A 144179-nucleotide genomic window follows, 5' to 3' on the forward strand; every position below is an offset into this window, starting at 1 on the left:
AAGTCTCTGGCTCCCACTCCAGAGGGAGTCTTCAGGAACAGCCCTAGGAACCATGGCTCCATCAGGTGGAATACAGGTCTGCTCCTCTGCCCATCACTGAACCCACAAAGATGTTTGGATAACCCCGGTTGGGACTGTACTATATGTTGTTGTCGGCTGGAGCTGGATACATGGGCTACGGTCGTGGTATCCATTTTCTGGATGTGAGGAACTATCTTAAGGACTGTTGTTGTCGGCTGGAGCTGGATACATGTGCTATGGTCGTGGTATCCGTTGTCTGGAGGAGCATGGACTGTGACTAAAGACTATACTGGCAGGAGATACAAAAGCTGTGGGCCAACCAAAAGTTGGGAGACAGTGGGTATCGCTTGGTACAGGGGCAGTGGAATTACCAGCCTGGGATCTTGTGGACTGGGGGAATTGTATTTTGACTATCTACCCGGAGTTGCTGTAAGACCATGGACGTAAGGAATAAAAAATAGTTGCATTGTTAACCTCCCTAGGTGATTATTACAACCCACAACCTCAGATTTTCACAGTAGATACTAAGAATTGGTGTAAAACTTTGATAAATTGGACATAGGCGTTTATGAGAAGGAAATGCAGCAAACTGAGCAATGATAAATTTCCCCCAGTTAATGTTTTCTCTGATTGTGGACGTTCTCTAGCTTCATCTTCTCCCTTTGGGCCAGACTATCATAAATGCCATGACTTGTCTTCAGTTTGCCATCCTGTACCCCCAAATTTAGTACAACAGATATATTAGTGACAAAACTATATTCACCCTGAAATAATATTGCCAAAAATTGGGTGATGAATCTATATGTTCACAAATCACTTCGCCTTATGTCTGCCCAGCCACAGAAATAGTGGAAATGAGAACTCTTAAGACTTCAACACAAATTGTCAGATGAGTTATTGTCGAAAGAGATTTACGAAGCAGTGTTTGCACAGTTTTTGGTGAATTTTCGCATAGTGTTTGAAAAATTTATGCAGCTTTAGACATCAGTGCGGAACCAGTTACATGCTGGACACCAGCAGCTCTCCATGGACCACACAACTCCAACCTGACTGTGTCAGCTCTCCATGGACCACACAACTCCAACCTGACTGTGTCACTCTGGTGGTCTTCACCAAAAGTGATGATTTCCAGTCTATTTAGTCTCTTTACCGCAGAGGCCACCGACAAGCTGCAGGGTCAAAATGCCTTCATTTCTACTTGTGGAAAATCCCCTTCCTGACATAGCTATTTTACCATTGTTGCATTTCGTTTTTTCCTCCACTTTTTCCAGGAGCCATAACTTTTCTTATTTTTCTATCCACATAGCCATATGAGGGCTTGTTTTTTGCAGGACGAGTTGTACTTTTGAATGTCATAATTCATTTTACCATTTGGTGTACTGGAAATCGGGAAAAAAAAATTCCAAGTGAGGTGAAATTGCAAATAATGAAAAAAATTCTGACATTGTTTTTTTGGGAACTGTTTTTATGGCTCACATTGTGTAGTAAAAATTACCTTGCATCATGATTGTTCGGATCAGTACGATTACGTCGATACCACAATTGTCCAGAATTTTTATTAATTGTGAGGAGAAAAGAAAACAAACAGAAATTTGTAATAAAAAGACATAGTTACTTACCGGTAACAGGATTTCTCAGAGCCCATGACGGCACCACGGAGAGAGAGGGGATGCAACCTTCAAGGACAGGAAACCTACAGAAAAAAAAGAGCAGCACCTCTCTCCCGCATCAGTTGTTTACACAGCACCGAGAGGACCTCCAGGTTAATAACACAACATTCAACATTACTATGAAGCTCATCAGGTACACCATGTGACTACGCATAAATAACGAAAATAAGTGTGCACACCCACACGTGAAGGGAAGGAATGTACAAGTGCCGTCATGGGCTCTGAGAAATCCCGTTACGGGTAAGTAACTACGTCTTTCTCCTTCCCCCATGACGGCACCACAGAGAGAATTGCAGAGAAATGTATCATTAGGGAGGGACCACTGCTTCCAGGATCCTTCTACCAAAAGTAAGGTCTGAAGAAGAGGCTAAGTCCAGCTGATAGTGATTGAAGAATGTAGAGGGGGAAGACCATGTTGCAGCTCTACATATCTGTTCTATTGAGGCACCGGCTCTTTCCGCCCAGGAGGCTGCCACTGCCTTTGTCGAGTGAGCTTTCAGTTTCTCCAGGGCGGCTTCCCCACTTGAAGAGTATGCCAGAGTAATGGCGTCCTTTATCTATCTCTCCAATGTGCCTTTGGAAGCTTCCCCCCCCCCCCCCCTCCCTCCCAAGGTCCCTGGAAGCACACAAAGAGAGCCCTATCCTGCCTACACTTGTGTGGCCTCTAGGTACTGGATTAGGCACTTTCTGACATCTAATGTATGTAGGTCCTTTTCTCCCTTGTTCTTGGGATTGGGGCAAAAAGAAGGGGGGGGGGACATCCTGAGATCTATGGAATCATGACACCACTTTTGGTAGGTAGGCTGGGTCGGTTTTTAGAATAATTCTATCCTCCAGGATTTGTGTGAAGGAAGGGCCTGCAGACAATACCTGGATGTCACTGACTCTACGTGCTGACGTGAGGGCTACTAAAAGTGATGTCTTAAGGGATAGGATTTTTAGGGATGTATCTGCCAAAGGTTCAAAAGGAGGTTTGGTTACAGCTGTAAAGACTACGTTTAAATACCAAGGAGGAGAGTTCCTAGTGGGGACGGGTCTAGATCTAGCCGATGCTTTGATGAATCTAGATATCCACCGATTCCTGGCCAGGTCGCAATTGTATAGGGCCCCTAACGCTGCGACTTGAATCTTCAAGGTGCTTGTAGCTAGGCCCTGTTCCAACCCCCTCTGTAGAAATTCCAACCACCTCTGGAACCTGAAAATGAAAGGAACTTTCTCTAAGTTTTCCCATAAAGTTTGGTGGTTACGGGTTTCCTACTTTGTAGTAACGTGGAGATTAAGTTCGGGGAAAACCCTTTATCCCTCAAGAGAGCCCTCTCAAATTCCAGGCTGTCATGTGCAAGTTTGTTACCGGTGGATGAAGAACCGGCCCCTGGGAAAGAAGATCCGGAAGAACCCAGGGGTCGGAGATGGACATCATCCTCAGCCAAGAAAAGCACGTCTGCCTTGTTGTCTTCCCTGAACTTTCTCAGAACTGCCGGAATCAGGGCAATCGGAGGAAAAGCATAGGCTAGAAGGTGGTTCCGTGGGATCATGAAGACGTCTAATGCTATTGGGTTCCCTTTGGGGTCTATTGAGCAGACTGCGTCTACCTTCCTGTTCTGTCTATTGGCAAATAGATCTATGGTAGGATGTCCCCACATCTCTGCAATTTGATTGAATACCGACTGTTTCAGTTCCCAATTGCCCTGTCTCAGCTGGGTCCTACTCAGAAGTCTTCTCTGCGATTTTCAGACCCTCTTATGTGGAGAGCCGATAGAGACCCCAAATTGCTCTTGGCTAACAGGAAGATGGACTTTGTTACTTGCATCAGAGGACGGGATCAGGTTCCTCCCTGGTGATTCAGGTATGCTACTACTACCCGGTTGTCTAAGAACACTCTTACGTGGTGACCCTGCGAAGCGTCTAAGAATTCTAAAAGTTATAAAGTAAGCAAGGTTCTGGCACTCATAAAGATGAAGCAAGTCAGAAGTATATAAATTCACTTTCTTTTATTGGTTCTCCAGTGAGTGGTCGCCCAACGTTTCTACCCAGCAAGGGTTTTCATCAGGGGCTTTAAGCAAAATTGTATATGTAAATAAAGAACAGACAAATAACATAGGTATTAGTATTGAAAGTATACATACTAGAAAAAACAAAAAAATCATAATTGAGTGATAAACAACTCAAGGACAAAGTACAATACAAAATATACAGTCCGAAGTAAACCGCAGTCCCACGTGGAGGTGTCACACATAGCACAGAATAGGGCAGAACCTGTAAAAGGTGACTAGAAAAAATGCCTTCACATAAGGGTGCTATAGTGAATATTAAGGAACAATATAGGTGTAACCTATGTAACAAATAGACCGGGGGGGAAAAAAGAGAGGAAAGAATGATGCAGACATGCAGCCAATGTAATGGGGAATATATAACACCAAGATAAAGAGAAATTAATGAAAAGAGGAAAACAGGAAAAAAATAAATACCATGGATCAATAGAATCTGGAACCATGAAAGATGAATAATCCTCAGGATAAATATATGGCAACTAGAAACTGAGGTTTGAAAAATTAGAAAATGTGTATACTTATCATGGTACGGGGGAACCAGGTAATAGGAATATAGGTCAATAAATACCAAAGTTGGGGGTGAATCACAGTTACCAGTAGAGAGTAATGTGGAAAGCTTGTAGTCATCAAAACCCAGGCTGAAGGGAGTAGCATATATGCTGAGTGGTTATGAACTGCCAACCTGTTGTCCAAATAAATAATCATGTGCCAAATGACGATGTATACGCAGGGAATATAGGTATACATATATGCTGTTGGTAAAAATACAGGCTATCCCAACCTACAGTGTTATTTTAGATCTTACCTGGGTCCTGTACGAGGTGACCGTGGTGTATGTGTGTGTCTTCCACGTGCAGATAGGCTAAAAATAGCCTCCCTGCGTTCTGCTTAGATTTTGTAAGAATTCTAAAAGGGCAAACTTTACTGCGAGAAGCTCCTTCATGTTTGAGGATACTGATCTTAAGTCCTCCGCCCAGACCCCCTGAGTTAACTGGTCGTTCAAGTGAGCCCCTAACGCCTGGGGCTTGCGTCTGTGGTCAGAATCTGAGAGACCCCATGGAATACCCCAAGTTAAACTGTCCACCACCCTAGAGAAACTGTGTTTTTTGACGACAAGGTTAGCTGACCTTCTAAATGCCCTTTTAGAGAGTTTTCAGCTCCCAAGATTTCCCACTGCAAATCCCTGGTATGCATCTGAGCCCATTGGAAGGCCGGGACACAGGCAGTCATGGAACTTAAGAGGGACATAGCTTTCCGTAGAGTCATAGAAGGGTGGTCCCTTATCCGAGATACCTGAGCTATGATTTCCTGATTTTTTTCTGCCAGGAGGCGACACTCCTGATTTTTTTAATCTAAAATGATACCCAGATATTTTTATGATCTGCAACATGTACTAAGGAAAGAGGGGAAAACTGTCCCTACAGTAAGACTAAGCTGAATCCCTACGATGTAGCAGGCTGGCTGTTCCTAGCGAACAGACCCGCCTAAGTCCTCGGCTAGTCTGAACGAAGACCTATAGCATAAGGGGAGGGGTCCCTAAAAGAACTAAGGACTGGAACAAAAATGGGACACCTCCTAAACAGAGAAGTTGTTGCAGAACACAAAAAGACAAACAGACAAAAAGGTACTAGAGGTTCCAGAAGGACCAAGTGAACTGGCAGAGATAGGCACCGAAGCACCTGGCTAGAAAAACAATCAAACACTGAAGTCCAGCACAGCCAGAAGAGCGGAGCTGGAATATAAGGCAGGTGGTCACGTGACCACAAAACACAAGATGGAAAAAACAAACAGGAGGGTTCTAACAGTACCCCCTCCTTTATGAGGATCCTCCGGATCCTCCAGGCCCAGGCCCATCTGGAAACCTCCTGTGGAAAGCTCTAACAAGCAGAGACATCATCCGCCCTTACCCAGGAGTTATCTTCGGGACCGAAACCCTTCCAGGAGACAAGATACTGTAATCTCCCTCTATGCCATCTAGAATTCAAGATACGAGAAATTTCATATTCGCCGTCCTCCACCACAGGAGGAACTGTGACAGTGGAATCCCTATCTGATACATCAGCCTTTTTCAACAAGGAAACATGAAACACAGGATTAATCTTCCAGGAAGTAGGGACATCCAACCTAACCGCAGATGGGTTAACAACCTGAAGCACTTTAAATGGACCCACAAACTTAGGACCCAGTCTTTTAGAGGGAATCCTCAACCGCAGGTTCTTTGAGGACAACCAAACCATGTCACCCACAGTAAACAAAACCTCCTTACGTTTCCTGTCAAAATACTTCTTGGACTTCTTGTTAGCCTCTTGAAGGTTGCAACGTACATAAGTCCAAACTCTCTCCAAATCACCGGAAAAATTCTCCTCCTCCGGCACTGCCGACCCCAATTTGGAGAACGAACCAAAAGACAGATGTCTCCCAGTACAACAAAAAAAAAGGAGAACACCCAGCAGAGGAGGATGTATGATTGTTAAGAGCAAATTCTGCAAGAGGCAGAAACTCAGACCACACCTCTTGATTGTCCACCACAAAACAACGCAAAAACGGTTCAACATCCTGGTTCTTTCTTTCATTCTGTCCATTAGACTCAGGATGATACCCAGACGAAAGTGACAAATGGACTCCCAACCTGTCACAAAAAGCACGCCAAAAGCGAGCCACAAACTGAGGTCCTCTATCAGAAACAATATCTGTGGGAACGCCATGAAGCTTGACAATCTCCTTAACAAACGCCTTAGCTAGTGTCTTGGCGCAGGGCAACTTAATGAATGGAACCAAATGAGACATCTTACTAAAATGGTCCACGACCACCCAGATGACAGTAAAACCCTCGGACACAGGAAGATCAGTAATAAAATCCATTGTGAGATGTCTCCAAGGCGCACTAGGAACCTCCAGAGGGCAAAGCAACCCCGCAGCAGGAGTATGTGAAGCCTTTGACCTAGCACACACAGTACATTGACGCACCCACTTGATGACTTCCTTCTGCCATCCAGGCCACCAAAAACTGCGACTGATAAGTCTCTTAGTCGCAGAAATTCCTGGATGACCTGCCAACCGAGACTCATAACACTCCACAAACAAATCTCTCCTAAAGGCTCTAGGCACGAACAACCTCCCATGGGGAGTGTTAGATGGAGCCTCATCTTGAGCTTTCAGAATCCCATTCTCCAAAACGGAGTCCAATGCCGCCACCACAACTCCTTTCTGCAAAATGCTCTCCTCCTCCTCGGCGCAGACCGTAGGAGAGAAGGTACGAGATAAAGCATCGGCTTTAACATTCTTAGTACCAGGGATATAGGGAACAGAAAAATGAAACTGAGAAAAAAAAAGTGCCCACCTAGCTTGACGGGCATTCAAGCGCTTGGCAGCATCCAGATAGATCAAATTCTTATGATCTGTGAAAACCTGAATAGGAAATCTAGCGCCTTCCAAAAATGACGCCAATGTTCAAACGCGAGTTTAATAGCTAGCAACTCCCGATTTCCAACATCATAATTCAGTTCGGTTTCCGAAATTTTTTTCAAAAAGAAGGCACAAGGATGTACTCCATCCCTGTTCTCCTGAGACAAAATTGCTCCGACCCCCACCAATAAAGCATCAACCTCGACCAAAAGAGGCTTGGTCTCATCAGGCTGCATAAGGATAGGGGCTGAACTGAACCTCTCTTTGAGATACTTAAAAGCTTCAATGGCCTCAGTAGTCCATTGGACCGTATTCGCACCTTTCCTGGTGAGATCTGTTAGAGGCTTAACAATTACAGAAAAATTCTTAATGAATTTCCTGTAATAATTGGCAAAACCCCAAAATTTCTGTATAGATTTCAAACCAATAGGCCTAGGCCATTCCTGCACAGCCTGAACCTTCACCGGGTCCATCTCCAAGCCCTCGCTGGAGACAATGTAGCCCAAAAAACGAATTTTCTGCACAGCGAACTCACATTTCTCCAGCTTAGCAAAGAGTGAATTATCACTCAATAACGGCAAAACTTCATGTACACTCTGCCAATTGGACTCTAGATCTGGTGAATAAATCAAAATGTCATCTAAATACACAACCACATTCTTACCAGTGAAAGGTCTCAGGATCTCATTAATAAGGTTCTGAAAAAATACAGGTGCATTGGTAAGAACAAAAGGTATCACCAGATTCTCAAAATGACCTACCAGAGTGTTAAAAGCAGTTTTCCATTCATCACCCTCCTTCACTCGTAACATATTGTATGCCCCCCGGAGAACAATTTCAGAGAACCACTTGGCCCCCACCAACTGGTTAAACAAGTCAGGAATTGCGTACGGTAATCTTATTAATTTCACGAAAATCCAGACATAGACGTAAACCCCCGTCCTTTTTTTAAACAAACGAAAATCCAACTATCACAAGCGACTTAGAAGGTCTAATGTGACCAGCAGCCAGGCTAGTCTGTATGTCCTCCTCCAAGGCCTTTCTTTAAGGGATAGTCAGATTAAACAAGCGACTCTTGGGAAGAGTAGCTCCTGGAACAAACTCAATGGCGCAATCATAATCCCTATGAGGACGTAAAACTTGCGACGCCTCCTCCGAAAAAAAACTCCAAAAATCTTGAATAGGTACCGGTAATTCCCTTTTTTCCACAGCTGCAATGCGACCATTACAACATTTATCATAGCATTTCGGACTCCAAGACTTAAATCACATTAGTAGACCAGTCCAGTAAAGGATTGTGCAGTTTTAACCAAGGCAAACCAAGAACGACCGGAGAGGGTAAATTATCTAATACAACCAAGTCCAAAATTTCTTGGTGAACTCCATTGATAGTGAGGGGAAATGCAGCAACCTTGTGAGTAATACATTTCAAGGGAGTGTTATCAATTGCAATCACAGAAATAGGTGATGACAAAGGTTTGGATCTCAATTTAAGTTTTTCCAAAAACTCTTTATCAATCACATTAAGTATTCAACCACAATCCACAAATACCTGAAATTCAATTTTCCTGCAAAGTAGTACTCCCTGAAAAAAATGCTCCTGCAGAGCGTAAACAAGATATACGGGAGTACCGGACCTCTTTTTTTTCTTTACTTAAATGAAGCTCACAATTCTTAATCAAATGGTCAGCTTAACCACAATAAAGACACAATCCCTTGGCGAACCTCCGGTCTCTTTCCTGAGAGGAGAGCGACTTCGCCCCAACCTCCATCGGTTCTCCGCCGTCAGAGCAGATTTTCTGGGGACTAGGACCTGGCATTACAGGAGTCTTTACCTCATTGTGCCTACATCTCAGCCTCCTGTCCACACGAACAGCTAATTGCATGGCATCCTGCAGAGTCTCAGGTGCGGGGATGCAATTAGCAGATCCTTAACCCTTTCACTCAGACCAGCAAGAAATAGACATTTCAGAGCAGGAACATTCCATTTGACTTCTGAAGCCCATCTTCTAAAAGTATGTACAATAATTTTCAACATCACCTGACCCCTGATTCAAACGCTTGAGTTCTGCCTCAGCATATTAGATTCGATCAGGATCGTCATATAATAGACCCATAGCCGAAAAGATTCTTCTACAGACCTTAAGCATAGATCATTAGGTTGGAGAGAAAAGGCCCACCCCTGTGGTTCTTTGCGCAAAAGTGACATAATAAAACCAATGCGCTGTGATTCATTCCCAGAGGACCTTGGTCTCAAACGAAAATATAACAAACAAGTATTTTTAAAGGAAAAAAAATCTTGCTGTTTACCATAAAAAACATCAGGCAGTCCTACCTTGGGTTCCACAAAATGCGCTCCAGAACAGGTACTCACGTGTTGCTGGAGCTCGGACACCTCTAGAGACAATCCCTGCAAGCGTTGAGCCAAATCCTGGACGGAAACCATACTGATCCCCGAATTTCTTTCCTTTTAGTTTTTTTGGGCTGGACTTACAGTTATGATCTGCAACATGTACTAAGGAAAGATAGGGGAAAACTGTCCCTACAGTAAGACTAAGCTGAATCCCTACGATGTAGCGGGCTGCCTGTTCCTAGCAAACAGATCCGCCTAAGTCCTCGGCTAGTCTGAACGAAGACCTATAGCATAATGGGAGAGGTCCCTAAAAGAACTAAGGACTGGAACAAAAATGGGGCACCTCCTAAACAGAGAAGTTGTTGCAGAACACAAAAAGACAAACAGACAAAAAGGAACTAGCGGTCCCAGAAGGACCAAGCAAACTGACAGAGATAGGCACCGAAGCACCTGGCTAGAAAAACAGTCAAACACTGAAGTCCAGCACAGCCAGAAGGGCGGAGCTGGAATATAAAGGCAGGTGGTCACATGACCGCAAAACACAAGATGTTAAAAACAAACAGGAGGGTTCTAACAGATATTCCTGTACTTGGTTCAGCATGGTTTTGGATTTCTTTAGATTCAAAAGCCAGCCTAAGTTTGTCAAGGAATCCATGGCCTTCCCTAGTTGGTTCTTGCAATGTTGGACAGAACTACCTATTATCAGAAAATCGTCCAAGTACGGGACAATCAGGATATCTTGTTCCCTCAAGTGTGCCATGACCTCTACAATTATCTTCTTGAACCCCCGTGGAGCTATGGCTGATAGTGCTTGACTACCCCTCCCATCGATATTGCTACCCTGAGGAATTTCTGCTAATCTTTGTGGATAGGGATGTGATAGTAAGCATCCTTTAGGTCCAGAACAGTCTTGAAACAGTCTAGAAACAACATTTTTACTGATGTTTTTATTGTTTCCATTTTGAAGGTTTGAACATTCAGTAATGTGTTCAACTTCTTTAGGTTTATGATTGTCCTGAAAGTCCCATCTTGTTTTTTCTTCAGGAACAGAGGGATGTAAAATCCTTTGCCTTTTTCCTGGGCAGGGACCTCTTGAAGGACTGCTTTCCCTATCAAGTCTAGAATCTCCTGTTATAATGCCAGTTGTTCTTCGTTTGAGGATCTCTTGGGTGTCACTATGAAATTTGGTTGGGGAATTGAGTGGAACTGAAATTTCAGACCTGATTTTATTAGGTCTAAGATCCAAGAGCTGTTGGATATCCCTTCCCAGGTTGGGAGAAAAAGCTATAACCCTCTCCCCACCTTGGGAAAACCTTCATTGGGAGGTCTTTCTGTCATGGGGGGGGGGGGGGTCTGTTGAACATGAACCCTTTGGTTTTCCTCCTTCTATCCTCCCACTTATCCTGGTCTTTAGGGGGTTCCCTACGGATAAATTTCTTACTCTGAAAGGACTTCCTATAAGAGCTATTCTAGAGGATAGGGAAACGCTTTTTTATTATCCCCAGGTTTGTCCAGAATATCGAGTATAGGCCCGAATAAGAATTCGCCCTCACAGGGAATGGAGCACAACCTTGATTTTGTCTGGAGATCTCCTGGCCAACATTTAAGCCAGAGAGCTCGCCCTGCTGCGTTAGAGAAATCTGCCGCCCTGGCCGCCAGCCTGACGGAGTCAGCAGATGCTTCAGCCAGAAAGGCAGCCACCCCTTTCATTACAGGGATGTAGCCTAATATAGTATCCCTAGATGTTTTCTCTCTCAGCTGTGTTTCGAATTGGTCTAGCCAGACCATTAGGGTACAAGTGGCTGCTATCGCGGATTTCAACCCCTCCCCCAGCAGCCTCCCATGAACGCTTTAGGAAAGTATCCACTTTTTTGTCCATGGGATCCTTCAATACTGCCATGTCCTCAAACGGGAGGGAACATTTTTTGGAGGCTTTAGCAATTGCTACATCTAATTTTGGCGCCTTATCCCAGAACGAACATACAGGGTCATCAAATGGGTATTTTCTCTTCGGGGATAAAAGGCCCTTCCTCTATTGTCTTTTCCACTCTTTCCCAATCAGAGAGTGGACTTTCTCAATAAGAGGGAAAGATCTCCTCTTTTTTTGTTCTAGTCAGCCGAACATTATGTTCTGGACAGATCTTTTAGGACGGGGGTCTATCAACCCCACCAGAATCTCCCTCTTCATGCTCTAGCCGGCTAGACCTGGATTCAGCGGATACGTTTCTGGGCTTTTTCTGTTTTTTCCCTTTCTGAAGAGACTTAAAAAGATATCTTCTACTTGGGACTTTATTATGGACCTGAGCTCCGAGGCAAACTTTGGGGTTTCTTCGCAGATTGTTTGTCCTATACAAGAGCTGCAGAGTCTTTTCTCCCATGTAGTGGGTAACTCTTCTACACAAAGTGCACAGGTCCTGTGTTTGGTCTTGCCCGCACTTTTCCTTCCCTGATAAGAGAAGAGAAAAAAAAGGGGGACCCTAGTTACAAAGTGAACTTTCACGAAGATCACTTACCATCCTGACGGAAAAAGGGGTACTGGGTTAGGAGGAACCATTTTTGTAGATGGGTTCTCTCTCGGGGTCGACGTCACACTGGAGTACTTGCTGTGCTGGGACGATCTGCCAGAACACCCACTCCCGCTGTTGCCTCGCTCATGATGATGGGAAGGGTTCTCTTGTTGTCCTGCTTCCTTCTCCCGCTTTTTTCTTTGCTGTTGAAGTGACTGCAGCTGTGGTGATTGGGGATGCAGAGGCTGCACCTCCTGCTCACTCAAGCTGATGGGGAGACCGCCTGAGCTCTATAAAAAGCACCTTCCCAGTGCTATCTGGCGGTATATAAACCCCAGGGAACTCCCCCTCTGGCTGCTCATCTGGTTCTTTAATTATATTTGAACCTGGACGCCGGCGCGTCCTTCCCCCCATAGGGACACCCAATACACTAAGTCCCTGAGGTTGCGCATGCATGCGCTGACTGAACTCCCAGTAATGCACTGCGGCGCAGCATCATAGGGAGGCGCTCCCGTCGCGCATTCGCAATGGAATCCAAAAGTTCTGGTGCACGCATCTCACCAGCGCCGGCCCGGGCTGCCTCCGGAGCAGGCCATGAGGATCCAGGGAGACGCAGCAGGTCCACAGCTGATGCTGTTCCTTCGTCTTCAGTGTCTCTTCTTCTCTCCGCGCACCCTAGAGGCCCACTGACCCCAGCGGTTGCGCTTCAGGATACCGCACCAGCCGAGTCAGGGAACCTCGCTGCCTAAATCGGTCTGGCATCCCACGACGATCTTTTTCTTCTGGCACCCCTCAGGTATGCCCTTTTCCTTTACAGGTGCACCGACTGTAAGTTCCCCGTCAAGGACAGGAAACCAACTGATGCGGAAGAGAGGTACCGCCCTTTTTATCTGTAGGTTTCCTGTCTTTGAAGAGTGGATCCCCTCTCTCTTCGTGGTGCCGTCATGAAAAAAAAATTGGGGGGATTGTGTTGCCATTTTTTGAGACCCGTAATATTTTAATGTTTCAGCTGATGGAGCTGTGTGTAAGCTATTTTTTGGCAGGCGAGACGACGTTTAACTTGATACTATTTTGGGATAGATATGACAATTTGATTGCTTCTTACTGCATATCTTTGCAATGTTGCGGCGACCAAAAAATCTGTACTTGGGAGTTTTGAATTTTTTTTCTCTTTACTGTTTACCAGTTGGGATAATTTTTATATTTTGATCGGACTTTTATGAACACGGTACTATCTATGACGTGTATTTTTTATTTTTTTTTAAAGCGAACCTGTCATGAGGATTTTGTCAAGTAAACTACAGAGAGTGTCAGGTTGGCGCCGTTAAACTGATTAAAATGATACCGTGGTTGATGAAATCCATTTTGCGGTTGTTTTTTAATCCGTATTTGTAGTTTTCAGTTAATTCGATTCAGATGCGCATTTCGACATTTCTGGCAGCTTCACTGTGCATGTGCTGTGAACCTGTGTTCCCAGAGCGTGCGCAGTGAGGCTGTGTGGTTACCAGCTTCACTGCACACGCGCGGGTAGCCACAGGTCATAGCGCAGTGAAGCTGCAGACTACACAGCCTCACTGCGCATGCGCGGGAGCATAGCGCGTGCACAGTGAAGCTGGTAACCACACAGCCTCACTGCGCAGGCGCTGGACCAGACATGTCGAAATGCGCATGCGCCCCACAATAATAGCATTTGCCAGGAAAAATATTCAAATACATGGGCGAGGCCAGCAGTGACTGATTGCAGCGCCCGCCCCTGACTGAATATGAGACTCACACCCCTATGACTGAAAACAAGCAGGTAGGACAAAGTATATAAAAGGTTATAAAATCATTATAATACCACTAATTTTAATGAAAAAGGTTTTTAGTAATGCACATTGCATCACTAACAAAGCAATGGGGGCAGTGTAGATAGTAGCTAGGACATGACAGGTTCCCCTTAAAAAAAATGAACTGCAGCAAAATGGCGCCGGCGGAAGCACATGCGCAGTAGCATCTATTGCTTTGCTGCAGAAAACAGAGCATCAAAAAAGCCCCACCCACAGGAAGTTGAACAGGAGCATATCATTATTTCCAAACTGCAATCAAAGATTAAACAACCACACAAAGGATTTCATCAACTCAGGTATCATTTTAATCAGTGTAACAGCGCCAACCTGACAGTGTATGTAGTTTACTTAGCAAAATCATGATGACAGGTTTCCTTTAAAGGGAACCTAACACCAGATACAGGTTGTCCGATCCTAAGGCAGCATGTATCAGTATCATGGGTGTGTCAGAAGTGACAGTCACCCTGCAGTTGGTTGCAGGAGAGCTTTGTTTGGCATTACAGACAACTTCTTAGAAGCTGTCTCTCTAGGACCCAGTGGCTACCTTCCTCTGGCAAATTAACACGCTGGCCTGGGTGTATAAATACCTGCTGTGTGCCAGAGGGAGGTGCTAGCGATATTCATTACTCCTTGTGAAGGCTTGAGCAAGAGCAGTACTTCTTCCTCTCTGGTGCTAGAGGACGTGTGCGCCTTTGTCTGGAGTCGACTAAAGCTAAGCTATTTCCCCTTGTCTTTTCCCCCTTGTGGTCTTTAGTGTTCAGTGGGGATTGACTAGTGCTCATCCCCTCCCTTCCCTAGCCAGGGCCATACGCCAGGGAAAGACAGGGCGAGGTACGTGTGTGGCGATTGGTAAAGAACCAATATAGGGACATAAGTGGAGACAGGGTGTTATTAGATCAGCCTAGGAGGTCTCCACTCCCCCCTTTCCTTAGTGTCTGGGTTCCCTTTCCCTTTGTGTTGCACTAAGTCTTTCCCACACCTTGTGTGACAATCAGGCACTGGCTGTATGATCTCAGCCAGGTACGTTTTTCACGGAAACACCTGTGTTTCAGAATCAAACATACTTTAAGAGCTGCTGGGGACCGGGATTGTGCTGGATAATAGTTGTACTGGCGTTTTTTTCCCTCCTGCTGCCTTGGAGTGACAGGTCTCTTCCTGTACGAGGGTATAGGCAGAGACCTGTCACTCTCAGGGCAGCAGGCGCGGAGACGCTGCCAGGGACCTGCCTGCCCACTAGTCTCTCAAGCGGCTCAGTCCCCTGCGGCTTTTAAAGTATGTTTTTCTCTGAAATGCAGCAGCATCCTCATAGTCAAAATATACCTGGCTGAGATCATACAGCCAGTGCCTGATACAGCCTGTGAATTGGGCAGCATGTATCATCTGTCAGGTTCACTTTAAGATCTTTATTTTTAATACGGGTAAAATGGAATCATTTGAATGTGTTTTTAATTTTCCTTTTTTGTTTTTTAGTGTATTTGTTAGTTTCCATAGGAGACTTGAACATGCAATTGTACTATATACAGCTCTTGCCATGTATAGTAAAAATCAGTGTCCTTTCAACAGAGCTCTGTGATTGAAGACAGTGGTGATCTTCAAAAGACCCATGACTGCCATAGCAACCCATCAGCACTCCATGACCTATCACGTCGCAGGGAGGCCAATGGGCACTGTGGAAGGTCAGCTGCACATAGAGGTAGATACAAGAATGTTATCTCTTTAAATCTTCGCATGGCTTATTAAAGCTACTGCATAAACCAGTGCAGGGTTAGCAAAATTAACACGGACTTTCTGGCCTAACGAGAAAACAAAAACATAACGTATGGCACAGTCCATGTTGCCTCGGGGATCCGTCCGCTCAGGAACCAACATATAAAAGGCTCAGCTTTCCCTAACACAAGCATGATGCTCGCATCTCCAGGCACATCCAACAACACAGATTCAGAAGGCCGATCATTTACCTTCTAAACCCCACCCACTCTTCACCTGTTCACAAAGAAAACCCAGCCTTCACATGGCTGATTAGCCCCTCTCAGCACTTAGCGTGCTGGAGCATTTTTTCACCCAGGTTCATATCACTGAAGCCAACAGCCTCAGGCTGCGTGCCCACGTTGCGGATTACAAGCGTTTTTGATGCGGAATTTCCGCAGCGGAAACGCTTGTAAAACGCTAGGTAATCCGCTCCCCATGGTCCCCAAGGGGATTCCGCAAGTTCAATGCACATGCTGCGGATTTTTCCGCAGCGTTTATGCTGCGTTCAAAAATCCGCAGCATGTCAATTAATTTTGCGTTTCCGCAAGCGGAATTGCCTTTGTCCAATGCATAAAAAACGCAAGGCAATTCCGCATGTGGAAAACGCGCGATAAACGCACGAAAAATGCGCGATAAACGCGTGCGGAATTTCGCATGCGTTTTTCCGGGAGAGGACTTGCAGAAATGAAGCAGAAATTTTCTGCTTCATTTCTGCAACGTGGGCACATAGCCTCAGTGATACATATCTCCCCTCCAGTACTTTGTAAGTGACTTTGTCACAGCACTTAGAATGATGCGTCCCCATGCAATTATGTTGCTAATGCCAATGTCAGCAATAGACAGCAGCATTTAACAGGTTAAACAGAATCTGTCAGCAGGTTTTTGCTATGTAATCTGTCAGCCGCATAATGTAAGAACATAGGGCTTGATTCCAGCGATGTATCACTTAGGTTACTGGGTGTGGCAGTTGTGAATAAAATCACAGTTTTCTCTGCTGCAGATTTAGCAGAGCTTGAAATGCTGAGCCCTGTATAACCCTGCCCACACCGATGATTAGCAGATTTCTGTGTACTCTGAATAGTGATATAAAGCTGTTAATCAGTGCTGGGGAAGAGGTTGGACAAGGAAGTACGGAGCCAGCTTGTCCTATATTAATAATCTCCTGCTAATGAAACAGTAATTGCGTTGAAAATGCAAAAAACACAGTCCAGTAAGTGACACATCCCTGGAATAAGGGTCTCTTCCTCTATATCAAGCTGCTCTCCGAATACATAGCAAAAACCTGCTGACACATTCCCTTTAATAGTTGCTGCTGTTAAAGGCAGATCCTGGCTGTGACATGCAGACATTATTTGCATGTGTATTGTACGGGCTCAGCCTATGAGAAATCTTCATACATTTACACTGTTCATGGACGATGGATGTCAGGAAGGAGTTAATCGTGTTGTGTACCCTGCTGTATTCATACATCACCATCTGGTTGTACATGTATGGAAGATGCCAGCTGTGTGAGGGTATGTGCACACGATCAGTGTTACTGCGGATTGGACACAGCGCAAGTGTGCTGAGAGCAATCCGCAGCGTCCAGATGTTACAGCATAGTGGATGGGATTTATACAAATCCCATGTCCACTATGCGTCTGCGGCTCACCCGCGGAAACTGACATGCTGCATGTGAGAAGAGAAAAAAAAAAGAAAAAAAGAGGCCGGTGCTCATTCGCATAATGAGCTGAAGCCGGAGGCGGCTCCTCCGCAGCCTCGGGGCCGCAGCCAGCTCTGGATAGTCTGCACATACCCTTATACTCAAATTGCTGCTGTTTAAACCATTTAGATGCCAATGTCAGTCATTGTTTGGGTTGGGTTGCTGATGCACGGGCGTGGTTGCCATGGCAGCTGAAGGCCCTCATCACTGCCAACTTGGTCCTGATGTCGCTGGACTTCAATAATCACTAGGGGAGCTGAAAAATTAAGTGAAAATTAATTGATAAGTGTTAAAAAATATATAAACAATAAGATTAATTCAAATCTTTAAATCAACATTCAAAAATAAGAAATATATATTTTTTTTTTATTGCTGCATCTGTAAAACTCCTTACTGTGAACATATAAAATTAAGTAACCCAAATGTTAAACTGAGTTAAAAAAAAATAAAATCACCACAACCGCCTTTGGATCAAAGCACCGAGCAAAAAAAGTAAAAAGAAATAAAAAGCAATCAAAATATAATTTCTACCTAAAAATGGTACAGATCAAAAATACAGCTCGGGCCCGTCATCTGATACAGTGAAAAAAATAAGAAGGTCCAGTCCTGAAGGGGTTAATGGGTCTTCTCTAAAGGTCACATCATTGCAGCATTTTCAACCTGCTATGTCTGGTTGGGGCAGCGCCACATTCATTGCTAGGACTACACTCAGTGACTCCCGGCCGCTTCACCACGGCGCTGCCGAGCTCTCTGCCACACCTAACATGGCGGCACCAACCAGCCACTTAGGCCTGTGGGCTGAGCATGCGCACTGGGCAGGGCCGGGGCTGGAATACAAGATGGCGGCCCCGGCGGGGAGGGAGAGGCGGAGGCGGGATAGCAGTGAACGGACAGGAGTCAGTGACGGAGATTGCCTCTGCCCCAGGTGAGGCTCCCGGGGCGTCCCACGCTCTGACACCCGAACCGTCTGGCGCCGCAAAAGCCCGAGTAGCCGCTGAGCTCAGTCTGCGCTCCCAGCGCGCCCTAATAACTGCGCAAAACAACAGCAACCCCCTGAGCCGCCAGCGCAGCTCCCAGCGCCATCTTGTCACCGCCCGGGGAGCGCGCTGCAGAGGCGCGAGCACGAGGGGGAGAAAAAGGCGCTAGTAACGAAGGCGCCAAAATGAGAGCGAAGCGACTAATAATAAGAATATTAATAAATCTGAATAAATAAAGTGTGTAGCAGTAGCAGGGCGGGAGTGCGGCTGCCCCACATGGATGGAACTAGTACACAACACGTCATGGAGCGGGAGCTGCCCAGCAGCCGCCAGTTTACCTGTAGATATGGCCGTACTCTCCTCAGAGCAGTGCAATAGCGATATTCCCATAATGGCCACCTTTCCTGCCTGCAGCACTGAGGATTCTGTCATGGGGGCCCTGCATACGCAGTTCTCTGCAGAGCTGTGTTTGGCGGAGAGGCCGGCTCTATGGCTGCACGGCACATAGCGCAGACTGTGTCTGACTGGAGCTGGGAAAACCCCTCAGCCACACTCACAGGTTATCACACTGAGTGGCCACAGACCTGCTCAGTACTAGCCAGGACCACTGCCACCATGGGAGGACTAGGTAGTGGACATCCCTCACATGGGAGGACAAGGTGGCGGACATACCTCACCCAGGAGAACTAGGTGACGGGCATACCTCACATGGGAGGACTAGATGATGGACATACCTCACCCAGGAGAACTAGGTGACGGGCATACCTCACATGAGAGGACAATGTGGCGGACATATCTCACATGGCGGACATACCTCACATGGGAGGACTAGATGGCGGATATACCTCACATGGGAGGATTAGGTGGTGAACATATCTCACATGGTGGACATACCTCATATGGGAAGACAAGGTGGCAGACATATCTCACATGGCGGACATACCTCATATGGGAGAACTAGGTGACGGATATGCCTCACATGGGAGGATCAGATGGCGGACACACCTCACATGGGAGGATCAGATGGCGGACACACCTCACATGGGAGGATCAGATGGCGGACACACCTCACATGGGAGGATCAGATGGCGGACACACCTCACATGGGAGGACTAGATGGTGGACATGCCTCACATGGGAGGATTAGGTGGTGAACATATCTCACATGGTGGACATACTACATATGGCGGACTAGGTGATGGACATACCTCATTTGGGAGAACTAGGTGACGGACATACCTCACATGGGAGGACAAGGTGGCAGACATATCTCACATGGCGGACATACCTCATATGGGAGAACTAGATGACGGATATGCCTCACATCAGAGGATTAGATGGCGGACACACCTCACATGGGAGGATCAGATGGCGGAAACACCTCACGTGGGAGGATTAGATGGTGGACATACCTCACATGGGAGAACTAGATGGCGGACATACCTCACATGGGAGAACTAGGTGGCGGACATACCTCACATGGGAGGACTAGATGGTGGACACACCTCACATGGGAGAACTAGATGGCGGACACACCTAACATGGGAGGCTTAGATGGCGGACACACCTCACTTGGGAGGACATGCCTCGCATGGGAGGACTAGATGGCAGACATGCCTCACATGGGAGGACTAGATGGCGGACATGCCTCACATGGGAGGACTAGATGGTGGACATACCTCACATGAGAGGATTAGATGGCGGACATACCTCACATGGCGGACTAGGTGACGGACATACCTCACATGGCGGACTAGGTGACGGACATACCTCACATGGCGGACTAGGTTATGGACATACCTCACATGGGAGGACTAGATGGCCGACATACCTCACGTGGGAGGATTAGGTGGCCGACATACCTCACGTGGGAGGGCTAGGTGGCGGACACGGCTCACGTGGGAGGGCTAGGTGGCGGACACGGCTCACGTGGGAGGGCTAGGTGGCGGACACGGCTCACGTGGGAGGGCTAGGTGGCGGACACGGCTCACGTGGGAGGGCTAGGTGGCGGACACGGCTCACGTGGGAGGGCCGGGTGGCGGACACGGCTCACGTGGGAGGGCCGGGTGGCGGACACGGCTCACGTGGGAGGGCCGGGTGGCGGACACGGCTCACGTGGGAGGGCCGGGTGGCGGACACGGCTCACGTGGGAGGGCCGGGTGGCGGACACGGCTCACGTGGGAGGGCCGGGTGGCGGACACGGCTCACGTGGGAGGGCCGGGTGGCGGACACGGCTCACGTGGGAGGGCCGGGTGGCGGACACGGCTCACGTGGGAGGGCCGGGTGGCGGACACGGCTCACGTGGGAGGGCCGGGTGGCGGACACGGCTCACGTGGGAGGGCCGGGTGGCGGACACGGCTCACGTGAGAGGGCCGGGTGGCGGACACGGCTCACGTGGGAGGGCCGGGTGGCGGACACGGCTCACGTGGGAGGGCCGGGTGGCGGACACGGCTCACGTGGGAGGGCCGGGTGGCGGACACGGCTCACGTGGGAGGGCCGGGTGGCGGACACGGCTCACGTGGGAGGGCCGGGTGGCGGACACGGCTCACGTGGGAGGGCCGGGTGGCGGACACGGCTCACGTGGGAGGGCCGGGTGGCGGACACGGCTCACGTGGGAGGGCCGGGTGGCGGACACGGCTCACGTGGGAGGGCCGGGTGGCGGACACGGCTCACGTGGGAGGGCCGGGTGGCGGACACGGCTCACGTGGGAGGGCCGGGTGGCGGACACGGCTCACGTGGGAGGGCCGGGTGGCGGACATATCTCACATAATGGCCTGTTCTTGTCAGCGATCACCATGTAGTCCCACATTTTCGCTGTGCATCATGAAGATTGCGACATCTTGACTAGTAATCATCAGTGCAGTCGATGCTGAATTTGGGTTTGTTCACACGTAGCGCTTTTAATCTCTTCCTGATAAGGCGATTTCCCTTTTGTTTTTTTTCTTCTCCTTCCAAGAGCCATAACTTTTTTATTGTTCCGTCGACATAGGCAGATGAATGGGTTTCTTTGCTGGATGAATTGTACTTTTGCCATATGATGTACTGGAAAGCGGGAAAAAAAATCCAAGTACTACAAAATTGCAAAAAAAGCGCAATTCTGCCGTTATTTTGAGATTTTTTTTTTCATAGTTAAAAAGAACATGGCAATATGATTCTCCAGGACAGTCCATTTATGACGATACTAAATGGGTACCGTACATAGGTCTTTTTTATTTAGCTGGTGATACATCATTTTGGAAATTCATAGAAAAAAAACAACAAATTTCACATATCGCTATTCACGGAGACCCGGCTGATGGGGCTGGGTGAGTGCTTGTGTTTTTGCACCCAGAGCTGATGTTTTTACTGATGCCATTTGGGGGTAAGTACTATGGTTTGATCGCCTCTTATTACATTTTTTTTGTGGTGTTGCGGCTGCCAAGAAACCCTGCAGTTCTGACACGTAGATTTTATTGATCATTACTGCGATTACCGATTGGGTTAATTCATTTTATATTTTGATGGATCAGACTTTTATAGACATGGAGATACCTCATGTATATTTTTATTTTTGTGAGAAAGGGAGGTTGATTCATATATATACAGTACAGACCAAAAGTTTGGACACACCTCATTTAAAGATTTTTCTGTATTTTTGCATACTCTTGGCATTCTCTTGATGAGCTTCAAGAGGTAGTCACCGGAAATGGTTTTCACTTCACAGGTGTGCCCTGTCAGGTTTAATAAGTGGGATTTCTTGCCTTATAAATGGGGTTGGGACCATCAGTTGTGTTGTGCAGAAGTCTGGTGGATACACAGCTGATAGTCCTACTGAATAGACTGTTAGAATTTGTATTATGGCAAGAAAAAAGCTGCTAAGTAAAGAAAAATGAGTGGCCATCATTACTTTAAGAAATTAAGGTCAGTCAGTTCGAAAAATTGGGAAAACTTTGAAAGTGTCCCCAAGCGCAGTTGCAAAAACCATCTAGCGCTATAAAGAAACTGGCTCACATGAGGACCGTCCCAGGAAAGGAAGACCAAGAGTCACCTCTGCTTCTGAAGATAAGTTTATCCGAGTCACCAGCCTCAGAAATCGCAGGTTAACAGCAGCTCAGATTAGAGACCAGGTCAATGCCACACAGAGTTCTAGCAGCAGACACATCTCTTCAACAACTGTTAACAGGAGACTTTGTGCAGCAGGCCTTCATGGTAAAATAGCTGCTAGGAAACCACTGCTAAGGACAGGCAACAAGCAGAAGAGACTTGTTTGGGCTAAAAAACACAAGGAATGGACATTGGACCAGTGGAAATCTGTGCTTTGGTCTGATGAGTCCAAATTTGAGATCTTTGGTTCAACCACCGTGCCTTTGTGCGACGCAGAAAAGGTGAACGGATGGACTCTACATGCCTGGTTCCCACCGTGAAGCATGGAGGAGGAGGTGTGATGGTGTGGGGGTGCTTTGCTGGTGACACTGTTGGGGATTTATTCAAAATTGAAGGCATACTGAACCAGCATGGCTACCACAGCATCTTGCAGCGGCATGCTATTCCATCCGGTTTGCGTTTAGTTGGACCATCATTTATTTTTCAAAAGGACAATGACCCCGAACACACCTCCAGGCTGTGTAAGGGCTATTTGACCAAGAAGGTGAGTGATGGGGTGCTACGCCAGATGACCTGGCCTCCACAGTCACCAGACCTGAACCCAATTGAGATGGTTTGGGGTGAGCTGGACCGCAGAGTGAAGGCAAAAGGGCCAACAAGTGCTAAGCATCTCTGGGAACTCCTTCAGGATTGTTGGAAGACCATTTCCGGTGACTACCTCTTGAAGCTCATCAAGAGAATGCCAAGAGTGTGTAAAGCAGTCATCAAAGCAAAAGGTGGCTACTTTGAAGAACCTAGAATATAAGACATATTTTCAGTTGTTTCACACTTTTTTGTAAAGTATATAATTCCACATGTGTTAATTCATAGTTTTGATGCCTTCAGTGTGAATGTACAATTTTCATAGTCATGAAAATACAGAAAAATCTTTAAATGAGATGGTGTGTCCAAACTTTTGGTCTGTACTATATATATATATATATATATATATATATATATATATATATATATATATACATTTTTCTTTTCATAGTTTTAAACTATTTTTTTTCTACTGTATTTCTCTACTCCATTAGGGGAATTGAAACTGTGATCATCTGATTGCTTGTACTATACACAGTTATACCACAGTATTGCTGTATGTAGCAAAAATCATTCAAGAGAAAGAAAAGCAGCACTTACCAGTTCCTAAAATTCAATCCTTTATTGCCATTTACTTACCATTGCGGTATAAAAATAAGGAATGTGATGGTGCTTTGCAAAAAAAAAATAATGCAGTAATCATTCAAAAGAAAAGCTGCACTCACCAATTCCTAAAATTCAGTCCTTTGTTGGGATACACGAAACATGCAGGCGGGGTGCGGGGAAGTCAGTGGAGACAGTTGTTTTGCGTCTGGCACGACGTTTCTATGGGTGCCGTAGAAGCATTGTGCCAGACGCAAAACTGCCATTGTCCATTGACTTCCCAAACCCCGCCTGCATGTCCCGTGTATCCCAACAAAGGACTGAATTTTATACAGTCATGACAGGCATTGGGTGGTCTTCAGCAGAACCCTGACTGTTAAGGCAATCCATCAGGGACTCCCCTCCTGGGCTGCACTTTTTAAATGCTGTTGTCACAGATTGTCAGCTGCATTTAACAGATTGACAGTCACAGGCGGAGCTCGGCTCCACTTGCAGCTGTAGGAAGCAGATGACGGAATAACATAGCCATTATCTGCCAGCCCAGTTCCTGAGCCCGCACCAAAGACATGGAGCAGACATATGAAAGACCGCCACCATTATGTCATATATCGGTAAAGGGCTGGTACATTTTTACATTTTTACTATGGCCAGAAAACCTCAGCATCAACTACACATGATTTTTGTGATTTCTTTTTTTATGCTTTTTTTTTTTTTTTTTTTTTTTTTTTTTTGTGTGTGTGTGTGTGTTAAGCCATTTTGATTCGTATGGGGGAAAAACTGCAATAAAAACACTGAAAGAATTGACTTTTTTTGGGGGAAAAAAACGTGGGAATGAGATTGTAAAAATGAACACTACATGTGAACAAGACCTTTTTTTGACTTGCGACCATCCTGGACCGCAGTGTGAATTACATAGGACCCGGCTCACTAGTAAATGACCTCAGTAATTTGGCTGTTTTTTTTCTTTGGTACTTTCCTATAGCCAGCATATTTTATCATTGTCTCCTGAGCAAGGCAAATGCATAATCTTCACCTCTTCCCGCAGAATGATGGACCCATATTGGCTTACACCCAACGCTCCAGCTCATTACTAGGGGGTTCTGCCCTGGTTCTACACTCACAAAATGTCATGGGTGAACAATCCTGTAATGTAAAGGTTATCAGCACAATTTACAAGCACACACACGGCATTATGATTATCTTATCTATGGCATTATTTTCAGAAGGTTTTGACAAGTGTACAAAATGCGCAACAAGCAAATAACACAAGACATGAATTTCTGTGTATTTCAGCAATCTTTATAGATTGCTTTTCAGGAATTTACACCCTTCACATCGGTGTTGGAACCTCCATTGTAGATCCGACTGTTCTGTAAAATTATGGACACCGTGGCAGTATTCCGGACAAAGCCCATAATAGTCAGTTGAGCGCCACTGATGTCCGTCAGGTGAAGTATTCAGCACTTGTCTCCATTTTCTTTCTGCTGTTATGATGGAGCAGTGCAATGACCATGATTAAAGGGGTTATCTGACCCTGACATTTTTATGGGGGCATGGATGTTTTCAAAATAAACGAAGGCACATTCATCTTGCGTCACTTCCCTGTTGTAGCGCAAGCTGCTCCAGAGGTCTGAGTCAGCTTCTGAAGCAATTTCTACTCTTTCAATGTCAACAGGACTACTGCAGCCAATCCCAAACTTGAAGTGACTAGAAGATCATGTTTTCTGTTGTTTCTCCAATGACAGACTCTTCTAGTCACCTGACTGCTGCAGCCATTCACAGAATTCATTGGTCCTATGGATATCTGGGTGCCATAGACCTCCAGCCTGCACTGGGTCCCTAGGAGTGATGTAAAGGTGAGTATGCCTGTTTCTATTATTGATGAAAACACCCATGCCTACATGAATGTTTTTTTTTTAAGCATTGGACATTCCCTTGTAACGCAAATGTACCCAGAGCCTCTACTGCATGTTAGGGCCTTATTTTCTTGAGGATTTTGGCATCAGTTTCCAGTAAAATGCATACAGACATGACATCAAATTGCTGAGTATAGCTTTCTGTAGGAGCTGCAGGTTTTATTCTGAGAACATGGTGCCACTGCTTTGTCTTGATGGATGGAGCCCATACACATGCACAAAGTCAAATTTACCTTCCAGTTTTGGCGGGAATCATAGGTTAGCTATCCCAATTCTAGTAGGATGAGGATGTTGAATTTTGACATGCTCGATACTTTATCTCTTTGGGCAGATAAGCCACATCCAGAGGTGTCTGGCAACCGCTTATGGCCCATTTAGGCAAGCCGATCCAGGGCATTAAATGTCTGCCGATCGGCAACATTCAATACGGTCAGTGGTTGTTTGCTGGACTGTTTATAACAAAACGAATGGGGACTGAGCAATCACTAATGCGATCAGAAATCATTCAAGAGAAAGAAAAGCAGCACTTACCAATTCCTAAAATTCAATCCTTTACTGCCATTTACTTACCATTGCACATAAACATTCACCCTTCTATGAACCAATGTGGTATAAAAATAAGGAATGTGATGGTGCTTTGCAAAAAAAAAATAATGCAGTAATCATTCAAAAGAAAAGCTGCACTCACCAATTCCTAAAATTCAGTCCTTTGTTGGGATACACGAAACATGCAGGCGGGGTGCGGGGAAGTCAGTGGGGACAGTTGTTTTGCGTCTGGCACGACGTTTCTATGGGTGCCGTAGAAGCATTGTGCCAGACGCAAAACTGCCATTGTCCATTGACTTCCCGAACCCCGCCTGCATGTCCCGTGTATCCCAACAAAGGACTGAATTTTAGGAATTGGTGAGTGCAGCTTTTCTTTTGAATGATTACTGCATTATTTTTTTTTTGCAAAGCACCATCACATTCCTTATTTTTATACCACATTGGTTCATAGAAGGGTGAATGTTTATATGCAATGGTAAGGTGCCGAAGACTATCTTTCCATGATTGAACTAATGTGTGCAGTCTGTCCCTATACAGCTTATCACCTGTTTCTACAGCACAACGTGCTGCCGATAACGATGATTTTTATGCACACCTAAAGGTCACACCCGAAAAACTCGAGTGATTGCACCTCCAAACGCTTCTTTGCCGGTTACTGGCTCATCTAAATGGGACATAACTTGCCTGTCCGTTGAGTGCGCATAAAGGCTTAGTTATCTGGGCATGTATATGGGGAATTGGGAGAAATAGCTGCCAGCCAACAGCTACTGAAAATATTAATGTTTGCACTGGGAGCTTTTCCTACATATTACTCTACGTTCCCCGAGGCAGCGTGCTTTTAGCTAACCCGACTACGTCTCTCAGTTTCACATTAGGCATAAGTGAAAAAATAAAATGTGTCTTGTTCCATTGGATGCTGTATCATAGAGCGATTCTCCCCTGAAGCATTGCCTTTAGGGAATATCTCCACAATGTGGCACCATACAGCGACATGCTGAGTGAAGTATGGCGTACACTGTAATGAATTTAGCTTACAACGTATTGCATCATGAAAGTGCTCAGTAATTATAAACTGATAAAATAAAAATTACCTGTATAAAGCCCCAAGCTATAGTAAATGTACTTGTTAAACCGCAATCAAGACACTACAAGTCATAACATCACCGATTAATGTGGCGGCTCATTCATGGCTTGTTAGCATACGGCCAGGACTCTCACCTAATGTATCTTCATTACAGCTGAAGTTATAAATGTTTTCCTGTGTGGAGCACTACAGAATATGATGGTGCTATATGAATATCTCATACTGTGTGAGTTTGTAAATCATTACCATCCTCTCTGTGATTGGAGGATTGTGTAAAGCTTGCGCAAAATATTGTACAATGGTTACAGAATGCAATTCATGGCGCCGATGCTAATTCATGAAACTAGCATGACCGGTGTCGTCCGCTTTTGTGGTTTCTTCCTGTATAGAAATTGCAACTATATCACTATTTTACCCCTGAAATAAAAAAATGTCACAGTTGTAGAAAATTGTATCTTTTACTCACTTGCACAGCACACGGGAGAACCATTTCTCTCCTCCCCTCCATTATCGCAATTGGTGGAGGGACTGCTGCAGATCAACTATGGTTATGTAATAAAGGCAATGTCCCTTTTGTATACGATTTACTCACCATGAACTAGATTAACATATAATATAAAGGACAGTGCAAATGAACTTTTTGTGTACATAGTTTAGAAGCTGGTGTAAGCAATTTATCACCCCTCCACCAATGGGACCACCACTGATTGACAGAATGGGGGACTTGTATCCCTTGTTCTTCCCTGGCTGATGAGTTTAATGGAACAGTTAAAGCCTGTCCAGTGGATAGGAGATAACTTATTTGCACTGCAATACCCTTTAAATTAAAAAAATGAACTAATCCACAAGTGATGCAGTAAGGCAATGAACAAGGGTATATTTCATTCTTCTATAGATGTAAGGCTGAAATCACACAGGCAAGCGGTGCTCCTGTACATCAGATGCCACTGCTTATCCTACATATGCTTTGTTCTACAGATATGATGGTTATTCTTGTGCCACTACATTAAGAATATTCCTGTACACAACCGACAATCATACCATTATGACCATGAATGTGTGTCTGTTTTTCATGGCTAGACTGTTCCTGCAAAAATGGCCCGGGACAACCATGGAAGTCCTCAGGAGGATGCCGCCTTGACCAGCCTGTCCCCAAGTACATCTAGCTCACCTCGGCCTCAGCGCGTCTTCTCTGATTTGCCTGGTAAGACAGTGCATTTGTATGAGGGTTTTGCTTTAAGCTGTATTATGTGATTCTGATATCTGCCATATTTCTCCAGATGAGCTTTTGCAGGCTGGATGGGAGAAGTGTTGGAGCAAGAGGGAAAATCGACCTTATTATTTCAATCGTTTTACCAATCAGTCCCTGTGGGAGATGCCTGTGCTGGGCCAACATGATGTTATTGTGAGTACCAGTGATCTTGTCTGTACACAGAATATTGCATCTATAAATCATCCCCATGATATCTGATACACATTTTAAAGTTATGGAGATATGTTAGATTTTTTATCCAGAAAGCTCTATTTTCTGTGCTGTCCTTTCTCTTTGAACAATTTAGTGATCATTTGGCTTAAAATAAAGCAGTACAATTCACGTTAAACTGGCAGATTCAACGCTGAGATCCACAGTGAACTCTTTCTGTCCAAACTCCCTGTAAACGTACCGTAAGGCCGGAGAACACATTGCAGAATCACTGCTACGTATCTGCAGCGTTTCCGCATCAAAATCCGCAACTTGTTCCATGCTGATGTGAATTTCAACCTATGCATTGCAAAAGTGAAGTCCACAGTACAATCTGTATAAAGAATTGACATTCCATTGTTGTGCAAAATATTCTGTACCGTGTAATTAGATTTTAAAGATCTCATTAACTTAGCTGATTTTCTGTTACTCTGCGTTTCTTTGACATATAAATCCATGTGGAACATTTGCATTGTGTACATCTAGCCTTTGGGTGTGCTTACATGTGGTGGTGCATCCTTCGGCTAGGAATAATTTTGGAATTCAGTTTCTGGTTAATGTGGTAAATGCAGGTGAACTAATTTTTTCTTCTTTTTTTTTTGTTGTGCTTTACTTGTGCTAACTCTTGAAGCCATGAAAATCTGTAGGAAAGCAATGTGTGGTTTTGCCTTGCAGTTCTTTGCCACAATGTGCACAATTACATGTTTAGGCTTTCTATATGCATAATTGAGGTTCACCATTTTTTACCTTTAATCATTATTTAAAATTTGCAGTGAAATGTGTGCATAAAAGGATACAGGGATTTTATTTAGTTAAATGCATGTATTTGGACTGAAAATAGTTTCTGCAAATGGTTTAATTAAAAATGGGTTCATTTGGCTTTTAGAGGCTGTTTCACTGCACAATGAATCTGTCAGTCATCTTGTTGTGACAGGGAGTTTTGTAACTTTTATCTATCTCTTTGAAGCAAGAGTCAGACGTCTGTATAACTTGGACTGGGATCACAATGCAATGATTGGACTGGCCGGCGCCTAATAGGACCGCGACAGGATGAATTTCTACGCAGCTGTCACACTCTGGTCTGGAGAACCGCCGGCCAGTCTGAGCACTGCGTTGCGTTCCACGTGGGAGTTATACAGCCGTCTGACTCTTCCTTGAGACAGATCAAATTCCCCATCAGATCGCTCTCACTTATGGATTCTTCGATAGCGCAGTCTGCAGTACAACACAGAAGCTGTAGAGGGCAAACAGTGCAAATTTTTAATGAAACTCTATTTTAAAAATAAAAAGGGTTATTCCCACATCTTGAACAGGGGACCATCTCTCCGCAGCCCTCCTGCTTGACTGACGGATCTAGCTAGAGGCATTGTTGTGCTGCTGGCCCCAGCTATAAGTTCTCTGATGCGACTATATGAGGCAGCTTTGCCTCTGCAGTAAATTGAAAAGTTGCTTTTTCCTAAAAGCAATTTGCAATTCTTCCTATATAAGAACATGGACATAACCATTTAAGTAAAAAAATACTATCAAAGATGTCTATAGCCTTAAAGGGTAACTATCATTTGCAAAAAGTTTCCCTGTATTATAGGGTTTGCTAAGTGATGTGAATTTGTGGGGTCCTGGTCCTGAGACCCCATATACTGCTCAGAACACCACTGTGAAGTGTACTTGCAGATTGGCGGATGAGCCCAGTAGTAAACATATGGGTTTGTACAACTCTCACAGGAGCTGTGCACTTCAGAGCAATCTTTTTCAGCAGCTCTGTGTAGGCTCTGTAATATATAAGAAGTTTCTGCAAATGATCGTTATCATTATTACAAAGCTTACAATGTGTTCATACATAGCCGTCAACTACAGTATTTATATTTGTGGAAAAAAATATTTTTTTTTAGCATTTATTCACATTGAATTTTCTCTGAATCAAGAGAAACCAGATCCAGTCCAGCGTATGAAAACTTTTGTCTGGTCACATCCAGTATTTATTTATTTGTTTTATTTATTTTACTCACTTATATAACGCCATTAATTCCACAGGACTTTACAGACATTATTGGCACTGTCCCCATTGGGGCTCACAATGTAAATTTCCTATCAGTATGTCTTTGGAGTGTGGGAGGAAACCCACGCAAACATAGGGAGAACATACAAAAACCTTGCAGATGTTGTCCTTGGTGGGCTTTCACTGATTTTACCATGGCTATGAAGTCAAAGTTTTTTTTTTTTTTTAGAAATCTTTTTGATAGAAGCAACTTCTAGCAATAAGCTCATTTTTTATAATTCAATGTCATTAAATTTTCAGAATAGAATTACAGCAAAGAAAAAGAAAACCATTCAAGCCAAAAACATATTTCTTAATATAGCAATAGTAGATACAATTTCTAACGCTAAACAGAGCAATCATGAATAGTGAGTAAACACAACACAGTAAGTCTGACTCAATACAGTAATATGTTTAAATAGAAACACTGACATAACAAGACACTGAGACAGAAGGGGAGGGGCAGGGAGAGATAAAGAACTTTTACTTTTTAGACCCATGGCAACCAATCGCCTCTACACTTATTAGTAGTCCCTCTAAACCCAATATGTGTCCCAGAGAGTCCAGACTGCATTAAAATACTGAATAGTGTTATTCGGCATATCTGTAATATATCCCATACCTTGGATATCTTGTATTCGTGACTGAAGCTCAGTATTCGATGGGGGTTGAACCGACTTCCACTTACAGGCTATCAGACATATGGCAGCTATTGTTATGTGTAATAAAAGCTGTTTAACTTTACGACCTAGTTGAAACGGTGATATATTGCATAAATAGAATTTGGATCCAAGGTGATCTGGAGACCGGTAACTTTACAAATCAATGACTTGACAATTTCCAACAAACCTTGTATATTTGAGCATGTCCAAAACAAATGGGGTAGATCACCTTCTTTATTCCCACATCTCCAACAACAATTAGGGATGATGGGATTAAAGGGATTGTCCACTACTGGGACAACCCCCCTTTAAACTAAATGTTCGGCCCTCATAAAATAAAAAAAACTATACTCCCCTCCCATGCAGGCTCGGTTCCAGCGGTGTCAGCACTTGCGGTCCCGGAGCTGTGATATGGTGGAATGACATGTGATGCCTGTACCCAATCTGCGATGGCGTCACAGTCTCCGCCTTCAGACAAACTGAACATGAAGAGGAAGTCTGGATCAGCTGAAGTCCTGGCTTCCTCTTCATGTTCCATTTGTCCAAAGGTGGAGACAGTGACGCCAGTGCTGATTGGGCGCCGGGCATCACGTCTCATTCCACCACATCACAGCCCCGGGACCGTGAGTGCCGACACCGCTGGAACAGAGCTGGCAGGGAAGCTGAGTATAGTTTTTTTTTTTTATCGGGGCCGAACATTTAGTTTAAGAAGTAGTTGTCCTAGTAATGGACAACCCATTTTAAACTTATGCAGTAGGGAAGGAGTATGATACCAGAACGTGAGTAGTTTATATTGGTTTTCTCTGTAGATAAAACATGTAGAAGTTTTGGCTCCATTTCTCCTGCCAGACACAAGGTGGGAGAGGTTCCCCCAAGAAGGAAGCTTCTCATTTACTCATGTAGAAATATTTTGGGTGGTCATCTGGTTAAGTGTTAATATCTGATAGATATACAATATAAGACCCTTGGTTGAAACCTGCTCTACACAATTTTTCAAAACGAGTGGGGTAAGAGACTTTGAAAGTGGAAAAAGGGAATGCATATAGTGTCTGATTTTCTGGTATCTGTAATGAGAGTTAACCAGTAGGATATGACTGGTGTATAATGTATTAAAAGGTAACAAGGTCCTGGAGTGTATATCTGCAAAGCAAAAAAGTTGTTTGTGAAACCATGGCTTCCTCTATTATTCAGGCTGTGAAGCATTGCAGGATTAAATAGGAGCGAGGTCAAGGGAGAATGCTTCAGTATTAGTGGGAGTTTTTTAGAGCATTGGTCCCAAATCAGTTTGGTAAAAAGGTTATTGGACCCAGCATATGTGAGTAACTATTTGAAAGAGGTTTCCCAAAGGTAGGAGTTATGTTGTACTGGGGCTAACCAAAGTCTCTCAACTTCCATCCATCTAGAGAATGCTCTGCGATTAGACCATGCTGGGATATGGCGAAGGTGAGTCGCCCATTAGTACTTGATAATATCAGGGACACCCAGTCCACCTCTGGATTTACTCACAAGTAGAATTTGATTTTTAATCCTATGTCTTTTCTGCGCCCAAATAAATTGGAAAATGAATGAATGGTTGGACATTACGTAGCTCCTACAAGGAACACATCCAGGGAGGGTTTCAAACAGGTAGTATGGTCCGTTTGACCTCTGAAATTCTTCCGAATAGAGATAACAGAAGACTGTTCCATGTATTAAGTAATCGCCTAAGTTCAATGAATAAATGGGGATAATTATGTTGGCATAATTTTTATAGTTGGAGGACAACTGAACCCCTAGGTATGTTAGGAGGGTTTCTTTCCATCTGTAATTATAGTTTTCCTTTAGTGTATTTAACAAAGAGTCTGGGACATTTAGAGGGGAGGGCTTCTGTTTTGCTATTGTTGACTTTGTAGCCTGAAAGTTGACCAAAGTTTCCCAAAAGAGCATGCAGGTTAGGGAGGGTGATACGTAATTGCGTTAGTGTCAATAGAACATCGTCTGCAAATAGAGATAGATAGTTTGAATTCCCTGTCCATCACCACTACTCCATGAATGTTTCGGTCAAGGCGTATGGCAGCAACTAGGGGTTCTATACATAAAACAAATAGTAGAGGGCACCCCTGTCGGCTGTCATTATGGATTAGAAAAGTCTGAGATAGAGCATGTGGGAGTTTAACCGATGCTGAAGATTGGGAGTAAAGACTTTTTAGGGCCATGATAAACGGCCCCAAGAGTCCAAATTGGTTCAGAGTTTTGAACATAAATGCCAGTATTTTGGTGAAGATATTTAAATCTGCATTAAGTAGAGCAATGGGCCTGTAATTAGCACAATCTAATGGGTCTTTCCCTGGTTTTGAAATGAGCGTGATACGAGTGTAGCATAGTAGGCGGCATTGGCAAACCTTTAAGAAATTCATTGAATAGAGTGACTAAATGGAGGGTTAGTCTGCTTTAAATGTTTTAAAATATAGATGTCAGCCTATCGTGTCCCGGAGATTTGCCATTAGGAAGTAATTTAAGTACTTCATCTAATTCTTCCTGGATGATTTCTTTATTAAGAGAGGCTATGGTCTCTGTGGAAAGGCTAGGAAGTTTACATTCCTGCAGGAAGGTTTGGATAGTTATCCTCCCCTCTCCTGGGTTAGGAGGGACAGTATCCAGAGGAGAGTATAATTTGGATAGATAAGCATGAAAAACCTTAGCAGTTTTGTTAGAATCATACAAGACGGTCCCTTTGCTAAGTGCTTATATAGATTATCTTGCCTAAGTTGCATCGCTAAAAGAGTGTGAGACTTGTTCCCTTTATCATAATATTTTTCCCTACAGTAAAGCAGTACTTTCTTCATTTTGTAAATAGTAATATCTTTTAGCTTACAGCAGATCGAAACAATATCTCTAAGAGTTCGCGTCAAGAGTCCTCAGTTGGTCAGTCAGGAGGTCTATCTGATGGCAATAAGCTGATTATGTGATGTCCTTCTGCTGGGATCCCAGCAATCAACTGTATTCTGTGGGGAAACCTAGCAGCACATGTTCAGTTTCTTTGTAGCCACCGCCACAGGGAAAATTAAAGGGAACCTGACAGCATGATTTATCCATATTAACTAATTACAGTTTTGCTTTCATCATGTAACACTGATTTCGAGCAAACTCGATGTTAAGGGAAAGTTGGTAGCATAATTGTAAAATCAGTGTTTTAATCTTGTGGTGCCGCATACTGTAATTAGTATGACTAGTCGGACAGATGTGCACTTAGTGTTGAGCAGCCCAGCCAGGCGATATCACGCCAACATAGGCACGGTTATAGTCTCTGTAGTGCTCCTCCACCACCTCCCTGCTACCTGTATCACACATTCCCAGCGGCCGCCATGACTTCGGGCATGCCCAGTGATCCTATGTGCCACTGCCCTGGTTTCACACTGCAGACCCAAAGTCTGACTGACTGAGCACTTCCCTCTGCATTCTCAAAGCAGACTCGCTGCTGAGCTGGGAAGTAGTGGCACATAGGCAGAAGTTCACTGTACATTTGCCACTACTGGATCTCGCAATTATGCTGACAACTTTTCCTTGACATTGAAGTTGCTAGTAATATGCGTTACATTACAAATACAGTACTGTAATTAGTTATTATGGATAAATCCTGCTGTCAATTCAGTGTGTTGTCTGTGTAATTCAGGACAGGTCTACCAGAGGGAGTGATGTTATTTGTACCCACTCATGATTTTCCGATCCGGGGTGATCCATATTTGGGGATGTTTTTATTTATTTTTTTTTAGTTAAATATTTGCATGTGGGGATAAAAATAATTTTTGCAATTGGGTTTCCTTACAAGTTTTGCACCATTTTGCTTTTAAAGGCTCTTTGTTTCACAGCACATTTAACTTTTATGTGGTATGTGGTCTGTGGTCAAAAATCAGCTGCGAGAGGCTCAGAAAAAGACAGATAAAAGAATTACAAACTCCCCGTCAGACCATCCTAGCGTGCTGACTGATATACTGTCAGTTAACTCATTCTGCATCCATTAATTGACAGTGTAACAGTCACAGAGGCTAAAATATGCAAAAAAAATTTAATGAAGCCCAAATGCAAAAAATTATTTTGGTCCAAAATACATGCATGCAAGCTTAAAAAATGTGCCCAAAGGTGCCCAACGCCTGGAAAATAATGACTTTTATTATTATTATTATTATTATTATTATTAAAAGGGTTTTCCACTACTCCAATTGTGATGACGATGACCCATACTAAAAACTGGTTAGATCATGATTTGTAAGGGGATATCGGATGAATTGGTCAAAATCATAAAGCATATATAACCAGTAATAATATTGTATAACAAAAAAATAGTAGGGTCTACTACGCATAATATTGACATAAATGGAGATAGTTTAGGCAGAGTAATGAAAATACTTCCCTTTCAGAAATAAATATATATTATTGCAAGATGCATAGTGCTAATAAATTAGTAATTTATTTTATATACAAGGAAAGTGCATTGAAGTGTCCATTTAATGCTCCAAGGTTCAGCCAACATACAATTCATAATACATAAAGTCCACAGTGCCTGTCAGGAAGAAATAAATGAACCGGCAGATAAATACATGTCATAATTATGGCTCTAAAATTAGTTTACCAATTTAGTAAGATATCTGAGTCATCCCCATGCAAGTGTCTCCTCTGCTTCTTCCAAGGGGCTAAGATAATACAATAATTGTTATTACTGCTCTGCTATGTATATGCTTTATGGTTTTGACCAATTCATCCCATGTCCCCTTACAAATCATGGATGATCCAACTGCTTTTTAAATTGTCTTATTTTGTATCGTAAATATTATATAATTACAGAAATATGGTGAAAGGGGTTTTCCTGTAAATAAAGTACACTTTAATTAATAGATCTAGAAATAATAATAAGTTCTACAATTGGATGTGTTAAAAAAATGTTCCTGTGCTGAGATAATCTTATAAATGTGTAATGGCTGTGTCTGACCATACAGGGACATGGTCTGATCATACCACAGCTGCTGAGCAGGGGAGGAAGCAGAAGGGAGTATACAGATAGACTCAGCTGTAATCATATGCTTTCCTTTCTTTAAAACATTGCTTAAAAACAGGCAGGGAAATGTTTTACCTCACAAAAAGAATCAGCTGCAATCCTGTAATGCTGTCATGGCTGCATCCTCTTGTTTTGCATCCCCCCTGCCCAGGAGATGTGGTATGATCAGACCATGTTCCTGCACGGTCAGACACATCCATTACACAGTACAAACCAGGGGCACCTTTATAAGATTATCTCAGCACAAGGACATTTTATTTTACCACATCCAATTGTGGAACTTATTTTTATTGCAAGATCTAGTGTTTGCGGGAAAACCCCTTTGATATTTAATTTGTAGTCCTTATTATAGGTTTAGCCTTATTATTATTTACCCCCCCCCCCCATAAGAAGGCTGCTAGCCATGTCCCACCCTATTCAGTGTGACTAGTTTACGAGTTAATAGGAGTTGGTGGTATGTTCACAAGGTGCAGTGTATTTTAACCAAAGGTTAGAGTGACCCTTAGGCCACTTGCACACATTCAGTATTTGGTCAGTATTTTACATCAGTATTTGTAAAGGCTCCGTCACACATAACGAGATCGCTAGCGAGATCGCTGATGAGTCACGGTTTGGTGACGCAATAGCGATCTCGCTAGCGATCTCGTTATGTCTGACAGGTAGCAACGATCAGGCCCCTGCTGTGAGATCGCTGATCGTTACAAAGCTTCCTGGACCATTCCTGGGTCGTTGCGCTCCCGCTGGGCAGTGTGCATCGCTGTATTTGACACCTTGTCAACGACCTCGCTAGCAATTCAGAACTGAGACACATTGAGGTGCATAAATTGGACTTTTCTGCGTTCATCGTCCCCGATTGGTGGTCGCTACTGCATCCTTGTTTTTTCAGATCCCACCAGCGTTCTCCGGCTGTGACTCCACTTTGAACAAATTAGACATCTTTAGCGAAGTAGGTATTGTTTGGGGTCTTAAATGAGTTTCCATTTTTAATTCATTTATAGGACATCTACCAATTATCTGCTATCATTGCTCTTCAGGGAGGGAGGGCTTGGCTTCAATAGCGATCTCGTTATGTGTGACGGGGTACCAGGACCGTTAAAATACTGGCAGCAGTTGTCGCGGCAGGTCTTCGCATCATGGGTGTTTCTGCCATGTCCCACTGGTTGAAGGCCTGCAATTGCAGGATCGTTTGCACGCTATTCACCGAGCTCCACTTCCCCATTGGCTCGGTCCACAGAGTCCACAAAGCCAGGCGGACAGTACATAATTGCATCACGTCGACGAAGAAAGTTTTGAAGCGTGCAACAGGCCAAAAGAACAGAGTCTATTGATTTAAGCTTCATGTTAATTGGCGTATGAAAAACTCTGAAGCGGTTGGCCACGACAGCGTGTCAGAAAACGTGCTGTGTGGGTGTGTGTGCATGAGACCCCTAAAATATCTGCCCATGCAAAAGCATATATATACAGATAGAAGCCAAGCCCTCCCTCCCTGAAGAGCAATGATAGCAGATAATTGGTAGATGTCCTATAAATGAATTAAAAATGGAAACTCATTTGAGACCCCAAACAATACCTACTTCGCTAAAAATGTCTGATTTGTTCAAAGTGGAGTCACAGCCGGAGAACGCTGGTGGGATCTGAAAAAACAAGGATGCAGTAGCGACCACCAATCGGGGACGATGAACGCAGAAAAGTCCAATTTATGCACCTCAATGTGTCTCAGTTCTGAATTGCTAGCGAGGTCGTTGACAAGGTGTCAAATACAGCGATGCACACTGCCCAGCGGGAGCGCAACGACCCAGGAATGGTCCAGGAAGCTTTGTAACGATCAGCGATCTCACAGCAGGGGCCTGATCGTTGCTACCTGTCAGACATAACGAGATCGCTAGCGAGATCGCTATTGCGTCACCAAACCGTGACTCATCAGCGATCTCGCTAGCGATCTCGTTATGTGTGACGGGGCCTTTAAAGAGTACCTATCACTTATCTGGGGCTGCTCGACTCTGATTAGAAAAAGTAGCTAGAAAAATGTTCTCCCAAAGGAGCCAAATTTCTATCAGCCTTCAGATTTGGACGTCTGTGTAGTCTGATCCCACAACCCTTCGCTGCCTGCCTCATTGTGAATGAGTGAGATTTTTTGTGTTATTGCAAGATCTTGCTTTGTGAACTAAACCAGCATTGTGGTAACATGATTATAGCTGCCAGCTTCCGGTAAAAGCTTAATAAACCAAGCAGCAGCACTGGATTTGTGCAAAGAGTAATAACATGCGAGATTTCACTCTTTCACAGTAAGGATGGCCACAGAGGGTTATGGGATCCTGCTCTGCATGTCTGGATCTCACAAGCCAGAAGTTCTGACCCGACTTTTGCTGGAAAGTTGGGTCCTTTAGTTGAGCATTGAGGACACTTCTGGCCACATTTTCTAATGAGTGTTATTTTGAAAACTCATCAGTTTGGGGCTGCCCACTCTCTGCTTAAATACAAAGTACAGCCCCACTCTGGTAATAAGTATTATTATTATTATTTATATATATATATAGCTCCATTGATTCCATGGTGCTGTACATGAGAAGGGGTTACATACCAGATACAGATATCACTTACAGTAAACAAACTAACAATGATAGACTGGTACAGAGGGAAGAGGACCCTGCCCTTACGGGCTTACATTCTACAGGAACAGTGGAGGAGACAGTAGGTTGGGGGGGTTGCAGTAGCTCTGGTGTTGTTGAGGTGGCAGCAAGGTCATGGCAGGCTGTAAGCTTGTTTGAAGAGATGGGTTTTCAGGTTCTGTCTGAAGGATCCATGTGTGGCGGATAATCTGACGTGTTGAGGCACAGAATTCCATAGGACAGGGGATATTCAAGAGAAGTCTTCGAGGCGATTGCGTGAGGAACGAATAAGTGTGGAGGAGAGGAGGTCATCTTGGGAAGTACTCTTTAAGGCTATGTGCCCACGATGCAGAAATGCGCAGGATTTTTTCCTGAGCGTTTCTGCATCTCCCTGGCAGAAAAAAACGCATGCGGATTGTACATGCGGATTGTACATGCGTTTTCCTGCCAGGGACATGCGGAAGTGAAGCGTTCTTCACTTGCATTTCAGCATGCGGGTTGACAAGCGCTTTCCAAGCGATTTTAGCATCACTTGGAAAGTGCTTGTCAACTTGGTCACACTATATAAATCCATGCAAATGGCATGGATTTATATACTGTGACCGAAAGAATGTTTAAAAATAAAAAAATAAATATATACTTACCCTCTGATGGCCCCCGGTGTCCTGCTTCCCTCCATTCTCCCTTGCCGGCAGCGGTACACTGAAGGACCTGCCGACGTCAGCGTCGCGTGACCCGTCACATGACTATGACATCAGCGCAGGTCCTTCATTCCATCGCGAACTGCCGGCATGCGAGGAGGAGCGCAGCGCGGGCCGTCAGAAGGTAAGTATATATTTATTTTTCATTTTATTCTTTTTTTTTTTTTACAGTTTTCTATGGTACCCAGGTCCGGAGGAGACTCTCCTCTCCTCTAGACCTGGGTACCATCCGCACATTAGAACGCATGGAATGCGCATCTACATATACAGTGATGCGTAATCCATGTGTTCTAATGCAAGTCAATGGCGGAGAAAACGCAGCGCTTCCGCAAAATAATTGGCAGTGCTGTGTTTTTTTCCGCGATGATTATCCGCAGCGGAAATTTCCGCAGCATGTGCACAGCACATGCGGATTATCATTGGGGAACATGGCAGGCCTTCTACCATGCGTTTTTTAAGCTTTTCTGCAGCGCTTTTGCCGCTGCGGAAACGCTTAAAAAATGCATCGTGGGCACACAGCCTAATCCCTCAGATGCTGTTGTCAACATTGTCCACAGCGCCAGCTGATTTTACAGTGAAAGACAAATATAGTGTTTGAAAAAGAAATATCAAAAACTAAACAAAAATTATGAGGAAAAAAATACACAAAATTACTATCATCACAAACACAATGACCTACTCTGTAAAAGTTTGTTTTTTTGAGATACGTTAATCTAAAGCTGTCTGAAAAAATTTATATGAAAATTCATCCTGCTTAACAAATATCATAGCTAGGTTTATTGTGACATCCCTGAATCCATTATGTACCTAAGTAAACAAGAAGTGATGCGGGACCAGACATTGCAAGTAAAAAAGGGATTAAAGGGAGTCTGTCAGCAGTTTTTTTGCTATGTAATCTGAGAGCGGCATAACATAGGGCAAGAAAGCCTGATTCCAGGGATGTATCACTTACTGGGCTGCTTGGTGTAGTTTTCATAGAATACCTCCTTTGTCTGCTGGAGATGTAGCAGAGTTAAGCTGTATATAACCTGGCCCACACCCCTGACTGGCAGCTTCCAGTGTACCCTTTCCAATGTGGGCAAACTGCTACTTAGTGGTACAGAAAAAATAACTTGGCACTCAATGTAGAATAAAGTTCCGCTTTTATTTGTGCATTCATTTGTACATTAAACGTTTTCGGTCTCAGAAATAGACCTTCATCAGAACTGAATGCTGTTGTGTAGGAACCCCCAGAAAAAATTGCGCCTGTGGGTGCGACGTGCGTCGCTGTGGGAAGCACCCACAGGCGCAATTTTTTTCTGGGGGTTCCTACACAGCAGCATTCAGTTCTGATGAAGGTCTATTTCTGAGACAGACGGAAAATGTTTAACATACTAATGAATGCACGAATAAAGCGGAACTTTATTCTACATTGAGTGCCAAGTTATTTTTTCAGTACTATGTATGGGTTCGATGCCCTACTTGTGCACCAAGAACAATAATCAAAAGAGTGCTGTATACTATTTTTCATTGCTGCTCAGTGGTGGCAGTGGGGGTCCCACATATTAGCTGGTCTGGGATGCACATGAGACCTAGTCCTGTAGTCTTATCTTCCTGCTGATAAAATGCTAATTGCATTGAAACTACAACACACAGACTAATAAATGACATTGCTGGATTCAGGCTCTCCTGCTCTACATTATGCTGCTCTCAGATTAAATGGCAAAAACCTGCTGACAGATTCCCTTTAAATTCGAGCCGTAACCTCCGGCCCTAGATGAGAAACTTTTTTCATTTTAATGATTTTTTTGGGCCATTATGTGTACAAGGCCAGATGTGATATGGTGATTTTCCTCTGCTAAAATCATGTGCTTCACCTGAACTTGAAGCTTGCAGTTAGACTTCATTCAGATGTCCATAATATGGGTGCATATTAGCAGCTATAGTACGGACACAAATCATGGTCTGATGACAAGTGTATGGAAGTTAACAGCTTCAAAGCATAGATTCCAATAATGAAAGGAGTTAAAAAGCCTGTGGCCAGGTGGGATCTCTGCATGTAATACAGATGCTAAAATGTACCCACATTGCGACAAGGCACACTACCGCCCTGAAAGCAGCATTTTGTAAACCCAGTATCTTTGCTGAGTTATGGTATGATGCTGCTAGACAACTAAACTATGAAACACATGAGATCAACTGAACTACAAGAATCTTCTTTAAACATTATTTAAAGTGGACCTGTCAGCAGCTGCTCGCCCATACATACTGACTCAGCTTACCCGGTATGGGCATGTACATGTCACATGGATTACAGCGAATCGATAAGCTTGTCTTTAGGTTAAGTGCCTCTCTAAAGAAGATTTCTTATTATGCCAATACATGTGTCTAATAAGCATCTATACTGCTTGTCATAGAGGTCCTGCCACAAGGTAGAGCTATAGATATACAGTACAGACCAAACGTTTGGACACACCTTCTCATTTAAAGATTTTTCTGTATTCCTATGAAAATTGTACATTCACACTGAAGGCATCAAAACTATTAATTAACACATGTGGAATTATATACTTAACAAGAAAGTGTGAAACAACTAAAAATATGTCTTATATTCTAGGTTCTTCAAAGTAGCCACCTTTTGCTTTGATGACTACTTTGCACACTCTTGGCATTCTCTTGATGAGCTTCAAGAGGTAGTCACCGGAAATGGTCTTCCAACAATCTTGAAGGAGTTCCCAGAGATGCTTAGCACTTGTTGGCCCTTTTGCCTTCACTCTGTGGTCCAGCTCACCCCAAACCATCTCGATTGGGTTCAGGTCTAGTGACTGTGGAGGCCAGGTCATCTGGCGTAGCACCCCATCACTATTCTGCTTGGTCAAATAGCCCTTATGCAACCTGGAGGTGTGTTTGGGGTCATTGTCCTGTTGAAAAATAAATGATGGTCCAACTAAACGCAAACCGGATGGAATAGCATGCCGTTGCAAGATGCTGTGGTACCCATGCTGGTTCAGTATGCCTTCAATTTTAAATAAATCCCCAACAGTGTCACCAGCAAAGCACCCCCACACCATCACACCTCCTCCTCCATGCTTCATGGTGGGAACCAGGCATGTAGACTCCATCCGTTCACCTTTACTGCGTCGCACAAAGACACGGTGGCTGGAACCAAAGATCTCAAATTTGGACTCATCAGACCAAAGCACAGATTTCCACTGGTCTAATGTCCATTCCTTGTGTTGTTTAGCCCAAACAAGTCTCTTCTGCTTGTTGCCTGTCCTTAGCAGTGGTTTCCTAGCAGCTATTTTACCATGAAGGCCTGCTGCACAAAGTCTCCTCTTAACAGTTGTTGTAGAGATTTGTCTGCTGCTAGAACTCTGTGTGGCATTGACCTGGTCTCTCATCTGAGCTGCTGTTAACCAGCGATTTCTGAGGCTGGTGACTCGGATAAACTTATCCTCAGAAGCAGAGGTGACTCTTGGTCTTCCTTTCCTGGGGCGGTCCTCATGTGAGCCGGTTTCTTTGTAGCGCTTGATGGTTTTTGCAACTGCACTTGGGGACACTTTCAAAGTTTGCCCAATTTTTCGGACTGACTGACCTTCATTTCTTAAAGTAATGATGGCCACTCGTTTTTCTTTACTTAGCTGCTTTTTTCTTGCCATAATACAAATTCTAACAGTCTATTCAGTAGGACTATCAGCTGTGTATCCACCTGACTTCTGCACAACACAACTGATGGTCCCAACCCCATTTATAAGGCAAGAAATCCCACTTATTAAACCTGACAGGGCACACCTGTGAAGTGAAAACCATTTCCGGTGACTACCTCTTGAAGCTCATCAAGAGAATGCCAAGAGTGTGCAAAGCAGTCATCAAAGCAAAAGGTGGCTACTTTGAAGAACCTAGAATATAAGACATATTTTCAGTTATTTCACACTTTCTTGTTAAGTATATAATTCCACATGTGTTAATTCATAGTTTTGATGCCTTCAGTGTGAATGTATAATTTTCATAGTCATGAAAATACAGAAAAAATCTTTCAATGAGAAGGTGTGTCCAAACTTTTGGTCTGTACTGTAAGTAGAAATAAATATTACACAATACAGTTTGCTTCATGGAACCTAAATTCTCTACCTTTAGGGCCACTCTGTGCTTGCTGAAGCTTTGGGATTTGTATACCACAATAAGATCATTTTGTCATGAATAATCACAATTTGGTGCTTGTTATGAACCTGTCATCTTCCAGTTTTCAGGCGAGTTATAATACGTCACTTCTGGTTCAGTTTCTTTACCTTTTCTGTATAAAAAAATGAATTCTCCTCTAGGGACAATCCCTACTAGTTAGATTTTTCCCTTAACAATAAGCTGACCATGCCATCCTGCTCCTGCATAGACCCTCAACGATCAGCTGTTTTCTGCGGTGGTGGAATGTGACGGTAAACATTTAGCGCTACCACTGAGTAAATGACATAGTGCTCATTCAAGTCACCGGTTTGTCTGTGTAATGCAGGCCAGGTCCTTCAGAAGAAGAGAGGCTCCTTATAATGGATCATAACTCTGGCTAAGAGATGAGGATCCTTACAAGAGGACAGTTATTAACTCAAAAGTTCCCAAAGGATGTTCTTCATTCATGTAAATAAGGGCTTAAAGACATCCATGTGCCTCTTGCCAAAACAACCCAATTTGGATGACTGGAACTGATTTCCAATTGTAGAAATGTCTGCACCTAAATCTGCGTTCTGAATTCATGCTAAAGGTGACAACCGCTGCAAGTTTATTACAACTTCCATGGAGCTGAATATTTGCACCAAAATCGTTCTCTAAATTATGTAATGTGATTTCGTAATGGACTTTTGGTACAGAATCTACACCAAAAAGTCCACAAAAAATCTGCCATGTCTGAATGTGGCCTTAGTATTTTTGTGAATGCATAATACACATGCATATATTTGAGCAAGTTCTAGTTAAAGCACACGTGAGTTGAACACAATGCATTGTCAACTTGTAAGGACAGATTATAAAGCTTTTATAGCTGGGAGTGTCTTGTGGGCAAGCCTACATGTGTTATCTATACTACAGAGCATCTGCTATGTAAGGGTTAGTATTTCATGTATGGATTGTTTTTGCAGTTTCTTTTTTTTACATTGCTGGTGTTTAAAACCTGTTTGCATTTTGTATTTAATATTCAAGAAGCATCAGGAGCCACTGGAATAGCGTCATTAAAAGAGCAGCCTTACTATAATGAGATGTATGTATTGAATTGTACACCTGCGTCACTGAAGAGTCTTCATCAAACACAATGTTTTGTCTTTGCTGACAGTCGGATCCTCTTGGCCTTAATGCAGCACCGGTGCCTGCAGAAGGAGGAATGCCCACAACGCCCAAGGATACGAAACCCACAAAGAGGAGATTTTCAGAGGATTCAGCAGTTACCGATGTCCCAAAAAAGCTCAAAGTTAGTAATTCCTACTTATGTTGTGCGGTGTGAAAAAGCTTTCTTTAGGTTTCATTGAGATTGACCTTATCTTTTACTTGTCTAGATGGAGACTACTCCTGTAACCACGCCAACCGTGTCATGTACTCCAGCTGTCCCTGGGGTATCTTTGGAAGAAAAGCAATTTGCAAATCTGATAAAAGCTACAGAGTAAGTTACATTTTTAGGAAATAATGTGTAGGTAGAATAAAAGTTTATAAAGTTTTAAGGAATCATTAATATGGATATTGTGAAGACTATGGACGAAATAGGGGAGATGTACTAAGTTCACTGAATTACTTGTTCATGGTTCAATACATTACATAACGATTAATGAGTGCTGCATAGCTGGTAAAATAGAAGACAGAAGTACTACACATCTTCTCCCCTGGGTCCCTGAGTGCACATGACAGCTGGGGATAGGACTTGTTCCTGCTAGAATGCAGGAGACTCCGTAAATATTCAGTATTGGGTTAAACCATTTTATGGACAGAAGTACTGATGTCATAGTTTTTATGGTTGAAGGTAGACTTACGTCCATCAAGTTCAACCTATAGCCCAATTTGTTGTTCCAGAGGAAGGCAAAAAACCCAGGGGGCAGATTCTAGTAGCTCCATATTAAGGGAAAAATTTCTTCTTGATTCCAAATACGCCAATCACACTAGTTCCTTGGATCAACATCCTATCACAGAATCTAGTACCCATAACCTTTAAGCCCATGACGTATTAATACGCGTCTGTGCCCTGGGCTTTAAGAGCCTGACCCATATTAATACGTCATGGCAATCGCGCTCGCACACAGGCTGTGCGGGCACGATCACCGCCGGGTGTCAGCTGATTGTCACAGCTGACACCCTGTACTATGTGCAGGGAGCGGTCCCGCACCTCTCCCGGCACATTAACCCCCGCAATCCTGCAATCGAAGTCGATCGCAGCATTGCGGTGGCTAAGGGGAGGTGATCGCAATACTCACCTCCTCTTCCGGCCTCCAGCGCTGTCTGCCGCGGCTTCCCGGATTTTGCCATGACGACCTGATGTCGTCATGACAACATCCAGGTCACCAGACAGCGGGAAGATTTTTTGGTCATGCGCAGTGCATGACCAAACTATCTTCTCACTGTGCAGCGCTGACAGCCTGCATGGCACAGGGATGGTGCTCCATCCCTATGCTATGCAGGCGATCAGAATAAAAAAAGTGAAAGTCCCATAGTGGGACAAAGTATAAAAATAAAAAAACTGTCAGAAAGTGAAAAAAAAAAATAAAAAGAATTTTTTGTAAAAATATTTAAAAAAAATAGTCCACCAAAAATAAAAAATATAATGAACCCATCAATAAATATTATTATGAGAAAAAAAACAAACAAACAATAAAAGTACACATATTTGGTATCGCCGCGTCCGGAACGACCTGACCTATAAAATTGTCCCACTAGTTAACCCCTTCAGTGAACACGGTAAAAAATAAAAAACGAAGCAAAAAACAATGCTTTATCATCATACTGCCAAACAAAAAATGGAATAACACGCGATCAAAAAGACGAATATAAATAAAAATGGTATCGCTGAAAACGTCATCTTGTCCCGCAAAAAACAAGCCGCCATACAGCTCCATCAGCCGAAAAATAAAAAAGTTATAACTCTCAGAATAAAGCGATGCAAAAAATTTTTTTTTTATATAAAATAGCTTTTATTGTGTAAAAGCGCCAAAACATAGAAAAACGATATAAATGTGGTACCGCTGTAAACGTACTGACCCGAAGAATAAAGCTACCTTATCAATTTTACCACACGCGGAACAGCATAAATTTTTTTTTTAAAAAAACACAATTCTTGAATTGTTGGTTTTGGTTTATTCTGCCTCCCAAAAATTGGAATTGAAAGCGATCAAAAAATGTCACGTGCCTGAAAATGGCACCAATAACAACGTCAACTCATCCCGCAAAAAACAAGCTGTCACATGACTCTGTCGACCAAAATATGGAAAAATTATAGCTCTCAAAATATGGCGATGCAAAAACTAGATTTTACAAAAAAAATGCGTCTTTTAGTGTGTGACAGCTGTAAATCATAAAAACCCGATATGATTCAGGTATCTCTGTAGTTGCACCGACCCGAAGAATAAAGTCGTCTAATCACTTTTACTGCACTAGGAACGGCGTAAAAAAATAAACGCTAGGGCTGGGGTTGGGGTTGGGGTTGGGGTTAGGGTTAGGGTTTTTTTTTTTTTTTCAAAAGTAAAAAAAAAAAAGACAAAAAAAGATGACGATATGGCAACTAGTGTTGAGCGCAAGTGCTCGTTATTTGAGTTTGCATCGGTTGCTCGAGTCTCCGCCCCATATGCTTCTCAGCCCAAAAAAACTCGCGGGGATTGCCTGCCATGCACGAGAGATCCCCGCATGGGGGTGTCTAATAACCATGAAACATGCGAGCGGGGACTCGAGCATGTCTCTCGAGCACCCTTGATACATGGTGCATACCTACTCGAGCACCCTTGATACATGGTGCATACCTGAGTACCCGATGCAAACTCAAGTAGCGAGCACTTGCGCTCAAGACTAATGACAACTTATTCAATATGATGACCTAATGTTATCAAATTCTGTGTCGTACCTCTGGGTTCAAAATGTTCACTATACCCCTTGATAAAATCCTTGAGGGGTATAGTTTCTAAAATGGTGTCACTTTTGTGGGGTTTCCACTGTTTAGGCACATCAGGGGCTCCCCAAATGCAACATGGCGTCCGCTAATTATTCAAGCAAATTTTACAATCAAAAAGTCAAATGGCGCTCCTTCCCTTCCGAACCCTGCCGTGCGCTCAAACCGTGGTTTTCCCCCACATATGGGGTATCTGCTTACTCAGGAGAATTGCACAACAAACTGCATGGTGCAATTTCTCCTGTTACCCTTATGAAAATGCAAAAGTGGGGGCTGAAAAACATTTTTGTGGGAAAAATGTGAAAATTTTATTTTTACGGCTCAATGTTATAAACTTCTGTGAAGCACCTGGGGATTTATGGTGCTCACCACACATCTAGATAAGTTCCCTGAGGGATCTAGTTTCCAAAATGGTGTCACTTGTGGGGGGTTTCCACTGTTTAGGCACATCAGGGGCTCCCCAAATGCAACATGGCGTCCGCTAATTATTCAAGCAAATTTTACATTCAAAAAGTCAAATGGCGCTCCTTCCCTTCCGAACCCTGCCGTGCGCCCAAACAGTGTTTTTTCCCCATATATGGGGTATCTGCGTGCCCAGGGGAAATTTCACAACACATTTTGGGGTCCATTTTTTCCTGTTACCCCTGCGAAAATAAAAAAAATTGGGTCTAAAGTAACATTTTTGTGAAAAAAGTTAAATGTTAATTTTTTTCTTCCACATTCCAAAAATTCCTGTGAAGCACCTGAAAGGTTAATAAAGTTCTTGAATGTGGTTTTGAGCACCTTTAGGGGTGCAGTTTTTACAATGGTGTCACTTTTGGGTATTTTCTGTCATAAAGACCCCTCAAAGTGACTTCAAATATGATGTGGTCCTTAAAAAAATGGTTTTGTAAATTTTGTTGGAAAAATGAGAAATCGCTGGTCAACTTTTAACCCTTATAGCTCCCTAATAAAAAAAATGTTGGTTCCAAAATTGTGCTGATGTAAAGTAGACATGTGGGAAATGTTATTTATTAACTACTTTGTGTGACATATCTCTCTGATTTAAGGGCATAAAAATTAAAATTTTGAAAATTGCAAAATTTTCAAAATTTTGGCCAAATTTCCATTTTTTTCACAAATAAACGCAAGTCATATCGAAGAAATTTTACCACAATCATGAAGTACAATATGTCACGAAGAAACAATCTCAGAATCAGGGGAATCCGTTGAAGCGTTCCAGAGTAATTACCTCATAAAGTGACAGTGGTCAGAATTGTAAAAATTGGCCTGGTCATTAACGTGCAAACCACCTTGTGTTGTAAAGAGGTTAATACTATATTTTTCTTGAAAGTTATCCAGGACCCTCCTTGAACTTTTGTAGTGAGAGTTACATAATCTCACTGCTCTCACAGTAAAAAGTCTGCATCTGTGATGATGATTAAGCCTTCTGTCCTCTAGACATAGAAGATGCCCTTTTGTCACTATTGCAGCCCTAGGTGTGAAAAGATCATTAGAAAGTTCTCTAGTTTTCTTTCATATATTTATACATTGTAATAAGAGCTCCCCTAAGCTTTTGTTTTTTCAAAATGAATAACCCCAAGTTTAATGACCTGTCTTGGTACCGCAGTCCACCCATTCTCTTAATAACTTTGGTTGCTCTTCTCTGCACCCGTTCAAGTTCAGTTATGTCCTTATACACTGGAGACCAAAATTGTACACAGTACTCTGTGTGGCCGCTTTAGTGACATGAATAGAGGCAAAAATATGTTCTCGTCATTAGCATCTATGCCTCTTTTAATGCATCCCATTATTTTATTTTCCTTGGCAGCAGCTGTCTGGCACTTTTCACTAAAGTTGAGTTTGCTGTCCATCCATATGCCCAAGTCTTTTTCAGTTAGTGTTACCCAATGTTTTACAATTTAGTACATAATTATACATTTTATTTCCTCTACCCAAGTGCATGACCTTACATTTATCTACATTAAAGTTCAATTGCTGTTTCTCAGCCCAAGCCTCCAGCTAACATAAGTCCATCTGTAACATTAAATTGCCCTCCTCTGTGTTGATTACCCTGCAGAGTTTAGTGTCATCTGCAAATATTGAAATTCTACTGTATGGCCTCTACAAGGTCATTAATAAATATGTGAAAAAGAGGGCCCATTACTGACCCATGTGATACCCCACTGTTAACTGTGACCCAATCCGAGAGTGTTCCATTAATAACTACCCTTTTTTTTCCTATCACTGAGCCAATTATTAACCCAGTTACACATATTTTCCCTTAGTCCCATTACTCTAATTTTATGTACCAACTTTTTGTGTCACCGTATCAAACACTTGAAAAGTCCATGTAGACAACATCCACAGAGTTTTTGTGATCTGATCTGGAACTTACCTCCTCTTAGAAGCTGATCAGATTAGTTTGACAGAACCGATCCTTCATAAATCCATGTTTATGCTGGGTCATGAGGTTATTCATTTCGAGATACCCCAGGATAGCATCTCTTAGGAAACCCTCAAGGATTTTACCCACAGTAGAAGTTAAAGTTACTGGTCTATAATTTTCAAGCTTAGGTTTTGTCCCCTTTTTGAATATTGGTACCACACTTGCTATGCACCAGTCCTATGGTAAAGACCCTGTTATTATTGAGTCTGTGAATATTAAAAATAATGGTTTGTCTATCACTCTACTTAATTCCTGCAGTACTCGGAGGACATGGGAGTTGCCACCCGGGCCTGGGCTTTGTCTACTATAGTGATTTAGTGGTGGCGGCGTACTCCCTGCTGGGTTAAGCAGGTGACATTTAGTGTTCTAGTATCCCTGATCATGTCATGTGTCATGGGATTTTCTTGTATAAATACTGCAGACAAAAAGGCGTTTAGCAGATTGGCCTTTCCCTCATCCTCTACTACCATTTCACCTAGACTATTTTTGAGGTTGCCAACACTAATTGTGTTTATGTAGTTGAAGAATAATTTAGGATTATTTTTACCTTCTGTTGCAATGAGCCTTTCTGTCTCATTTTTTGCTGCCTTGATTTGCTCTTTACACAGTTTTTTTCTATAATTATTTAATACCTTGTCACTACCTTCTTCTTTAATTCTCTAAATGCTTTCTTTTTGTCATTTATTGCACTCCTTACAGCTCTGTTTAGCTATAGTGATTTCCTCCTATTTCTCGCTTGTTTATTCCCCTGGGGTAAATATTTTGCACATGTCTTGTTCAGGATGCTTATAAAAGTGTCCATTTTGCTCAGTGTATTTTTTTTTCCAAGAACATTGTCCCAGTTTATTGCACTAAGATCATCTCTCCATATCGCCATTGGAAATTTGGCTTCCTGAAGTTTAGTGTCCTTGTAGCCCCTGTACTATACATCTTATTAAAGAATATGTGAAAACGTATTATTTTGTGACCAGTATTGCCCAAGTGACCCCCAACCTGTATGTGTGATATTCTGTCCGACCCATTGGTTAAAATTAGGTCTGGAAGTGTCCCCGCCTCTTGTTGGGTCCTGCACCAGTTGTGAAAAGTAATTTTTTTTCATTATTGTTAAAACCCTGTTCCCTTTGCTGGACCTGCAGGTTTTTACTCCTCAATTTATATCAGGGTAGTTGAAGTGCCCCATAATAATGGTTCGCTGCCTCATCTGTTTGCTTTATAAGGATATTTTCTGTCGCTTCCATTATATTTGGAGACTACCAACAAACTCCTAACAGTATGCAGTCTCACAAGAGGTCTGATGATCTCATCTCGGTACCTAATGGCAGCTAGGCTACCTCTGGCAAGCACATAGAGGGCTGTGTGGCCCTCCAAAGAAATGCCACCCCACACCATTACTGACCCACTGCCAAACCGGTCATGCTGAAGAATGTTGCTGGCAGCAGATCGCTCTCCACGGCGTCTCCAGACTGTCACGTCTGTCACATGTGCTCAGTGTGAACCTGCTTTCATCTGTGAAGAGCACAGGGTGCCAGTGGCGACTTTGCCAGTCCTGGTGTTCTGTGGCAAATGCCAAGCATCCTGCACGGTGTTGCACTGTGAGCACAACCCCCATCTGTGGACGTCGGGCCCTCATACCACCCTCATGGACTCAGTTTCTAACCGTTTGTGCAGACACATGCACATTTGTGGCCTGCTGGAGGTTACTTTGCAGGGCTCTGGCAGTGCTCCTCCTGTTCCTCCTTGCAGAGAGGTGAAGGTAACGGTCCTGCTGCTGGGTTGTTGCCCTCCTACGGCCCCCTCCACGTCTCCTGGTGTACTGGCCTGTCTCCTGGTAGCGCCTCCTGCCTCTGGACACTACGCTGACAGACACAGCAAACCTTCTTGCCACAGCTCGCATTGATATGCTATCCTGGATGAGCTGCACTACCTGAGCAACTTCTGTGGGTTGTAGAGTCTGTCTCATGCTACCACGAGTGTGAAAGCACAACCAACATTCAAAAGTGACCAAAACATCAGCCAGAAAGCGTTGGTACTGAGATGTGGTCTGTGGTCCCCACCTGCAGAACCACTCCTTTATTGAGTGTGTCTTGATAATTGCCAATAATTTCCATTTATTGTCTATTCCATTTGCACAACAGCATGTGAAATTGATTGTCAGTCAGTGTTGCTTCCTAAGTGGACAGTTTGATTTCACAGAAGTTTGATTTACTTGGGAGTTATATTCTGTTGTTTAAGTGTTCCCTTTATTTTTTTGAGCAGTGTATATAGATACCCCGATACAATCACTGCCAACTCCACAACAACAAAATGAACTACAGTGGTGAAAGTAAGTATTTGATACACTGCTGATTTTGCAAATTTTCCCACCTACAAAGAATGGAGAGGTCTGTCATTTTTATCGTAGGTACACATCACCTGTGAGAGACAGAATCTTTTAAAAAAAAAAATCCAGAAAAATCACATTGTATGATTTCTACATAATTAATGTGCATTTTATTGCATGAAATAAGTATTTGAAACAATAGTAAAACAGAACTTAATATTTGGTACTGAAACCTTTGTTTGCAATTACAGAGGTTAGACGTTCCCTGTAGTTCTTGACCAAGTTTGCACACACTGCAGCAGGGATTTTGGACCACTCCTACATACAGATCTTCTCCAGATCTTTCAAGTTTCGTGGCTGTCCATGGACAACATTGAGTTTCAGCTCCCTCCATAGATTTTCTATTGGGTTTAGGTCTGGAGACTGGCTTGGCCACTCCAGGACCTTGAAATGCTTCTTTGTTGCCCTGGCTGTGTGTTTTGCGTTATTGTCATGCTGGAAGCCACGACCCATCCTCAATGCTTTTTTCTGAGGGAACAAAGTTGTTGGCCAAAATCTCGCGATACATGACCCTATCCATCTTCCCTTCAATATGGTGCAGTCCTTCTGTCTACTTTGCGGAAAAGCACCCCTAAAGTATTGTGTTTCCCTCACTGTGCTTCATGGTTGGGAAGGTGTTCTTGGGGTTGTACTCATCCTTCTTCTTCCAAACACGGTGAGTGGAGATGATATCAAAAAGTGCTATTTTGGTCTCATATGACCTTCTCCTATGCCTCGTCCTCCAGGTGGTCATTGGCGAACTTCAAATGGGCCTGGACATGTTCTTGCGTGAGCAGGGGGACCTTGCATGCCCTACAGTATTTTAATCCATGACGGCGTAGTGTGTTACTAATGGTAATGTTTGAGACTGTGGTCCCAGCTCTCTTCAGGTCATTGACCAGGTCCTCCCATGTAGTTCTGGGCTGATTCCTGACCTTTCTCAGAATCATCCATACCCCATGAGGCGAGATCCTGCATGGAGCCCCAAACCAAGGAAGATTGACAGTCATCTTGTGTTTCTTCCATTTTGCTAATAATTGTGCCAACAGTTGCTGCCTTCTCACCAAGCTGCTTGCCTGTTGTCCTGTAGCCCATCTCAGCCTTGTGCAATTCTACAATTTTGTCCCTGGTATACCTAGATAGCTCTTTGGTCTTGGCCATGGTGGAGAGATTGAAGTGTGATTTATTGAGTGTGATTTATTGAGTATGTGGACAGGTGTCTTTTATACAGGTAACAAGTTCAAACAGATGTAATTAATACAGAGTAGGAGAGCTTCTTAAAGAAAAACTAACAGGTCTGTGAGAGCCAGAATTCTTGCTGGTTGGTAGGTGATCAAATACTTATTTCATGCAATAAAATGCAATTTAATTATTTAAAAATCATACAATGTGATTTTCTGTTTTTTATTTGTAGATTCTGTCTCTGAGTTGAAATGCACCTACAATAAAAATTACAGATCTCTCCATTCTTTGTAGGTGGGAAAACTTGCAAAATCGGTAGTGTATCAAATACTTATTTTCCCCACAGTAGTTGTCACCACCAATTGTTTATATTGTGCCAGTTGGACACCCGTTGAGATCAGGACTGTGGAGTTGGAGACTGTGTCCATTTTGGTGGAGTCAATATAAAATACATAATATATAATGAATTGGGTACAGTTGTTCAATGCTGTATGTACTGTAAATTTTTTCATAATTTAGGAAATTTGTGAAATGTCCTATTAATGTCTGTTCTATTCCTGATCTAGGGGTCTAGGCTTTTAATTTTGATGAATCTGTGCTGCACTTTATATACTTGCTCAGTAGTGAGGGAGTGCTGTGGAGTCGGGAATCAGGGAAATTGAGGAGTCAGAAGTTTGGCTTACTGACCCCACAGCCCTGGTTGAGATAGCGTATTGATTCAGGGCTGTGGTTTACAGAGCAAAAGGAACGGAGCTACAGTTGCTTCTAGAGTATCATCAAAAATGTAATTTATTTCAGTTCTTCAATACAAAAAGTGAAACTCATATATTATATAGAGTCATTACAAACGGAGTGATCTATTTCAAGTGTTTATTTCTGTTAATGTTGATGATTATGGATTACAGCCAATGAAAACACAAAAGTCATTATCTCAGTAAATTAGAATAATTAACAAAAAACACCTGGAAAGGCTTCCGAAGTGTTTAAAAAGGTCTCTTAGTCTGTTCAGTAGGCTCCACAATCATGGGAAAGACTGCTGACTTGACAGCTATCCAGAAGGCAGTCATTGACACACTCCACAAGGAGGGTAAGCCACAAAAGGACATTGCTAAAGAAGCTGGCCGCTCAGAGTGCTGTATCAAGCATATTAATGGAAAGTTTAGTGGAAGGAAAAAGTGTGTTAGAAAAAGGTGCACAAGCAACCGGGATAGCCGCAGCCTTGAAAGGATTGTTAAGAAAAGGCCATTTAAAAATTTGGGGGAGATTCACAAGGAGTGGACTGATGCTGGGGACACTGCTTCAAGAGCCACCACATACAGACATATCCAGGACATGGGGTACAAGTGTCGCATTCCTTGTGTCAAGCCTCTCATGACCAATAGACAACGCCAGAAGCATCTTACCTGGGCCAAGGAGAAAAAGACCTGGACTGTTGCTCAGTGGTCCAAGGTGTTGTTTTCAGATGAAAGTTAATTTTGCATTTCATTTGGAAATCAAGGTCCCAGAGTCTGGAGGAAGAGTGGACACAATCCAAGCTGCTTGAGGTCTAGTGTGAAGTTTCCATAATCAGTGATGGCTTGGGGAGCCATGTCATCTGCTGGTGTAGGTCCACTGTGTTTTATCAAGACCAAAGTCAGCGCAGCCGTCTACCAGGACATTTTAGAGCACTTCATGCTTCCCTCTGCCGACAAGCTTTTTGGTGATGGAAATTTCATTCTCCAGCAGGACTTGGCACCTGTCCACACTGCCAAAAGTACCAATACCTGGTTTAAAAACAACAGTATCACTGTGCCTGACTGGCTAGCAAACTCGCCTGACCTTAACCCAATAGAGAATCTATGGGGTATTGTCAAGAGGAAGATAAGAGACACCAGACCCAACAATGCAGACGAGCTGAAGGCTGCTATCAAAGCTACCTGGGCTTCCATAACACCTCAGCAGTGCCACAGGCTGATCGCCTCCTTGCCACGCCGCATTGATGTAATAATTGATGCAAAAGGAGCCCCAACCAAGTATTAAGTGCATTTACTGAACATACATTTCAGAAGGCCAACACTTCGGATTTTAAAATCATTTTTCAAGCTGGTGTTATAAAGTATTCTAATTTACTGAGATAATGACTTTTGTGTTTTCATTGGCTGTAAGCCATAATCATCAACATTAACAGAAATAAACACTTGAAATAGATCACTTTGTAATGACTCTATATAATATGAGTTTCACTTTTTGTATTGAAGAAGTGAAATAAATTAAATTTTTGAGGCTATTCTAATTTTGTGAGAAGCACCTGTATTAAATTTTATGTATTTAATCTGGAAAAGTAAGCAGAGTTTATAAAAATATACAAAGATGTTACAAAATGGGAACAAAACAATATGGTATATAAAATTACATACTATAAAAGGGATAACCGAAAGAAAAGTACTAAACCTGTGTCACGGAAATGGCTCAGAACTTAGCAGAGGGAATCACTCCTTAGAGCAACCGACAGAACCACAAAGTATTGTGTCTTCCAGAACTGACAAATGACAAAATCTCAAATTCTAATTTTTATTAGATTAAGGTTAAGCCAACATACCTCCACTTGGTGAGCTCATATGGGGGGCTGGTCGTGGGTTGTGCTAGTTCTTTAGAAGATTGTGAGACCCCCAGCTTTCAGTATATCTTCACTCCTGGAGTTCCCAGGGGAGAGGTATTGTTGTCATGTTTCCTATCACGATTTTACCTTTCTATAGAGATGAAACATGGCATGGATAGCATCATCCATGTAACGATATTAAGTCGGAGGTGTTCGACCGGCCTTATGGTGATGTGAGTGAATGCATTATGTTTGTTACTTCGCCATGATGCCAAAATATATCTCCCACAAATATTGGATTGATGCAAACCCCAATATTAATCACTGACCACTGGCTCCAGAGTGTCTGAAATAATTCCTTGGAACAGAGGAAGCTCTTGCCTTGGGAATTGTACTTCTCTGCCTCGGAGTATGTGAATCCTAGACTTGGTGGCTAGGATTTCTCACTTCCCTAGTTATAATTAATCCCATACATTCAATGTGACGGTGATATGTCCCCTCTCCAGAGATGTCTTTATGGATTTTACAATTTTTCTCTACAACATCGGCCCAGTTCTCCAGGAACCCAAAGCGCTTTCTCCTACACCAATTCCTGAGCCACTTATTCACCTCCTTAATCTGCTGCTTCTCTGGCTTGGTATGTGGTACAAGCAGTATTTCAGAAAATACCTTCGAAGTCTATGCTTTAAGCTAACGGCCTAAATCCCAGAAATAATTTTCAGGGACCTGCCACCTACCGCTACTTCTAACTTTGTCATTAGTACCAATGTGCACCATGGCCGTTAGTTAGTTTGTGAAGAAAGCTGAAATAATGAGAGAAAGTGGCCGACCCCTTTAAAGGGTTTATACCAAGATTTGAAGTTATAACTTCCTGATCACTGGGGTTTCGAACACTGGGACCCCAATCGATGTCAAGAATGGTGCACTGAAAAGCCCCTTCTGTATAGAGTGGCGGTTGTTGTGTGCACCTCTGCTCCATTCTTTTTCGATGGAAGTGTTTGAGATATATCTCTGGCAGACTCATTAAGAATGGATACAACGAACAATGAACCTAGTGTTAATCTCCTGATTATTTGTTATATTTTCAATTTGCAAGCAGTTCAGAGATTGGGGTTAGCAATTTTTGGTTTCTGCTGAAGATGGGGAGATGCAGAGACTCCTCCTGCAACTAGTTGTTTTGGGGAAATTAAGAAGCAGAAATAATATATTTTTCCCATCATTTTTTTCATTGTTTTAGTGTTTATTGGGATTTGGACATACAGAGTAATGTATTGGTGAATCCGCCTCCACCTTCACACCTTCTACCACCCCCATGTCAGTCTCTACCACCACATCCTGAAGTGGAGCTTCTGCGGTCACAACTGGTCCTTAAGCTACGTCAGCATTATCGGGAGCTGTGTCAGCAGAGAGAGGGTATGTATACTGGAAAAACTGCACCCTTTATATGTGTGATTGCAGACACGTGTTTTTTGTGTTTGACATTTTTTTTTTAACAATTAGACTCGCTTTTTTTTCCAAAAATGATTGTCCTCATGCTGATGCATTTAATTGTCTAACATGTACAGCTGCAGGGGAAGCTTTAGCCGAGGAGCACTGAAAGCAGTGCACTGGTTTGTCTGTATTACTGCTCCCTGTGGAGGCTTGCTTATCTTCTGGCAAATGTAATTTTCTGTCACCATAAGGAGACACAGCAATGCCGTTTACAGTCAGGAGAAGCATGCTGACTTTTGTGCTCTCTGTGCATGGGTTTTTGTGCTAATTTCCCAAGATTTTGCTTATAAAAATATTACCCTGCACAGAGAAGTTGGCAAAAAAAGTCCTGTACTGACAGAGCTGTAACTTAAAAATGCATTTAGGCAATCATATAATTGTGAACAAGCATTTGTTAGAAAGCTTGTTTGCTTGCATGCTTATACAAGCCAATAATTGGTAATCTCCTGTAGAATGTGTAAAATGCTTATTTGTCAGATGATTGATGAATTTAATGCAGGCATGAATGACTCATTCTCAGCAGCATATCATCCTGTGGCTGTGAATAAGGATGATTTTCTAAGTGCACAGAACGATTGTGCGATAGTTCTGTGCATATAGAATTCTGGACGCCTTTCTAAAGAGGCGAGTAAATGACCATTGATCAGCTCGTACATGTAGGTGTAAATGCATCTTAATGCTTGCAGAGTCAGCAAAGCACATTACTTACAGAGAGGAAAAACTTCCTTTCAGGTAACATGAATGCTATCCGTATTAGTTACCTCTCATCTCTAACATTTATCACTAAGCACTTATAAGTTTAAATTATCAAAGCACCTAGCTTTAACAGTTGCCTAAGGTTTATGTGAATAATAAATAAAAATGTTTATTTGAATGTGACAATTTTCTGCTTGATATTTATTAATTTTTTCCTGTTTGCTCCTTAAAAAAGCACTACCATGAATATTTTTTTTAATTAAATATGTGTATGTAGCTTAGTGTGAGTGTATTAATATACTCACCTACTGCTTGCTGTTCTCTCCATGATCCAGCGCCGTTCTTCTTTGCTTCTCAGTGACATCATCACTCTGCAGACTCTCCAGGTCACGCTGCGCTTTCTGTGGCCCGGAAATATCTTTTACAGTGTAAGCCTATGGAGCGTTAGAGCGAGGTTCCATAGACGTACACAGTAAAAGAGACTTCCGGTTCTCGCATAGAGTGAGCCAGAGAGTCTGAAGTTCGGTAATGTCCCAGAGAAGAGGAGCGGGATGGTGCTGATCCTTGAGAAGACAGCTGTGGGTGAGTATATTAACACACTCACACTACATTGCCACATATACACAGAATTAAAGGGATCCTTTCACCAGAAAAAACGCAAATAAACTGAAGATATGGGGTTAATCTGCAGGTTAATAGTCTTAGTAACCTGCCCAGGAGAAAATTATCTTTATTCCCCTCACAGCGCATGCAATGAAGGCTTACGTTCTGACGTGTGCCAGTGTCAGGACATTCTATGCGGGCGAAGTCAGGGCGCTCTGCGCTCCAGTCCCACCGAAGACAACTGCAGCGGCAGCTCCAGCCCTCCTGTAATGTATATGTCACCAGACCCTCCTGCGATGTTTATGTCCCAGCATCTCCTGTGATGTATATGACCCCAGCCCCCTCCTGTGATGTATATGACCCCAGCCGCCTCCTGTGATGTATATGCCCCAACATCTCCAGTTATTTATATGTCCCCAGCCCCTCCTGTGATGTATATGTCTCCAATCCTCCTGTGATGTATATGTCCCAACATCTCCTCTGATGTATATGCCCCCAGCATCTCCTGTGATGTATATGCCCCCAGCATCTCCTGTGATGTATATGCCCCAGCTTATCCTATTTGATGCATATGCTCCAGCCCCAGTGTCTCCTATGTGATGTTTATGCTGCAGCCCCAGAGTCTCCTATGTGATGTATATGCAGCAGCCCCAGTGATTCCTATTTGTTGTATATACAGTAGTCTCTGTCTCCTATGTCATCTATATAGAGCAGATTCAATGTCTCCTACGTGATATATATACTGCAGGACCCCAACTGGTTGAGTTCTATAAATGTAATGTGAGCAGTGATTTTCCTTTGTGAGGAGACCTGCAGTGTAATATACATCTGTGTTCATAACTTACTGCTGCAAGTTCTTTTCAAAATTCATCGCCAACCAATAGTTGACTGCACTCCAGACCAACGCAAATCTGTAAAAACAGTTGCAAGTAGCAACATCATCCATATCACCTAACATCGTTACACGAAACAGAAGAAGCTACACATTAGTGGTGATGTAATTACCGTATTTTTTTGGACCATAAGAAGCACCTAGGTTTTAGAGGAGGAAAATAGAAAACAAAATGTAAGCAAAAATGTGGTCTCTATGCACTGTTAAGGGGGAGGGGGTCTGCTGCTGACAATGGTATAGGGGTAATGTCCCCCAATTCTGATAATATCCCCCATCCTGGTATATATGCCCCCCTTTCCTATTATATTTGGCCCCCATCCCCATCCTGGTATGCATGGCATCCCTCCATCCTGATATGCATGGCACCCCCCCATCCTGATATGCATGGCACCCCTCCATCCTGATATGCATGGCACCCCTCCATCCTGATATGCATGGCACACCTCCATCCTAATATGCATGGCACCCCTCCATCCTGATATGCATGGCACCCCTCCATCCTGATATGCATGGCACCCCTCCATCTTGATATGCATGGCACCCCTCCATCCTGATATGCATGGCACCCCTCCATCCTGATATGCATGGCACCCCTCCATCCTGATATGCATGGCACCCCTCCATCCTGGTAAGCATGGCACCCCTCCATCCTTATCCTGGTAAGCATGGCACCCCTCATCCCTATCCTGGTAAGCATGGCACCCCTCATCCCTATCCTGGTATGCATGGCACCCCTCATCTCTATCCTGGTATCCATGGAACCCCTCATCCCTTTCCTGGTATGCATGGGTGTGGAGAGGGGGTGAATATTCATGCCCTTTAAGCCCTTTTATAGTGGGCACACGCGATCGCCCGGCAGCAGCAGGAGCCGCGCTGCCGATACACTGTGTGCCGCTATTAAGGAGAATGAATATTCAGTGCTCCCCACGCCCATTGGCATTTTCTTTATCAGCGGGGACAGTGTAGGCTGCAGCAGGCGCCTGCTGCCTCCTGTGCCCCGCTCCTCCGCCGCTACCGCTCCCCCACACAGTATATATGTATATATGCGCTGCTCAAAAAAATAAAGGGAACACTGAAATAACACATAGATCTGAATGAATGAAATATTCTCATTGAATACTTTGTTCTGTACAAAGTTGAATGTGCTGACAACAAAATCACACACAAATCATCAATGGAAATCAAATTTATTAACCAATGGAGGCCTGGGTTTGGAGTCACCCCCAAAATTAAAGTGGAAAAACACACTACAGGCTGATCCAACTTTGATGTAATGTCCTTAAAACACGTCAAAATGAGGCTCAGTATTGTGTGTGGCCTCCACGTGCCTGTATGACCTCCCTACAACGCCTGGGCATGCTCCTGATGAGGTTGCGGATGGTCTCCTGTGGGATCTCCTCCCAGACCTGGACTAAAGCATCCACCAACTCCTGGACAGTCTGTGGTGCAACTCTGCGCTGCAACTCTGCGCTCCAGCTCACCCCAAACCATCTCGATTGGGTTCAGGTCTGGTGACTGTGGAGGCCAGGTCATCTTGCGTAGTACCCCATCATTCTCCTTCTTGGTCAAATAGCTCTTACACAGCCTGGAGGTGTGTTTGGGGTCATTGTCCTGTTGAAAAATAAATGATGGTCCAACTAATCGCAAACCGGATGGAATAGCATGCCGCTGCAAGATGCTGTGGTAGCCACCATGCTGGTTCAGTATGCCTTTGTTAGGATCATTCAGCCATGGAGGGTCCTTGTTGGAGTCGGGGTATCCCCGTAACAAGAAATACACAGACACGTAGTGTATAATCAAGTACTGGGAAGCCCCTGAGCGCGCCTGCCTCTATAGGTGCTGTCCCTTTATTTATACTAATAATCATAGTTTTTTTGTCACACATGCGCAGTAAAATGCCTTTGTTTCACAAGCAGTGAAGTGATGATTCATAACAGTGGAATGTTGATAAGAAAGTTTCATAAGCAGAAAAGTGATAATTCATAGCAGTAGAAGGTTGCTGAGACAGCTAAAAACAAGTTACAATCTAATTTCTGGGCGTCAGTCCAAATGTCCAGATAAGGGAAGAATAACTTCATCTGTGTCTTACATCGTAGTCTTGGGTGAAGTATAACTCCTATCATCCTCTCAGTCCCCCCTTTGATTCTTCCTTATGGACTTTTGGTAGAAGACCTGGTCCGGGAGTTCTTTTCTTTCATATTCTTGAGTCCGTGTTACAAAGCTTATTTATGCATATTAAAATAATTTTTAATCCTATTTTAAACACTACATATATGACTACTATAATTAGCACAATCTGTAATATACCTTGCAGAATTCCAGCCACCCAACCTCCAATACCCTTAAACCAGTTCTTTGGGTTGAGAAAGGAGAAGGTGTCTGACCACCAGCTATCTCTATTTTGGTCATTGTGTCTGTCATATTCATCCCGTAATCGTTGTATATCTGCCAGCTTGAACCTCATACTCATTGTACTGTTTGGATCTATGTAATGACAACAGGTTGGACCAATAATTTGACACATTCCTCCCTGGGCCGCAGTTAGGTAGTCTAACACTACAGTATGTTGATTAGTAACAATTATAAGTTGATTTTGGACAGCTATACTAGTATTAAGTATATCCATAATATCCCATATCTGATCATCTAGATAGTCGGTGGCCTGAACTAATTTATCCCACATCTGCATCAACATTGGATACACAAAGAAAGTGCTGAATATTTTATTAGGAATTCCCATTTGGACCACATGTGGCCTACCTGAAGGTCTAGGCGAGTTGTCGGCTGCTCTTTTGTATAGTGTGTGTTTAGGTACTGCTTGCATATCTACCTGCTGATTCTGAACTATAAATGTGGCCGGTGTTAAGCGTCCTAGAGTACATGCACCTTTTATTCCTACTGGGAGCCATTTGTATGCTCCATTTCCACAAATCCAGAAGGTTCCTTCAGGCAGATCCCATATTGCAGAGTGTTGGAGCACCAACCTATGTACCAAATCTAAAAATTTAGATACATTCTGAAGTATACACCAAGGGGGTTTTTGACCTAATGGACTACAGTATCCTGCATCTGGATTTTCACAAGTCGGTGTACCTAGGTCATATGCACTTGACTCATTACATAATATATTACCTGGTATCTTTGAACATGTATCATTGTTTCCATCGGGGAATAATTGTGAATATTTCCAACCATTATTGTGTATGTATTTTTCTACTATATCAGGTTTAAAAGGTTGAGAAGAAGATACTGTGCTACTAAAACTGAGTTGTATATTTTCTGTAGGAATTAACCCTAAGTCTGTTAGTCCCGTCTTATTTCTAGGAACCCATACACCTCCTTTAAACGCTAAATATTGTAAGTTGTTTATTTTTCCGGTCATATTACCTTGCCACCAGGGAAATCCCACCCACCCCACAACTGGGATGGCAACAGTGGTGTTCCATAATCTAGAATTAACGGTTTGGTTATTTGCTAATTTGTCTGAGCAATTAGTCCATGTAAACACTTCCTCAGGGGTCATGGGTACGGCCAGGAAGGGTATGCTCGTGGCTGATATTGGAGAATGCGTACAAATCCAACAGTCTGCTATTTTCTGTCCGCCATCGAGCAGCCCGTTTACCAATGTCTCATGATGTTTTATAAATTTATTATCTGCAGGTTTTGGGGAACTTAGTTTATCCCACAGGTCTCCCTGATCTATCGTTATAGCTAACACAAGTACAATCACCACTATTTCTTTTTGCAATGGCTTGCATGTACCCATGCTGATTTTCCTTCCAATTTTACTGCAGTTGGAGTTGTCAATAACACCTGATATGGACCCTCAAATCTGGGTTCTAGCGTTCTTCTGTTATGTCTTTTTACGTAAACTTCGTCTCCTGGTTGCAGCTTGTGCGTTCCCTCAATGGAATCTGGATCTGGAATGGAAGAGAACACTAAAGAGTGTATTTTAGACACATGCTTACATAAATTTTGTACATAAGCAGTTAAGCTTTCAGTTTCTAACATTAAAGTCTGTGGGAAATACAATCCTGTATTGGCAACTCTACCAAACAATATTTCATGGGGGGTGAGTTTGCTCTTTCCCTGGGGGGTGTTTCTGACTGAATACAATGCTATTGGGAGACACTCAGTCCATGGTTTCTGTGTTTCTGCCATGGCTTTCTGTATTTTTAACTTAAGTGTTCCATTCATTCTCTCAACCTTACCAGAACTCTGTGGGTGGTAAGGGGTGTGTAGTTCACTTTTTATACACAACATTTTCATTACATTCTGAAAGATCTCTCCAGTAAAATGTGTACCTCTATCTGACTCGATCACTTCTGGGATACCATAACGGGGTACCAGTTCATGTGCTATTTTTACTGCAGTGACTTTAGCCGTGGCTGTATGAACTGGATAAGCCTCTGGCCACCCCGAAAACATGTCCACACATACCAGTACATACTCATAGTGTCCATGCTTAGGCATCTGGATGTAATCGATCTGAAGTCTCTGGAACGGATATAGTGGTCTTACATGGTGCTTCTGGGGGGTCTTAACAGTCTGTCCTGGATTGTGGGCTAAACAGATTTCACAAGAACCACATTTTGCTCGAGCTACCTGGCCGAACCCTGGGGCTAACCACTTCTGTCTGACCCTCTGTATCATACCGTTTGCAGACACATGTGTAGGTCCGTGGGCTTCACTGACCACAACAGGGTACCACGCTCGGGGGAGACAAAGCTCATCTCCTTTTCTCCATAGTCCTTCTTTTTCTTCTGCCCCCTGTTTCTGCCACTCTTCTTTTTCTTCTCTACTCACCTGCTGGTGGGCTTCTTTGAGCCGTGTAATTAAGTCAAATTCTGATACTGCACTAATAGTGTGGTCAGTTGTCAGAGGTTTTACTGCAGCTCGCTTAGCAGCCTTGTCGGCTCGGTCATTACCCCTAGCTATCTCGGTGTCGAGTCTTACATGTGCAGGTACTTTTATTACTGCTACTTGTTTGGTTGAGGCAGCTGATTCTAGGATTTGTCTAATCATTGAAATGTGTTTTGGCAATACCTGATTCAGTATGCCATGTACATCATGTGTAGTTTGTACTATTAAGGCATGGTCTAGTACTATTTCTGAGGCTTTTTCTACCAAAAGAGAGACAGCTGCTACTACTCTGACACATGATGGTGCAGCTTTGGTAACATTATCTAATTGAGCAGAATAGTATGCGACAGGTCTTTGTTTATTTTCATGTTTCTGTGTTAGTACTCCTGTAGCATGATTAGACATTTCCGCAGCCATTAATTGGAATGGTTTGGCGTAGTCTGGGATTCCCAAGGCCGGGGCTGACATGAGACCTTTCTTGAGGTCTTGAAAGGCTATGAGCGCTGATTCAGTTAACTGAAAAGGCTCGATTTTTAAACAATCATATAGAGGTTGCATAAGCTGACTAGCATGTATAACCCATTGTCTGCAGTGTGATACTATTCCCAAAAATGCTCTTAATGTTTTGTAGTTCTTGGGAGGAACAAGATCTCTAATGATTTTTAGTCTGTCGGCGGTGAGGTGCCGAATACCTTGTGAAATGCAGTGTCCTAGAAATACTACCGTAGTCATACAAAGTTGTACTTTTTTCTTGTTAACTTTACAGCCCATGTCTGCTAGAAATATTAACAATCTTATTGTGTTGCTGTTTGCGGACTCTTGAGCAGGGGCACCTAATAATAGGTCATCAACATATTGAAGAATTACAACCTCATCCGTAGGTTTGAAATTTTGAAGAACTGATCTCATAGCTTCTGAGTACAAGGTAGGTGAATGTATCATACCCTGTGGTAATCTTGTCCATGCTAATTGTCTATTCTTAAATGTAAATGCAAACAGTTTGTAACAGTCTGGGTGTAATGGTACTGAAAAAAATACATTTGATAAGTCTATGACAGAAAATACTCGTGCTGTTGCTGGGATCTGTGATAGCAACGTGTGTGGATTTGGTACAACAGGAGTAATAGGTTCCAAAATTTTATTTATCTCTCTTAAATCATGTACCATCCGGTATCTAGCAGCTGACCCCTCAGTAGATTTCTTTTTTACGGGGTACAACGGTGTATTGGCTGGTGACTTTACTTCTATCAGTACTCCAGTTTTTAGATAATCTTTTATCTGTTCTCCTATGGCGTGTTCTTGTTGGGCACTAATAGGATACTGTCTCAATTGGGGTAGTGTCACACCTGGAACAGGAGTGACTTTTACTGGAGCTATTGGCATTAGTCCTACATCGGTGTCATGTTGTGCCCATAATTTTTCTGGTACCTCAGAAAGATCTAAAATAATTTGGGTAGGGGCAGGATCTTTCTCATCCTCTAAGGCTTGGACTTTTACAATGTTTTCTAGAGACTCTTGGTCATCAGGCACCAAAATTTGGACTCTACCATCCTCCAAAAATTGGATATTCATTTCTGTCTGCTTTAATAGGTCTGTACCTAGAAGACAAGTAGGTGCCCCTTTGACAAAAAGAAATTTAGATAAAAATATTTTAGATCCTATCTTTGTTTCAAGGGGAATACTATATGGGAGTGGCCTGATTCCTCCATCATACCCTTCGGTATAGGTTACATCATCTGATAAACAATCAGCATTTGGTAAGGCGTCTTCATTGAGGACGGAGGAAGTTGCTCCGGTATCTATTAGAAAAGGGCATTGTTTTCCTGCTACTCTTACCTGAATTATTGGGCGCCTTCCAGTCAAAGTGGTTTGCATCACGTCTAGTCACTCGCTTGCTGCAGGAGCAGAAGCCTGTACTGTCTTTTCTTGTGATTCTCTTGGGACATAGGTACCATCTTCTATATCCCTGGCTTTTTTCCTGCATTCTCTAATCCAATGTCCTCCCATAGTTTCCTGTTAAACCTGTCATGCCTTGCTACCTGAAAAGTTTTGCAAACTTTCCCTAAATTCTTAGTTGCTTCTACACCACACCTTTCTTTCACGATTGTATAGACATCTTGTTCATTATTTGTGGTCTTAGTCTGTTTGTTGCCCATTTTTCCTGACTATTCCTACCTTAGGAGGCTTTTTGGGTTAGATAAAATATATTCTATATTTTACCTTTCCTCGTTACCTATTCTGTCCTAAGGAGCCAGTATCTGAAACGGTTTCTCTGGACCGTTTTGTCTGAAGTGTAGAGTAATTCTAACACATATATATATGGCAACAAGGGCAAGACCAACAATACATAAAATGAACCATACAGTCTCCATTATATATCGTGTCCCTGGAGTATTATCATTACTTCCATGGGCTCATTCTGTCAATCTCTTATCCGTCAAAAAGGAGGACAAAGGTTCGGGAGTTAAGCGTGAGCGAAGGTTTCCCCGAAAGGACACAACCTTATGACTCAGTTAGGCAATCTCCGTAATACTTATGTCATCTACCTTAGTGCGGCTTATGAGGCTATTCCCGACATCCACATCTCTTTCATACCATCCGTTTCATAACCTTCTCTGACCTCTCCTTCGGCAGATCCTACAGTATATACATGAATGACCCGAGCTATAGGTATCCTTCTCTACTAGTTCCTCAATCCCAACACAAGATATGCATGAAATTTACGGACTATCGCAGAGCAGATGTAAGAGAACTAACAGTGTCTCTTACCTGGCCAGGTTTGTCATCTGCTGTTCCGATGTCCCAATCTCAGCGGTTACTCGTGCCGGTCGATGAACTTGAAGGAATACGCAGACCTCGGGTCCCTGTTCGGGCGCCAGGAAATGTTAGGATCATTCAGCCATGGAGGGTCCTTGTTGGAGTCGGGGTATCCCCGTAACAAGAAATACACAGACACGTAGTGTATAATCAAGTACTGGGAAGCCCCTGAGTGCGCCTGCCTCTATAGGTGCTGTCCCTTTATTTATACTAATAATCATAGTTTTTTTGTCACACATGCGCAGTAAAATGCCTTTGTTTCACAAGCAGTGAAGTGATGATTCATAACAGTGGAATGTTGATAAGAAAGTTTCATAAGCAGAAAAGTGATAATTCATAGCAGTAGAAGGTTGCTGAGACAGCTAAAAACAAGTTACAATCTAATTTCTGGGCGTCAGTCCAAATGTCCAGATAAGGGAAGAACAACTTCATCTGTGTCTTACATCGTAGTCTTGGGTGAAGTATAACTCCTATCATCCTCTCACCTTCAATTTTGAATAAATCCCCAACAGTGTCACCAGCAAAGCACCCCCACACCATCACACCTCCTCCTCCATGCTTCACGGTGGGAACCAGGCATGTAGAGTCCATCCGTTCACCTTTTCTGCGTCGCACAAAGACACGGTGGTTGGAACCAAAGATCTCAAATTTGGACTCATCAGACCAAAGCACAGATTTCCACTGGTCTAATGTCCATTCCTTGTGTTCTTTAGCCCAAACAAGTCTGTTCTGCTTGTTGCCTGTCCTTAGCAGTGGTTTCCTAGAAGCTATTTTACCATGAAGGCCTGCTGCACAAAGTCTCCTCTTAACTAGTGTTGAGCAAGTATGTTCTATTAACCCTTTCGCCGAGTATGCTCGGGCCGAGCTCCGAGTATTTATAGCTGCTCTGTGATATGGTTGAATCGCTCCCGTGTGCATGATTTGCAACTGTTTGGCTATGTGCCCACGATGCAGAAATGAAGCAGAAAATTTCTGCATCATTTCTGCATCTCCCTGGCAGAAAAAACGCATGCGGATTGTACATGCGTTTTTCCTGCGTAATACATGCGGATTCACATGCGTTTCCGCATGCGGATTGACAAGCGCTTTCCAGGCGATTTTAGCATCACCTGGAAAGTGCTTGACAACTAGGTCATACTATATAAATCCATGCAACCAGCATGGATTTATATAGTGTGACCGTAAGAATGTTTAAAAATAAAAAAATAAAGCTATACTTACCCTCCGATGGCCCGGCGTGTGCTGCCGCGTTCGTTCCTGGCTGCCGGGATATCGCGAGACACTGCGCTGAAGGGCCTGCGGTCACATGACTGTGATGTCACCTCAGGTCCTTCAGTCTTGCACGCAAGCAGAGGAAAGGAGACCGGGGGCCGTCGGAAGGTGAATATAATCTTATTTTTTATTTTATTATTCTTGTTTTTACAGCTTTTTATGGTACTTGGGTATGGAGGAGAGTCTCATCTTCTCCACACTCGGGTACCATCCGCACATTAGAACGCGCCAATAACGCAAGTACAAATGCAGTCTTGCAAGTCAATGGCGGCGAAAACGCAGCGCTTCCGCAAAATTAATGGACATGCTGCGGATTTTTGAGCGCAGCATAAACACTGCGGAAAAATCCGCAGCATGGGCATTGAAAGTGCGGAATTGCATAGGGGACCATGGCAGAAGGCTTATCATGCGTTTACGCTGCAGAAATTTCCGCACCAAAAACGCATGAAATACGCATCGTGGGCACACAGCCTTTGACAGTTTTATTACATGTCTATTTCTTACACATTCCTCACATTTAATAAAGCTGCAGTTGCAAATCAAGCACACGGAGCGATTCAACCATATCACTGAGCAGCTATAAATACTCGGAGCTCGGCCCGAGCATACTCGGACAGAACATACTCGCTCAACCCTACTCTTAACAGTTGTTGACGAGATGTGTCTGCTGCTAGAACTCTGTGTGGCATTGACCTGGTCTCTAATCTGAGCTGCTGTTAACCTGCAATTTCTGAGGCTGGTGACTCGGATAAACTTATCCTCAGAAGCAGAGGTGACTCTTGGTCTTCCTTTCCTGGGGCGGTCCTCATGTGAGCCAGTTTCTTTGTAGCGCTTGATGGTTTTTGCAACTGCACTTGGGGACACTTTCAAAGTTTTCCCAATTTTTCGGACTGACTGACCTTCATTTCTTAAAGTAATGATGGCCATTCGTTTTTCTTTACGTAGCTGCTTTTTTCTTGCCATAATACAAATTCTAACAGTCTATTCAGTAGGACTATCAGCTGTGTATCCACCTGACTTCTGCACAACACAACTGATGGTCCCAACCCCATTTATAAGGCAAGAAATCCCACTTATTAAACCTGACAGGGCACACCTGTGAAGTGAAAACCATTTCCGGTGACTACCTCTTGAAGCTCATCAAGAGAATGCCAAGAGTGTGCAAAGCAGTCATCAAAGCAAAAGGTGGCTACTTTGAAGAACCTAGAATATAAGACATATTTTCAGTTGTTTCACACTTTTTTGTAAATTATATAATTCCACATGTGTTAATTCATAGTTTTGATGCCTTCAGTGTGAATGTATAATTTTCATAGTCATGAAAATACAGAAAAAATCTTTAAATGAGAAGGTGTGTTCAAACTTTTGGTCTGTACTGTAAGTAGAAATAAATATTACACAATACAGTTTGCTTCATGGAACCTAAATTCTCTACCTTTAGGGCCACTCTGTGCTTGCTGAAGCTTTGGGATTTGTATACCACAATAAGATCATTTTGTCATGAATAATCACAATTTGGTCAAACATTTACCGAAAAATACGGTAAATGTTTGACCAAATGGAGCAGGGTAAATTCTAAGTTGATCATTTTGTACGGGTCCTTAGTGATGGTATAAATATCTAATGGCCCTTAGCAAAAAAAAAGGTTCCCCACCCCTATTCTAGATTTTTAAGGCTCCGTTATCATTGTGTTAAATGGCTGCATTTGACAAATACTCCTCATATATATTTATGTAAATCCTGACATATTTTACATGTAATTCACTAACAGATGATATACTGTGGCATCTGTTATCCATGGGCTCTCAGCTCTCATGTTAAAAAACAAGCCATCAACCAGCCCCAGATCACGAAAAATGGAGACGCTACGGGTCTTAGAAAATGGCGCTATTTTTTTATTTATTTTTTTACCAAATTTTGGATTTTTTTTTCACCACTTAAATATAAAAGAACCTATACATGTTTGGTGTCTATGAACTCGTAATGACCTGTAGAAAGAGAAGGGCAGGTCAGTTTTAGCATTCAGTGAACGTGGTAAAAAAAATAAATAAAAAACAACTGTGGTATTGCACTTTTTTTGCAATTTTACCACACTTGGAATTTTTTTCCCGTTTTCCCGTACAGGATATGGTAAAACTAGTAATGGCGTTGAAAAGTACAACTAGTCCCGCAAAAAATAAGCCCTCACATGGCCATATTGACCAAAAAATAAAAACGCTATGGCTCTGGGAACAAGGAGAGCAAAAACGAAAAATGCTCCGGGGCTTAAGGGGTTAACATATAAACATAAAAAAACAAGGTTACAATGGGCTAAGGAAAAGCAATCGTGGACTGTGGATGAATGGATGAAAGTCATATTCAGTGATGAATCGCGAATCTGCATTGGGCAAGGTGATGATGCTGGAACTTTTGTTTGGTGCCGTTCCAATGAGATTTATAAAGATGACTGCATAAAGAGAGCATGCAAATTTCCACAGTCATTGATGATATGGGGCTGCATGTCAGGTAAAGGCACTGGGGAGAAGTCATTACATCTTCAATAAATGCCCAAGTTTACATTGATATTTTGGACAATTTTCTTATCCCATCAATTGAAAGGATGTTTGGGGATGATGACATCATTTTTCAAGATGATAATGCATCCTGCCATAGAGCAAAAACTGTGAAAACATTCCTTGAAAGAAGACACATAAGGTCAATGTCATGGCCTGCAAATAGTCCGGATCTCAATCCAATTGAAAATCTTTGGTGGAAGTTGAAGAAAATGGTCCATGACAAGGCTCCAACCTGCAAAGCTGATCTGGCAACAGCAATCAGAGAAAGTTGGAGCCAGATTGATAATGAGTGACAAACGGTACTCTTCAAGTCCATGCCTCAGACTGCAAGCTGTTATTAAAGCCAGAGATGGTGCAACAAAATACTAGTGATGTATTGGAGTGTTCTTTTGTGTGTTTGCTTTTCATGATTCCATATTTTTTTCCTCAGAATTGAGTGATTCCATAATTTTTTCCCTTTGCTTGGTCTGAAAAAAATTACTCTGACTGAGTACCACATTTTTAATCTTGATTTCTTTTAGTGTTACTCAAAGCCCTAAAGTTGCCATTTTGAAATTACTTTAGTTTTGTGCCATGTCTGTGATCTGCTTTTTTTTCAACAACATTAAACAACTGAATGAACATCCTCCGAGCCCGGTGATTCCATAATTTTTGCCAGGGGTTGTATATATTTTTTTTTTTATTAGCTGCGACTACACTTATCCATACTTTATTATTTGCTATTCACTGTTCCAAAGTCCTGCGGATACGCTTAGTATGTACACTGGGAGCTTTTACAGTTGTACACGTCAAGCAGACTTTGCAAAACGTAATGTGAACATGGCATAAAGGGTGAATGTGATTTTAGATGTATTTATCACTAGCGACCAGACATTCACAGATTCAAGTCGCCCAAGGGGACTAACCAATACAGTGGAAAGTAAAAAAAAAAAAAAAAAAAAAAAAAGATACAAACATAAAAATACATTTGAATCAACCCTCTTTTCCCACATTATAAGTAATATTAGAAAAATACGGTTATGTTCTATTGCTACGTCGATAAAAGTCTGATCTATCAAAATATTAAATTAATTAACCCTATTGGGTAAACAACAACAAATTTAAAACTGACAAATTTACGTTTATTTGGTTGCTACAACACTGCAAAAAAGCTGCTGTTGGAAGCGATCAAAATGTCATATCTATCCCAAAATGGTATAAATAAAAATGTTGCTTCACTCCAAAAATAATAATCCCTCACACAGCTCCATCAATTGAAAAATGAAAATAGTATTGTGGAGAAGAAAAATAGTGGTACTCACCGGTCGTTTTGCTGAGCTCCTCAGGACCTGTTGAAGCGCACGCCAGCGCTAAACGGCTGTCGTCCTCCGTGGTGCTTCCTCCCTCCCTGCAGCCGATTTTTAAATGTTGTAAATAAAGAGTAAGGATTTTAAAAGAACCGGTAAAATGATAAAAAATAAAAATAAACAAGTTTGCAATTGCCATAATTATCCTGATGAAGAAAATAATTTTGCTAGGTCATTTTTACCACACAATGTTTTTTGGGGACTTTTTACGGCATACAATGTCAGAATTGCAATTTGTTTTCGCAGTTTCATCGCATTTGGAATTTTTTTCCTATTTTCCAGTACAGTATGTGGCGAAATGAATGGTGCCATTAGAAAGTGCAACTCGTCCAGCAAAAAAACAATCCCTCATACATCTGTGGACAGAAAAGTAAAATAGTTATAGCTTTTTGAAGAAGGGGAAGAAATCTCAAAAATGCAAAAAACGGAAATTGGCCATGTTGGGAAGGAACTAAGTTTAGATGTTTCATCCACAAATATTGCAATCAGATGTATAAAATCAAGCACAAAGCCATGCGTTTTCCATGGACAAACATCGTAGTATTAGTAGTATGTCTTGTACTGAAGTACTGAAGTCTCCAGCCCTGTCATGGGATGCCACAGAGGCCAAACTCATCACACCATGTATTTATGGAAATGAGTTTATCCACCAAAATGTAAGGCAAGAACGGCAGCGCTATTGTAGGATCAGCTCTGGTTATCTGGTGGGGAGAGCAGATGAGTTGTGATATGGTTAGCCATTTTTAAAAAATGATTTATAACTTCGATAACCTGATTTTACACATTTGCATCTTCCAACTTCCATGAAGTCATGGCTTACTGGATTTTGTGGGCAGAATTTCATGTTCTGCAGAGAACCTTTTACTCAACCAATCAGACACGTTTGGGATGAACTGAAATTCCACTGTCAGTGTCTGACACACAAATACTCTTTTAGCTGAATGGATGTGAATTCCCACAGACACAATCCAAGTCTTTCCAGAAGAGTGGCAGCTGCAATAGCCTCAAACATGGCCCAGCTCTGTATTAACATCCAGAATTTTTTCAAGCTGGTGTTATAAAGTATTCTAATTTACTGAGATAATATGTATATGTACAAAAGTTTGAACACACCTTCTCATTTAAAGATTTTTCTGTATTTTCATGACTATGAAAATTGTACATTCACATTGAAGGCATCAAAACTATGAATTAACACATGTGGAATTATATACTTAACAAAAAAGTGTGAAACAACTGAAAATATGTCTTATATTCTAGGTTCTTCAAAGTAGCCACCTTTTGCTTTGATGACTGCTTTGCACACTCTTGGCATTCTCTTGATGAGCTTCAAGAGGTAGTCACCGGAAATGGTTCTCACTTCACAGGTGTGCCCTGTCAGGTTTAATAAGTGGGATTTCTTGCCTTATAAATGGGGTTGGGACCATCAGTTGTGTTGTGCAGAAGTCAGGTGGATACACAGCTGATAGTCCTACTGAATAGACTGTTAGAATTTGTATTATGGCAAGAAAAAGCAGCTAAGTAAAGAAAAACGAGTGGCCATCATTACTTTAAGAAATGAAGGTCAGTCAGTGCGAAAAATTGGGCAAACTTTGAAAGTGTCCCCAAGTGCAGTTGCAAAAACCATCAAGCGCTACAAAGAAACTGGCTCACATGAGGACTGCCCCAGGAAAGGAAGACCAAGAGTCACCTCTGCTTCTGAGGATAAGTTTATCCGAGTCACCAGCCTCAGAAATTGCAGGTTAACAGCAGCTCAGATTAGAGACCAGGTCAATGCCACACAGAGTCCTAGCAGCAGACACATCTCTACAACTACTGTTAAGAGGAGAGTTTGTGCAGCAGACCTTCATGGTAAAATAGCTGCTAGGAAACCACTGCTAAGGACAGGCAACAAGCAGAAGAGACTTGTTTGGGCTAAAGAACACAAGGAATGGACATTAGACCAGTGGAAATCTGTGCTTTGGTCTGATGAGTCCAAATTTGAGATCTTTGGTTCCAACCACCGTGTCTTTGTGCGACCCTGAAAAGGTGAACGGATGGACTCTGCATGCCTGGTTCCCACCGTGAAGCATGGAGGAGGAGGTGTAAGGGTGTGGGGGTGCTTTGCTGGTGACACTGTTGGTAATTTATTCAAAATTGAAGGCATACTGAACCAGCATGGCTACCACAGCATCTTGCAGCGGCATGCTATTCCATCCGGTTTGCGTTTAGTTGGACCATCATTTATTTTTCAACAGGACAATGACCCCAAACACACCTCCAGGCTGTGTAAGGGCTATTTGACCAAGAAGGAGAGTGATGGGGTGCTATGCCAGATGACCTGGCCTCCACAGTCACCAGACCTGAACCCAATCGAGATGGTTTGTGGTGAGCTGGACCGCAGAGTGAAGGCAAAAGGGCCAACAAGTGCTAAGCATCTCTGGGAACTCCTTCAAGATTGTTGGAAGACCATTTCCGGTGACTACCTTTTTGAGCTCATCAAGAGAATGCCAAGAGTGTGCAAAGCAGTCATCAAAGCAAAAGGTGGCTACTTTGAAGAACCTAGAATATAAGATATATTTTCAGTTGTTTCAGACTTTTTTGTTAAGTATATAATTCCACATGTGTTAATTCATAGTTTTGATGCCTTCAGTGTGAATGTACAATTTTCATAGTCATGAAAATACAGAAAAATCTTTACATGAGAAGGTGTGTCCAAACTTTTGGTCTGTACTGTATAACAAAACATTATTAATTATTTTCAAAAGGATCTACATTCAGAAGATATTTGTAAGGTGATAAGAGGGTTTTTTAAGACTGCTGACAAAAAGAAGATTAAACCAAGTGATTGAAAATTATAACAATTCCAGTAACTCTTTTTGGGGGAGAAATTGCATTTTTTAAGATACTGTAGGTTAGTAAATTTTTCCATTAAGAGATGACAGATTGAAAAGTAATTCTTGTGACCTTTTTATTGACTGTGGCTTAACTTGTCACTCTGCATGAGACAACTGTCGTCATATTACAGAATGCGTATTCCCAAAGTGATCACAATGTCAAGCATTAACCTTATGAAATTTGATTGGATTACCATCTGTCATTTTTATCCCATTTTTTTAACAGTTCTTTCTATTTTTCTTTTTAAAGGTTTTTGCAAAATGACAAAGTAGTCTTTTAATAATGTACATATATATTTATTCATTTGTGCCAATATAGCAAACTTTAAATCTTTCCCGTTTTACACTTATCACCTACCTAAAGATTCCTCTTTGAGATCTATTCACCCTTCAGTTGCCATTGGAAATGTCCTGTAGTTCCAGCGGCTTTGGCTTCCAGCTGTGCTGTGTCTAGAAAGAGCTTCTACTGTGATTGATGATGTCACTAAAAATGGTGAAGCTTCCTTCATTACAGTGCAGAGAGCTCCAACCAAGAAGCAGCGGTGTGCCTGTGTGTGGGTAATTAAGATGAGCGACATAATGCAGAATGTATACTGCAGGGCTGTATACAGGGAGGGGTTTTATGTTCAGGGGCTAAGAGGAGAAATATATGTAGGAGGGGCCAATGTGTACAGAAGTTGAATTCAGTTGAGCTGTGTTTGTTGCTTGCTGCTGAGAATTTGATGATGTAAAACTGCAAATGCAACTTTATTGATGCATATGACAAAGGTTTATCTTTTGCTTTATGCATCAGCATTTGCAGTTTCAGAAAAATATTTTCTCCGTAGGCAACAAGCACAAAACTGCATTGCGATTGTGGAGAAGTGCAGGAGTGTTGAGCTCTACTAGCACCAGCTAAGGAAGTAAAACCACACCGTAGCTTTTCTGATGTAGATGTCAGAAGAAAAGCTCAGTCAGGTAGGTTACTGTACATGAGCAGACTAGAGATGGGTTCACAACTGATTCAATAATATGAGCAATCTCCCCTCTGTGAACGATGGAAGCTGGAACCTAAGTGAGAGCCGGTGGAGTTTCTTAATGGCTTTCGCTGGATGTAAATTGGTGGTCAGCTGTCAATGCGACTAAAGCCTTGTCTAACCAACCTGAAAAATGCTGTCATTGGCAGTCTACAGGTGGTTTTGGCTGCTTGTGGGTAAAATCTCAACTGCAGTGATTTTACCGTAAATGTGTGTTCAACTTCGGGTGAACAAAAATGTAATTGGGCTTTGTTTGGGATCCAAATGAGCAGGCTCTTTTAGGTAAGTGGAACTAAATGATCAAGCTCAGTAAAAAGAGCTGGACTGCCAATCACTAGAGCAGACAGTGCACAGAAGTATAAAGTGGTGAGTTCAACACTTAAATTAGCTTTATGATAATTCAAAGGGGTGGGGCTAGTCAAGAGTACATGGGAAAGTGGAGGAAGGGTCCGTAGCACTGACGCGTAGCAAATGCTGCTGGGAAATGTAGGTTTAGCGGATAAGAATAGGATCGGCTATTCTGCTATGTGAAAGATGGCCATGATTCATCAACACCGTCTATTTTCTTTCCATTTTTGAGAAGGGATCATGTAGGAGTCAGACGCTCCTCATTCATTAAGAGGAGCGTCTTATTAGTGGCGAGGCGCATGTCACTTATCTTACTCCAGACCCAGACTGGAGTAAGATTTCTGGTGTAAGGAACATCACAGCTCGTTATAAATTAGATGACTCATGGCTTTACCCCCTACCACACCCTTTTTCCTCTCCAGGTCTAGCCATTTTGGCATAGCTGGAGGAAATTTGCGTGAAATGCCAAGTCGGAAAAATTTGTGACTTTTCAAACAATTTATGCTGGAATTTTGGCAAAATTGTTTCGCTGAATCGGTCCCAATATCTTGGGCTTAGTCTGTGTATTAACAATATGCATTTACTGTGCTTTGTGAAAAATGCAATTCTGAGAATAACCTTTAACCAAGTGTCCAAACAAAGGGAATGGCAGCACTATAATACATTATCAGGATTTTCTAATTCATTATTAATCATTGAAATTCAGTCCCAAAGGGGTTGTCCAAAATCTAACTGTTGATGTAATATATATGTCTACCAATTTAATTTGAAAAGCTACCGTATTTTTCGGACTATAAGACACGCACCGGGCCATAAGACGCACCCAGATTTTAAAGGAGGAAAATAGAAAAAAAATGTAAGCAAAAAATGTGGTCATGATGCCCTGTTAATATCCCCCATCCTGGTATATATGGCCCCCTCCTTCCTGTTATACGTGGCCCTCATCCCCATCCTGATATGCATGGCACCCCTCATCCCCATCCTGATATGCATGGCACCCCTCATCCCTCTTCCTGGTATATATGGCACCCTCTTCCTGGTATGTATGGCCCCCCTCATCCTGGTATGTATGGCTCCCCTCATCCCTCTTCCTGGTATGTATTGCACCCCTCATCCCTCTTCCTAGTATTTATGGCCCCTTTCATCCCTCATCTTGGTATGTATGGCACCCCTCATCACTCTTCCTGGTATGTATTGCAACCTTCATCCTGGTATGTATGGCCCCCCTCATCCCCATCCTGGTATGTATGGCACCCTTCATCCCTCATCCTGGTATGTATGGCACCCCTTATCCCTCTTCCTGGTATGTATGGCACCCCTCATCCCTCTTCCTGGTATTTATGGCCCCCTTCATCCTGGTATGTATGGCCCACTCCATCCTGGTATGTATGGCACCCTTCATCCCTCATCCTGGTATGTATTGCTCCCCTCATCCCTGTTCCTGGTATGTATGGCACCCTTCATCCCTCATCCCTCTTCCTGGTATGCTTGGCACCTTTCTATCCTGGTATGCTTGGCGCCCCCTGATCCCCATCACGCTGCACACAAAAAAATAAACAATTATACTCACCTCCTCTCTGCTCCAGCGCTGCGTCCTGCTCTGCTGCCGACAAGGATCTCACTGTGTGAGCTGCGCATGGCGTAACTGCCATGCCCCTCACACTGAAACGCTGTGCCGGAATAGTCACTGCTCCCCACGCCGGGACTGTGTGCGTGGGGAGCAGTGACCATTCACTTCCCTTAATAGCGCGCACACTGTACCCGCTGTAATATTCATTAAAGACCATGAATATTCACTACAACCCACTGCAATGGGTCTCATTGCCAGGAGACTATGAGCGCTGTCCAGTGGTTGGCGCTCATAGCCAGTGAGCAATTCTGCTACACAAAGGTGATGTGATCATCACAGCTTCTAGTCTCCCATGGAAATTATTGAAGCTAGTGTAAAGTAAAAAAAAAGTTTCTTAAAAAATATAAAAGTTTAAATCACCCCCTTTCGCCCCATTCAAAATAAAACGATAAAAAAATCAAATATACACATATTTGGTATCGCCGCTTTCAGAATCGCCTGATCCATCAATATATAAAAAGAATTAATCCGATCGGTAAACGGCGTAATGAGAAAAAAAATCAAAACATCAGAATTGCATTTCTTTGGTCACCGCAACATTGCAATAACGGGCGATCAAAACATTGTATCGACCCCAATATAGTATCAATAAAAACGTCAGTTAGGCATGCAAAAAATAAGCCCTCACCCTACCCCAGTTCCCAAAAAATGAAGATGCTACAGGTCTCGGAAAATGGTGACTTTTTTTTTTTTTAACAAACTTTGGATTTTTTTTTCGACACTTAAATAAAAATGAATCTATACATGTTTGGTATCTATGAACTTGTAATGACCTGGGGAATCATAAAGGCAGGTCAATTTTAGCATTTAGTCAACATGGTAAAAAAAAAAAACAACTGTGGAATTGCACTTTTTTTTTGCAATTTCACCGCACTTGGAATTTTTTTTCCTGTTTTCCAGTACATGATATGGTGAAACCAATGGTGTCGTTCAAAAGTACAACTTGTCCTGCAAAAAATAAGCCCTCACATGGCTATATTGACCGAAAAAATAAAAAAGTTATGGCTCTGGGAAAAAGGGGAGCAAAAATGGAAAAGGGCCCAGGGGTGAAGGGGTTAATACACACACTCAACCAACAAGGTAACATGAACAAAGGGGTGGGTGCTGTGTTCTCCAATGAAGGCTACGAGAAAGCGATTTTATGGTAAGTACAAAAATCCTCTTTTCCGGTCGCTTCATTGTGGGACACAGGATATCATGGGACAGGAGGCAGCAGTGTACACCCATGGTCTCCTGTGACCCCCAATGAAGCTACTGATGAACAGATTTTACCCTCAATTGAGAATTTTGAGAATGAAAGATGAGTCCAGAAAGAGAAAGAACCAGATTTCTCCAATAATATATATAACAATTTTCTTATTTTCATGTGTATTATCGTATTGTTGGGTTTTGGACAACCCCTTATAAAAGTAAAAACAAAATGTAATATGACAGCACTCTGTCAAAGAATGTACAACTAGCAGATATACATGTTAATCGATATAAATCCATGTATAAAAATGGCCTAAAATAAAGTTCTGTCCTTGAGACTTTCTGGAATATTGCAGTGAATCTTTTACAATGTTTCTCAGCATTACTGAGCCATGTATCTATATTCAAATAAATCAGTGTATGCCGTAATGATTCATGTGAACAGTGCTTCCCTATAGACAAGCATGTACTCTGTACAACAGGGTTCCCCAACTCCAGTCCTCAAGGCCCACCAACAGGTCATAATTTCCATACTAAGGAAATCCTGAAAACATGACCTGTTGGTGGGCCTTGAGGACTGGAGTTGGGGAACACTGCTGTACAACATAAGCCTAAAATCGCACATGAGATCCCTGCCGTCCTGTACAATTGTGTCACACTTTAGAGTGTTAAGGCCATACATAGGGCACATTTTCCACATCTGTGTTTTATGCTGTTTACAGTATTAACTTTTTGTTGCTAAAAAAAAGAAGAAAAAAAAAGTTTGTCATTGTGTTACTTTTGTGCTTCTGGCTACATCACTACACTGATGCTATATCTATGCATTTTGTTCAAAAAAGATGAGGTCTATTTAAAAGGAAATGATGTCAAAGAATTGCCGGTTATAGTATAGCTATGTTGCAAACCATACTCAGTATATGTATTTAATAGTACAATTTCTCTTGTTTTCTTTTTAAGGCATTGACCCACCTCGGGAGTCATTTAACCGTTGGCTGTTGGAGAGGAAGGTCATAGATCGTGGACCAGACCCACTCCTTCCAAGTGACTGTGACCCAACAGTGTCTCCATCCATGTTCAGGGAGATTATGAATGATGTTCCAATTAGGTAATAATCTTCCCTTATGTTTACAGGCATATATAAAGGGAACCTGACATTAGAGTTAAACCTGAGAATTTATTAATACAGATTAATCCACTGTATAGACAATTGACTTTTCGGCCAATAACGTGGCCTTCATCAGAACTGAAAATATATAAATGATAGCAAAAAGTTCCAAAAAAAATGTTTCCTTAAGCATACATGGATAATGTGTAAGTATAGGTAAAGACATATACAAGTTATGTTACACGGATGCAGAAAAAACAAAAACCAAATAACCATAATGCACAGCAGTGGTACTGATCATTCAATTATACTGTGTCAATGACAATATATATGAAAAGGGATAATGGAATAAGAAAGAAAGGAAGACAATGAAAAAAAGGGAAAAGTAAAGATGGCTTCTCTGTGCTTCTTATCATCAGTGTGATTAAATTTAATGAACAAAGAGGTGGTATTCATACTAGGAGCATTCCATATGATGGCACAGAGGCCTAAAAAATGATCAGAAAGATAATTGAGTATGCACAGGGACACAATCTTCACTATTTAGGAGGAATCATAAACATAATATGGGAGGCAACAAATAGAAATAAATTATACCATCACACGGCCTTTAACTGAAAAGTCATGAGTATCATGTCCTTACCTAGGGGATCATCTTATATGAGCCTGATATGGCGCTGGGGATCTGCACTACTGTGCTGGTGCTATGGCGCTGTATATAGGGGGTTCCTGGCGTCTTATATAGGGCGAACGTCAATTCCCGGTTTGTCCTGACAGCAGAAGTGGTGCTAGAGAGCAAAACCGAGAGATTTTCTGTGTTTGTTGACAGTGGAGCCGAAGTCAGCATGGTTGATACTGAGTTGGTGAAAACTCATGGTCTTGCATGCTGTACTTTAGCTAAACCTATTTCCATCTTCGCCATCGACTCGGCTCCACTTGCACAGAAAGCATTTACTCAGATTGTACATAATGTAAAACTGAGGGTGGGGTCAGTTCATTGTGAAATAATTCCTTCTTATGTCCTTGACAATCTTCCACACCTATTGTTTTGGTTATTCCTTGGCTTGTTAAATATAATCCATTGGTGGGTTGGCAAACCGGGGAGATTATTGAATTGGGGGGATATTACTGCCATGAGAACTGTTTAGATATTTCCCTTGCTACTGTCTCTACGGAAATATTACCTGCTTTTCTGTCTGGTTTTGAGGACGTTTTTTTCTGAGAGGGGGTGTCAGGATTTGCCTCCTCATCGTGCTTATGACTGTCCAATTAACCTGACTCCCGAAGCTAAACTACCGAAGTCCAGACTGTATAATCTTTTTGGCCCTGAGAGACAAGCCATGAAGGATTTCATTGTGGAAAGTTTGGAGAAGGGACATATCAGACACTCATCTTCCCCGTGGCGGCAGGGTTCTTCTTTGTGAAGAAAAAGGATGGCGGTCTACAACCCTGTTTAGGTTTCTGGGAATTAAATCAAATTATCATCCGTGATCCATACCCTCTTCCACTGATTCCTGATTTGTTCAGCCAGGTTGTAGGAGCTAAGGTATTCTCCAAGTTGGATTTAAGGGGAGCCTACAATCTGGTTAGAATCAGAGAAGGGGACGAATGGAAAACAGCATTCAGTACCCCTGAAGGGCATTTCGAAAGTCTGGTTATGCCTTTCAGTTTGACCAATGCACCTGCGGTATTCCAGCATTTCATAAGTGATATTTTCCATCATTTGGTGGGGAGGTTTGTGGTGGTCTATCTGGATGATATTTTGGTTCACTCACCTGATTTGGAGACACATCGGGGGCATGTTAAACAGATGCTCTAGATATTAAGGGATAACAAACTTTATGCCAAACTGGAAAAATGTGTTTTCGCTGTTCAGGAGTTGCAGTTTTTGGGGTACTTGTTGTCATCTTTTGGTTTTTGGATGGATCCGGAGAAGATCCTTGCAGTCCTTGACTGGGATTGTCCCGAGAACCTGAAGGCTCTACAACCTTTTCTGGGCTTTACTAATTTTTACTGGAAAGTCATCCAAAATTACTCTGTAATTGTGAAACCCCTTACTGACATGACTAAGATGTGGTCTGATTTTTCCAAATGGTCGGATGCCTCCCTCCAGGCTTTTTCTTCCTAAAGAATCATTTTGCCACCAGGGCTGTGGAGTCGGAGTCATGGAGCTGGAGCCCATTTTGGTGTAGTCGGTATAAAATGGACCAACTCCGACTCCTAAAATATCTAATAAATTGGGTACAGTAGTTCAATGCAGTTTGTGGGGAATATTTTTTATAAGAATTTGGGTTAAGTTATGAAATGTCCTATAAATGTTTGTCCTATTCCTGATCTAAGGGTCTAGACTTTTAGCTGAGATTAATCTGTGCTATAGTAAATTGATCACTTAAACATGAGCCATGTATGAGGGAGTAGGAGTCAGCGTCAGAGGTTTGGCTTACCGACTCCACAGCCTTTTGCCACTGTACCTATACTCAGTCAACCCGATGTTTCCCAACCCTTTATTGTGGACCTTGATGCGTCAGATGTCGGGGTTGGGTCTGTGTTGTCTCAGGGTCCGTCTCCTGGTAAATGGCATCCATGCGCCTTCTTTTCTAAAAAATTGTCTTCGGCTGAGAGAAATTATGATGTGGGTAATAGGGAACTTTTGGCGATCAAATTGGCATTCGAAGAAAGGCAACATTGGTTGGAGGGGGCTGTCCATGTTATTACTGACCATAAGAATTTGTCATATCTCCAGTCAGCTAAACGTCTCAACCCTAGGCAAGCCAGATGGTCCCTGTTTTTTACTAGGTTCAATTTTGTTGTCACTTTTCGTCCAGGGGTCAAAAATGTCAAGGCTGATGCTTTGTCCCGGAGCTTCCCTACTGGTGGTGACCATGAGAACCCTGCCCCGATATTAAAGAAAGGGGTAGTCATTTCGGCACTGTATCCCGAACTGGAGGGTGAGGTGTTGGAGGCTCAGGGGGACGCCCCTGCCTCCTGCCCTTTAGGAAGGTTATTTGTACCATCTAATCTGCGCCGCAAAGTAATTAAAGGGAATCTGTCACCCCCCCCCCCCCCCCGGGAGATATCAGACCTCTACTATGGGCATACAGGTTATAGAAAAGTAAATCTATACATACCTGTATGGCCCATAGTAGAGGTTAGATTGCAAAGAAATGTGTTTTTATCAACTCGGTTTAGCACATGCTTGGCATCCCCCGGACGCCAAGAAATCCCCGCCTATCTTCTTAGTATTCCCCAAAATCCCCACCTATGTGTTTATTTATCATATTCCCCCCTCTCCTGCACGTCACAGGGCCCTGTGACATGCACTGGTCTCCCTCACATCCCGCGTATGCGCAAAGTGCCGCTCACATAGAGCGCGCATTGCTTCCTCCCGACCCCATTTGTCTGTGCACTGCTCCGTAGGGTTCTGTTGTGCAGGCGCTGGGGACTGGCCTGCGCAATAGAACCCTGCGGCGCAGTGCACAGACAGACGGGGCCGGGAGGAAGCAAAGCGCGCTCTGTGAGCAGCGCTTTGCGCATGCGTGGGAAGTGAGGGAGACCAGTTGACGTCACAGGGCCCTGTGATGTGCAGGGGAGGGGGGGAATATGATAAATAAACACATAGGCGGGGATTTCGGGGATTACTAAGAAGATAGGCCGGGATTTCTTGGCCAAGCATGTTCCAAACCGAGTTGATAAAAACACATTTCTCTGCAATCAAACCTCTACTATGGGCCATACATGTATGTATAGATATACTTTTCTATAACCTGTATGCCCATATTAGAGGTCTGATATCTCCCAGAGGGGTTGACAGATTCCCTTTAAGGAACATAATAACTCTGTGCTTGCTGGGCATCCAGGTGGTAAGGCAACCGCGGACCTCCTCTCTCGTCGTTTTTGGTGGCCGGGGTTGCATCGGGAGGTGATTGAACACGTATCTGCTTGTAGTTTTTTGCACGCGTTCTAAGGTTTCACCTATGCCTAGTAGGCCATGGACACATTTTCCATGGATTTTATTACTGACATACCGGTTTCTGCAGGCAAAACGGTGGTTTTGGTGGTTGTAGATAGGTTCAGTAAAATGGTTCACTTCGTCGCATTACCTGCACTTCCAAATGCCAAGACACTTGCTCAAGTGTTCATAAATGAGATCGTGAAGCTTCACGGGGTTCCCTCCGATGTGGTGTTAGGTTTTGGGACCCAGTTTGTTTCCAAGTTCTGGATGGCATTCTTTTCTTGACTGGGGGTGCAGCTGTCCTTTTCCTCTGCCTTCCACCCTCAGTCGAATGGACAGACCGAGCGTGTCAATCAGAATTTGGAGATCTACCTCAGGTATTTCGTCTCCAAAAATCAGGATTGGGCATCCTTCTTACCGCTGGCAGAATTTGCCATTAATAATCGTCAAGAATCCACTGGCAGGTCACCGTTCTTCGGTGGTACCTTTAGTGGTGGAGGAGCTTCGGCAGTTCCTGAGGAGCAATGGTTTGCTTTGTCGCTCTCCTCGGTATGGCAGGGTGTTCTGAGTAATTTAAAGATCATGGGAGACAGGTATAAATGTATGGCTGACAGAAAACGCTTACCAGGTCCGGACCTGAATGTGAATGACTTTTGTGTGGTTGTCTACCAGGAATATAAGGTTGAAAGTTCCTTCTTGGAAGCTGGGGCCTAGGTTTATTGGTCCCTATAAAATAACCGCCGTCATTAACCCAGCAGCGTTTCGTCTTGAACTTCCTCAGGCCCTTAAAGGTCCACAAAGTGTTTTACTGGTCCTTACTCAAAAAGTATCTAGAACCTCTTGAGCCCTCACCTCTTCCACCGCCCCCAGTAATAGTTGATGGTAATCTGGAGTTCCAGATTTCGAGCATTGTAGATTCTCGTCTCCAACATCGTTCTCTACAGTATTTGATGCACTGGAAGGTTTATGGTCCAGAGGAGAGGATGTGGGTTTCAGCATCAGATGTGAACGCTCCCAGGTTGGTTCGTTCATTCCACACCTCTTATCCTAAGAAACCTGGTCCTGAGTGTTCGGAGGCCATTCATAGAGGAGGGGGTGCTGTCACGTGTGTCAGAAGTGACAGACAGTCACCCTGCAGTTGGTTGTAAGAGATCTCTACCTTTGACATTTAAGACACCTTCTTAGAGGCAGTCTCTCTAGGACCCAGCAGCTACCTTCCTCTGGCTAATTAACACCCTGGCCTGGGTATATAAATACCTGCTGTCTGCCAGAGGGAGGTGCCGGCGATACTCACATTACCCTTTGTGAAGACTCAGAGCATGTGCATTACTTCATCCTCTCTGGAGCTATGAGGACGGGTGTTCATCTCTCTGAAGTTGACTAAAAGCTAAGCTGTCTTCTCCTGTTTGTTCCCCCTTGTTGTCTTTAATGGTCAGTGGGGATTGACTAGTGCTCATCCCACTCTCTTCCCTAGCCAGGGCCAAACGCCAGGGAAAGACAGAGCGAAGTTTGCGGGCGGCGATGGGTGAAGAGCCAATATAGGAACTTTAGTGGAGACAGGGTGACGTTAGATCAGCCTAGGAGGTCTCCACTCCCCCCCCTTTCCCTGGAGTCTGGGCTCCCTTTCCCTCTTCCTTTTGTGTTGCACTAAGTTTTTCCCACACTTTGCATAATACCCATATTGTGTTTATGATTCCTCCTAAATAGTGAAGATTGTGTCCTTGTGCATACGCATTTATCTTTCTGATAATTTTTTTAGGCCTCTGTGCCATCATATGGAATACTCCTAGTATGAATACCACCTCTCGGTTCATTAAATTTAATCACACTGATGGTAAGAAGCACAGAGAAGCAATTTTTCCTTTTCCCTTTTTTTCCTTTTGTTCCTTTCTTTCTTGTTCCATTATCCCTTTCCATTGATATTGTCATTGACACAGTATAATTGATTGATCAGTACCACTGCTGCGCATTATGGTTATTTGATTTTTGTTTTTTCTGTCTCCATGTAACATAACTTGTATATGTCTTTACACTAAAAATTCTGTTTGTACCTATACTTACCCGTTATCCACGTATGCTTAAAGAAAACATTTTTTTGTAACTTTTTGTTATTATTTATATATTTTCAGTTTTGATGAAGGCCACGTTATTGGCCGAAATGTTAATTGTCTATACAGTGGATTAATCTGTATTAATACATGTGCATGTTTCACTTACCTGGAGTGCTGGATTTGTATTTATATATTATTGTGGAGTGGAATCCTATCTGTGCACCCACATTACAACGAGTTCCGCTCAGCTAATTTTTTCATTGGAGTTATACCGTCTGAACCACAGGCAGCATAATTTACACTCTTCCTGCATTATCTGTGTTGTACTCTGAAATTCTGAAGACTTTCACAGAAAACATCCTTTGTAAAGCAGGCGGCTTCTATATGCCCCACTCTGGTTTCTCCCTATGTGTATAGGGAGAGATCTGACCGTGTAAGGGAGTGGGGCTGGGAGAAGTTGCTGGAGACCTGCCTCTGCAGCAGTGTTTCAGAGTAAAATAAAAACTGCTGCTGTAACGTTTGGGCAGCATGATTCTCCTGCCAGGTTCCCTTTTATTGTTAATACCCACTTTTTATTGGTCTTTGTAGTGACTTTTGTAATATATGCAGTAGACTTGTTTTTGCATTTTACTTTTTGTTTTTCTCTTGTTGAGGATTTGCTTTTAAATCTCATAAATTCACGCCCCTAATTTTTCTAGGTTATCACGCATCAAACATCGAGAGGAAGCAAAACGATTGTTATTTAAATACGCAGAAGCTGCCAAGCGTCTTATCGAATCCAGGTGAGACCTGTAAGACAAAGTTCAGTGGCAGTAGAGCTAAGGTTTGTTTAAACCCTTAACGACCTCCGATACGCATTAAAACGGCGGCCTTTAAGGGGCCTTATTCTCTCATTGCTGTTTTAAAAAACAGCGATCAGGAATAAGGCTGTAGCGCCCCCCAGAGTTGGAAAATCTCCAGGGTCTCAGCTACAGGGGGTATATGGAGAACATGATCAGGGCCGGATTTTCCAGTCCCCGATCACTTGATCGCCGTTATTCAATGAATAACGGCAATCACGAAAACAAAAAAAGTGCCCTCTGTTGCATTAATTTCTCTCTCTTCTTACAACATATACATGGCAGAGGAGAGCGAAATTATGTACCTCCACCATCCCCCGTTCCCTCCTGCTCCGTCACCCGGCCCTCCGCTTCATCTTCCGGAGAAAAAAATGACGGGCACATGCGCAGTGCGCCCGCCGAGATCTGCCGGCCGGTGCCCAGCAACAATAGGGAATTTTTCCTATTGGTTGCTTTTGATCACTGTAATAGACCTTATCACAGTGGTCAAAAGCAACAAAATAGTACATCAAATTCCCTTGGTCACCACCTTAGTTAGATAAAAATGATAAAATATATATTTTTTAATTTTTCCCATTCTTTGCCGTTGGGGTTGTGGTTAGGGTTGGAGTTAGGATTGGGAGTTTTTCAAAAGTTAAAAAAATGATGGCGATATGACAAGTGTTGAGCCCAAGTTTGCATCGGGTGCTCGAGTCCCCGCCCCACATGTTTTGCGGCTGTTAGACAGCGAAAACAAACACATGGGGATTGCCTGCCATACACAGGAAATCCCCGCATGTGTTTTTTGGGTGACTTAACAACCGCAAAACATGCGGGGCGGGGACTGGAGTATGTCACTCGAGCACCCGCGATACACTGGGCATACCCGAGCACCTGATGCAAACTCAAGTAGCCAGCACTTTCACTCAACACTAATGACGATGTATTTAATATGATGACCTAATGTTATCAAATTCTGTGTTGTACCTGTGGGATCAAAAATCTCACTATATACCCCTGGATAAAATCCTTGAGGGGTGTAGTTTTCCAAAATAAGGTCCACTGTTTAGGCACATCAGGGGCTCTCCAAACGCGACATGGTGTTCCTGAAAAAATGGTTTTGTTAATCAGGAACAAATGAGAAACAAAGTAATTGAAATCTATCAGTCTGGAAAAGGTTATAAGCCCATATGTAAAGCTTTGGGACGCCAGCGAACCACAGTGAGAGCCATTATCCACAAATGGTGAAAACATGGAACGGTGGTGAACCTTCCCGGGAGTGGCCGGCCGACCAAAATTACCCCAAGAGCGCAGCGACGACTCATTCAGGATTTCCTTAGTATTGCACAGGTGATGGAATTATTATCTACGAATCAGAAACTGCCACCGGTTCTCTCACCTGTGCAATCCTGAGGAAATCCTGAAATTGTGATCTGTTACAGGCTGTGAGGAATGTAGTTTGGGAAGCACTGATTGAAATTTAAGAAGTATTACATTCAGGTTTTAGGGGTTTTTTTTTTACTACATCTTACTTACTGTATTTAAAAAAAAATACTTCAGTCTGCATCATGTATTGATTACAGTCATGTTGCTCAGTATGTTTGTTTCCCCTGTAGGAGAGCCTCTCCAGATATTAGAAAGGTAGTAAAATGGAACGTAGAGGACACGTTCAGCTGGCTGAGAAGAGACCATCTGGCGACCAAGGAGGATTACATGGTCAGTGGTGACTATAACAAATTTTATGAAATGTGAAGAGAATGGTTAATACCATTGAGCTCTGTGGCCAAAAATGTTTTTACTTGACACAAATTTTGTTTTTCACGAAGTTTGCTGCTTCAGCTTTTATAGTGGCAAATTGCATTATCTGGATTGTTATGAAGAGTGATCAGGTGAATTGAAAAATTATTCCTTGGCATGAAAATTAACTTACAAAAAACAATATTTCCACTGATTTTCAGTCCTGTCACAAATTGACCTGATACAACATTTCAGTGATCTTGTTTGCTCAGGAGAAGGTGTTATCGAGAACAAGGCAGCTGACCTCACTCTGTCATTCTGATTGAGTTATAAGAGGAGGTTGGTTGCTTTAAAAGGGGATTAGAGCTTGAAACATTGTTTTCTTCTTTTATGATTACCACCAATGAAACGTGCAGTCATCATTGCTTTGAATCAAAATTGCTTTACAGACAAGGACATTGCCGCTTGTAAGATTGCCCCTAAATCAACCATTTATCGAATCATCAAGAACTTCAAAGCAAAAGGTTCAAATTGCTGTGACGAAGGCTTCAGGACGTACAAGAAAGTCAAGCAAGTGACAGGACTGTCTCCTAAAGAGGATTAAGCTATGAGGTTTGTTCAACATTGGTGCAAACAAGCCACTTCTTTACAAGAAAAACATCAAGGACAGACTGACATTCTGCAGGAAGTACAGAGATCGGACCGCAGAGGACTGGGGTAAAGTTATTTTCTGCGAGTAAGCCCTTTTCAGACTGTTTAGGACATCAGGAAAAATGATTATCCGAAGAGGGAAAGATGAGCGCTAACATGAGTCCTTTGTCATGCTAACAGTAAGGCACCCTGAGACCACTCATGTGTGGGGTTGCTTTTCATCCAAGGCAGTGGGCTCACTTACAATTTTGTTTAAGAACACTGCTAAGAATAAAAAAATGTGATCTAAACATCCTCCAAGAGCAAATTCTCCTAACGATCCAGGAGCAATTTGGTGATGAACAATGCTTTTCTGGCATGATGCAGCACTATTTCATACAGCAAAAAAGTGATAACTAAGTGGCTCAGTGAACAAAACAATGAAATTTTGGGTAGATGGCCAAAAAACACCCTAGATCTCAATCCCTTTAAGAACCTGTGATCAATTCTAAAAAAGCCAGAAATTGTGATAAACTCCAAGCATTGGTTAGGCAAGAATAGGTTTGGCCCAGAAGCTGATATCCAGTATGCCAGGGCGAAGGGCAAAAGTCTTGAAAAAGAAAGGCTAGCACTGTAAATATTGAGGCTTTGCAAAAACCTGATGTATTTGTCAATAATCTGTAAAAATTTATGAAATGCTGATAATTGTACTTCAGCAACCATAGAAACATCTGGCTAAAATATCTAAAAACGCTGAAGCAGTAAACTTTGTGAAAACCAAAATTTGTGTCAGTCTCAATTTTTGGACACGACTGTAGATAGATGCAAGAGCAAATTCCAGTTAATTTTCACATTCTTGCCCAACTATCGTCACTAGTTCAACTCCAGAATTCATCTCTATTTCCAAAGGTACTGCACTCTTAGATGGATTTTTTTTTATTTGCAGCCAATTTTCGTGCAATGTAATATTTTTTGCCATTACTTTTGTTTTTTTAACATTCTCATTTAATATTGTGTTTCCTCCGTACTGGTAGAAGTGTAAATGTTCTCTCTTGCTCTAGGATCGTTTGGAGCACTTGCGTAAACAGTGTGGTCCTCACATGGCAGCAGTGGCACGTGATTCAGTAGAAGGCATTTGTAGCAAGATTTACCACTTCTCCCTTGATTACGTAAAAAGAATCCGTGAAAAGCATTTGGCACTGCTTCGTGATGCTAATATTCCAGGTGACTAGCTGAACACATTACAATTAGAACTGCATTTGTGTGACTAGTGGAGATTCTACTGCCCAGCCCCCCCATCGATTCATAGAATAACGGTATGATAGCCCCTTCAGTTTTGTCTAAGCAAGATCTGATCCCACCCAGACACTGTTCAAATAAATGTAGCTGATTTGTACTTACTACAAAGCACTAGGTTGAAAGTGTTAAGTGTTAAAACAAAATAATTCACTGGGTTTTTTCTTTGTTTTCCATCATTTACTTCGGTAGGAAAATGCCTTTAAAAGGAACCTGTCGCCATAAAAATGCAGTCAAATCTGCAAGCGTCATGTTACAGAGCAGAGAAAGCTGTTGTTGATAAACAAACAGTATAGTTTTTTGAGTAAAGATTCAGTCTAACTTGTGGGTGGTCTTATCAGTGATTGGCAGCTATCTCTGTATGAACATTTATGCTTATATAATAGGACTGCCCACTGGATCAAAAATCCCAGAAAGAGAAGGGGTTTAAATGATTAAAATACAGGTTATACTAAATCTTTAATCATTTAAACCTCTGATCTTACTGGAATTTTCGATGCTGTGGGCAGTCCAATCAATGAATGACAACTATCTCTGTATGAACACTTATACTTCTCAGCCACTGATAGGCCTTCCCACTGGATCAAAAATCCCAGAAAAAGCAGGGGTTTGAATGATTAAAACACAGGTTATACTGAATCTTTCCTCACAAAACTATATATCAATCTACTCAGCGTTCCCTGCTGTATAAGATGCTGCCTGCAGATTGGACTGGGTATTAGTAGTAACTGATTTCCTGTAAGAGTCTTATTTCATTTTAAACATTTGTATCTCAATGGAGATCGTACACTAAATAGACCCTTTGGAGAACATTGAAAGTGTTTTTCAATGTTTAATCCCTTCCCGACATGCGTCATATATATTCTGCTCTGCGGTAGCTGTGATCCCACAAATAGAATATATACGGCACAGTGATCGCGCGGGCTCACGCTGAGCGCCACCGTGATCACATGCGGGGTCAGCTCTATGTGAGAGCTGACACATCGCAGCAACGCCCACGATCGGTGTAGCACCAATCGTGTGCGTTTAACCCCTGTGATGCCACTGTCATTAGCTCCCTGTCTGCTTCCATCAGCACAACACGATGCGATCGCGTTGTGTTGATGGTCTCCATGGTGGCCCCCAGTCCCAAGATGGCCTTCAGACAGTTGGCCTGTCAGCGCCTGCTCAGAGAGCAGGAGCTGAGATGCCTCCTTCCTACCTATCAAACGCTGATCTGATGCAATAAAGCGATGCAAAAATAATTATTTTTTCTATAAAATATTTTTTGTGTAAAAGCGACAAAACATAAAAAACTGCTATCAATGTGGTACCGCTGTAATTGTACTGACCCGAAGAATAAAGCTCCCTTATCAATTTTACTACACACGGAACTGCACAAAAACGCCCCCAAAAAACAATTCCTGAATTGCTGGTTTTTGATCATTCTGTGTCACGCAGGGTGTGGGAAAGAAAAAAAGGGAAAAGGAAAAATTGCTTCTCTGTGCTTCTTACCATCAGTGTGATTAAATTGAATGAACCGAGAGGTGGTATTCATACTAGAAGTATTCCATATGATGGCACAGAGACCTAAAAAAAATTATCAGAAAGATAAATGTGTATGTAGAAGGACACAATCTTCACTATTTAGGAGGAATCATAAACACAATATGGGTGTTACGCAAAGTGTGGGAAAAACTTAGTGCAACTCAAAAGGAAGAGGGAGCCCAGACACTAGGGAAAGGGGGGAGTGGAGACCTCCTAGTCTGGTCTATTGTCACCCTGTCTGAACTGCCGTCACTATATTGGCTCTTCACCAATCGCCGCACGCGTGCCTCGCCCTGACTTTCCCTGGCGTATGGCTAAGGCTAGGGAAGGGAGGAGATGAGCACTAGTCTATCTCCACTAAACTCTATAGAAAACAAGGGTACACAAACAGGGGGGGATTGCTTGGCTTTAGACGACTCTGGCCAAATGCGCACACGACCTCAAGCTCCAGAGAGTACGACGTACTGCTCTTGCTAAAGCCTCATAAGTAGTAATGAATATCACCGGCACCTCCCTCTCAGACACACCATGTATTTATACACTCAGCCAGGGAGCTAATTAGCCAGAGGGAGGTAGCCGCTGGGTCCTAGAGACAGCCAGCATCTAAGAAGATGTCTGTAATGCCAAACGTAGAGATCTCCTGCAAACAACTGCAGGGCGACTGTAACCTCTGAACACCCATGACATTCTGTCTCCCAAAAATCGGAATAGAAAGCGATCAAAAAATGTCATGTGCCAGAAAATGGTACAAATAAAAACATCAACTCGTCCCGCAAAAAACAAGCCATCTCTGTCAGTCGTAATATGGAAAAATTATAGCTCTGGAAAAAAAAAAGAAAAAAAAAAAAGCTTCTTTTAGTGTGTGAAAAACCCGATATAAATCTGGTATCGCTGTAATCACACCGACCCGAAGAATAAAGTCGTCCAATCACTCATACTGCATGAGGAACGGCGTAAAAATAAATAAAACCAAGTCTTCACCTGCTGCTGATTTGTTCATTATGCCTCCCAACGATCGCAGTAAGGCTCGGCGCACATTTATCCTGCGCTCTACTCTGAGCTCTTACACCGGGGTTTCCGGTTTTCCCGCCTCATCTACGGGTGCATGTCTCCAGAAGCACGAGCTGGGCATAACGTACTACACTACAATGGCAGTTTGCAATTTTCACTCAGCAACATATACTGCTGTTTGTTTATGGAAAACGCCTGTAGAGTCAAAATCGTCATTACACCTGTAGATAAGTTCCCAAAGGGGTATAAATTCTAAAATGGGGTAATTTGAGGGGGGATTCTGCACTTCTAGCACTTAGGGGCATTGTATATGGAGTCTGCAAACTATTCTAGGAAAATCTGCGCTCCAGGAGGCAAATAGCGCTTTGTCCCTCCCGCGTCTTACTATATGGCTAAGCAGTACTGTACCCTTGTGAAAGTAAAAAGAATTGGGTCTAAAGGAAAATTTGTGTGAAAAAAAGGTAAATGGTTATTTTTTCCTTTCACATTCCATTAATTCTCGTGAAGCACCTGAAGGGTTAATAAAGTTCTTGAATGTGGTTTTGAGCACCTTGAGGGGTGCAGTTTTTAGAGTGGTGTCACTTTTGGGTATTTTCTATCATATAGACCCCTCAAAATCACTTCAAATGTGATGTGGTCCCTAAAAAAAATGGTTTTGTAAATTTTGTTGTAAAAATGAGAAATCGCTGGTCAACTTTTAACCCTTATAACTTCCTAACAAAAAAAATGTTGGTTCAAAAATTGTGCTGATGTAAAGTAGACATGTGGGAAATGTCACGAAAAAACAATCTCAGAAGCTGGGGGATCCTTTGAAGCTTTCCAGAGTTATTACCTAATAAAGTGACACTGGTCAGAGTTTAAAAAAATTGGCCCGGTCAGGAAAGTGAAAATGGGTTTCGGGATGAAGAGGTTAATTTATGGTATATGGCACAGAATTAAAGGGGTTGTCTCATCATCATACATAGGTAAAATTTCAAACTGCTTGTGAAAACAAGCAATTTGCAATTTACTTATTATTAAAAGTCTTCTTGGGTCTCAAGAAATTAGGTATTTTAAATTTGTTTGCTACTTTTTGACTATTTTACCAGCTAACACTGCAGTCTGTCGCCAGCTTCTTGGACAAGGAGCATATGCTTGCAAGCACTTTGTGATAGATATTGCAAGCACTGCACTAAAGCTAACTGGATCTGACCAATTTCAGTGGTCGTGCAGGAGCGGGGAGCCAGCTCTCAGACACAGTCAGATTTTATGCCATCTCTCCCTTCCTGATTGATGTATACACAGCACTGAACAAGCACTGTGTATCCACTATTGGAAGTACTGACCCGTGCTTCCTCCTCTGGACCCAGCGCTCATGTGTTCACCAAGTACAAGATGGGAGCAGGTGAGGCTGGATCTTAGCCAATCCGATCAGCTCTCCAGGTAAAGCAGGAGGCTGGATTTTCTCTGTATCGGAGGCTAATATACGAGCCCCAATTACATGGGAAATCGGCAATATAAAAATCTATTTAAATGTTGAAATGATCCCCAGAGGTCTGTTGTGAAATAAATGGGAAAAAAAGAAAGAAAACAAAATAATTAAAATAAATCTGCCTCCTGTCTGAAAAGCTGTTTCTAGCCTTGCCTCCATAGAAAAAAAATCAAATATATATAAAAATAATTTCTGCGGAAAGCTGAATACAATTTAAAATATATTTTAGCGGTCCTTTGTGGTCATAAAGAAAAAAAATGTGGAAAAAAAAAGAAACATATTTCCTTCTTTTTCCTCCACATTTATTTCAATATCCGCGTAAAAAGGTATATGAAAATCACAAAAATGATGCCCCTTGTATCACGAAAACTGATTCAATGGCCATTGGTGATATTAGTTCAATATGATTCTCCCTTTACAGTTTCTGTATTCATGTTGTGCTAATGCATTGTGCAGCTAGGATAGTAAAAGTCACCCACTAACTTTGGTGAAAAAGAAATTGGGATGTCTATGTCACCCCAACCTTACAACTGGAGTACATGATGAAAAATTCAGTTTTTGGACTATTGTCACGGAAACTCAAGATGTTTCGCTAATGTCATGGGCATGTGGTGGGGGATCTGTGTGCTCCGAGCATTTTCTCTTTATGCCAATCACTGATAATCATCCTAGGGACAAAAGCCATTAGATCACTTTTATATATGATCTACGTATATAAGATTGCTTCCAACATTCCCAGGGGAATAAAATCTAGATGTACAATATTCTTAATCAGTCTGCATTCAGTTACTGACAGGCAAGCTAGATGTGACCTCTTCTTTTAAGGTCAAGTACAAACACAAAAATCATTTTTATCATGTTTACAGGGTATTTACACAAGTACAAAATTGCAGTAAAACATGTTTTCCTCTTCCTTCTTTAACTTTTGGTTTTAATACCCATATGGTTATATTGCAATCACCACCACATGTTTATAGAGCAACAGACAAATTGATGTCAGCAAGATCAGACACGTGAATCAAAGTAGGAAAGCACAAAGAGGTCACGCTGAACATGTAGTGACAAATTGCAGATAAGATGCTATCAAATACCATAATCCTGTTACATAACACTGGCTGCATCTGCCACATGTACTCAGGATAAGACAGAGTTGCTCAGCAGACTGAGGAACTACAATTTTAGCTTTTTAATAATCAGTGGAGTGTAAATGCTCCCACTGGTGACTTACGCACCTGTTCCCACCCCATAAATCTCCATTAGGCTGCATTAGGTGCTGTCAGTAAAGTGCTCTGCCAATACGCCTCTGAATCTGACATCCATATATTCCATTTAGGTTTACCCTGCTCTACACTAGAGGAATCTTTGGCCTACATACAGCAGTCGGCTTGGCAGATTAAGCATACAATGTAAAAAGTGATCATTATAGTATAAAGCTAACCTTGATCTGAAAAATACATTCTTGTATAATGGTGATTAAGTGTAAATGCTGACTTTTACCCAAATACTGTTGTTACTGGGATTATTCCATGCCTTTGTGAATCTACAGAAGAGAGGACAAAGTATCCATTTTCAGCCAATGTTTTATTAGGCTGACTTATAAATATACACATACAGTGCTAAGCATAAATGGCTGCACCTTCTTTGAAAAGTAAGATTTTATCAATATCTCACTGAATACAAGAACAGTTTTCAAAATTTTGACAAGACAGAGTTTCATAGAACATTTTTTAACCCATAACATGAAAGTAAGGTTAATAATTTAATCTTCATTACAAAATATTCAGTTTTACTCAAATTAGTTGATGCAAAAATGAATACACCCCGCATCGAAAGCTACTATATCTAGTATTTTGTATGATCTCTGTGATTTTTAACCCCTTAAGGACCCTGGGATTTCCCATTTTTGCATTTTCCCTTTTTGCTCCCCTTGTTCCCAGAGCTATAGCGTTTTTATTTTTTGGTCAATGTGGCCATGTGAGGGCTTATTTTTTGCTGGACGAGTTGTACTTTTGAATGACATTACTGGTTTTACCATATCGTGTACTGGAAAACGGGAAAAAAATTCCAAGTGTGGTGAAATTGCAAAAAAAGTGCAATACCACAGTTGTTTTTCCTATATTTTTTTTTACCACGTTCACTGAATACTAAAACTGACCTGCCATTCTTATTCTCCAGGTCATTACAAGTTCGTAGACACCAAACATGTAGAGGTTCTTTTTTATTTAAGCGGTGAAAAAAAAATCCAAAGTTTGCTAAAAAAAAATAGCGCCATTTTCCGAGACCTGTAGCGTCTCCATTTTTCGGGATCTGGGGCTGGGTGAGGGCTTATTTTTTGCGCGCCGAGTTGACATTTTTATTGATATAGTTTTGGGGTAGAGCCGATGTTTTGATCACCCGTTATTGCATTTTATTGCAATGTTGCGGCGACCAAAAAACTTAATTCTGACGTTTAGAATTTTTTTCTCGTTACGTAGTTTACCGCTCGGATTAATTCTTTTTTTATATTGATAGATCGGGCGATTCTTAACGCAGCGATACCAAATATGTGTACGTGTGGTTTTTTTTTTAGTATTTTATTTTGAATGAGGCAAAAGGGGGCTGATTTAACCTTTTCTATTTTTTTAATATTTTTGAAAACTTTTTTTTTTACACTTTTTGCTTGCTTCTATAGTCTCCATAGGAGACTAGAAGAAGCAACTGTCCGATCGCCTCTGCTACATAGAGGTGATGAGCAGATCACCTCTATGTAGCAGAAATGCTCCTGTGCTATGAGCGCCGACCACTAGGTGGCGCTCATAGCAATCATTACATGACAACCACTGGGGTCTGCTGCAGACCCAGGGTTGTCATGCCCACCCATCAGTGACCCGTGATCATGTGACGGGGTCACCGATGGGCAGGGTAAGTGACGCGCTTCCGGCGCGGTGCTGTTAAATGCTGCTGTCAGAAATTGACAGCGGCATTTAATTGGTTAACAGCCAAGGGTGGATCGGGATTCCACCCGCGGCTGTTGCGGGCACATGTCAGCTGTAATAATCAGCTGACGTGCTCGGGTTCAGTGCGGGCTCATTGCCGGAGCCCTCACTGAACCGGGGGTGATGGCCTGGCTTTAAAGGGGTTAAGGATAGCAATAAAGTCTTCTAGGCATGGAATGAACAACTTGGTGACATATTGCAATATCTTTTGTTTTTCCATTCTTCAAGAACAATCTCTTTTAGAGCCTGGATGCTGGATGGAGAGTGATGCTCAATTTGTCTCTTCACAATTCCCCATAGGTGTTCAATTGGGTTCAGATCAGGGACATACTTGGCCACTGAATCACTTTCACCTGTTCTTCTTCAGAAATGCACCAGTGACCTTAGATGTGTGCTCTGGATCATTGTCATGTTGGATAAGTGCATGTCTACAAAGGGCACGGACTGATGGTAGCCTCTTCTCTTTCAATATAGAACAGGACATCTGTGAATTCATGATACCATCAATGAAATATAGCTCTCTGACACCAGGAGCACTCATGCAGCCCCACATAAAGCCTGCCTATAATTTCCCAGGACCCATGCTGAAAAACATAAAGACTACTGGGACGCTCTACTCTGGAGTGATGAGACCAAGATAAATGTTTTTGGAACTGATGGCTTCAAAGCTGTATGGTGTCACAAGGGTGAAGAGTACAAAGAAAAATGCATGGTGCCTACATTGAAACATGGCGGTAGCAGTGTTTTTCTGTGGGGCTGCATGAGTGCTGTTATATTATTAACTTTACTTTCATGTTATGAGTTAAAACAATGTTCTATGAAGCTCAGTCTTATCAAGATTTTGGAATTGTTCTTGTGTTCAGTGAGATACTGATTAAAATCTTCCTTTTCAATGGGGGTACACCCATTTATGCTGAGTACTGTGTATAGCCGTGTATGTATTATTAGATGCATAGATTTCTGATACAGCCAGTGATGAGTATTCATATTATATGGTGTCACAAACATACACCATAGTAAAAGAAAAGTGTAATTCTAAAGTGTCAATAAAATTATATATTTAGTAGTAATTGATGGAGAACTTCCTGTAGAGCAGTGGATTTGTTACTGCTCATTATATTATATTCAGTAAAGTAACCTTCTGGTACAAGGACAAAAATGTACCATGTAATAGCATATAATATTGCTGGCAGGGTTGTGGCGTGGGTAGGCCAACTCTCCCACTCTGACTCCTCAGTTTCCCTGACTCCCACTCCTGACCCTGACTCCCTCATACATGGCTCATGTTTAAGTGGTACATTTACAGTAGTAAAATGGTAACATCAGGCTGTTTATCACCGTTATGATACAATAATCAAGCTTAATCCTGTTTTCCTGTTGACTCTAGCAGTTCTGAGATGAGTGCAGGCTTTCATTCCCAGTGCCTTTTTCCTCTGATCTGTAGATGAGGATCTTCACTACTGAGCATGTACATAAAGTGCAGCACAGGTTCATCTCAACTAAAAGCCGAGATCCTTAGATCAGGAACAGAACAGACATTTCATGACTTTCTCAAATTCTTATGAAAAAATATGCAGCACATACTGCATTGAACTACTGTTCCCAATTAATTATATATAATTAAGTCGGACTATTTTATACCGACTCCACCAAAATGGACACCGGATTGCCTGGGCCCTCTTTTTGCTTTGTTCTGCCTCTGATCCAGTGTTTTAGGGTCTTTTTTTCCCACAAGCATGGGTGCCGCACTTCTCAAAGTAGCGAACTTGGAATGGCCAGCACTCATATGGTTGATCCCTGCATCGGAGAGTTGCTTTAAGAGTTATAAGCTTGTGAGGGATTGTAATGATAATCGCAGTGTGCAATCAACACAACCAAGAATAATTAACATTGCTTAGTGCTCATTGTCTTTAACCTTTTGCAGATAGAAGTCTATTAGTACTTTCACATCTATTTTTCTATTGTTTCAAAGGGCCCTAATGACATTTTTTGTTTTGTTTTTGGTTTGTTTTATATAGGAGAAATTGTTTTTTTGTTGTTGCTTTTTTGATCTACATATAAATTACCCTGTCATTTATTGAATTATGTTTGTGAATTATGGCTCAAATATAGAACATTTTTAATATTGCTTTTCTTTTGTATTATTTTTATTTATTTATTTTTTACTGTGCACACATTTTAAACTACATAATCTGATTTCTTCAAGTGATTTCGCTCGCGTGGCTACTTAATTTGTAATTATTTTGTTTTTTGCTATGTAATAAAATGCATTCAATATGACTATAATTGTCTTTGTTTGGGTTTTTCGGAGGGTGAAGGAGCTGGCTATTTTATTTTTTATTTGTCCCAAATATATACGTGCCCTAAATAATATCATGGTGCATTTTTTCCACTGTAACTGGAGCAGCTATAGAAGGGGAAAACAGCCCACTACAGTGACACAAGTCGCTGTTAGACTTTGAGCTAGGTCTGCAGTGCAGATGCCTCTATACCTACTGTACATTGCGCTATCACTGGCAGAAGAGACGACAGGAGTGGAAATAAACGTCAGAGTTCACCTGACCTGCTCTTGCTAGATTGTAGGAGCTTAAATTCTGATTTGTAAATTAACAATGGAGTGGGATTAAAACCAAATGCCGTAAGTTTCCAGTGCTTTGTCATTATGAGGTTCAATGAAAAGTGAAGCACATTGGCAGATAGTCTTTGAAACATTTATTAGTTTTCTATTTAGAGCTTTTATGTAGACCAGTGATAACAAACTACAAACAATGTATAATCTGATCGTGCAGTCATAATCCTTTCAATCTGGTCCAATCTTCGACTATTTCTACTGCATGAATGTGATCAATTTAGATGCATTGAAGCAACAATATAAATGTAGTTGTGGAGGAGTATAAGCCTTTAATTATATGGCTGCGTAAAATGAAGCTGAAAACTCGAGCTCCTACCTCTCTAGTGATAAATTGTGACATGACTCCATGTATCATTTTGGACCTAGAAATGAAATTCTGATCTAGATGGACACTGAATTTAAAAGCTTTAAGCATCATCATTAATACCCATCTAATTGGAGAACTTCCAGCACCCGCTTGAATTTCATGTGTAAATAGAAGTTGTAGTTGTTTGGATTGACAAAAGAGTTTATCAAGTTTAACCTATAGCCTAACATATTGATCCAGAGAAATCTGCATGTGGCAGCGTTATCTCCCATATTATTGGAAAAATTCCTTCCCAACTCCACATCCAGCAATAGGACTAGTTTCCTGAATCAACGTCCCATCACAGAATCTAGTACCCATAACCTGTAATGTTAAATTTTACAAAAAAATACATCCAGGCCTTTCTTGTACTTGTCTAGTGAATTAACCATTACAACATCATGTGGCAGAGAGTTCCATAATCTCACTGCTCTTACAGTAAAGAGGCATCGCTGTGATGATGATTAAGCCCTTTTTCCTCTAGACGTAGAAGACGTCACCATTGCAGGCCTATGTGTAAAAAGATCATTAGAAAGTTCTTTGTACTGTTCGTTCATATATTTGTACATTGTAATAAGAGCGCCCTTAAGCCTTCATTTTACAAAACTGAATAACCCTAAATTTGATAACCTGTCTTGTTACTGTAGTTCACTCATTCCCTTAATCTTCGTTGCCTCCTCTACACCGCTCTATAACACCTATGGTTGCAAAACTATCCACCTTACCCAGAAATTATATTGAACATTGATATACTGTAAATTGGTGACCAGATGAATCATCTTTTTGTTTTCATTACCAATAATTGCGATGTTATGTAGTTGGATTTTGTTACTCAGATACTTCACAGCTGTAGCAAGTCCTATTCTATGCTTTGTAACCAGTTGTTAGTGTGCGGATGTATAACAAAAGCAGTTTCACCATCAACCTGACACTAAATATTTGTTTATAATGTTTATGGACTTTGCTATAGTCATTTTAACTCTTTGAGAATTCAAGTCACACTGGAATAATAAAAATGTTTTACAGAGCCAGCTGCAGTTGCTCCTTCTCCAGATAAAAGAGTGTTCTGCCACCCAGTACGGCTGACAACGCCAGCATTGCCCATCCAGGCAGGAGTAGATGCTCAACAAGATGGCAGCTTGGTTTGTGTGCGTTACAAAGGGGAGTCTGTACGGATCAACCAGAGCTACTTCAGCAAATTGGTGAGCCGACTCTCTCAATCCTAGACTTTGTTTAGCATTTCTTTATGATCATTGTCCAATCTAAAATTTACTGTTTTTGTAGTTTCAACTTTATCGTCTCAGTTGCACAGATGATCCAGGATCGGAAAAGTTCTTGCCTCGTGTGTGGTGTCTTTTGCGAAGGTATCAGGTATGTAGATCATTAAGGGTATGTGCACACGATGCAGAAATGCTCAGGATTTTTTCCTGAGCATTTCTGCATCTCCCTGGCAGGAAAAAATGCATGCGGATTGTACATGCGGTTTCCTGCCAGGGACATGCGGAAATGAAGCGTTCTTCACTTTCATTTCCGCATGCGGGTTGACAAGCGCTTCCCAAGCGATTTTAGCATCACTTGGAAAGTGCTTGTCAACTTCACACTATATAAATCCATGCAACCGGCATGGATTTATATAGTGTGTGAATGTCAAAAAAAATAAATATATACTTTACCCTCTGATGGCCCCCGGTGTCCTGCTTCGCTCGGTCCCGGCTACCGGCAGTGAAGACTTTAGGACCTGCCGACGTCAGCGTCACGTGACCCGTCACATGACTCTGACGTCAGCGAAGGTCCTTCTTCATTCAACCCCGAAGTGCCGGGAACCAAGCAGGAGCACTGAGCGGGCCGTCAGAAGGTGAGTATATATATATTTTTTATTTTATTCTTATTTTTTTAATGGTACCTGGGTCTGGATGAGAGTCCTCTCCTCCACACCCGGGTACCATCCGCACATTAGACCGCATGAAAAGCGCATCAACATATACAGTGATGTGGATTCTATGCGGTCTAATGCAAGTCAATGGCGGCAAAAAAGCAGAGTTTCCGCAAAATTAATTGACATGCTGCGGATTTTTGAGCGCAGCGTTTACGCTGTGGAAAAATCCGCATCATCGGCACAGCACATGCGGATTTCAATTGGGGAACATTGCTGCCCTTCTACCATGCGTTTTTAATGCGTTTCCGCAACTGCAAAAACGCCGCGGAAACGCATTAAAAACGCATCGTGTGAACTAATACTGATGGGTTGTCTTCTGGTGCATGAAATTAAATTACAAATCCAGGTTCACATTTGTGCAAAATATTTTAGGTTTTGTGTTCCAGCTTAGGAGCAGGAAACCGAAAATGATGGTGTGCCACACGAGAGAAACCAAGAATGTATAACATTGACCATAATAGGTTACATCATGTTGTACTTTTTTTGGACACCAGTTTCAGGAACTTTTATACATTCGTTCATTCATTTTTTATTGCAATTTTGCCAAACACCGGTTTACATAACGGTTTCTTTTTTTTTTATGTTATCATTACAGTGGTACTATAAGGATTTTTGAGGTGTGTTTTTTTTTTTTTTTTTTTTATATAACTTTAGTAAACGTTGGCCCCAATTCATCAAATCGATTATGCAAAACTTTTGGCGTAAATCACTTTGAAAGTCATAACATTTTTGCGCAACACAGAGTTGCTCAAACATTTTTCTGTTTTAGGTGTTTTCACACTTATTTTGTCCAGCTTTGCCAAAATGGGTGAAGCTGGAGCAGAACGGGGGCAAGATGCCACGGTTTCATCTAATTTTTAAAGAGCTGTGGCATACCTTACCCCAGAAATCTTACTCCAGTCACAGACTGGGTAAGATTTTTGACGAGCACACGCCTCTTGGCCGATGCTCCTGATTCATTAAGAGACATGCTCCAGTCTTGATGAGTTGGGGCCTTAAAGGGGTTTTCCCATGAACAAAGTTAGTTTTAATCAACATTTTAAGAAATAGATCTTTGAATAATTATAAGTTCCACAATTGGATATGTTTAAAAAAAATTACCCTGTGCTGAGATAATCTTATTCAATGGGGAAAATAAGTATTTGATACGCTGCCGATTTTGCCACCTACAAATAATGGAGAAGTCTAATTTTTATCTTATGTACACTTCAACAGGGAGAGACAGAATCTTAAAAAAAAATTTCAGAAAATCACATTGTATGATTTTTACATAATTAATTTGCATTTTATTGCGTGAAATAAGTAATTGATACAATAGAAAAACAAAGTAATATTTGGTACAGAAACTTTTGTTTGCAATTACAGAGGTCAGACGTTTCCTGTAGTGCTTGACCAAGCTTGCACACATGGATTTTGGCCCACTCCTCCATACAGATCTTCTCCAGATCTTTCAGGTTTCGGGGCTGTCGCTGGGCAACATTGAGTCTCCGCTCCCTCCAGAGATTTTCTCTTGGGTTCAGGTTTGGAGACTGGCTAGGCCACTCCAGGACCTTGAGATGCTTCTTACGGAGCCAGTCTTTAGTTGCCCTGACTGTGTGTTTTGGGTCACTGTCTTGCTGGAAGACCCAGCCACGACCCATCTTCAATGCTCTTACTGAGGGAAGGAGGTTGTTGGCCAAAATCTCGCAATACATGACCCCATCCATTCTCCCTTCAATACGGTGCAGTCGTCCTGTCCCCTTTGCAGAAAAGCACCCCCAAAGCATGATGTTCCCCCACCATAATAATAATAATTTTTATTTATACAGCGCCAACATATTCCTCAGTACTTTACAATTAAGCGGGGACACATACAGACAATAAATTCAATACAAGGTAAGACAGTTTAAACAATTACATTAGGAGTGAGGGTCCTGCTCGCAAGCTTACAATCTACAAGGGCATAGGGGGACACAGTAGGTGAAAAGTGCTTGTTATTTCAGGTCTAGCAATTATAATAAATAGGGATTTTCATATAAAGCTGCATTATCCGGTCATCTGCCAGTGTGTTTAAGTGCAAGTATCAAGTGAAGTTATCTTATGCATGGAGGGTGTGAAGACAGATGAATAGGAGGGAGCAGATTGTGCATAATATTTAGAGGAAGGGAACGGGTGAAAGTTAGTTTACGGCATTGAGGTAGTGGTCTTGTTTAAAGAGATGGGTTTTTAAAGCGCGCTTGAAGACGTGGGGGCTAGGTATCAGTCAGATCATCTGGGGTAGTACATTCCAGAGAACTGGCACACACGAGAGAAGTCTTGGAGACTTAGGTGCAAGGTTTGGATTATGGGGGATGTTAGTCTTAGGTCATTTGTAGAACAGAGGGCACGTGTAGGGGGATAGACAGAGATGAAAGAGGTGGTGCAGAGATTATATAAGGCGGTGCAGAACTATGGAGAGCTTTGTGGGTGAGAGCAATGAGTTTATATTGAACCCTGTAGCGAATGGGTAACCAGTGTAATGACTGGCACAAGATGGAGGCATCGGTGAAGCGGCTGGACACCATACTTCACGGTTGGGACGGTGTTCTTGGGGTTGTACTCATCCTTCTTTCGGCGAGTGGAGTTGATATCAGAAAGTTCTATTTTGGTCTCATCTGACCACATGACCTTCTCCTATGGCTCCTCTGGATCATCCAAAAGGTCATTAGCGAGCTTCAAACGGGCCTAGACATGTTCTGGCGTGAGCAGGGAGACCTTGCATGCCCTGCAGGATTTTAATCCATGACAGCGTAGTGTGTTACTAATGGTAATGTTTGAGACTGTGGTCCCAGCTCTCTTCAGGTCATTGACCAGGTCCTCCCGTGTAGTTCTGGGTTGATTCCTGACATTTCTCAGAATTATCCTTACCCCACGAGGCAATATCTTGCATGGAGCCCCAGACCGAGGAAGATTGACCGTCGTCTTGAGTTTCTTTGATTTTCTAATAGTTGTACCAACAGTTGTTGCCTTCTCACCAAGCTGCTTGCCTATTCTCCTGTAGCCCATCCCAGCCTTGTGCAGGTCTACAGTTTTGTCCCTGGTGTCCTTAGATAGCTTTTTGGTCTTGTTCATGGTGGAGAGGTTGGAGTGCGATTGATTGAGTGTGTGGACAGGTGTCTTTTGTACAGATGTTCAAACAGATGCTATTAATACAGGTAATTAGTACAGAGTAGGAGGGCTTCTTAAAGAAAAACTAACAGGTCTGTGAGAGTCAGAATTCTTGCTGGTTGGTAGGTGGTCAAATACTTATTTCATGCAATAAAATGCAAATTAATTATGTAAAAATCATACAATGTGATTTTCTGGTTTTCCTTTTTTAGATTCTGTCTCTCACAGGTGAAGTGTACCTACAATAAAAATTACAGATCTCTCCATTCTTTGTTTGATAAATAATAGTACAAGCATTTTGCAGGGAGGTTCATAAGTATCATTGTACAGTTTGCCCCTAATGGCAGTAAGTTACTTACAGGTTTGGGAGTAACATCACTAATTTTAAAAAGTAAAGATTGAAGACTTGTAAACACTCAGGTGCTTCTCCGCCTTGGTTTACTCTCATGTAATGGACCCTCAAAGTTCTAGACTGGAGGGAAAGTGCATTTATAATACTCCAGACAAGAAGTGAACATTTTTATCTTCCTAAGTCACCAATACAGGACTCGGCCACTTTTTTTACGAAGTATTAGCTCTGAAAATTCTGTGGCTTTTTGCCATTGCATTGAAATGTTTGTTATCTGTGGCAATATCCACGTTTACAAGATTATTCAGGTTAACCATTAGAAAGGCTCCTAAATTTTATTTATCTGAATTAGGTAACCCTACCAATCCCCTGATGTCCTCTTGTTAGTGTAACCATTTGGTATTAGTACTATTACTCTAGTACTATTAGAAATGGATCAGAGCATCACTACCAATCACATTTCACCCTCATATATCAGAAAGCGGTGATTGCTGTTGTCACCGGTTCCACTCCTTCATTCTCACTGATATAGGAAGTCATCACATTGAGAAGAAAACATCCAATAACATTCAATCACAAAGTAAGGGGTGTCTGTGGGGGGCAGGCATTTAGTGTAATCCGCTTTCAGTGTTTTGAGGTTGTTTTTTTTTGAAGTTCAATGAAAGAAAAATGGTGCAAATCTGTCTTTTATCATACAGGTGATGTTTGGAACGGCACAATATGAAGGCTCAGGACTGCAGGGGGCGCTCCCAGTACACGTGTTTCAAACTTTGCACAAGATTTTTGGTGTTACTTCTGAATGCTTTGCTTCTCCCTTGAACTGTTATTTCAAGCAATACTGCTCAGCATTCCCTGACACAGATGGATATTTTGGCTCCAGGGGGTGAGTCTTCAGATCTACGGATGTATCATTTTTAGCTACTTTATCAATTATGCATTATACTCAGTATGACAAACGTATTTGCTGAGACAAATCCCACCTTGTGTCTAGTGGGTGTGAATTCAGTACTGGCATCCTCACTGATCATTAAGAATATGGGTCACAACAAGGCATAATGCTATGTGACTGACAAGCCAATTTGCATATTGTGGAGGTGCAGGGTCCTCATAGACTTTCACCAGTATGAGTATCTATCATAGTGGATGCTGTAAATAAATAATATCCTGCCTCTGAGTTTTATAATTTTCTTGTTTTTTTTCTCCCCTAGGCCATGTCTCAGTTTCTTTCCAGTAAGTGGTTCATTCGAGGCCAACCCTCCATTCAGTGAGGAACTGATGGATGCCATGGTCACACATTTTGAGGTACAAGAAAATCTGTATCTCTGCCTTTTATTCGGTGACATGGTTGTTCTTTGGGTGATCAGCCCCTGTCTTTTCAGAACCTTCTGGAGAGTTCAGATCAGCCCCTGTCCTTCATTGTGTTTATCCCAGAGTGGAGGGACCCACCAACACCTGCCCTGACGCGTATGGAAGAAAGTCGCTTCAAACGCCACCAGTTGGTTCTCCCAGCCTATCAGCATGAATATCGAAGTGGCTCTCAGCATATGTGCAAGAGGTATGTAGTGGTGACATAGCTCTGAAATAACGTGTTGAGGGTGGCCACTTCATAGCTGTAAACCTGTTGGATGAGACATTAAAGGGTTGCACCACTATGTTTATATTGATGAGGCCGAATGTAAACAGTGTACGTTGTCAGAACAGCACAGCTTTGTACACTGTGTAGTGCCCGCACCTGGTACTGCAGCCGAGTTCTTTGTATAATACATGTCAAGATTTGCCATTAGCCAGTCCTAAACGAGTGAAAATACCCTTTTGTTCTTCTGCTTTGCCACAATATCCTACAGAATATTTTTCTCTCCTGTATGCTACTATTTCTACTTACATTTCTTTTCTCTTTTTATTCTGGTCACAGAGAAGATCTGTATTACAAGGCTGTACACAATACTGCCATACTGTTTCTACAAAATGAAGCCGGCTTCCAGAAGTGGTCACCTACCCCAGAGCATGTTCAGGAGTTGTGTGCAGCATATAAACACTCCGGAAGGTTTTCCAATTCCTCGTCTGTGTGCCCTGAGAAAGAGCCCACAAGGGAGGAGGGCACCAGCAAGGACAGTACGAATAATTAGAAAACTGACATTCCTATTTTTGTGGGCAATACATGCCCAAGTCAGTAGGGCAGAACGTAAATCTCCATTCACTAGGACATAAGTATGATCTCTTTTAGTCTTTGTACTGTAAAGCTCCGTCAGAGAATCCATCAATTACCCATGGGCATGGTGCTGGACTGCTACACCTTTGTAGGATGCAGTGGCATTATACCAAGCTGATTGCTATTGGGCTGAGGATGATAGCGGGCTTCTGTTTTCTCGATCTGTAGAAGATATGGTCATTTATCCTCTGCTGTGTGGGAGGCCACATTGTTCTGTGTGGAGGTGTTAGGGAGGAAATAGCTCTGATGTGTGAAGTTGTGTGTGTGGTGCACTGCTCATAAGTATGAAGTTGTGGATATAAATACTTTGCCTCCCATCTAAGGGGCTGTATGTAGCTTTCCCATGTATATAGCTTTATGTCTCAGCACTCAGCAGTATCTTTGGTGTTGTTAGGGATTTGCATGTTTTATTCTCTCCTCGCATTTTGTGTGTATGTGCAGTTTTTTTTTTTTTTTTTCAATATTGTGATTGGTGCACGTTGAGTATGTGCTAATTATACTTGTAATTAATTTAATGTCTAACCATTTTATTACTTTTATCAAACAGTAAAAGGTCTATTTTTGATTTTCGTCTCCGAGTATTAACTAAAAAACAAAATATGCACCTAAATAAATGTCACTTATCCAGACTACATGCACATAGAGGAGCTTCACTGAAGCCTATTACCTCCCAAAACACTGGTCACAGAACAATGCAGTGAACATTTACTCTTCTAATCATCTTCAGTGATCAGTATTACCGTACATTAAGCTTAAATGTCAGCACATGGGCTGGCTGTGGCATTCCTTTGCATTTGTTACAACCGCCTGTTGTGCCCTTTGATTTGTCTGCTTTATGTCTGTGGAGCGCTCATGTTTTCCACTCTGTACATTGTGTTGGTTCTAGAGCAAACAAATTTCTGGTGATGAAAAGTAATGACTGTTTTCTTAATAGATTTGGTGACAAAAAGAGACCCTGCCCTGTGAACTTATACAAAAAATCATTGATGGCTGTTAACCCCTTCACGCCACAGCCTGTTTTCACCTTCCTGGCCAGGCCAAATTTTTCAATTCTTACCAGTGTCACTTCATGTGGTAATAACTCTGGAACGCTTCAATGTATCCCTATGATTCTGAGATTCTTTCTTCGTAAACACATTGTACTTCATATAGTAGTAAGTTTAGGTCGATATGATTAGTGGTTTTTTTAATGAAAATATCAAAAAATTTGCAATTTTTGAACCTTGAAATTTTATGCCCTCAGAAAAAAATAGTCATACTGCACAAAAAATTTTAGTAAATAGCAATGTTCCCGCATGATCGCCATGATGTAACTGTATGTCAAATTGCGGGAATCCCTTCCCGATCATGACGTACAGTTACGTCATATAGGGGTTAATAGTGGTTTTAATGTTATTTGCAGTGTTTGCTCCATAAAAATGTAATTTTCATCATGTTTTGCTTTTATCTTTTCCCTTTTCATGTTGCTTCTTATCTTTGCATCTGAGGGTGACCTCCATGCAGAATCAGTCTCCTTCCTCCATGGCAGTTGAAAATATAGGTCCCTCCTTACTTCTCCTACCATGCTACTGCATATAGCACGTCTATCTACATTAGATAACACAGGATCCACCATTCACAAATAGGTGATGTCACAGCTCACCTCCCTCCTCTGTGCATAATGAGCTATTGTCCAGATCAGAGGATGAGCAGAAAAAGATCTATTCAAGTGAATAAGGTCATAGCTTTTCTTTTGCTTCTATTGAGTAAAGCATTAGGCCTAGTAATCAATGTAAAAAGTGTAGTTTTTTTTCCCCTTCGCTAATGATCTAGAAAATGAAAAAATAAATACTGTTCAAATAATAACCTGATTTAAATGGGTAATTTTCTGATGATACATTTTTTCAAAGCCCTTAATGTATATATCTGTCATGGAGCCAACTGTATTACATAGCTGCCTTTACCAGTATCGATGAGCTACTGTTAAACCCTCAAATACTGCTATCAATCACTGACAGCGACACTTATCACCGCGATCCAGTCCAGGCACTCATTCAGGTGCCTATCCGCTCCCCTGCGGCGCAATTGCGTGATGCTGATGGGTTGCCATGGCAGCCGGGACCTGCTAAAGGCCCCTATCGCTGCCATGTTCCTTCTATAGGCTGGGCCTTATAGGAGACTCTGATTTCTACAACATACTGCAACATAGTACAAACGATCAAATGATCGCAGGTTCAAATCTACTATGAGGACTGAAAAAAAAGTTTTAAGACAATATTAAATAATAATAAAAAATAATTCACCCCCTTCTTCATTCCTTTTTTCCAGTTAAAAAAAAAATTGAAAAATATATACACATTTAAGATTGGCAAGTTTGTATAAGTCAAGGAAACAAAAAGCAAACCTCCAAAATTGCTGTTTTTTTTTTTGTCACCACAAGTCTCACAAAAAATCCAATAAGAGGTGATGAAAACTTATATACCCCAAGATGGTATCAATGAGAAATGTCCACTTGCCGTGCAAAAAGCAAGCTCTAAAAGTTACAGGTCTTGGGAAAATAGTAACACCAACCAAATTATTTTTTTCACAAAGTTCAGACATTTTTTAAGATACTAAAACAATATAAAAAACTATAGGTGTTTGATATCACTGTCATTGTAATCACCCGAAGAGTCATGTTGTTTTACTATATTACAATCTGTATTAAAAATAAAAACTTAAACTCTTGCAATTTTCATATTGGCCACTGGGGCTATTTTTTTACTGTAACTTCCAGGTTCAAGAAATAACACATGTAGATTAGCCACAATGAACAGAGTCTGACTATCTTTTGTATCGAAGAATTTAATAAGTGGATGTAAAAGTCATTGTTAAGGGAGGGGAGCACAGTCATCTGTGACATCGCCTATTGTGAATGGTGGCTCCAGTGTTATCAGCTGTGTGCAGAGGTGTTTCCTGTAGATTTTCTGTGAATCCATTTGCAGGACCCAGGCTAGAGACATGGGCAGTAATCTCAGGCCACTGGATGGAAGCCTTGAAAACCGCCTCCTACTCCCTGGCATCTGCAGTTCCTTTTTTGATGACATTGTGCCCGGCTGGCTAATCAAAAGAAGAGCCATGAGTGCAGGGAGGTGGCCCTGAGAGCTTGCGCCTAGAGATTACTCACCTGGCCGCTGGACTCGTTCCTGTGAATCGTTTCGCACCAACTCTTAATTACCTGACATTGTAAGGCCAGTTTCACACGTCCATATATTTCCGGTCCCCGAAAAATTGGTACCATAGATATCCGTGTGTGTCACACTTGTGGCAACCATGTGCCGCATCAGGAGCACACGTACCGGCCCCTAGGAATCAGCGCTACAGTTAGCGCTGTTCCCAAGCGCCGGGTGCTGAACGCTGCCCTCATCATGGTTCCCTGCCGGCACTGCGATTAGCACCAGTAGGGACACTGATAAGAGTAGTAGAGTCTGCTCCCGCAGTGTCCCTGTGTAAAAATAAGAATAAAATCCATATACAGTTGTGCTCAAAAGTTTACATACCCCGGCAGAATTTTTCCTTTCTTGGCTTTGTTTCAGAGAATATGAATGATAATAAAAAAACTTTTTCTCCACTCATGGTTATTGGTTGGGTGAAGCCATTTATTGTCAAACTACTGTGTTCTCTCTTTTTAAATCTTAATGACAACCAAAAACATCCAAATGACCCTGATCAAAAGTTCACATACCCCAGTTCTTAATACCGTGTATTGCCCCCCTAACATCAATGACAGCTTGAAGTCTTTTGTGGTAGTTGTGGATGAGGTTCTTTATTTTCTCAGATGGTATAGCTGCCCATTCTTCTTGGCAAAAAGCTTCCAGTTCCTGTAAATTCCTGGGCTGTCTAGCATGAACTGCGCACTTGAGATCTCCCCAGAATGGCTCAATGATATTGAGGTCAGGAGACTGAGATGGCCACTCCAGAACATTCACTTTCTTCTGCTGTAGCCAATGACAGGTCGACTTGGCCTTGTGTTTTGGATCGTTGTCATGTTGGAACATTTAAGTACGTCCCATGCGCAGCTTCCGGGCTCATGAGTGCAAATTTGCCTCCAATATTTGCTGCATTCATCTTTCCTTCAACTTTCACCAAGTTTCCTGTGCCTTTGTAGCTTACACATCCCCAAAACATCAGTGATCCACCTCCATGCTTTGCTGTAGGAATGGTGTTCCTTTCATCATAGGCCTTGTTGACCTCTCTCCAAATGTAACGTTTATGGTTGTGGCCAAAAAGTTCAATTTTGGTCTCATCACTCCAAATTACCTTGTTACAGAAGTTTTGAGGCTTACCTCTGTGCTGTTTTCCATATTGTAGGCAAGATACTTTGTGGCATTTGCACAGTAATGGCTTTCTTCTGGCGACTCGACCATGCAGCCCATTTTTCTTCAAGTGCCTCCTTATTGTGCATCTTGAAACAGCCACACCGCTAGTTTTCTGAGAATCCTGAATTTCAGCTGATGTTATTTGTGGGTTTCTCTTTGCATCCCAAACAATTTTTCTGACAGTTGTGACCGAAATTTTTGTTGGTCTACCTGACCGTGGTTTGGTTTTTACACAGCCCCTGATTTTCCATTTGCTAATCACAGTTTGAACGCTGCTGACTGGCATTATCAATTCCTTGGATATTTTTTTGTATCCCTTTCCTGTGTTATACAGTTCAACTACCTTTTCCTGTAGATCGATCGACAATTCTTTTGCTTTCCCCAAGACTCACAATCCAGAAATGTCAATGGCTGGATGAAAGATGCAAGAGTCTGTCTGGATCCCAGAAACTCACTCAGCTTTTATGCACACACACTGATTACAAGCAAACAGTCCACAGGTGAGGATGTTACCCTTAATATCCATTCAAACCCATTTGTGTCAAATTCTGTGCATGTTATCAGGCCAAAATCACCAGGGTATGTGAACTTTTCATTAGGGTCATTTGGATGTTTTTGGTTATCATTAACATTTAAAAAGAGAAAACAGAGTAGTTTGACAATAAATGGCTTCACCCAACCAATAACCATGAGTGGAGAAAAAGTTTTTTTGTTATCATTCATATTATCTGAAACAAGGCCAAGAAAGGAAAAATTCTGCCTGGGTATGTAAACTTTTGAGCACAACTGTACTCACCTGTCCTAAGTGTCCCCCGCTGTAATCCTCTGACCACTGACGCCGGAGAGAATGCTGCGCTGAGTGAGTGACAGAACACCGCTCCTGAGCTCAGCAAAGCTTCGGGTCGCTCACTGGAGCGGCTCATTCTGTCCGGAGTCAGCGGTCAGAGGATTACAGAGTGGGACACTTAGGACAGGCGAGTATATAGATTTTATTATTTTATTCATATTTTCACACAGGGACACTGCGGGAGCAGACACTACTACCCTCATCATTGTCCCTGCTGGTGCTGATCGCAGCGCCGGCAAGGAACCATGATGAGGGCAGCATTCAGCACCTGGCGCTTGGGAACTGCACTAACTGTAGCGCTGATTCCCAGGCGCCAGTACGTGTCACACTGATGACATACAGATGTCATCCGTGTGTGTTCAGCATGAGACACTTTTGCAGACCATGTATCCACAAAGAAACGGACATGTCAGCATGTAGAGCACACCCATAGATTTGAATGGGTCTGCGTGTGTCAGCGTCTCCAGTACTTGTGGAAACTGTCACCACACGTACTGGAGACACGGACGAGTGAAAGAGCCCTAAGGGCATATAAATCGGACCGCAGTGCACAAACTGGCCAGCGACTTTCCCGACCTGATCACGACAACTGCATAGAAATACATGAAGCTGTAACACTCGGGTCGGGAGAGCTGCCGGCCAGTTGATGCACTGTGGTTTGATCCCGGTCTGATTTATATGGCCGTCTGACTGCGCCCTAATCCTGCCACTGATCGTTTTACTGAAAATCTTCTTAAAAGGACAGGAAATATGAGTTTCCAAAGCACCAGTAGCCAGTGAGAATTGCAAGATTACTGATTTTTTATTATTAATAAAGAATGTGATATGTAAAATTAAAAATATTGCCATTTATTTTAAAGGGTATCTGTCACCAGGTTTTTGATATCCCATCTGAGGATGGGATATCCCATGTATCCCCATGTAGGGGCAGAGACCCTGATACCAGTGATGTATCCTCCTTGCTTCAGGTTTGATAAAATCACTGTTTTATCTGCTGCAGATCTAGCAGTTCTCTGCATACGGAGTTCTGTATAACTCTACCCACACCACTGTACGGAGTTCTGTATAACTCTACCCGCACCACTGTACGGAGTTCTGTATAACTCTACCCGCACCACTGTACGGAGTTCTGTATAACTCTAGCCGCACCACTGATTGGCAGCTTTCTTTTTAAATTGTCCATAGGAATAAATGGCCAATCAGTGGTGGGGCAGGGTTATACAGAGCTCATGAATATGCTCCTAGTCCTCTAGTGATAATCTCCTGCTAATAATACAGTGTTTTATCAAAACTACAGCAAGCAGCCTAGTAAGTGACATATTGCTGGAATCAGGTTCTCTGTCTCTAAAGTATGCTGCTCTCAAATTAGGTGGCAAAAACTTGCTGACAGATTCCCTCTATAAATACTTGTAACACAAAATCTGATTTAAACAATAGGACATTTTCTGATGACACATTACCTTTAAAGAGAACCTGTCATCAGGATTTTATACCCCAAACTAATGGCATGCATATAGAGGCGCTTTAATGCTGAGTAAATCCTTACCTTTCTTGTAGAAACCTAGCTAATGAGTTGTAAGTGCATTGGGTGGTCAGAGCACTTACACCTCTCCTGCCTCTCCCTATTCCCCGGCCATTTCTCTTTTATATACGTGCCCGCCATTAGTTTGGGGTATAAAATCCTGACTGTGTGCATTGCTATACACCAGGTGGCACAATAATAAGTAAGAAAGTGTCATAATTTTTCACTGATCATTTTTAACAGCATGTACATGGCAAACATTATTAACTTGTTATCTATCCAATGAATATGATATTTAACGGTAGGAGAGCCGCTATGTATCTACTTCACTAGTCATCTCATCATTCATACCCCATTCTTCCCCAGTGTTGCACCCTTGTTATCTTGATTATTGTAATTTTGCCTCAGTCATATTTTAGCCAAAGCATTTTTTACTACAAGAATAAATTAGTATAATGTATTGTTTACCTAATCGGGATATAAAAAGTCACCAGAGTGTTCTATGTGTAGTGACAGATGTTTTAATATCTTCAATTACTCTTGGATTCATTGTGCCTCGGGTTCGGGTCAGGATCACACTAGTGTCATTCAGTTCAGCACCAGTGGATGATATAACTGATGCGTTTTATGTATCGTTTGTATATTCTTTGTAAAAGCCCAGGAAAGCTTACCATTCACTGAGAACCCACCCGGTCTTTTATTATATACCCCCTGTAGTTGTTGACTCTTTGTAAGCAGAAGATGTATGATACTTCTGAGGTCACATAATGATGTATAATGAACAAAACTGATATGTAACTGATTTTAGTAGAATTGCATTACTCACATGGTCTGAGGTTTACAGTCACTGTATAGCTCCAGCCCCCTTCCCAGTGTGCTATGTGGTATACAAGTCTATTGTAAAAATAACTTATTATTGTTGCAATTATATGGATGCTTCTTTATTTTACCTGACAAGAGCAAACAATATGGCAGCTACCACGTATTTAAATAAATAAATCTAAATATGCATCCATGCATTGTTCCCTTTCTGTCTTATCACTTATTTTTCAATGCAAGATGCATTTCAGATTACACTTTACTTTCACAAATTCTCATTGAATTTAATTATGTTTTCTATGATGATTTCTACCTTTAGGGAATCTGTCACCAGGTTTATGCATCTCAACCTTACGGCAGCATAAATTAGGGAAAGACACTCTGATTCCAGGAGAGTGTCATTTACTGGGCTTCTTCCTGTAGTTTTGCTAAAATCAGTTTTTTTCTGATAGTGTTCTCAATAATGAGTTCTGTTTAGCCCTACCACTGATTGACAACTTTCACCATATTTGCATAGGCAGAAAGCTGTCAATCAGCTATGGGGCATGGCTAGCCAGAGCTCATGAATAATGAGGCCTACATAGCAGGAGTTCCCTTTTGAGAGGAGCTATAGCAGATAACCCCTCCCCGATTCACTAATACTGCCGTTTCGTATGCCAGTCTTAATGAGGGGCAAGCAGGAATAAGATGCGCCAAATTAAGAGGCACACCCCACCTAATGAATTTGGCGTATCTTATCAGTGACGTGTGCCTTGTCAGTCAAGCACTGGAATAACATTTATGGTGTAAGAAACGCCAGCACTTTTGCCGAATTTGATGGGTGGACATAGCAACTCCCTGTCCTACCCCGGCTCCACCTATTTTGGTGTGAGAATGGCAAAAGTGGCAAAATTTTGGTACAACTCCATGTTGCGCACAAACTTTGGAGTCAGAAAACTGGGATTTAAATAGTCCCAACGTGTTTTATCAAAACTACTGCTATGAGCCCAGCATTATTTATTTTTATTTTACTCACTTATATAGCGCCATTAATTCCACAGCGCTTTACAGACATCATCATCGCTGTCCCCATTGTGGCTCACAATCTAGATTCCCTATCAGTATGTCTTTGGAGTGTGGGAGGAAACCGGGAACACAACAAACACCAGGAGAACATACAAACTCCTTGCAGATGTTGCCCTTTGGTGGTATTTGAACCCAGGACCCCAGTGCTGCAAGGCTGCAGTGCTAACCACTGAGCCACCGTGCTGCTCTTTAGGGTCTCTAGCCCTACCTTATGCAGCCCTTTGATAGGGCAGCATAAAACTGGTGACAGATTCTGTTAGACCTAATGGGACTGATGCACTAACTGTAACATTTCATGTCATTATGGCTGTATAATCCTGATCTTAAAATATGTGAATTCAGCTATAGCTCTAAAAGGATTATACAGCCATTCTGATATGGACTTTCAGTGTAAGTGCACAAGCACCATCAGGTCTAAGAGGTCTATTTAATAATGTATGCAGTTTGTATTATCAAATCTGATGATGGGTCCACTTTAAAGATTAGTAATAGGATTTCCAAATGTAGGGAAAATCTAGTGCAAAAGCCCTTCTATGGTATGCAAAATGGGTGGCAAGTAATAGCCAGTGTTCAGTAGCTACAGATCACTGATTGATGGCAGTGTAGTTTTTGCAGCAGCTGCTTGTTTGTTACAGCAGGGCAGTTGTTGTTTTTCCTGAGAAATCCTAGGCTTTTAGTGGAGAAAAAACAGTTAGCATTTGAGGGCATCTAAGAGGCAAAAGAGTATGGTGTGCTAAAGGGGTATAAAAAGTATCCATAAAATAGCTGTAAACAGTAGAGTTGAATGAAAAGGTTCACAGGGCTGTGGTTCAGGGGCCACATCCGTAGTCTGGCCACCGGACCAGAGCCGTCTAAACCTCCTGCTATCTGACTGTGTCCCCAGCACTTTTAACTACTAGGCCCGACATAACATCATGTCTGCGTCACTCCACAATGATGATGTTGGGCCTCAGAAGAAGAGTCATGGTTGTTAGCAGGTAGGAGGAGGTTTGCTGGGCTCTGATCAGATGTGGTCGCTGGACTGGGGTCCTGCAAATCTTTTTACTCAGCTCTAGTAAATAATAAGTTATGTTATGTGGTCAGTTAGTTTAAATAGGCCAGGTGCGTACATGGTTTGGCACCTGGGTTCTGGCCTCTTCGGCTCTGGCTTTGTGCTTTAACTGTCGTTTTAATTTTATTTCATAAATGAATAGAAAACATGAACAGAATCAACTTTGTAATATATCTGATCAGTGAAATCTGCTTATTTCTCAGCCTGAATTGATCATTATCAAAATTCGCAATTCTGAGATAAAATCTGTATTCAATGAAGACAGACTTTCCCATCACTGAGATAGAAGATATCAGCTGGTACTGATACACTTCTATGTAGATAGGAGGGAGAGGAGGAGGAAGGAGGAGCTCTACGTCGTGCCCCTCCCATCTACATAGGAGATGGCAGCTGCTATTCTGTCTCAGTAATGGGAAAGTCTGTCTACACTGAATACAGATTTTACCTCAGAATTGAGAGTTTTGATGACTGATTTAATTCTGGCAGAGAAAGAAGCAGATTTATCTGATAAGATATATTGCAAAGCTGCTTATTTTAATGTGTACTATTGCTTTATGAAATAAAAATTAAAATGACAATTACACTTTAACACACAGCAGCATTTCCTTCATGGCTCGTGACCAGAGCAGTGTGTGTAAGGCTGATCGCTTATTTCACTATTTAAAGGGAACCTGTCAGTAGGATCAACCCTCCTAAGTCGTCTACATGGGCTTGCAGGTCATATAGGAAGCTGAATAAACTGATACCTTGTTATCTGCGATCCAATGTCTTATTCCAGAGAAATCTGTTTTTCTTATATGTAAATGACCTCTTCCAGGCTCTGGGGAGGATGTTGCCTGGAAGATAACTGGAAGAGCTAATTTTAAATATAAGGGGGAGTTACCAGTGCGAGACAAGTAACTAACACAGAACAGGAGAAATAAATTTGTCTTCTTGCAAACACATTTTTTGCTGCTCTCACAGCTCTGCTGTATTGTAACCCTGTCTGCCTGTGTGCTGGAAGCTGAAGCTGAGAGGAACCTGCAGATGTGTCAGGTATAATCACACACAGCTCTGCAGGGAGATCAGGAGAGCGGACATTACTCATCACACTGTTATCGCCTCCTTCATGTAAAATAAACTCTGGGGCAGATTTATCTTCTGGGCAGCGTCCGACTCATAGCCTTGAAGAGGTAATTTATATAAAGTGATAAAAGATGATTTCTCAGCACAAGGCATCTGATATGAGGCATATAGGGATGATTTTTTTTCAGCAGTCTATAACCTGTATGACCAAATTAATACTTTAGATAGGTTAAATGTGGTGACAGACCACACTCTTCTGTCTATACATCGACTGTACCAAAGAAGAGAGTTGGTTTAGCTGTTGAAATTAGCAGTTAGACAGCCCCCGTCACACACTGATCTGGTCACTTGCCAGCAAAGGAGACATTGGCTGTGTCGAGCAAACAACTGGAAGCAAAGTTGTCAGACCCCAAGATGGAGCAGCTGCTGGGTGATTGGGTCGCCAGGCTTAATTGAACTGTATTAGTAAGTTATGTATAACTTATATAACTTACTATTTACAGCTCATTTATGTATCATTGTGGTTGGCTTACAAACCCTTTAAGGCAGGGATATCAAACTCAAACACACAGAGGGCCAAAATGAAAAATGTGGACAAAGCCGTGGGCCAACCAGTATACAGAATAATGGGCCCCACATAGTCCTCCATACAGTATAATGGGCCCCACATAGTCCTCCATACAGAATAATGGACCCCGCATAGTCCTCCATACATAATAATAGGCCCCACATAGTCCTCCATACAGAATAATGACCCCACATAGTCCTCCACCCAGTATAATGGGCCTCACATAGTCCTCCATACATAATAATAGGCCCCACATAGTCCTCCATACAGAATAATGACCCCACATAGTCCTCCATACAGAATAATGACCCCACATAGTCCTCAACACAGTATAATGGGTCCTGCATAGTCCTCCATACATAATAATAGCCCCACATAGTCCTCCATACAGAATAATGGGCCCCGCATAGTCCTCCATACAGAATAATGGTCACCACATAGTCCTCCATACAGAATAATGGGCCCCGCATAGTCCTCCATACAGAATAATGGCCCCACATAGTCCTCCATACAGAATAATGGGCCCACATAGTCCTCCATACAGAATAATGGCCCCACATAGTCCTCCATACAGAATAATGCACCCCACATAGTCCTTCATACAGTATAATGGGCCCCACATAGTCCTCCATACAGAATAATGGGCTCCACATAGTCCTCCATACAATATAATGGCCCCACATAGTCCTCCATACAGTATAATGCGCCCCACATAGTCCTCTATACAGAATAATGCACCCCGCATAGTCCTCCATACAGAATAATGGACCCCGCATAGTCCTCCATACTGAATAATGGCCCCACATAGTCCTCCATACAGAATAATGGGCCCCACATAGTCCTCCATACAGAATAATGGGCCCCACATAGTCCTCCATACAGAATAATGGGCCCCACATAGTCCTACATACAGAATAATGCACCCCGCATAGTCCTCCATACTGAATAATGGCCCCACATAGTCCTCCATACAGAATAATGGGCCCCACATAGTCCTCCATACAGAATAATAGGCCCCACATAGTCCTACATACAGAATAATGCACCCCGCATAGTCCTCCATACAGAATAATGGCCCCACATAGGGGTGGCAGTTCTGGTGTCACGGGCCAAATTTAATCACCCTGCAGGCCAGAGTTTGACATTTATGCTTTAAGGGAAGGTTCACATTACAAACTTTACCAGGTTTCAATTTAATGTGTATAGACTCATAGAGAGTCCTTATCGCTAAGCCTACATTCTATGCACACATCCATGTGAAATGTCCACATGTTGTCATGGATCTATACACACATCTATAAAAAGAACATATAAGGCTACGTTCACACTATCAGTATTTGGTGAGTTTTTTACCTCAGTATTTGTAAGCCAAGACCCGGAGAGGAACAATCAGAGGAAAAGTATAATAGAAACACGTCACCACCTCTGTATTTATCACCCGCTCCTAGTTTTGCCTTACACATACTGAGGTAAAATACTGATAGGCTACGTTCACACTAGGTGTGGGATCCATGAGAATCAGAGCAGAGCCTATTCTGATCCGTGTTTTGGTCTTTTTTATCAGCTTAAGAATAAAAATCTCTTCAGTAAAAAAAACAAAAACAAATGCAACAAGGATGACACATGAAAAAAAAACCCTCATAAAACCTAATCAGATCTCATGCTTTGCACTGAGGAGAGGCAACACTCCAAAATATGTGTCTACAAATTGAGATTCTGGTTTGGCTCATATCCTAAGTCATGTGGCAAGGCTCGTTACTTCCAATTGGTGGCGCTAGAGTTCTAGTCCTCTTCCAAGAGGCTATTTGCATATTTGAATGTGGCCTTATGAAAAGAAAAAAAAAAGTGAATCTGACAAAAACTGCCACAGCCTACCTCGACCTCTTTCTCCCTAATAGCAGGTATATACGCATCATCTGGAATTAATACTGAAAAGGCAATATTTGTTGAAATTAGAAAGCCGCATTTAACTGATTGATGCAGTTCTGAATTTAGAAACTCTCACTGGCCCTTCAAGTGTATTTATTACATGTATTACATGGATGTACATAGTCCACTCTGTTAGCAGCTTTCTGCTGTGTCTCATGAAGGGGAATCCTGAGAGAAGGAGTCACCCTAAAAAGGCCTATGGATAGCTGAGGTCTAGTGAGACAACCCTCTGTGTATTATTTCTGTGTGGTCTTAGGGCTCGTGCCTCCTGCTATATTGCAGTTCTGGGCTTCAGCTTTGGAGCCAGTGACAGGCTTTTCTGATTTCACAGGCCAGGATCCACAGAGCTGTAATGTGCTTGTGTGCACGAGCCCTGGAGTGCTTCTGTAAAGTATTACCGACAGCTGACACACATGACGCAGTGGTTAAGTGTAGAATAGGGCAATCGGGATACAGTAAATGTTGAATAGACGCTGGCACAAAAGAAATCACAGGGTTCAGCTGACACCTTGCTACTCTGCAGTCAATTAATTATACAAGCCACCGGCATACATTCTTCATAACCTACCTTTTAGGAAACCAATTTCCACTATCCATTTTGTTTTCTATTTTTAGAAGTGATATAAAGTATGGGTCGCCGGATGTCTGCCCGTGCTTTGAACAAGCTGCATTGCTCTCTAGCAATAAAAGCATTAATGCTAAGCCCATAATTCTGCAGGATTCACATGGGTGGCTGATACTGCATCATCTGGCAATATGTGACTACTAGCCAGTATATCATGTACAGCACCTTTAATCCATCCACCATTGATATACACATCACTTTAACTGTAAATCATCTGTTTTTGAGACAGTGGAAACCTAATACTAATGGTGACTAATCCTGGAATATGTGGCTAGATAAAGCCATATGGTATTAAGGAAGAATTAATATAAATTCTGCCTCTTCTTTTACCATTGTGATAGCTTTATATCTTGTCATATATACACTACTACATTCCTGTCCTTATGACAGAGTATTCTAAACCCCAAATCTGTATATTTAATTCCTAATCTTCCTATCTAATTCATACAAGAGTAGAGGAAGTGGAATCCCCCCCTCAAGACACTTTTATATATTTTTTCAATTTAATTCTATCATATACAGCGAAGTAAAATTTACATTTAGTACCAAAAATATATACTATCCAAAGAATACTCCCATAAATTGTCCACAAAGTACTGCAATTCAGCTATCAAATAATATCACCATATAACTGCATAATTTCCCTGTGGGTGTAGGGTTTATTTTATGCTGGGATGGTAAAAGGGTTAATAGTGACAACCCTGAAGGTGATAAATGAAGATAATGGAGGCAGCCTTATTTGTCTCGGGCATTAAATGGTTGGTGTTAAATATCTGATATTCTATGCTAGTGGAAGGGTTCAGTTTATCACCCATGAAGGTCCAAAGGTTTAAGGGGGTAAGAGTGCAATTCCTGGTGGTCTAGTGAGTAATTGGTGAGTTTTTTACATCAGTATTTGTAAGCCAAAATCAGGAGTGGGCGAAAAATATGGAAGTGGTGACGTGTTTCTATTATACTTTTCCTCTGATTGTTCTACTGGTTTTGGCTTACACATAATGAGGTAAAAACCTCACCAAATACTCAACGTGTGCACAAAGCCTCATAATTTTATAGCTTTTAAGCTTGAAGGCAGACTTAAGTCATGTGGATTTCAACCTATAGCCTAATATTATGATCCAGAGAAAGTCAAAAACCCTATGGGGCAGATGCTAATAGCCCCATATTAGGAGGAAAATTCCTTTCCGACTCCACATACAGCAATCAGACTAGCAGGGCTGTGGAGTCGGTAAGCCAAAACTCTGACACCGACTCCACGACTCCCTCATCCATGGCTCATGTTTAAGTGATAAATTTACTGTAGCACAGATTCATCTCAGCTAAAAGTCTAGACCCTTAGATCAGGAATAGGACAGACATTTATAGGACATTTCATAACTTTCCCAAACTCTTATGAAAAAATATTCCCCACAAACTGCATTGAACTACTGTACCCAATTTATTATATATTTTAGGAGTTGGAGTCGGTCCATTTTATTCCGACTCCACCAAAATGGACACCGACTCCGACTGCACAGCCCTGCAGACTAGTTCCCTGCATTAACGTCCCATCACAGGATTTAGTACCCATAACCTAGTACACACTTAATATTGAACGGAATTAAGTCTGTTGACTTGATGCTACTGCTAATACATGTTGTGATAGGACTTATTGTAACCTGTATTCTTACCAGTAGCAACTAATCAGCACCATATAATTTACTGCTTTTTATAAAAGCCTGAACTAAAGCCTTAACTATATATATAGTATAGATGTACCTTGATCAACAGTTTCCCCTACATACACTGTTTCATACCCCCACAGCCACACACATAGTATGATATCCCCACTCACAGTATGATGCCCCACAGCCCTCCTAACATGCTGTATAATGACCCCAACATACAGTAGGATACCCATACAACATAACACCCCAATCCCCCAACACACAGTATGATTCCCCCCATAGTCCCATATACAGTATAATGTCCCTACAGAGTGTGGGCTGAGGCTCTGTGCTGCTGGTGCAATCTAGTGTCCTCTTCGTACCTTCTGTGCTGACACACAGGCTGCATGGTGGCTGAGGATGCAGATATTATTGAATTCCAGACACTGATTGGGGAGCAGTATGCGCTTTGCCCTCTATCAGTGTGCTAGACAGAAAGAGACAAAAGCTTGATGTGGTCCGCAATTTGTCCAGGTCTAATATGGAGACTAGTTAGGTTCTTTAACTTGGCTGCTTTCCTTTGTCAGGGGAGCATTGCTATACTCAATGGTGATTTTATTTACCTACAGTTATATGAAAAAGTTTGGGCACCCCTATTAATCTTAAGCTTAATGTTTTATAAAAATTGGTGGTTTTGCAACAGCTATTTCAGTTTGATATATGTAATAACTGTTGGACACAGTAATGTTTCTGCCTTGAAATGAGGTTTATTGTACTAACAGAAAATGTGCAATCTGCATTCAAACAAAATTTGACAGGTGCATAAGTATGGGCACCCTTATCATTTTCTTGTTTTAAATACTCCTATCTACTTTTTACTGACTTACTAAAGCACTTTTTTTGGTTTTGTAACCTCATTGAGCTTTGAACTTCATAGCCAGGTGTATGCAATCATGAGAAAAGCTACTTAAAGTGGCCACTTGCAAGTTGTTCTCCTGTTTGAATCTCCTCTGAAGAGTGGCATCATGGGCTCCTCAAAACAACTGTCAAATGATCTGAAAACAACGATTATTCAACATAGTTGTTCAGGGGAAGGATACAAAAAGCTGTCTCAGAGATTTAACCTGTCAGTTTCCACTGTGAGGAAGATAGTAAGGAAATGGAAGAACACAGGGACAGTTCTTGTTAAGGCCAGAAGTGGCAGGCCAAGAAAAACATCAGAAAGGCAGAGAAGAAGAATGGTGAGATCAGTCAAGGACAATCCTCAGACCACCTCCAGAGAGCTGCAGCATCAACTTGCTGCAGATGGTGTCACTGTGCATCGGTCAACTATACAACGCACTTTGCACAAGGAGAAGCTGTATGGGAGAGTGATGCGAAAGAAGCCGTTTCTGCAAGCACGGCACAAACAGAGTCAGTTGAGGTATGCAAAAGCACATTTGGAGAAGCCAATTTCTTTTTGGAAGAAGGTCCTGTGGACTGATGAAACCAAGATTGAGTTGTTTGGTCATACAAAAAGGCGTTATGCATGGCGGCAAAAAAACACAGCATTCCAAGAAAAACACTTGCTACCCACAGTAAAATTTGGTGGAGGTTCCATCATTCTTTGGGGCTGTGTGGCCAATGCCAGCACCGGGAATCTTGTTAAAGTTGAGGGACGCATGGATTCCACTCAGTATCAGCAGATTCTTGACAATAATGTTCAAGAATCAGTGATAAAGCTGAAGTTACGCAGGGGATGGATCTTTCAGCAAGACAAAGATCCAAAACACCGCTCCAAATCTACTCAGGCATTCATGCAGAGGAACAATTACAATGTTCTGGAATGGCCATCCCAGTCCCCAGACCTGAATATCATTGAACATCTGTGGGATCATTTCAAGAGGGCTGTCCATGCTCGGCAACCATCAAACTTAACTGAACTGGAATCGTTTTGTAAAGAGGAATGGTCAAAAATACCTTCATCCAGGATCCAGGAAATCAATAAAAGCTACAGGAAGCGACTAGAGGCTGTTATTTTTGCAAAAGGAGGATCTACTAAATATTAATGTCACTTTTCTGGTGAGGTGCCCATACTTATGCACCTGTCAAATTTTGTTTGAATGCAGATTGCACATTTTCTGTTAGTACAATAAACCTCATTTCAAGGCAGAAACATTACTGTGTCCAACAGTTATTACATATATCAAACTGAAATAGCTGTTGCAAAAACACCAATTTTTATAAAAGATTAAGATTAATAGGGGTGCCCAAACTTTTTCATATAACTGTATATAAGTAGGATAATACATTGGTGTCCCATCCATGCATTAAGATTAGTTGACTGATCATTTACTGGCCTGTTTGCATAGGCCAATCACACTTCCATGAGCACAGGACAATTGTTAACACCTCCATTCTGAGCACTTTCCTGGTTAGACAGGAAGATAATAGGGAAACAAGCATTTTTAGGAACGACTGTTAATGATTATCTGCATGTCTAAATTACCCTCAGGTAATGCAACTCCATAGTGTCAGGATTTCCACCAAACAACGATCAGCTTCCCTAGCAAAAAAAAACATAAAGAGTATGGGGGAGAAGAGGTTTTGCGATAATGAGGCATACCTGTAGTTTTCTGATTTTGAGTTATTCATTTGCATCAGGTTTTGCATTGAAATTGCCAATTAAGAGGCATGGGGATGAGTCATATATATTTAGAGCCAAGGATGCAAGCAATCCACCTTGTGCCATCAGGAAAGCCATTCCTGCAGAAAACTTGCTGGAGGAACAGGATCTCATCTTGTCCTTGAGAAAAGATGAGATCCTTCTCTGAGCCTTGATACTAGTGCCTGAGGGCACAGAGCCTGATCACGTCAATTCTCTATAGTTTAATGTCCTCATCCTTGGCCGCGATTAGTCAAATCCAATTTTACCAGAAATTTTTGAAAGTCTGAGCTGGGGAGATTCTCTGAATTGTTTTACCGTCCATGTGTTGGCTCTGGCTATAGGGACTATAGTACTGAATGCTAGCCCTCTAGGGGCTGACCGCTGTTCTTGCGCCAACTGTTTTCTGGCATATACTGATCTCTATATATACAAAAAAAAGTCAAAAACAAAAGTATTTAGTTCCTAAATCATGGTAACTGCACTCAACTGTGATTTTAATATTTCTAACACATTATTATATACACTCTCCACTAAAATGGTTTACTCCGTAGCCACCCCTCTAACATTCTTGAACCCCTCCAATCTATCCTAAACTCTGTTGCCCTACTAATCCACCTGACCCCCCGCTATTCCCCGGCCTCTCCTCTCTGTCAGTCCCTTCACAGGCTCCCCATTGCCCAGAGACTCCAGTTCAAAACCCTAACCATGACATGCAAAGCCATTCACAACCTGTCTCCTCCATACATCTGTGACCTAGTCTCCCAATACATACCTGCACGCAACCTCCGATCTTCACAAGATCTCCTTCTCTACTCCCCTCTTATCTACTCTTCCCACAATCGCATACAAGATTTCTCCCGTGCTTCCCCCCTACTCTGGAACGCTCTACCCCAACACATCAGACTCTCGCCTACTGTTGAAACCTTCAAAAGGAGCCTGAAGACCCACCTCTTCCGACAAGCCTACAACCTGCAGTAACCACCGCTCCACCATACCACTGTACGACCAGCTCTACCCTCACCTACTGTATCCTCACCCATCCCTTGTAGATTGTGAGCCCTCACCGGCAGGGTCCTCGCTCCTCCTGTACAGTCGCTGACTCGTTTTTACTCAAGATTACTGTAATTGTTTTTGCTATGTATACCCCTTTTCACATGTAAAGCGCAATGGAATAAATGGCGCTATAATAATAATAAAGAAAAGAGCCTGCCTTTTACTATAAACAGTGCCACCCTTATACCTGGGCTGTGTCTATTGTGTAATAGACTGTGGACAGGAGTGGGACTGTTTCTGAGAAATAACAGGTTTTTTTTCTATTCTTAAACAATTGCTATTGCTTTTATATACACAGTGTTAACTCCCTCATACATACAGAATGATAGCAGTTGTGCTGTGTGGTTAGTAGATATAAGGCTGGTTCAGATGGCTGTGTTTCACTGTCCACATATGGATAGGAATGTATGGAATGACCTTAGGTCTTCTGACCCAAACATACAGTCTCATATATGCCCATGAGGCTGTAAAATTGGGTGGAGAGACCTGGGGTCAGTCCGTATGTATGGACCGTGAAATACAGCTGTCTGAACTTTTTCTAAGGGAGAAATAAAAATAAGGGCAGTTGTCAGGCTGCAGCCAGTAACACACTTTCTTCCAATGTAATTGCTCATTAGCTGCTTCACGCTTCATGCTGTTTATATGCAGAAGCTCTTTCTTGTCTTTTAATTCACATTTTCTCTTTTATCCTCTAAGTAGTTTTTACTGTACCAGTGTCATATACATTTCTTCAGATTAGCATAATTTTTCTTCTCGCAGACACAAACAATGTGACCCATTTTTTCACAACTTGCGTCATATCTCATGTTTAAAATTTTGTAGGTCGCCCCCCTGCCCCCGTCTTAGTACTTGAAGCGTGATTTGTTACGCTGCACGCTTTTCCTTTCTACCAGAAGATGGCGCTGCAGTTGGTCCAATGCAGATTATTCTGTAGAGTTGGGGGTGGCTCATATTTTATGCACTGTGAATTCCTTCAGTGGTGAGACTGACATGTTAGCTTCATTCATCGACATGAAATACCAGATATATAGTGAATACTGCTATAATACATCAGCCATCTTGAAAGATGTTAGAAGCAGAATATTTCTTCTCCATTTACTTTCCTTTGTTACATTTGTTAATGCAATGACTTCAGAAAATGAGAAAAACTAGCATCTGTAGCCACAACCTATGTGACATCCAGGGCACAGACCTTTACCTGTAATATCGTCCTGTTGTCACAAATTAGAGGCAGAAGCTCTGTGCCAGGCTGTATGGCTTGGCCACACTGGACGCAATGCTGTAGTCAGTCTTTGCACTTGAGTGTGTTATCAGCGATCTGACCCATGCACCTGCACACAAAATCAGACATTTTTTTCCTGGCACTCGCAATGAAAAATCCTATCCTAATGGCATGAAGAAACATACGTCACATACCATAATTAAAGTGGTTGTTCCATGATCTTTGCAGGAGCAGACTGCCCCTCAACCTCCTGATTTACTTCTTGTCGAGAGGCTTGATTGACAGTACAGACCAGCAGCATTTTTGCTTCACTGTCCTTGACTGTGCGCCTACAAGGCAGATTTGCCTCCGCAGCTTGTAGAGATCACTGGATCGCACTGTTACTTCACTACTGTGAAGTTCCCTATCCCGGACAGTTTCACAGGAGTGCTTACAAGCTCTATTGGAAAGAGCTTGTAAGCATTGAGCATGGTCGGCCACCGACTTCCACAATGGCTGGTAATCTAGGCAACGAGTCATAAACCACACAATAAAAAATCCCTCCATTCATCAGAAAGGAGATGAATTTTAACAACAGGTAAATTGCAAAGTTGCTTCGTTTTACAAGCAGCTGGGATTTTACACATAAAGAAAATGGAAATAACCTTTCAATATGTTTCTTGTGATTAATGGTGGGATAGAATCTGAGTCCAGAACGTGGGGGGATCCAGTGATTGTTTTCCTCAAGAATAGTACGAAAATCTGTGACTGGTTGAGGTTTCGGTGAAAATGTCCTTGGGAAGATTTGTTTACAGTGATCTCTGGTAGACGCTATCCAAAATAGATTGCACATTTAGAGCTCACTCCTGGAAGGGGCTCATTTTTGTATGTAATCATCAGTTGTAGTGCTTACCCAGCATCCTGCAAATTCAGTTTACATGCCAGATTGGCAGGAGGCTGCTGCTAGTCGCGTATCTCAGTCCTTGAGTGCACTGGGATAACCACTAATAGATGCTGCTGCACGTCCTGTTGAAGCCAGTGGTAATTGAAAAGTCATTACATATAAGATTTCTGGTGTCTGATACAGCAAACAGGAAAATAGTTTACAGAACATAAACACAGACACCACAGAGCAATGAAATGCACAATAAGACACGATGAAAGGACTAAATTTAGAAAGCTTACAGGCCTTCTAGAAGACTGAGCTGTCTGTAAGCAGGCGTGCATGGGCTGCCCCAGCTCTGATAGTGACAGCCTTTGAATATAAGGCAGATCCCAGGGGTAATATAGAATATAACTAATCCTTCTTAAATGTTTCACACTGCCAGCTACATTATTTAGCTTCAATCTTGGGGAAAAAAAGACATTTCCTTCCAAAGGAGAAGCATTTCCTCACAGATTAATATATGACTACACAATTACAGGATAGAGTTAGTACATAGCTAGCAGGAAAACATTATTATTCTCACAATTATCTGTTTATACACAGTACCGACCAAAAGTTTGGACACACCTTCTCATTTAAAGATTTTTCTGTATTTTCATGACTGAAAATTGTACATTCACACTGAAGGCATCAAAACTATGAATTAACACATGTGGAACTATATACTTCACAAAAAAGTGTGAAACAACTGAAAATATGTCTTATATTCTAGGTTCTTCAAAGTAGCCACCTTTTGCTTTGATGACTGTTTGCACACTCTTGGCATTCTCTTGATGAGCTTCAAGAGGTAGTCACCGGAAATGGTTTTCACTTCACAGGCATGCCCTGTCAGGTTTAATAAGTGGGATTTCTTGCCTTATAAATGGGGTTGGGACCATCAGTTGTGTTGTGCAGAAGTCTGGTGGATACACAGCTGATAGTCCTTCTGAATAGACTGTTAGAATTTGTACTATGGCAAGAAAAAAGCAGCGAAGTAAAGAAAAACGAGTGGCCATCATTACTTTAAGAAATGAAGGTCAGTCAGTCCGAAAAATTGGGCAAACTTTGAAAGTGTCCCCAAGTGCAGTTGCAAAAACCATCAAGCGCTACAAAGAAACTGGCTGAAATGAGGACCGCCCCAGGAAAGGAAGACCAAGAATCACCTCTGCTTCTGAGGATAAGTTTATCTGAGTCACCAGCCTCAGAAATGGCACGTTAACAGCAGCTCAGATTAGAGACCAGGTCAATGCCACACAGAGTTCTAGCAGCAGACACATTTCTACAACAACTGTTAAGAGGAGACTTTGTGTAGCAGGCCTTCATGGTAAAATAGCTGCTGGGAAACCACTGCTAAGGACAGACAACAAGCAGAAGAGACTTGTTTGGGCTAAAGAACACAAGGAATGGACATTAGACCAGTGAAAATCTGTGCTTTGGTCTGATGAGTCCAAATTTGATATCTTTGGTTCCAACCACCGTGTCTTTGTGCGACGCAGAAAAGGTGAATGGATGGACTCTACATGCTTGGTTCCCACCGTAAAGCATGGAGGAGGAGGTGTGATGATGTGTGGGTGCTTTGCTGGTGACACTGTTGGGGATTTATTCAAAATTGAAGGCATACTGAACCAGCATGGCTACCACAGCATCTTGCAGCGGCATGCTATTCCATCCGGTTTGCGTTTAGTTGGACCATCATTTATTTTTCAACAGGACAATGACCCCAAACACACCTCCAGGCTGTGTAAGGGCTATTTGACCAAGATGGAGAGTGATGGGGTGCTACGCCAGATTACCTGGCCTCCACAGTCACCAGACCTGAACCCAATCGAGATGGTTTGGGGTGAGCTGGACCGCAGAGTGAAGGCAAAAGGGCCAACAAGTGCTAAGCATCTCTGGGAACTCCTTCAAGATTGTTGGAAGACCATTTCTGGTGACTACCTCTTGAAGCTCATCAAGAGAATGCCAAGAGTGTGCAAAGCAGTCATCAAAGCAAAAGGTGGCTACTTTGAAGAACCTAGAATATAAGACATATTTTCAGTTGTTTCACACTTTTTTGTTAAGTATATAATTCCACATGTGTTCATTCATAGTTTTGATGCCTTCAGTGTGAATGTACAATATCTACGTATAGATAATTCTGTTTTTATATCCATTGTGCTCGTAACTTGTCTATCATTATCGTCAATATTGTCTCTCTGACCGTAAGTCATCCATCTTTGTCATCCATCCATCCATCCATCCCTTTCTAGTAATGTATCTATCAAGCATATTTTATCCATATCCATCTTTCTCTCACTTTCTTTCTCTCTCGTCTCTTCATAAATAACTCTCCCTTTTTCATGTCCATCTCTGTCTTCCTTATAATTATCTGTTTATCGATGCACCTTTGTACCTATACAAATAAATAAATAATCTATATATCTATCTATCTAGTCCAGGCAGGGGCGGACATACCATTGGTGTAACATGTGTAGGCGCACATAGGCCCAAGAGATAAGGGGGCAACTTCTACCTCCAGAGCAGCAAGAAGTTTCTGTCACAGACAAATCAGTGAATTATTGGACTGAAAAGAGCCAATATACTGTTCTTACACAGGGGCCCTCTTCTATCTGTGTCTGTCCCTCAGTCCAGGAATTACATCAGCGCTAGTATTTACAGTTATGTGCAAAATAATAGCAGTCTAACATCACTTATGAGTGCTGTTCTAATTAATAGCAGAGCGGAATTAAATTAGTGAGGTCATTCATTCTGTGAAGAAACAGGTGTTAATTATGGTCCTTATTTAAAGGACAGCAGCAAATGTTGTACCTTCTGGTTTTAGCACTTGCTCAGTGAGTAAAATGGGTCGTTCCAGACATTGTACCGGAGGAGAAAGAACTTTGATCAAGAAGTTGATTGGCGAGGGGAAAACTTATAAAGAAGTCTAGAAAATAATTGGCTGCTCAGCTAAAAAGATTCCCAATGCTTTAAAATGGGAAAGAAATCCTTTATTTACAAATTTCTTCAAAAAATTTCACTACTTAAATTAAAAAAAAAACTATACATGTTTGGTATATGCGTAATCATACTGATCTTGAGAATCATATTGCCAGGTCAGTTTTACCTTACAGTGAACATACTAAATAAAACTATTGTGGAATTGCACTTTTTTTGCAATTTCAACGCACTTGGAATTTTTTCCCCATTTTCTAGTGCATTACATGATAAAATGAATGGTGTCTTTCAAAAGTACCATTCGTCCCGCAAAAAACAAGCCTTTATACCGCTGTGTCAATGGAAAATAAAAAAGATATGCAGGTGCATCTCACTAAATTAGAATATCATCAAAAAGTTAATTTTTTTCAGTTCTTCAATACAAAAAGTGAAACTCATATATTATATAGAGTCATTACCAACAGAGTGATCTATTTCACGTGTTTATTTCTGTTAATGTTGATGATTATGGCTTACAGACAATGAAAACACAAAAGTCATTATCTCAGTAAATTAGAATACTTTATAACAACAGCTTGAAAAATGTTTTTAAAATCCGAAATGTTGGCCTACTGAAATGTATGTTCAGTAAATGCACTCAATACTTGGTCGGGGCTCCTTTTGCATCAATTACTGCATCAATGCGGCGTGGCATGGAGGCGATCAGCCTGTGGCACTGCTGAGGTGTTATGGAAGCCCAGGTTGCTTTGATAGCAGCCTTCAGCTCATCTGCATTGTTGGGTCTGGTGTCTCTCATCTTCCTCTTGACAATACCCCATAAATTCTCTATGGGGTTAAGGTCAGACGAGTTTGCTGGCCAATCAAGCACAGTGATACTGTTGTTTTTAAACCAGGTATTGGTACTTTTGGCAGTGTGGACAGGTGCCAAGTCCTGCTGGAGAATGAAATTTCCATCTCCAAAAAGCTTGTCGGCAGAGGGAAGCATGAAGTGCTTTAAAAATTTCCTTGTAGACGGCTGCGTTGATGCATTATACCATCTGGCACTACCTCTATGTCTGTACTTTATTTATCTTTGTCTGTTTTATGTTTAATAAAACATTGATATTTGTTTGCAACATTTTGCTGTGCTATACTCCTCTTTTCATAGAGTGTAGCAGGGACTGTTTTCTAAGTACGGGGCTGCAGGTGAATACATAGTTAAACGCAATATCATCGTTTAATGCAAGAGCATAGTTTGGCGTATTCCTTACTAGCCTTCCATTGTTTTTCTTTTCCTGCTTTTGTCTGTACGGTTTACCCCCATTTAATATGTGCTCCATGGGCAATGCTACCAGGTGTGCATCTTGTGAGATATATGCATGTCTTGAACAGCCTTTTGAGGGTGAATATGTCTGCACTCGATGTCAGCAAGTTACATGTTTGGAAGCCAAGATACTGGATCTAAATGTGTAGCTAGCAGCACTCAGGAGCATTGCAAACCTGGATAGGAATTTAGAGCTCACTGAGCTTGCGATGGCTGGGGCCAGTAATATGGAGAAGGGTGGAGGTGGGGAAGTACGTAGCTGGGTAAATGTTACAAGAAGGAGTAGGGGGAAAAGTGCCAGGGAGCCCAGTCCTGATCTGACACAACCTAGTAAATATGCCTGTTTGGCTGATATTAGGAATGCAGGCCCAGGACTGGGATCACTACAGCAGGACGTTGCTCCTAGCAACCAGGAAGACGACTGCTGTAGGAAGGAGGAAAAGAGGAGCGCAGCAAAGGCCAGACAGATGTTGGTGGTAGGGGACTCTATAATTAGGCGGACAGACAGGGTCATCTGCCGTCGAGACCGTGAATGCCGAACAGTGTTCTGTCTGCCGGAAGCTCGGTTTCAACATTGCGGATTGGATAGACAGATTGCTGGGTGGGGCAGGGGAAAACCCATCGGTCATTGTACACGTTGGTACCAATGACAAAGTTAGAGGGAGGTGGAAGTCCTTAAAAATGATTACAGGGAACTAGGAGAAAAGCTAAAGGTCAGGACCTCCAAGGTGGTCTTTTCAGAAATACTGCCAGTGCCACGAGCGTCACTAGAAACCCAGCGGGAGCTTAGGGAGATCAATAAGTGGGTTAGAAATTGGTGCAGAAAGGAAGGGTTTTGGTTCATGGAGAACTGGGCCGACTTCTCTGTCGGCTACAGGCTCTACAGTAGGGACGGGCTGCACCTCAATGGGGAGGGTGTAGCTGTGCTTGGGGGAAAAAATGGTCAGACGGATGGAGTAGTTTTAAACTGGGATCTTCAAATAAGGGAGTTGATAGAGTAGACAGAGAGAATGAGACAGTAGGGGTTAATGAGGATCTAGGGGGGCTGGGATATGCAAGGTAAGTAGAGAGGGGAGTAGGAGTAATAAATCTGCTAATAGTATTAAATGTCTGCTGGCAAATGCAAGAAGTCTTGCAAACAAAATAAATGAACTGGAGACTAATATGTCGGTCACAGAATACGATGTGCTGGGCATTACGGAAACCTGGCTGAATGAAAGCCATGATTGGGTGACAAACATAGAGGGTTACACTATATGTAGAAAGGATAGGAAAGGCAAAAAAGGTGGAGGGGTGTGTATTTTCATTAAATCCAACTTAAAACCTGTGCTCAATGATGACATTCAGGGGAGCTTTGACAATGTAGAGTCAGTATGAGTAAATGTACATGGGGATGACAATTTAAAGCTGCTAATTGGAGTTTGTTACAAGCTAATATAGCTGAACAGGTAGAGGATGAAATGCTGCAACAAATTAAAAATGCGGCAATTAGTAATAGGGTCCTTTTTATGGGGGATTTTAACTATCCAGACATTCAATGAGACATAGAATCTTCTGGTTGTGCTAAAAGCTATAAGTTCTTATCCGCAGTTCAAGAAAACTACCTCTCTCAGCTGGTAATATGCTGGATCTGGTCCTGTCAAATAAACCAGATACAATTTCACATCTACAGGTCCAGGAGCATTTGGGTTGCAGTGACCATAATATGGTAAGTTTCAGTGTAATTTTCAATCAAACATTCAAAAGCGGAAATGACAAAAACCTGGAACTTTAGGAAAGTTGATTTCAACAAATTAAGGGAAGAGCTTAATCGTGTAGTCTGGGATCATGTCATGGTATCTGGGGATACCGAACATAAATGGGGAATGTTTAAGGAAATACTACTAGAATACTGTAGAAATTGTATACCCTCTGGTAATAAAATGTCCAGGAATAAAAAGAAACCATTATGGATAAATAAGACAGTACAAAGTTTAATAAGAAAAAAGCAAAGGGCATTCAAAATCTTGAAGACCAAAAATTCAGAAATTGCATTTAAGGAGTATAAAGATCTAAATAAGAGATGTAAAAAGAAATTAAGGTAGCTGTCAGGATTTCTGTTGTCCTTCTACAGTTTGACTACTATTGACCACTATTGTTCACTTTAATAATTGTGCTGCAGTTTCACTTCTTACCACTGGAGACTGTTATTGTGTTCTGCAATTGCCCTTAACCAAGATGGCGGATTCTGAATCTATGGAATCCATCTTGTTTTCTGTTTGGGCCTACTTAAAGCCACATGGAACTCTCACTCATTTCTTGAGTATTGTGTCTAGCTATTAGCCTAGTTTCAGTCTCCAGCTCCTGGACATTCTTACCCAGACAGTTCTAATTCATCTACGGATTTTTTCCTACAACTCCTACTACCGCTTGCTGTTCCTGCTTGTGCTCCTTCGGCCACTGGTTTCCAGCAGTATTGCGCCAGTATCATAACACTAGCAAAGTTAGCTACAGAGAAACAAATCCCAAAATTTTTTTATAAATACATCAATGCCAAAAATAAAAAAACAGTTGGTATCGGCCCCCTAAAAGACGATAATAACAAGATAATTATAGAGGACAAAAAAGGCCGAGATATTAAACAGGCACTTTTCATCCATGTTCAGCAACAAAGCGTCTGTACCAGGGATCTTTCAACAAGGCAAAAATCAAAGTTCACCACCTGATATAACTAGTTTAGCACAAAGAGAAGTACGCCTGCGACTGAGCAAATTAAACATTGACAAATCCCCTGGCCCAGATGGCATTCATCCACGGATACTGAGGAAATTGGGCTCCGTAATTGGCAGACCGCTGTACCTCATATTCTTAGACTCTGTTGTACTGATATTTAAGAAAGGTAAAAAGGTGGATCCAGGTAACTACCGTCCGGTAAGTCTGATATCAGTAGTGTGCAAAGTTTTTGAGGGCATCATAAGAGATGACCTGCAGAGTTATATCACAGAGAATAATATAATAAAAGATAACCAGCACAGGTTCATGAAGGATAGGTCATGTCTAACCAACATGTTGGGTTTCTATGATGAGGTAAGTGCAAATCTGGATGTTGGTAATGTGGCAGATGTGATTTATCTGGACTTTGCAAAGGCATTTGTTACTGTACCACATAGTAGCCTTATACTGAAGTTATAGAAGCAAAGAGTGGGAGAACTATATGTAGATGAGTAAGGAGTTGGCTAAATGATAGGAAACAAAGAGTTGTCATAAATGACACGTTCTCTAAATGGGATATAGTCAGCAGTGGGGTGCCGCAGGGATCTGTGCTAGGACCGATTCTTTTTAACCTCTTTATTAATGACCTTGTGGATGGGATTGAGAATAAAATGTCAGTCTTTGCTGACGACACCAAACTATGTAGGATATTAAAGTATGATCTTGACATTACAATATTGCAAAAGGATCTGGATAAGATGTCTGAATGGGCAAACTTTTGGCAAATGAGGTTTAATGTAGATAAATGTAGGATAATGCACCTAGGATGGAGTAACCCTATTGCTGCATATACATTAAATGGGCGTATACTTGGGACTACAGAACAGTAGAAGGACTTGGGTATTCTGGATACAAGTAAGCTGAGCAGCAGTACTCAATGTCAAGCAGCTGCCGCAAAAGTAAACAAGATTTTAGGATGTATAAAAAGAGAGATAAAATCCTGCGATCCCAACGTATTGTTACCCCTTTATAAATCACTGGTGAGGCCACATCTAGAATATGGGATCCAGTTTTGGGCTCCACATTTTAAAATGGATATTTAGAAGTTATAGTCAGTCGAAAGGTGGGCAACTAGATTATTGCAAGGGATGGAAGGCCACTCGTATGATGAGAGGTTGAAAATGTTAGGCTTGTTTATCTTAGATAAAAGACGCCTCAGAGGAGATCTCATTTACATGTACAAATATATGTGTGGTCAGTACAAAGTACTGGCACATGGCTTATCCCTTCCAAAGACCATACTAGGGACCAGGGGGCACTCATTATGGGTGGAAGAAAGGTGATCCCGGCAGCTTAATAGGAAAGTATTCTTTATTGTTAGAGCAGTCAGACTGTGGAATGCCGACCACAAGAGGTAGTAATGGCAGACACAATAACAGCTTTTAAAAAAAGGGCTGGATGATTTCCTCGATACACATAACATTGTGGGTTACAGTTAAATTAGTGACAAAATGTACAATTGGTGGAGGAAGGTTGAACTTGATGGACCTAGGTCTTTATTCAGCCTATGTAACTATGATTCATCCAATCATGGAGTCAACACGTGATGTCCTTGATGAGTGTGGGCGGGACTGTTTGAAAACAGACGGAAAGAAACAAAAATTATTAAACAAAATAAGTTAATAGTACAAAGACATAGACTCAATAAAAAAAACATAAGATGAGAATGAAAATTCATGCCAATAGGTATGTGTGCATGTAATAAAAGTATACAATAAGCTTCCCTTAAAAGTAAGGTTTTGTGCCAGTCCTCGCCTCTCCTGGGCCGTTTGACATGGTCTATGCCTACAACTTTTAAAGAGGAAACATTAATCTGGTGAGTGTCCAGAAAGTGTCTGGATAAGCTCGAGGAGGAGCGCCGGAGCTGTGTTGAATCAGATGAAGATGCGGTAATATGTTCCGAAATTGTTCTTTTTAACATGCGTGATGTACATCCAATGTAATATTTATTACACATAGTGGAAATGGCCATGTAAGCCAAATGCGTGGTAGAACAACTGATTAAAGATTTAATATTCTATGTGATGTTCGTATTACTGGTGAAGAAGCTAGTTTTGTATTTACATAAAGTGCATTTGCCACCACCGCATCTATAGGAGCCCTTAAAATCAAGTCAAGTATATTTTTGAGGTACACTGCTAGAGAAAAAACTAGAACTGTCCAACATAGCGAGCTCTATATGAGGAGAGCTTCCAGACATGACGGCAATGCAGTCAGTGCACATAGAACCTGGTGATTGATAATGTGCAGTGCAGGAGTGAGGTGGCCGGGCAGGGAGCTACTGCGCAGGCTCTAACTATGCACGCTCCCGAGAACCCGGCCATTGATAATGTGCAGTGCAGAAGTGAGGTGGCCGGGCAGGGAGCTACTGCGCAGGCTCTAACTATATGCGCTCCCGAGAACCCAGCGATTGATAATGTGCAGTGCAGGAGTGAGGTGGCCGGGCAGGGAGCTACTGCGTAGGCTCTAACGATGCGCGCTCCCGAGAACCCGGCCATTGATAATGTGCAGTGCAGGAGTAAGGTGGCCGGGCAGGGAGCTACTGCGCAGGCTCTAACTATGCACGCTCCTGAGGACCCTGCCATTGATAATGTGCAGTGCAGGAGTGAGGTGGCCAGACAGGGAGCTACTGCGCAGGCTCTAACTATATGTGCTCCCGAGGACCCGGCCATTGATAATGTGCAGTGCAGGAGTAAGGTGGCCGGGCAGGGAGCTACTGCGCAGGCTCTAACTATGCGCGCTCCTGAGGACCCTGCCATTGATAATGTGCAGTGCAGGAGTGAGGTGGCCAGACAGGGAGCTACTGCGCAGGCTCTAACTATGCACGCTCCTGAGAACCCGGCCATTGATAATGTGCAGTGCAGGAGTGAGGTGGCCGGGCAGGGAGCTACTGCGCAGGCCTCTAACTATATGCGCTCCTGAGGACCCGGCCATTGATAATGTGCAGTGCAGGAGTGAGGTGGCCGGGCAGGGAGCTACTGCGCAGGCTCTAACTATACGCGCTCCTGAGTACCCGGCCATTGATCATGTGCAGTGCAGGAGTGAGGTGGCCGGGCAGGGAGCTACTGCTCAGGCTCTAATGATGCGCGCTCCTGAGGACCCGGCCATTGATAATGTGCAGTGCAGGAGTGAGGTGGCCGGGCAGGGAGCTACTGCGCAGGCTCTAACTATGTGCGCTCCTGAGGACCCGGCCATTGATAATGTGCAGTGCAGAAGTGAGGTGGCCGGACAGGGAGCTACTGCGCAGGCTCTAACTAAGCGCGCTCCTGAGGACCCTGCCATTGATAATGTGCAGTGCAGGAGTGAGGTGGCCGGACAGGGAGCTACTGCACAGGCTCTAACTATATGCGCTCCCAAGGACCCGGCCATTGATAATGTGCAGTGCAGGAGTGAGGTGGCCGGGCAGGGAGCTACTGCGCAGGCCTCTAACTATGCGCGCTCCTGAGGACCCGGCCATTGATAATGTGCAGTGCAGGAGTGAGGTGGCCGGGCAAGGAGCTACCGCACAGGCTCTAACTATGCGCGCTCCTGAGGACCCGGCCATTGATAATGTGCAGTGCAGGAGTGAGGTGGCCGGACAGGGAGCTACTGCACAGGCTCTAACTATGCGCGCTCCTGATGACCCGGCCATTGATAATGTGCAGTGCAGGAGTGAGGTGGCCGGCGGAGAGCTACTGCGCAGGCTCTAACTATATGCGCTCCCGAGGACCCGGCCATTGATAATGTGCAGTGCAGGAGTCAGGTGGCCGGGCTGGGAGCTACTGCGCAGGCCTCTAACTATGCGCTCTCCTGAGGACCCGGCCATTGATAATGTGCAGTGCAGGAGTGAGGTGGCCGGGCAGGGAGCTACTGCGCAGGCTCTAACTATGCGCGCTCCTGAGGACCCGGCCATTGATAATGTGCAGTGCAGGAGTGAGGTGGCCGGGCAGGGAGCTACTGCTCAGGCTCTAATGATGCGCGCTCCTGAGGACCCGGCCATTGATAATGTGCAGTGCAGGAGTGAGGTGGCCGGGCAGGGAGCTACTGCGCAGGCCTCTAACTATGCGCGCTCCTGAGGACCCGGCCATTGATAATGTGCAGTGCAGGAGTGAGGTGGCCGGGCAAGGAGCTACTGCACAGGCTCTAACTATGCGCGCTCCTGAGGACCCGGCCATTGATAATGTGCAGTGCAGGAGTGAGGTGGCCGGGCGGAGAGCTACTGCGCAGGCTCTAACTATATGCGCTCCCGAGGACCCCGGCCATTGATAATGTGCAGTGCAGGAGTGAGGTGGCCCGGGCAGGGAGCTACTGCGCAGGCCTCTAACTATGCGCGCTCGTGAGGACCCGGCCATTGATAATGTGCAGTGCAGGAGTGAGGTGGCCGGCGGAGAGCTACTGCTCAGGCTCTAATGATGCGCGCTCCTGAGGACCCGGCCATTGATAATGTGCAGTGCAGGAGTGAGGTGGCCGGGCAGGGAGCTACTGCACAAGCTCTAACTATATGCGCTCCCAAGGACCCGGCCATTGATAATGTGCAGTGCAGGAGTGAGGTGGCCGGGCAGGGAGCTACTGCACAGGTTCTAACTATGCGCGCTCCTGAGGACCCGGCCATTGATAATGTGCAGTGCAGGAGTGAGGTGGCCGGGCGGAGAGCTACTGCGCAGGTTCTAACTATATGCGCTCCCGAGGACCCGGCCATTGATAATGTGCAGTGCAGGAGTGAGGTGGCTGGGCTGGGAGCTACTGCGCAGGCCTCTAACTATGCGCGCTCCTGAGGACGCGGCCATTGATAATGTGCAGTGCAGGAGTGAGGTGGCCGGGCAGGGAGCTACTGCACAGGCTCTAACTATGCGCTCTCCTGAGGACCCGGCCATTGATAATGTGGAGTGCAGGAGTGAGGTGGCCTGGCAGGGAGCTACTGCGCAGGCTCTAACTATGCACGTTCCCGAAAACCCGGCCATTGATCATGATAAACTCCTTACTAACTGCGCAAGCGCGGCCAGGAACACCATAGAGGCCGCAACCATGGGTACCTGAGTGACTGCAATACCCTGCACATGGGGTAAGCAATACAACAAAAAAAACTATCCAGAATATCTAATTGGAGGTAATTACTAATATTATTAACATTACACCTAGTGAAATAAGTACTCTGAGATGGGAATACCCCTTTCACTTTAGGCCTTTTAGAGATCATTTCAACTTCCTTAACTGTTCACAATAAAAGTAATTTTGACCAGGGGTGCCCAAACTTTTACATGCCACTGTATTTATCTACCTATCTGTCCATCATCTTCATCATTACCATCTAGATAAAGGTGTGTTCTTGGTTAATGTCTTCAGTTATCAACATTGCAATAAAAGATCCTGGACGACAGCTGCTTAAGGCCATCACTACAGTGCCCATTATGGCAGTCAGCCAACTAACTATACATCTCAATGACACTAAACATGGCAATTAACCTAACCTGTTAGATAGAAGCTAACAAACATGGGACTGTGGGAAAATACAGACAGTAATTTATCTTTTTAAGAAAAATATGATTGTAACTAATGAGCAACCGGTAACTACAATTTATGAGGCTAAGTTCACAATCATTTATGTTACATCACAATCTGTAGAACATAGAAATATATGATAATCGTACATTTTACTGAATTGGTTGTTTTGTAATATGCAGCCAGTAGTATGGATTTAACAGATTATATTTTATTGGTACCATTAGATCTATTACTGCTAGAGTGATAGTTTTATCTAAAGTACAAAATGCCTTGTTTTATACAAAATAGTCAGTGTCAGATTCTCTAAATTACAGGTTGGGTCCTGGAATTTAAAATCAATCAAATTCATCGAACCATAGAGAGAAGGAGACATTTTTTCCTTGATCATTAGCTGTTAAAAAGGAAACATAGTGTGCTGTACTGTGTATCATTAATTAATGCTTCCTTTTGCCAATATTGTGAATTACTTCTCCAGAAGAAACCATACCAGTCCCCAAGAAGGAAATAGGTCTGACATCCCAGTTAAAAGCAGAAAACTATTATTTGAACTAGTTAAAATCTAATATGTGTAACCATCACACAATCTGCAATGCTTCTGACATTTTTCAGGCATCTCCATGCCCTTAAGGCCTCTCTATACACTTTATAGGCCACATGAGAGACTGTGACTGTTGTGGATGGCCGAACCAATAGGCTGCAATTAATTCTACTCAATATTCATATTAATATTAATTATTTTATATTAATATTAATTGTATCACTTAATATTGAGAAGATTTAAGTATGCTGACATCACCCTATATACCGCATAAGCCTACACAGAGCATGAGCCTCCTATATACAGCATGAGCCCCCACATAGCCTCCCATATATGCAGGAGCCACCACATAGCCTCTGTATATACAGTGTGAGCCCCACATAGCCTCCAATATATACAGTGTGAGCCCCACATAGCCTCTTTATATACAGTGTGAGCCTCACATAGCCTCTGTATATACAGTGTGAGCCCCACATAGCCTCCAATATATATAGTATGAGACCCACATAGCCTCTGTCTATACAGTGTGAGCCCCACATAGCCTCTGTATATACAGTGTGAGCCTCACATAGCCTCTGTATATGCAGTGTGAGCCCCACATAGCCTCTGTCTATACAGTGTGAGCCTCACATAACCTCCAATATATACAGTATGTGCCCCACATAGCCTCTGTCTATACAGTGTGAGCCCCACATAGCCTTTGTCTATACAGTGTGAGCCTCACATAACCTCCAATATATACAGTATGTGCCCCACATGGCCTCCATATATACAATGTGAGCCCCATATAGCCTCCAATATACACAGTATGAGTCCCACGTAGCCTCTGTATATACAGCTTTGCCTCCTTTAATGTGAGATGACTAAATAGTTCTATG

The 144179-nt window shown here is 42.4% G+C and overlaps 1 protein-coding gene across 2 annotated transcripts; it reads left to right on the top strand.

Moving 5' to 3' along the window:
- Positions 1-18091: 18091 nt before the first annotated feature.
- On the top strand, positions 18092-111405 carry PCIF1 (phosphorylated CTD interacting factor 1). Of its 2 annotated transcripts, none has more exons than XM_073683904.1 (16): positions 18092-18212; positions 28159-28282; positions 28359-28483; positions 44876-45010; positions 45096-45199; positions 57468-57643; positions 80784-80931; positions 87633-87716; positions 89369-89468; positions 91181-91343; positions 102404-102579; positions 102662-102748; positions 107487-107671; positions 107997-108090; positions 108168-108343; positions 108701-111405. In XM_073683904.1, exons 2-16 carry the CDS (start codon positions 28174-28176, stop codon positions 108912-108914), a joined length of 2076 nt encoding a protein of 691 aa, XP_073540005.1. In that variant the 5' UTR covers positions 18092-18212; positions 28159-28173; the 3' UTR covers positions 108915-111405. The 2 variants fall into 2 exon arrangements, with proteins under 2 accessions (XP_073540005.1, XP_073540006.1); XM_073683905.1 differs by lacking the exon at positions 18092-18212 and adding an exon at positions 25303-25388.
- The last annotated feature ends 32774 nt before the right edge of the window (positions 111406-144179 follow it).

Source organism: Phyllobates terribilis, unplaced genomic scaffold (genome assembly GCF_046119375.1).
Source record: "Phyllobates terribilis strain yellow unplaced genomic scaffold, ASM4611937v1 Scaffold_5__5_contigs__length_657084704, whole genome shotgun sequence".
NCBI classification, from domain to species: domain Eukaryota; kingdom Metazoa; phylum Chordata; class Amphibia; order Anura; family Dendrobatidae; genus Phyllobates; species Phyllobates terribilis.

Bases quoted from the DNA above. Each gene is read 5' to 3' on its own strand.
- PCIF1 (XM_073683904.1), top strand. From the start codon at position 28,174: ATGGCCCGGGACAACCATGGAAGTCCTCAGGAGGATGCCGCCTTGACC. The intron at 28,484-44,875 runs GTGAGTACCAGT...CTTTGCTGACAG, and splicing joins TGGGCCAACATGATGTTATT to TCGGATCCTCTTGGCCTTAA. The intron at 87,717-89,368 runs GTGAGACCTGTA...TTTCCCCTGTAG, and splicing joins AAGCGTCTTATCGAATCCAG to GAGAGCCTCTCCAGATATTA.